Raw genomic sequence first — 144,179 nt, forward strand, 5'->3', positions numbered from 1 at the left:
AAGTTAGATTTCTATGTAGTTGACTCTAAATGAACTACAGAAAATGCAAAAACGTATACAGCGTAATCATGGCAATTGACAGCGATCATTCTAAGGATGCCACATCTGGAACAGGCTTTGCGCCTGGAAAGCTTCGACTAGTCGGTCCGCGGGGCGCTCCAAGAGGGCTGGGCCGCCGCTCCCAGCGCTGGCTTTTCCGCGGAGCCCGGCGCTCCCCAAACACCGCGCCTGGCCCGGGGCTACGGGTCCAGCGCCCCGCGTCTCCCGAGCTTCGCGCGCCCTTGGCCCGCGTCCCGCCTCCGCGCGTCCCGCCTCCGCCCCTCCCGCCGCCGCCCACGCCCCAGCCGCGGGGGGCAGGAGGAGGCGGACGTCGGCCCTCCCCGCGCCCTTTTTAAAGCGTCACGGGCTAGGGCCAACCGGCTGATCCTGGCGGCGCAGGGAGCGGCGCGCCGAGCGCCCAGGGCTGCGCTTACCCGGACGGCGGGGCGGCGCCGTGGGCCGGGCGCTCCGGGCTCCCCGACGCCACCGGCGCCCCAGCTCCGCCCCGGGCCTCCTCGCCATGCGCCCCGGCTAGTGCGCCTCGGGCGCAGCGCCCACCCGGCAGGTCCCGCCGCTCGCCCCGCCGCCGGCATGCTGCGCCCGCTGCTGCTCGCCGCGCTCTGCCTGGCCGGCCGGCTGGGGACCTCCCGCAGCTGCCAGCTGCCCTCGGAGTGGAGACCCCTGAGCGAGGGCTGCCGCGCCGAGCTGGCCGAGATCATCGTGTACGCCAAGGTGCTGGCGCTGCACCAAGAGGTGCACGGCCTGTACAACTACCTGCCCTGGCAGTATGAGGCCGGCGAGGCGGGGCTCTTCTACTCGGCTGAGATCGAGATGCTGTGCGACCAGGCGTGGGGCAGCATGCTCGAGGTGCCCGCGGGCTCCAGGCTCAACCTCACCGGCCTGGGCTACTTCTCCTGTCACTCCCACACCGTGGTCCAGGATTACTCCTATTTCTTCTTCCTCAGGTGAGCCCGCCACCTCCCGCCCACACTACCCCCTCGGCCATTTGCGTGTGACCAACCGAGGTCACCTTTATTCGGAGCCGGATCAGGACCTCCCACGGGATCCTGGCCGTGCGTGCGATGTTAGGTGATGCCTTGGGCTCCTTCCCGTACTCGACTCTTTCCTGCTCCTCCCGACGTGTCTACAACATCCTGGGTACCTCTGGCTAAGACTTGGCAAAAGAGGGATGATTCCTGCGCTTAAAGGACAGAAGAGTGTTTCAGGCAAAAGCTCTAGGTGGTTTCCAGCAACAAGTAGCCAGCCTATTCCAGAGAGCAAAGGTTTATGCGGGGGGCTCCGGGGGGTGGGCGGGGAGACCCTGGTCACAGTGCTTTGAGGAATATAAAGGTAAATCACGCAGGAGCCCTCTCTGAGTTCCATGAAAGTTGGTTTGTGGTCCAGATGAAATGCTTGTGGATAAGAATTCAGGTGATGGCTTCGGCTCAAGTTTGAAATAAGGAACAGGTGGAACCCTAATTTAGGTGGAACTCTAATATAGGTGGGACCCTATATTTTAAACTGGATTCGGTGGGAGTAGTTTGGGCTGGGCGGTGGTCAAAACAAAACCCCTTTGAAATCAGACTGTTGCTGGAATTCTGGCTCTGCTCTCCCTATGATTTTGAGCAAGTTACTGACCTTGTCGAGAACCTCAATAGCCTCACCTTCATAATGTGAGAAACAAGGCTGGTTGAGACTAAAACAGTAACTCATGCAAAACACCTGGTTCAGGTTAGATGGGGAACGAACAGTTACTCTATTCTGCGCACCTGCTTAAATGCCAAGATGGGAATGGTGTGGAATGCAACCCAGCTGTTGTCCTCATGTTTCACTCGTGTTAGCTCATATCAGCTGCCAGCAGACCTCAATGCCAGGCTCTTCGAAATAGCAAAGGTTTATGGAGGAGGGACCTGGGGGGCGGTAAGGGCTTGGGGTGGGGGGGTGAGGTGTCACAGGGCTTTGAAGAATACAGAGGTGAATTAGATAGGACGCCCTGTCTGATTGGAGACTCCTGGAATCTCGTGCAGTTCCATGAAAGTTGGTCTTGTGGTCACGATGAAATGCGTGTGGATAAGAATTCAGGCGATGGGTTCAACTGAAGTTTGAAATAAAAAACAGCAGGTGGAACCCTAAATGCATTGGTTGTCTCCAGTTGAAGGAGAAGACTGATACAGAACCTCAAAATGGAATCTAACGTATCTATCAAGATAGCGAGTGAATCCACGGCTGTGATGGGCAATAGATCCAGTCTTCCCAGCCCCTGGAGTAGCAGTAAGGATATACGGAATGACCATGACCTTGGCCTGCAGACTCACTTTTAGCTCTCAAGATTTCATGTCACTGAGAAAGAAAACAGTAAGTTCCACAGAGGGCCGTCGGTAAGCTCATGTCAACACATGTTTTCCATATTGAAGCCAGAATATCTAAGTTTAGAATACATGGCGTGCTTTGTGTTGGCTTGGGTGGTTTAGCTAGATTAAGCTGAATTTTTTTTAATTGCTTGAGAAGTACAGTTTCTAAATGAAGTCAGGAAGGAGTGAGACGGTATCTTCTTGATACGGAGAAACTTCACATAGATTTTTTTCATGCCTTTATTTAGGGAAAACACTGGGAACCCAGCTATAAAACTATTCAACAATAAAACTTTATTTTCCCAAGAAAAAAGAGCTGGAGTACTTGAGAAGACATTATTTTCTTTTCCGATTTTATAATGAAATACGGTTTTGTCTGCTGGCTCTGCGGTGGTCAGCCAACTCTTTCATCTTTTGCTCTGACATGTTTATAAAACGTTAGGGCAGAAATACAGAGTCAAATGGTAGTCTGACAGATTTCTATTTCTCAGGGCTGTGTTGCCCTGATGTGTGTTAACAACCGCATACAAATCATTCCTCTTCTGTTATTCTGGGACCCACTGAGAAGAGAACAGATTCTGGTCAGTGTCACAGGAGAAAGTGGCAGTGGAGACTCCCTGGTGACCCCTAAATGCCCCCTTTGGGCTGGAGGGTAACTCCCATCTCTCCTTTTCCTTTTCTTGACTTTATCTTGCCAACAGGTACTTTACGTGAGGGTCTGTAAAAATGTTAACTAACTTTCATACTGTCCTCACTCTGTGCCAGATGCTTTACTTACTTTTTAAAATGCAATCCTTACACCACCATTAAATAATAAGGTGCTGTTGTCACCCTCTTTTTATAGATTGTAAATTGAAGCTTAGAGAATTTAAGAAATTCACTTTGTGTCAGACAGGAGATAAGTAGCAATGGTAGGACTTGAATCCCGGCTTATTACAACTGGCTTTCCTTTCACCAAGAAACACTGAGAAGGAAGACCACTTGGGAGACACAAATAAACAGACACATGCGCACACTCCCCCATTCCCCAACTCACATTTTTTGAAAACCTTAAGAACAGACTCATGCGATGTGAGGCAGAGAAACAAAGTCACTCCTCTAATGAGAGCCATGTAAGACATTGTCGTATAATTGGCAGCTGCATCTAAATCAGTGAAGTTAGAATGCACACGCACACCATGCACAAAAATAAACTCAAAATGGCTTAGAGACTTTGCACCTTTATGAGACTTTCTCTCATAAACATAAGACATGACACCATAGAACTAGAAGAGAGCATAGGCAAAACATTCTCTGACATAAACCGTGCCAATGTTTTCTTAGGTCAGTTTCCCAAGGCAATAGAAATAAAAACAAATATAAACAAACGGGACCTAATCAAAATCAAGCTTTTGCACAGCAAAGGAAACCATTAAAAAAAAGAGAAGACAACCTACGGAATGGGAGAATATATTTGCAAATGATGTGACAGACAAGCGCTTAATCTCCAAAATATAAAAACAGCTCATACAACTCAACAAAAAACAACCCAATCAAAAAAATGGGCAGAAGACCTTAACAGACATTTCTCGAAAGAAGACATGCAGATGGCCAGTAGGCACATGAAAAGATGTTGAACGTCACTAATTATTAGAGAAAAGCAAATCAAAACTGCAATGAGGAACCACCTCATGCCGGTCAGAATGGCCATCATTAAAATGTCTACAAATAACAAATGCTGGAGAAGGTATGGAGAAAAGGGAACCCTCCTACACTGTTGGTGGGAATGTAAGTTGGTGCAGCCACTATGAAAAACAGTATGAAGGTTCCTCAGAAAACTAAAAATAGAACTACCATATGATCCAGCAATCCCACTCCTGGGCATATACATGGACAAGACTATAATTCAAAAAGATACATGCACCCCTATGTTCATAGCAGCGCTATTCACAATAGCCAAGACATAGAAACAACCTAAATGTCCATCGACAGATGAATGAGTAAATAAGATGTGGTATATATACAATGGAATACTACTCAGCCATAAAAAAGAACGAAATAATGCTATTTGCAGCAACATGGGTGTAACTAGAGATTATCATACTAATTGAAGTAAGTCAGAAAGAGAAAGACAAATACCATATGATATCACTTACATGTGGAATCTAAAATATGGCACAAGTGAATCTGTCCACAAACCAGAAACAGACTCACAGATATAGAGAACAGACTTCTTGTTGCCCAGGAGGATGGGGGGAAGGGAGAGGGATGGAGTGAGTGTTTGGGGTTAGTAGATGCAAACTATTACACTTAGAATGGATAAACAGCATGGTCCTACTGTATAGCACAGGGAACTATATCCAATCTCCTGGGATAAACCATAATGGAAAATAATATTTTAAAAAGTACATATACATGTATAGCTGAGTCACTTTGCTATACAGCAGAAATTAGCACAACATTGTAAATCAATAATTTAAAAAAAGGCATTGTCATAAAATTGGCAACACTGTCACAGTCTTCTATTGACTCTTGATTCAGGATGGTACACCCCATAGGTATCCAGTCTACAGCTCTGCTTTTTTCCTTTTTTCCATTAGGATGGATGAAAATTATAACCTCTTGCCTCATGGAGTCAATTTCCAAGATGCCATCTTTCCAGACACTCAAGAGAACAGAAGGATGTTTTCCAGCCTTTTCCAGTTTTCAAACTGTTCCCAAGGGCAGCAACTGGCAACTTTCTCCAGTGACTGGGAAGTCCAAGAAGACACTAGGGTAAGAATTGGCTGTACCCTGATCTACAGCAAAATAATAGAATAGCTACATCTTGTGTGCATTTTGTGACCAAGGGAGTCAAGAGTCCTCTTCCAAAAACCCAGACCAAAGAGTATTTTCCTCCCTTCCCTGCCAGCAGTTAACAAACACTGCTCATAAACTTTGGATTTCTGAGGCTTTACTGTTTGGCGTGGGGTTCCTCACAAAGTGAGGGAACAAGATGGGATGAAGGTTGGCACACTGTGCCTCAGTTTCCTCTTCTGTAAAATGGAAACAATAGTAGCAGCTACCCCGTAGGGCTGATGGGACATGATTTAACTAGGCAGGAAATGGAAATGTGTAAAGCCCTTAGCGTAGTACTTAGCACAGTAAGTGCTCAATACATGTGAGCTATTATGACTACTACCACTATTATTATCATTATTATTGATAGCATAGGGCTCTAAGGAATTTTCTAAGAGGAAAGAAAAAGCCCTTAAGGAAATGGAATTAAATAATTATCATAGCTAACACTTTCATGATTCTTATCTATAGTTGCTAAGACGTAGAGGTACAGTGTGACCAAGGTAATTGTGGAATGTAAGGGTCGGGTAGTTTTGGTCATGAAAATATAAAAGGGATCTTTCAATCTGAGGCAGTTGCCAGAGTTTTGGGGACATTTTGAGGATTGTCACTTTCCCAGAGCAGTGGCATTGCCACAATAGACCTGGGGTGATTGTGGGACCAGGTCAGGGGAAGTGGTGGCCCATGGCTCCCAGTCTCCCATCTGAGATGTTTTTAGGACCATGTGACAGACCACTGGAGAGAGTTCTGATGTGGGGATGTGTGTGTCCCCTGAAACAAGGACTTTTTTAATGGGTCAATTTGCACATGTTAGGTGGCTTCCTTCTTTTCTCCTATCTGGGGTGGCATTGGGGGATGTGACTTTCTCTTGTCTGGTGGATTGGCCCAGGGGAGCGGCCTTGTTTGCCCAAACCTCCTTACCTTTTGCCCAGGGCTCCCTGGCACCTGGAGGCTTTCTTCATGTGCTTTGCACAGAAACTGTTCTCATTGATGGGCAGGTGCGTCCAACTAAGGAAAAATGTTGATTCTTACTTCCTTAACATGACCAAGGATTCCTTCCTTAGGCCTACTCTACTGACAGAGATCTAGACTCCTCTGACCCTTCCTCCATGGTTTGCCAGAATTTTCTGAGTGCTTGTCTTATATTTTGCTCCCAACATGGTTCCAAGCACCTGTTTGTTAGTTTGTTTTTCTGCTGTTCATCTGTGCTGGCACCTACCCCGCACTGAACTGGACCTACCAAGTATCAGCCTGAGTATCCCCAGCCTGGGTCAGTCCTTAGCATGTTCTGAATGAAATCCTTTTAGTCTTGGTCCTTTGGGTCTCCATCCTGTGGGAGTTTTGCTTAAACTACTAAATCCTTGGTAACAATAGATTTATATCAAGAGATCAGATGTTGTTCCACAAATACCTTATAGCTTAGCCCCCAAACTCTTTAGCTGTATAACTGATTAGCCCTGTGGTCACATAACGAAGCTCTTAACATTTCCCTGGAATTAGATTTTTCCATCATTAGAAAAAAGTAGAACAATAGGACCATGGAGAATTGTTTCAGTGTGAAGGCAGTCCTATTTCTGGTGGTCAGATGTTGATCTTGGGAAGAATTCCTTTTCCCTTTCATCACCCTGGTCTCTTAGACAACAAAGGGTGGGCGTGTGCATTTGCTCTAAGAGTCAGAAGCTTCTGGGGAGGAAAATTAATTGTTCCAGATTGCTGAGCTGCTGTGTAGCTGAAGGCATTGATGGACCTTGTACTTTTTAACACCTTGGCTCTTTCCATTTTTCTCCCTGGTCCATTTTGAAATGTACCACATTAGAGCTAAATTAAATTAGCTAGTTCCTTTGAGAATTTAGGTTTAAACTAAAACTAAGTTGGCTTTCTGGTAAATGTTAGCATTTACCACACTCCTTGAGAAATTTTTATGGCCTCTGGAGTGATTAAAGTAGCTGTGAATTGAAGATCTCAGAGTTAGATGAAGAGTTATTGACAATGACTTGCTCCTTTCTTCCAAAAAAGGCTAAAAATTCTCTGCCTTTTCTGTCTGAAGGTGAGCATGCTATTTTCCCTCCTACACAGGATAAACACATCATATTACAGCAGAAGCTATGTTTTTCCTAAGGTGGTGGGTTCTCCGTCTTAGGAGGGATCAGAGGAGCTGTGCAGGTCCCCTTTTTACTGCAGTTAGACTCTTGCTAATCGGAACACACGAATCCTTCATTTGTTCTGAGACCTTTATGAATGGCCTTGGATGTGGCACGTTAACATGGCTTTCTTGAATTACGTGCCGTATCTTAGATGATGATAAATCCTGGAGGAACACTGAGTTCTTGTTCTTTCCACTGTTGCTGCTCCTCGTCTCTAAGCCCCCAGTCAGCTTGAACTAGGCTTGATCTAGGCTCTGGTTGTGAAGAGCACATCTCATTCTTTTCTCTCATAGTTCTCACTCTCTCGGAGCATCACATGAATCTGGGACTCTAGGGTCCATCCGGAGGTTAAGAAATGGAACCAGAGGAAAATCTTATGTAGGGAAACTTTTTGTGATGCACACCCAGGGTGACCGGCAACTCGTCCTCAGCAGCCAAATCCTCCCATTCTCTAGTTCCATCCTCAAACGTCCCACCCACGCCTCAGACAGTAGAAACACAATCTTGCTTTCAAAAGTTGCCAGGAAATCAGCAGCGTTCCTATGTGTTTAGTGTCTCTCTGGTGCAGTATCATGGTGTTAATTGCACCGGGGGATGTCTTTGGCAAGTTAGAGCATCCATCCCATTTTCTGGCAGGGTTCTCTCCACGCCAGCCAAGAAGATTTTCCTTCTTTTCTTCCCTGCTGGGTGAGTGTAACAATCAAAACAGAAGTTGTCTGTTTTCCCCTCTCAGCAAGTCCTGTCCCCTAGGACCGATACCCAGACTGATCCACACTTACATCAGTCTGTTCTAGAACGTCACGGGATTGAAGTAAAATCTGTGAAAGACCTGCTGCCATCTTTCTTTTTTCCCATTTTGGAGTCAGGAAGGATGGTGGGGGAGTTGTCATCCTCCAAGCTGCATCAGAAGGAACGTCGACTTTTCATCAGGAGATTGAGATTGGCTCAGCCATTTCCAGAGGCGTGACCTCACGCAGGACCCTTAATTTCTCACAGCCTCAGCTTTCTCATCTATAAAATGGGGCTAAAAACATATAAACTGTCTCAGGTTGTTATAAGGACCTAATTAGAGCACATGTTTGAAAGCACTTTGTCAAGTATAAAGAGTGATGACTGTAAATTGGTAATTAGAAAGTAGGGCTTTAAAATTTAAAGGATATGTAGCTTTTAAAAAGCTTCCTGCTTCTTCCCAGGTCAGTGGCAGAGTGGTGGCAGCAGTGGTGACAGAGATATGTGTTGGGGATGGGAACAGTGATGGGGAAGCTGTCATGTGTGCCGTAATTCATTCAATAGAGTTTATTGGGTTCCAGCCAGGGAGCACTTAAAAAAATTCGTTTACTGAATTATAAACCATGTTCATGTGGATTCCCAAATCTAAAAGTACAAAATGGTAGTCAGTAGAGTTTTTTCCTCCCACCTCTGACACCCATCCACCCAGTTCCCACCTACCCTCCAAACAAGTAACCACTGTTAACAGTTTCCTGTAAACGTTCGATGAGTATTCTCATCCAACAAACAATTCAAACATGATTTATTGTCGTCTTTGACACCAGTGGCACTGCACTATGCACACTTTACTGTGCCCTGCTTTATTCATAAGTAGATCTTAAAAATCTTTCCATATCAATGCACGTAAGTTGCTTTAAATTGCTGCATAGTATTCCATTGTATGAATGCCTCACTGTATATATTTAATCAAGTCCCCTGTCGATAGGTAGTTACGCTGTTTCCAATTCATTGATATTACATAGAGCGTGGACATGTATAACATTATACATACCTCATTTTGTGGGATTGTTGAGTCCAATCTTTTTTTTTTAAGATCTATTATTTACTTATTTATTTATTTATTTATAAAATTTATTTATTTATTTATGGTATTTATTTTATTTTATATTTTTTTGGCTGCATCAGGTCTTAGTTGCGGCATGTGGGATCTTCATTGAGGCATGCGGGATCTTTTGTTGTGGCGTGCGGGCTCTTCGTTGTGGTGCGCAGGCTCCAGGGCGTGTGGGTGCTGTAGTTGTGGCGCGAAGGTTCCAGGGTGCGTGGGCTCTCTAGTTTGCAGCACGTGGGCTCTAGTTGAGGTGCACGAGCTCAGTAGTTATGGCATTCGGGCTTAGTTGCCCTGTGGCATGTGGGATCTTAGTTCCCTGACCAGGGATCGAACCCACGTCCCCTCCATTGTAAGGCAGACTCTTTACCACTGGACCACCAGGGAAGTCCCAAGTCCAATCTTTAGCAAATATTTATTGAGTGCCTACCGTGAGGCAGCTGCTGTGTTAGATACTAGAGTTTCAGTGTTGAGCAAAATACAAAGTCCCTGATCTCATGAAATTTATAGTCTTAGTGTTGGTGGTGGCCACAATCAAAAGACCACGTTAATGACTTTATAATTTAAAATGGAAATAGATGCTCCAAGGAAAAGAAAGGAAATAATCAGGGTGTCTGATCTAGACTTAGGGGTAAAGAAAGCCTTTTCTGCTGAATTGATACTGGGACTAAAATCTGATGGATGAGGAGGTATGTTAGTTAATGTTGAGGTAACTGGGAAATGAGAGCAATCCAGAGAGGGAGAAGAATCTGTGCAAAGGCTCTGTGGTAGCAGGGTCCATGGTGCCTTTGAGGAAACCAAAGAAAGTTCCTGTGGCTGGAGGAAAGGGAGTGAGTGAGAAGAATGAGGCCAGAGCGGTAGGTGGGGTCACACCATGCAGGGATTGATAGATCCTCATGAGGATTGGGCTTTGTTCTACAGTAATGGGAAACCCTTGATGTTTTGAAAGCAAGGGGTGATGGGAGCAAATTCACACACACACACACACGCACACACACACACACACACAAACCACCCAAAGTGGCAGGAGTAGGGAACTGGATTGGAGGGGATCCAGATGATATGGTAAGAACAGGTAGTGGTTGTTAGAAAGCTACCAGATAGATGTTGGACCAGGGTGGAGGCAATGGGGGTGGAGCGATGTAGGCAAACTTGAGAGAGATTTAGGAAATAAAATCAGTAGATGTTCCTGACGGTTTGGATTTGGGTAGTACAAGAGGTGGGAGGGTCAAAGATAACTCCTGTGTTCCTGGCTGACTGCATGCCAAGACTAACACTTGATAAATGGGGATAGGACAGGTTTGGTAGGGAATTCATGAGTCTAGGGTTGGACATGTTGAGTTGAGGTGCCCTTGAGCCATCCATGTGAGATCTTGAATGGGTGGTTGGGTCTGTAACTTTGGAGCTTTGAGAAGAGCTCTGAGTAGAAGATATACCTTTGTGTCTGATTGATAACTAGATGTCAGCTGAAACTGGACACGGATGAGACTTCCAAGGGAGAGGGCTTAGAGTAAGAGTAGAAGCCCTAGGGTAGGACCGAGTGGTGTAGAACGCTAACACTGGTGGAAAAGGAGCAGTCAGACCAGTACGAGGAAAACTAGGAGAGTCAACAGCCCAGAATGTCTCCGGAAGGATAAGTGATTGACAGAACCAAAAGCTGTTGAGAAGTCAAGTAAGATGAAGTCAAGTAACCACTCGACTTTGGTGGCAGAGATGAGGACAGTTCCATAGAGTGAGGGAGGAGAATCTAGGTTGTGGGGTGTGAGGAGAGAGTGGGACAAGAGGATATGGAGATTGGGAGTGGGCAACTCCTTCAGGACGTTTGGCTGTGGAGGGTTGAATACAGATGAGGGTGCAGGTGAAGGGGGCAGAACAGCTGGGTGGGGGTGGGGGGCGGCTGTTGTATTTAAGGATGGCAGCCATCCAAAATAAATAAATAGAGATGGCAGCCATCCTGTTCAAAGCCTCTTGGTCCCTGTTTTCCTAGTCATCAGATGCTGTCTTCCCAAGTAGACTAAACTACTCGAGGGCAGGGATATCTATTTTATTCACTATTGCATATTTGGTATGTTTTTATGGTGTCTTACACATTTGTTGAATGTATTATCTCTCATTCAGAGAGCTCTGAGGCCTTAGTAAGCAGAGGCCTCCTCTTTCTCCCTCTCTATTTCTATTTTCTAAATTAATATTTAAAATCCACATGTAGCAGAAGTCACTCTTTTTCATGTACCATTATGTTTTGACAGATACACATGGTTGTATAATCACAACTACCACCGCAATATAGAAAAGTTCCATCATTGCCAAAACCCTCCCCTGAGCTGCTGCCATATAATCAGACCCTTCCCCAACCTCAACTCCTGGGAACCTCTGGTTGTTTCTCCAACTAGTTTTGCATTTTCCGGAATATCATGTGAATAGAATCATGTATGTTGCTTTTTTTTTTTTCTAGTTTGGCTTCTTTTATTTAGCACTTGAGATTTGTCTGTGTTTTATGTATCTGTAGTTCACTCCTTTTTTATTGCTTAGGAATATTCTGCTACAGGGCTGTACCACAGTTTTATTTATGCATTTAGCAGTTAGAGATACTTAGGTTGTTTCCAGTTTTAGGCTACTGGAGCTGCTCTAAATAGAGATGTATGGTTTTTGTGTGAAAATAAATTTTCTTTTCTCTTGGGTAAATACCTTGGATGGGTTTGCTGGATCATAAGGTAAGTGTATGTTTAAACATATCAGAAAATGTGAAACTGTTTTCCAGGGTGAGTGTACCATTTTGCATTTGCATTAGCCCTGTATGAGATTTCCAGTTGTTCTGCATTCTCATCAGTACTAGGTATTGTCAGTTTAAAAAAAAAGGATATTCTAATAGGTGTGTGGTGCTATCTCATTTTGGGTTTAAAAAAAAATTCTACATATAAGTGAGACCAAACAGTATTTGCCTTTTTCTGACTTATCTCACTAAACGTGATGCTCTCAAGGTCCATCTGTATTGTCACAAATGGCAGGATTTCCTTCTTTCTCATGGCTGAATAATATTCCATTGTATGTGTATATACCACATTTATCTTCATGTACTTGTTGGTGGACACAGGTTGTTTCCATGTCTTGGCTATTGTGATTAATGATTCAGTGAACATGGTACTGATTTCTGAAAGGTACTGATTTCATTTTCTTTGTGTATATACTCAGAAGAGAGTTTGCTGGATGGTAGTTCTATTTTTCATTTTTTGAGGACCCTCCATTTGGACTGTTGCCCATAATGACTGTATCAATTTACATTCCCACCAACAGTGTACAGGTGTTCCCTTTTCTCCATATCCTTGCTCACACATGTTATCTTTCATTTTTTGGATACTAGCCATCGTGACAGGCATGAGGTGATATCCCATTATGGCTTTGGTTTGCGTTTCCCTGATGATTAGCTGGCCATATGTATGTCTGTTCAATTCCTTCATCCATTTTTAAATCAGGTTGTTTGTTTTGCTATTTACTTGTATGAGTTCCTTGTATATTTTGGACCAGATAGATGGTTTGCAAATTATTTTCTCCCAATCCATAGGTTGCCCTTTCATTTTATTGATTCCTTTGTTGTACAGAAGCTTTTTATTTTATTTTATTTTTTTTTAAAGATTTATTTATTGATTGATTGATTACTATGTTGGGTCTTCGTTTCTGTGCGAGGGCTTCCTGTAGTTGCGGCAAGCGGGGGCCACTCTTCATCGCGGTGCGCGGGCCTCTCACTATCGCAGCCTCTCTTGTTGCGGAGCACAGGCTCCAGACGCGCAGGCTCAGTAGTTGTGGCCCACGGGCCCAGCTGCTCTGCGGCATGTGGGATCTTCCCAGACCAGGGCGCGAACCCGTGTCCCCTGCATTGACAGGCAGACTCTCAACCACTGCGCCACCAGGGAAGCCCAGAAGCTTTTTATTTTGATGCAGTCCAATTTATCAATTTTTGCTTTTGTTGCTTGTGCTTTTGGGGTCCTATCTAGAAAATTATGGCCCACACCAATGTCAAGAAGTATTTTTTTTCTAGTCTTTATTTTGAGTTAATTTTTGTATATGGTGTGAGATAAGGGTCCAATTTCATTCATCTGCATGTGAATCCAGTTTTCCCAACACAATGTATTTTTTTTTTTAATAAACTTATTTATTTATTTATTTATTTTGGGCTACACTGGGTCTTCGTTGTGGCACATGGGCCCTCTCTAGTTGAGGCGAGCGGGGGCTACTCTTCGTTGTGGTGTGCGGGCTTTTCATTATTCTTGTTGCAGAGCACAGGCTCTAGGCACGTGGGCTTCAGTAGTTGTGGCTCGCAGGCTCTAGAGCGCAGGCTCAGTAGTTACGGTGCACGGGCTTAGTTGCTCCGCAGCACATGGGATCTTCCTGAACCAGGGCTTGAACCCGTGTCTCCTGCATTGGCAGGCAGATTCTTAACCACTGCGCCACCAGGGAAGCCCCACAATGTATTAAAGAAACTATTCTTCCCCCTTGTGTGTCCTTGGCATCTTTACTGAAGACTAGTTGACTGTACATGTGTGGATTTATTTCTGGGCTCTCTATTCTATTCCACTGGTCTGTTTTCATGCCTGTATCATACTGTTTTAATTACTATAGCTTTGTAATGTGATTTGAAATCAGCAACCATGATGCCTCCAGCTTTGTTCTTTTTTCAATATGGCTTTAGCTATTCAAGATCTTTTGTAGTTCTACACAAAGTTTAGAACTGTTTTTTCCATTTCTGTGAAAAATACCATTGAAATTTTGATAATGATGGCTTTGAATCTCTACATCACTTTGGGTAATATGGGCATTTTAGCAATATTAATTCTTCCAATCCATGAATATGGGATATCTCTCTATTGATTTTTTGTCTTTCTCTCAGCAATCTTATAAAGTTTTCAGTGCATAGATCTTTCACTTCCTTGGTTAAATTTATTCCTAGGTATTTTGTTCTTTTTGGTGCTATCATATATAGGATTGTTTTCCTTGTTTCCTTTTCAGATAGATTGTTGTTGGTGTAAAGAAATACAACTGCTTTTTTTGGGCATATGTTGATTTTGTATCCTGCAACTTTACTGGATTCATATATTCTAATTTTTTTGTGTGTGGAGTCTTCAGGGTTTTCTACATGTAGAATCATGACATCTGCAAACAGATAATTTTACTTCCTTTGTTCCAATTTAGATGCCTTTTATGTCTTTTTTCTTGCTAGTACTTCCAGCATTATGTTTAATAGAATTGGCAAGAGTAGGAAAAGCTTTCCGTTTTCCCCATTGATTATGATGTTAGCCATGGGCTTTTCATAAACGGCCTTTATTGCGTTGAGGAAATTTCTTTTATACTTATTTTATTGAGAGTTTTTGTCATGAATGGGTGTTGAACTTTGTCAAGTGCTTTTTCTGCATACTGAAATGATCATGTGTTTCAAACCATTCATTTTGTTAATGTGCTGTATTACCTTGATTTGCATATGTTAAACCAACCTTCCATCCCAGGGATAAATATCATTTGGTCGTGGTGTATAATCTTTTTGATACATTGTTGAATTCAGTGTGCTAGTATTTTATTGAAGATTTTTGCATCTACGTGCATCAGAGATATTGGTCAGTAGTTTTCTATTCTTGCAGTGTCATATCAGGTGAGGCTGCTGTCATAAAATGAGTTTGGAAGTATTCCCTCTCCTATTTTTTGGACGAGTTTAAGAAGGATTTGTGTTAATTCTTCTTTGAATGTTGGTAGAATTCAGCTTTGAATCCATTTGGTCCTAGACTTTGATCTGGGGAGTCGTTTGATTACTATTTGAATCTCCTTATTTGTTACTGGTGTGTTTAGTTTTTCTGTTTCTTCTTGTTTCAGTATTGACAGGTTGTATGTTTCTCAGAATTTATCTGTTTCTTCTAGGTTTTCCAATTTGTTCACATAATTTTTCATAAATAGTCCCTAATGATCATTCTTACTTCTGAGGTATCTATTGTAATGTTGCTTTCATTTCTGTATTTATTTCAGTCTCCTCTCTTTCCTTCTTAGTTTAGGTAAGGGTTTATTGATTTTGTTTATTTCTTTCAAAAAATCAACTTTTAGTTCTTTTCTGTTATTTTCTAGTCTCTATTTGATTTATTTCTTCTCTGATCTTTATTATTCCCTTCCTCTGATAACTTTGGGTTTAGTTCTTCTGTAGTTCCTTGAGGTGTAAAGTTAGGTTCTTTATTAGAGATCTTCTTTTATAATATAGGCATTTATCACTATAAACTTTTCTCTTAGTACTGCTTTTACTGCATCCCATAAGTTTTGGTATGTTGTGTTTTCATTTTCATTTGTTTCAAGATTTTAAAAAATTCCCTTTTGATCCATTGGTTATTCAAGTGTGTGTTGTTTAATTTCGGTGTATTTGTGAATTTCCCTCTTTTGCTTCTATTATTGATTATTCCATTGTGTTCAGAAAAGATTCTTGGTATACTTTTAATCTTTTTAAATTTGTTAAGACTTGTTTGTTACTTAACATGTGGTATATAACATGTGATATATCCTGGAGAATATCTGTGTGCACTTGAAAAGAATGTGTACTCTCCTGCTGTTGGGTGAAAAGTTTTCTATATGTCTGTTAGGTCCATTTGGTTATACTGTTGTTCAAGTCCACTCTTAATTGATTCTGCATCTAAGTGCTACCTCCATTATGAAAGTGGGATACTGAAGTCTCCTACTACTATCATATTCTATCACTTTCTCCTTTGGATTTGTCAATATTTTATATACTTAGGTGTTCCACATTAAGTGCATATATATTTACAATTATTATATCTTCCTATTGAACTGATGACTTTATGATTGTGTACTGACCTTTATCTCTACAGACAGTTTTTAAAACCTACTTTGTCTGATATTAGGATAGTCACTCCTACTTTTTTTGGTTATCTTTCACATGGAATACCCTTTTCCATTCCTTCACCTTCAGTCTCTGTGCCTTTGAATCTAAAGTGAGTTTCTTCTAGATACAATACAATTGTATCTTTTTTTAAAATAAATTTATTTTATTTATTTATTTTTGGCTGTGTTGGGTCTTCGTTGCTGCACGCAGGCTTTCTCTAGTTGTGGCTAGCGGGGCTTCTTCGTTGAGGTGCGCGTGCTTCTCATTGCGGTGGCTTCTCTTGTTGCGGAGCATGGGATCTAGGTGCATGGGCTTCAGTAGTTGTGGTGTAAGGGCTCTGTAGTTGTGGTTTGCGGGCGATAGAGCACAGGCTCAGTAGTTGTGGCACACGGGCTTAGTTCTCTGCGGCATGTGGGATCTTCCTGGAACAGGGCTTGAACCTGTGTCCCCTGCGTTGGCAGGCAGATTCTCAGCCACTGCGCCACCAGGGAAGTCCCAATACAATTGTATCTTAATTTTTGTATGTATTCGGCTATCCCATATCTTCTTATTGGGGAGTTTAGTCCATTTACATTTAAAGTGATTATTGATAAGGATTTACTATTGGCATTTTGTTAACTGTTTTTTGTTTGTCTTATAGTTCCTTTTCCCATGTTTTCCTCTCTTGCTATCTTCAATATTTTGTGCTATGTTTTATTTTGTATGGATAGGTTTTGATTCCTTTTTCTTTTTTTAAACATCTTTATTGGAGTATAATTGCTTTACAATGGTGTGTTAGTTTCTGCTGTATAACAAAGTGAATCAGCTATACATATACATACATCCCCATATCTCCTCCCCCTTGTGTCTCCCTCCTACCCTCCCTATCCCACCCCTCTAGGTGGACACAAAGCACGGAGCTGATCTCCCTGTGCTATGCGGCTGCTTCCCACTAGCTATCTGTTTGTTTGTTTTTTAACATCTTTATTGGAGTATAATTGCTTTACAATGGTGTGTTAGTTTCTGCTTTATAACAAAGTGAATCAGTTATACATATACATATGTTCCCATATCTCTTCCCTCTTGCATCTCCCTCCCTCCCACCCTCCCTATCCCACCCCTCTAGATGGTCACAAACCACCGAGCTGATCTCCCTGTGCTATGCGGCTGCTTCCCACTAGCTATCTATTTTACGTTTGGTAGTGTATATATGTCCATGCCACTCTCTCACTTCATCCCAGCTTACCCTTCCCCCTCCCTGTATCCTCAAGTCCATTCTCTATGTCTGTGTCTTTATTCCTGTCCTGCCCCTAGGCTGTTCAGAACCTTTTTTTTTTTTTTTTTAGATTCCATATATATGTGTTAGCATACGGTATTTGTTTTTCTTTTTCTGACTTGCTTCACTGTGTATGACAGTCTCTAGATCCATCCACCTCACTACAAATAACTCAACTTCATTTCTTTTTATGGCTGAGTAACATTCCATTGTATATATGTGCCACATCTTCTTTATCCATTCATCTGTCGATGGACACTGAAGTTGCTTACATGTCTTGGGTACTGTAAATAGAGCTGCAGTGAACATTGTAGTACGTGACTCTTTTTTTTTTTTTTTTTTTTTTTTTAAATTAAGGCAATCTTTTTTTTTTTTTTTTTTTTTTAATTTTTTTTTATTTATTCATTTATTTATTCATTCATTTATGGCTGTGTTGGGTCCTCGTTTCTGTGCGAGGGCTTTCTCTAGTTGTGGCAAGTGGGGGCCACTCTTCATCACGGTGCGCGGGCCTCTCACTGTAGCGGCCTCTCTTGTTGCGGAGCACAGGCTCCAGACGCGCAGGCTCAGTAATTGTGGCTCACGGGCGTAGTTGCTCCGCGGCATGTGGGATCTTCCCAGACCAGGGCTCGAACCCGTGTCCCCTGCATTGGCAGGCAGATTCTCAACCACTGCGCCACCAGGGAAGCCCTACGTGACTCTTTTTGAATTATGGTTTTCTCAGCATATATGCCCAGTAGTGGGATTGCCGGGTTTTATGGTAGTTCTATTTTTAGTTTTTTGAGGAACCTCCATACTGTTCTCCATAGTGGCTGTGTCAATCTACATTCCCAGCAGCAGTGCAAGAAGGTTCCCTTTTCTCCACACTCTCTCCAGCATTTATTGTTTGTAGATTTTTTGATGATGGCCATTCTGACCAGTGTGAGGTGATACCTCATTGTAGTTTTGATTTGCATTTCTCTAATGGTTAGTGATGTTGAGCATTCTTTCATGTGTTTGTTGGCAATCTGTATATCTTCTTTGGAGAAATGTCTGTTTAGGTCTTCTGCCCATATTTGGATTGGGTTGTTTGTTTTTTTGATATTGAGCTGCATGAGCTGCTTGTATATTTTGGAGAGTAATCCTTTGTCAGTTGTTTCGTTTGCAAATATTTTCTCCCATTCTGAGGGTTGTCTTTTTGTCTTGCTTATGGTTTCCTTTGCTGTGCAAAAGCTTTGAAGTTTCATTAGGTCCCATTTGTTTATTTTTGTTTTTATTTCCATTTCTCTAAGAGGTGAGTCAAAAAGGATCTTGCTGTGATTTATGTCATAGAGTGTTCTGCCTACGTTTTCCTCTAAGAGTTTTAGAGTGTCTGGCCTTACATTCAGGTCTTTAATCCATTTTGAGTTTATTTTTGTGTATGGTGTTAGGGAGTGTTCTAATTTCATTCTTTTACATGTAGCTGTCCAGTTTTCCCAGCACCACTTATTGAAGAGGCTGTCTTTTCTCCACTGTATATTCTTGCCTACTTTATCAAAGATAAGGTGACCATATGTGTGTGGGTTTATCTCTGGGCTTTCTATCCTGTACCATTGATCTATATTTCTGTTTTTGTGCCAGTACCATACTGTCTTGATTACTGTAGCTTTGTAGTATAGTCTGAAGTCAGGGAGCCTGATTCCTCCAGCTCTGTTTTTCTTTCTCAAGATTGCTTTGGCTATTTGGGGTCTTTTGTGTTTCCATACAAATTGTGCAGTCTTTTTGTTCTAGTTCTGTGAAAAATGCCAGTGGTAGTTTGATAGAGATTGCATTGAATCTGTAGATTGCTTTGGGTAGTATAGTCATTTTCACAATATTGATTCTTCCAATCCAAGAACATGGTATATCTCTCCATCTGTTTGTATCATCTTTAATTTCTCTCATCAGTGTCTTATAGTTTTCTGCATACAAGTCTTTTGTCTCCTTAGGTAGGTTTATTCCTAGGTATTTTATTCCTTTTGTTGCAGTGGTAAATAGGAGTCTTTCCTTAATTTCTCTTTCAGATTTTTCATCATTAGTGTATAGGAATGGAAGGGATTTCTGTGCATTAATTTTGTATCCTGCTACTTTACCAGATTCATTGATTAGCTTTAGTAGTTTTCTGGTAGCATCTTCAGGATTCTCTATGTATAGTATCATGTCATCTGCAAACAGTGACAGTTTTACTTCTTCTTTTCTGATTTGGAGTCCTTTTATTTCTTTTTCTTCTCTGATTGCTGTGGCTAAAACTTCCAAAACTATGTTGAATAATAGTGGTGAGAGTGGGCAACCTTGTCTTGTTCCTGATCTTAGTGGAAATGTCTTTCTTTTTTCTTTTGTATAACTTCTATACATATTTTCTTTGTGGTTACTAAGGGCTTAAATAATATATCATATATCGTATAGTTATAACATTCTCTTTTAAGCTGACAACTACTTTACTTCACTTGCATACAAGAAATCTTGTCTTTTCCCTCTCCTCCCCACCACATTATATATTCTTGATGTCACTGTTTACTTTACCTTTATATATTTGTTAATGTTTATTTTAGTTTTAGTTGTTTCTAATACTTTTGTCTTTTATAGTATATAGTAATATAATATTGTTTTTGTCTCTATATTTACCTTTATCAACTAGTTTCACACTTTCTCATGCTCTCATATTTCTAATTAGTGTCTTTCATTTCAACTTGAACTGCCTTTAGCATGTCTTATAAAGGAGGTGGTAAAGTTTCTTAGCCTTTGTCTGAGGAAGTCTTTATCTCTCCTTTGTTTTTTTTGTTTTTTTATTGTAGTATAATTGCTTTACAATGTTGTGTTAGTTTCTGCTGTACAAGGAAGTGAATCAGCTATAAGTATACCTATATCCCCTCCCTCTTGGACCTCCCTCCCACCCCCCCATCCCACCCAGTTAGCTTGTCACAGGGTGCCGAGCTGAGCTTCCTGTGCTTTGTAGCTTGTTCCCACTAGCTATCTGTTTTATGCATGGTAGTATATATATGTCAATCCTAATCTCTCAATTTGTCCCACCCTCCCCTTCTCCCACTGTGTCCACATGTCCGTTCTGTATGTCTGTGTTTCTGTTCTTGCCCTGCAAATAGGTTCATCTCTACCACTTTTCTAGATTCCACATATATGTGTTAATATACGATATTTGTTTTTCTCTTTGTGGCTTACTTCACTCTGTATGACAGTCTCTGAGTCCATCCACATCTCTACAAATGACCCAATTTCATTCCTTTTTATGGCTGAGTAATATTCCATTGTATATATGTACCACATCTTCTTTATCCATTCATCTGTCGTTGGACATTTAGGTTGTTTCTATGTCCTGGCTATTGTAAATAGTGTTGCAATGAACATAGGGGTACATGTGTCCTTTTGAATTACGGTTTTCTCAGGATATATGCCCAGTAGTGGGACTGCTGGGTCGTATGGTAGTTCTTTTTTTAGTTTTTTAGGGAACCTCCATACTGTTCGCCACAGTGGCTATATCAATTACATTCCATTTGTTCCCCCCCCCCCCCTTTTTTTCCCCTTTGTTTTTGAAGGACAATTTTGCAAGAATAGTGTTCTTGGTTGGCAATTCTTTTTCTTTCAATATTTTAAATAGGTATATAATTCCACTCCTTTTGCCTGGCAAGATTTATGATGAAAAATCCTCTGATAGTCTTATTGCAGTGGGTATGGGGTTCCCTTCTATGTAACTAGTTGCTTTTCTCTTGCTGATTTCAAAACTCTCTTTGTCTTTAACTTTTGAACCACCCTTATATTCTCAGAATAAATCCCATTTTTTATATATTGATGGATTTAATCTGCTAATATTTTGTTGAGGATTTTTTACATGTATGTTCATGTGGAATATTGGCCTGTAGTTTTCCTATAATATAAAAGGGGGCATCAGGATAATATTGGCCTCACAAAATGAGTTGGGAAGTATTCTTCCCTCTTCTATTTTTTGGATGAGATTGTGTAGAATTGGTATTTTTTTCCGTTAAATATTTGTGTATTAGCCTTCTATGGAAAACAATATACCACATAATGGGTGGCTTAAACAACAGAAATTTATTCTCTCTCAGTTCTGGAGGCCAGCATTCCAAGATCAGTGTGCTGGCAGGGTTGGGTTCCTCTGAGGTGTCTGTGGCTTGCACATGGCCTCCCTCTTGCTGCCTATTCACAGGGTCCCCGCTCTGTGTGTGAACATCCTTAGTGGCTCTCCATTTGTCCTAATCTCCCCTTCTTATAAGGACACCAGTCAGGTTGGATTAGGGCCCACCCTAACAGGCTCATTTTAACTTAATGACTGCTTTAAACGCCCTATCTCCAAATACAGTCATATTCTGAGGCACTGGGGTTAGGGCTTCAACATATGAATTTTGGAGGGACACAATTCAGTCCATAACAGTTTTGTAGAGTTTATCAGTAAATAATCTGTGCCTGGAGTCTTCTTTTGTTGGAAGGTTTTAAACTACTCATTCAATTTCTTTAATAGATAGGACTATTTAGGGTGTCTATTTTTCTTGTGCCACCGTGGCAATGCAGATCTGAGACTGGGGTTGGCTGTAGTGCAAGGCTGGGTGAGCAAAGAAAAGAAAAAGAGAAGAAAACCAGGGACTTCCCCCTTACTGTGTAGTACACTGAGGCTCCTTTACTTGATCTTCTAGATAGAAATAGGAGATTTCTCCTAGAGTTTTTGCTGCATAGTTCAATGATTCTGCCCCCTTTGATTCAGGTCCCATAGCCTCTAGTTGTTTAGTTTTCAGTCTTCAGGTAGTTGCTTTGTGTATTATGTGCAGAGATTTTAACATCAGTAGGAATCATAGGCTACATTCAGTTTCCTTCATCTTGACTGCCACTGGAAGTTGATGTTCCTATTTGACTGGGCCCATCAAGAACATCTGGTCAATCTTGCATAGGACATACTGCAGGGAGGGAAAGAACAGCATTTATTTCTTGATGATCCAAAGCAAATAGGAATGGGAAAGAGGATCTGTAGTTTTTTTTTTTTTTTAATTTTTATTATGAAGTTTATGAAGCAATGAAGGTAATGTTTTCCCCCTACATTTAATTAATTAATTAATTTATTTATTTATTTATGGCTGTGTTGGGTCTTCGTTTCCGTGCGAGGGCTTTCTCTAGTTGTGGCAAGCGGGGGCCACTCTTCACCGCGGTGCGCGGGCCTCTCACTATCGTGGCCTCTCTTGTTGCGGAGCACAGGCTCCAGACGCGCAGGCTCAGTAATTGTGGCTCACGGGCCCAGCTGCTCTGCGGCATGTGGGATCCTCCCAGACCAGGGCCCGAACTCGTGTGCCCTGCATTAGCAGGCAGACTCTCAACCACTGCGCCACCAGGGAAGCCCGGATCTGTAGTTTTTAAAGTGAAATTCGAGCCCAAATGGGTCAAGAAAATCATAATTCAGTTCATCCATATCTTCCATAAAGCCCTAGAAGTATTTGATTTAAAATGTCCCTGGAACTTTGCTTAGGCAGTCTAGTTTACCACATTATTTGTTCAAGAACAAAGATATTCCTTAGAGATGGAGTATAACGTCAGTTTAACAAGTATTTGTGACTTGTTAAGTGTAAGTTAAGTACTTTTTCTGTATTTAGTCTTCTTTGATACATCATCAAAACTCAAAAAGTGATAGTTTCTTAAAAGTTAGTTACAGTGCAGAATCAGAAACCTTATCAATGAACTTTTTGTATTCCTACATGAAAATCCAATAGTCTTTCTTGCACTTTGAATGGATATTTTTAATCCATGCATTATTTTTGTAACATGATGAATTGACCATGTGAAAAATACTCGTTCGGAGTTATACAGATGTTGAAAACATTGAGACCTTTAATTATACAATATTAAAAAACCCTTTTCATCAGTATCACCATTGATCTCATCAGGAAAGTCTTGAAGCAATGGAAAAATGTCAAGCATGCAGTGGCAAATTTTCTGAAATTCTAATTTTTGCTTGAAAGCTCAAATTTTATCAGTGGCAACAAATACTGCTAGTTTTCCTTGAAGTGAGAGGCTTACTTTATTCATTTTCAAGAAAATGTCTATCAAATACTCAAAATTATAGCTTGTCTGTCATTCATCCTTTCAAGTAAAAATAGTCTTTCACAAAGAAAGCCACTAGTTCAACTCCTAACTCAATCGCCCAAATGCTTTTCCTTGAGACAACCACTGTACTTTGATAAGCAGCCAAGTGCTTTGTGTGCTTCTGATTTCTTCAGAATATTAAAAACGTGTGTACTCAAGGGTCAGGATTTAATTAATGGTTTTTACTGCTTCATCAAGGACGTTCTTTTTTTTTTTTTTTTTTAAGATTTTCTGATGTGGACCATTTTTAAAGTCTTTATTGAATTTGTTACAATATTGCTTCTGTTTTATGTTTTGGTTTTTTGGCCCTGAGGCATGTGGGATCTTGGCTCTGCAACCAGGGATCAAATCTTCCCCTGCATTGAAAGGTGAAGTCTTAACCACTGGACCTCCAGGGAAGTCCCATCATCAAGGACATTCTTAAAATGCCTTTTTCTTTTCTGCCCACACAAGGCACTGAAAAATATAATGCCTATTAGTGTCATTTGGTCTGCTGCCTTGATTTGCACTAGGTGCCGGCAGTTTTACTCACTTTTGCTTTTGCACCAACAGTGCAAATGTCAGCACAGTGAACAAGACATCTTAGTATTGTTCTGAAAATAGTTTTGATCTCATGGGCTCCCCTGAAAGGATCTCTGGATCCCCCAGGAATCTGCAGACTTGGAGAACTACTGCTCTAGACCGGCTCGGTGAATGGCAAACTAGGAGGTGTTACCTGAGCTGAGTGTGGATGGGGGACATTTCACATTCTGAGCTGGGAAAGGGGGATATGTGACCTCACAAAGGGGCCCAGAATTTCAGAAGGCCTGGAGTCAACATGGAGCTTGGAATGGTTTCAGCATTTCAGCTTGGAATGGGCTTCTAGCAGTGAGAGTAGTGGGAGTTGCATAGACCAGATTGTGGAGGGTGATGGATACCTATGAGAAGAATTCAGGGCCTGGGATTCAGCAGATGTGGATTCTAATATGGTCTGTGCCCACTAACTAATGTTAATCTTGGGCAAATCCATTTACTTTGATGGATCTTTATGCTTAACACGTAATTAATATATGCTCAGTAGGTATCTTGTTCATTGAAATTAAATAATTTCATCTCTGGAAAATGAAGGGGTTATATTTTATTTCTCTGAGAGTTCTGTAAACACTGAACATGATTCTGTTCTTATCACAGTTGAGTCAATTGAAACTCAGACAAACTGAGGAATGTGGGTGGACAGTGAAGGAGCCGGAAGTGAGATCAGGGTCTCCCAACTTCAAGTTCATGCTATTTATGTTCTCCATCCTGCCTGCTCCCTGGTCTCCTGCCTCCCAAAGCTGAGAGATTTTCTTCTCATAGACTGTTACTTCCCTGACCCACTTCCTACTTGCTATCCTTCCTTTATGCAGCTGGTCTGGTTTTGTCCTTTGATTATGCTGTTAGTGCACACTTTTTTGTGTGTGTGTGACACTTATCACAAATACAGTGGTTTATGAAAATACTGGTTTACTATTCATGTCCCCCAACCGGGATATAAACTCCTTTTTACTGGTTGTTGTATTCCCAGGACCTAGCATGGTTCCCTCACATGGTAGGCATGGGTACCAAAATACAGAAGGGGGTTGTAAAGTATCACATGAGTGGTGTAGGCAGTAAAAGATTTAGGAAGTCAGAGAAAGGGGGGATCAATGGGGCCTTGAGTACCCCAGGAAGATTTCAGAGAAGAGAGGGGGCTTGATCTGGACCTTGTAAGATGATCTGTAATACAGTTGACCCTTGAACGACACAGGTTTGAACTGCACGGGTCCATTTATATGCAGATATTCTTCAGTAGTAAATACAGTACTACACGGTCCATGGTTGGTTGAGTCTGAGGATGCAGAGGGCCAACTATGTTATACGTGGATTAACCCCCGTGTTGTTCAAGGGTCAGCGGTTTACTGTTTTCAAAGTACTTTTTGTGATATCAAGGGTCATGCTATTTACTTATCCTCTAGTTGAATGTTAGTAACTTTTAGATTGCCGTTAATAGGTCATTCATTGGCCAGATAGAACCAGAACTCTGAAGGAGGTAGGGTGGTGGTCTTTTTCATTCATTCATTTATTCAGACCTTCACTGTACACATATTTATTGAATACCTGCTATATGTCAGGCACTGGGAATACAAAAGAAAAAAAAGAGAAAAGAGTTCCCTGCCCTCCTAGAGCTTACACTGTAGTGGGATGAGGGAGAGATAATCAATGCATCAATCAATACATCAGTCAATAAGAAACATGTCAGTTAATGATGTTTGGCAAAGAATTAAAAGAGGGTGGTAAATGACAAAGAGGAATTAGTAACTACTTTAGGCTGAGGGGGTGACACCTACACTGAAGTCTGAATGACAGGGCAAGCTGTACAAAGGTCAGGTGGCAAAGCATTCCAGGCAGGAGAAGAAGCCAGTGCCGCTGTGCAAGACAGACCCTGCTAGGCATGCTTGAGGGATGGAAAGGTGTGAAGGGAGCATTGTTGGTGGGGACGAATGGAATGAGATGAGTTTAGAGAGGTGAGCAGGAGCCGGACCATTTAGAGCTTTCTAAGCAAGGTCAAGAAGTTTAGATCTTTATGCTTCGGGGAGCTGTTGAGTGGAGTGATGTGCTCTGAGTGATGGAGGCAGGGTCTAGGGGACAGCAGTGGTGCTGGAGAGGAATGGCTGGATTCAGGATATGTTTGGACGTGGGGCTTTTCCTGTGTTCCTCCAATTGTTCCCTGATCACAGTCTGCTCTTCTATCCCCACTTTTTAAGGCTTTTCCTTTTTCCTCTTCATATAGGGCCTCAGCCACCCCAAGGTGTTGGCTAAGTACCATATTTTGGGTTGCAAAAGTTACACTTCATTTTGGGAATATTTGCATCTTAAGTTACTAATAATTTGCCCCTTTTTTCATTTTTAACAGTTTTTAATGAAAGTTGTATTCAAGATTACTTTATTCCTGCATCTTCTCAATTGTTTCTTCCTTATATTTGCCCTTTTCCTTTCCTACTTGGTGAGATTTGGCTTTACGTTCGAGGATCTTTTTGCGGTCTTTGTCCAGTTTTAGTCTGGTGATAACCACCTTGCTGGAGTGAATGCCCACATGGACAGTTGTGCCCTTAGCCTTCTCCCACTGCACTCATTAACGTAGATGACAGATTTCTTCCTGTAAACCTGGACTACTTTGCCAATTTGCTGCCCTCTGTAGTGCCCTTGTCCAACCTGAACTTCATCGTCCTTCCGGATGGGCATGGATCGGACATTGTACTTCTGTCTCAGCTCTTTAGAAACAGGGGAAGACATAATCTTCCTGCGAATGTGGGAAGGCGCATGGAAATGCCTTTTCCAGTTCTCGCTTGGGTCAGAAGTCACAAAGGGATTGCACTTCATTTTGGCCGCTGGTGCTTCAGCGATGGCCGCAAAAGAGAAGAGAGCAATAATTTGCTCTTTTAAAAACAAAGTTTAAAGTGGCAATTTGCGTCTCGATAAGGTTTTAGGATGAGTCTTGGTTTCTAACCCTGACTCAGTACCAATTGTGATTTTGTATATCACTTAGCCACTCTGAACTAAGTTTCCTTATCCGTAAAATGGATCAGATTATACGTCCTATGCATCATTCATAGCCCTGTAATAAAAAGCAACTGAGATGATGATTTTAAAAGTAGACAGTTGCGATTACGTGTGCAACGTTGTCTTGGCTTTCATGCCCTGTGTGTACCCATTCTCAGTCACCTAGCTCGCAAGAGTGAGAATAAAAGATCTTGAGGCAGGCAGCCCTTTATTCCATCAACAGAGATTTTTGATACTCCCTACATTCTCAGCATTGTATGGTGTATTATGGAGGATGTGGTAGAGGAAGATGACCTGGTGTCTGAACTCAAGCATCTAGTTAGAGATACAATTAACCCACATGGAAAGATGGATACTGCTGCAGGGCCTTATGACCCAGTGGGAAGGATTTGGATAAGTGGAGAGAAGATGAAGTCAGACAGGGAAGAGCATGAATGGAAGCCCAGAGATGAGGATGAGGGTAGGTTAGGATAGCAGAGCTGCATGCGGGGGATTAGAGGACAAGTGAGGACACACAAGTTAGTGGGTCTACACTGGAAGTTCTTGACTTGTTATCAGGTATATGCAGTTCACACTAGAAGGAGGATTCCTCTGACATATTGTAGAGGTGATGGTTTGTGGCTGTACTGTGCAGCCTGTCATTTCTTCTTGACTTCTGCCTTCAATTCTGAGCTTTATTGAAACACAGTCATTACTTTTAAGCATTGACTAATACTCCATGTAGTTACTTTAAAAAACCCCACAGACTTCTTATTTTGGAATAAATATAGATTCACTGGCTGTTGCAAAGAAATGGACAGAAGTCTTTGGTACCCCTCACCCATTCTTCCCAATTGAACATGTATAACTAGTGCAATAGCAAAACCGGGTAATGACATTGGTAAAATGCACAGAGCTTAGTCGCATGCTACCAGTTATACATAATGCACTTGTTTGTGTGTGTGTAGCTTCCTGTTGCTATCAACACAGTCAAGATACAGAACCGTCCCATCACCTCGGGCTCCCTCGTGGTACTCCTTATAGCTACAACTTCTCCATTGTCCATTCCCAAACCCTGGTGGCCACTCATCTGTTCTCTAACTCCAGAATTTTGTTATTTCTAGTGTTATATCAGTAGAACCATACAGTTTAAGGAACTTTCTGAGATTATCTTCTTTGTCTCAGCATAACTTCCCTGAGGTTCATCCAAGTTGTATTTCTTTTTATTGCTTAGTAATACTCCATGGTATGGTGGACCATCATTTGGTTAACTATTCACTCACTGAAGGACATTGGTTGGTTTTGAGTTATCAGCTATAATGAAAAAAACTGCTCTGAACATTCATGCATAGGTTTTTGAGCGGACAGAAGTTGTCATTTCTCGGACTTCCCTGGTGGCGCAGTGGTTAAGAATCCGCCTGCCAGTGCAGGGGACACAGGTTCGAGCCCCGGTCCAGGAAGATCCCACATGCCTCAGAGCAACTAAGGCCATGTGCCACAACTACTGAAGCCTGCATGCCTAGAGCCCATGCTCCACAACAAGAGAAGCCACTGCAGTGAAAAGCCCGCGCACCGCAACGAAGAGTAGACCCCGCTTGCCACAACTAGAGAAAGCCTGTGCGCAGCAACGAAGACTCAGTGCAGCCAAAAATAAATTAAAAAAAAAAAATAGGTGACTTCTCTGGTGACACAGTGGTTAAGAATCCGCCTGCCAATGCAGGGGACACGGGTTCGAGCCCTGGTCTGGGAAGATCCCACGTGCCGCGGAGCAACTAGGCCCGTGCCCCACAACTACTGAGCTTGTGCTCTAGAGCCCGCGAGCCACAACTACTGAGCCCACGTGCCACAACTACTGAAGCCCGCGCACCTAGAGCCCGTGCTCCGCAACAAAAGAAGCCACCGCAATGAGAAGCCTGAGCACCGCAAGGAAGAGTAACCCCCGCTTGCCTCAACTAGAGAAACCCTGTGTGCAGCAACGAAGACCCAGTGCAGCCAAAAATAAATAAATAAATTAATTTAAAAAAAAGAAGGTTGGGTATGCCACTTAAAAAAAAAAAAGTTTTCATTTCTCTACAGTAAATGGCCAAGAGTGTCATATGCCGGGTCATCTGATGAGTCGATTTGTCATTTTAAAGGAAACTTGCAAACTGTTTTCCAAAGTGGCTGAATCATTTACATTCTCACCAACAATGTATGAGTGATCCAGTTTTTTGCATCATTGCTGTTTGCTATTATCACTATTTTGTATTTTATCCATTCTGATAGGTGTGTTCTCATTGTGTTAAAATTTTTTTTTAGACATAATTCACACACCATAAAACTCACCCTTTTAAAGTATATAATTCAATGGTTTTTAGTATATTCTCAGGTAGGTGCAACTATCATCATTATCTGTATTTCCAAAACATTTTCATCCCTCCAAAAAGAGTGACTGAGTACCCATTACCGGTCACTCCCAATTCAGCCCTCTTCCCAGCCCCCAGCCACCACTATCCTCTGTCTCTATGGATTTGCCCATAGAAATGAAATCTTATAATATATGGCTCTTTGTGACTGGCTTCTTTCACTAAGCATAATGTTTCGCGGGTTCATCCATGTTGTAATATGAATTAACACTTCTTTCCTTTGTATGGCTGAATAATATTCTATCATATGATTACCACATTTTGTTTATCCATCAGTTGATAGACATTTGGGTTGTTTCCACTTTTGCCTGTTATGAATAATATTTCTAACAACGTTTTCGTACAAGTTTTTGTACGTATGTATGTGTGTTTTCTTTTGGGTATTTTCCTAAGAGTTGAATTGCTGGGTCATATGGTAATTCTATGTTTAGCCTTTTGAGGAAGTGCCAAACTGATTTCCAAAGGAGCTGCGCCATTTTACCTTCTCACCAGCAGTGCACGAGGGTTCCAGTTTCTCTACATCTTTGTCAGCACTTGTTATTATCTGTCTTATTGATTCTAGCCATCCTGCTGGAAGTGAAGTGGTCTTTCATTGTGGTTTTGATTTTTCTTTTTTTTTTAAATTTATTTATTTTATTTATTATTTATTTTTGGCTGCGTTGGGTCTTCACTGCTGTGCGCGGGCTTTCTCTAGTTGCGGCAAGCGGGGGCCACTCTTCGTTGCGGTGCGTGGGCTTCGGTAGTTGTGGCTCGCAGGCTCCAGAGCGCAGGCTCAGTAGTTGTGGCACACGGGCTTGGTTGCTCCGCGGCATGTGGGATCTTCCCAGACCAGTGCTCGAACCCGTGTCCCCTGCATTGGCAGGCGGATTCTTAACCACTGCGCCACCAGGGAAGTCCCTGGTTTTGATTTTTCATTTCCCTCACGAGTTATGATTTGAGCATCTTCTCATGTGTTTATTGGCCATTTGCGTAGCTTCTTTGGAGAAATGTCTATTCAAGCTTTTGCCCAGTTTTCAATTGGGTTGTCTTTTTTTTTTTTTTTTTTTTTTTTTAAAGGATTTTCTTATTTATTTTATTTATTTATTTATTTATTTATTTATTTATTTTTGGCTGTGTTGGGTCTTCGGTTCTTGCGAGGGCTTTCTCCAGTTGCGGCAAGCGGGGGCCACTCTTCATCGCGGTGCAGGGACCGCTCTTCATCGCGGTGCGCGGGCCTTTCTCTATCGCGGCCCCTCCCGTCGCGGGGCACAGGCTCCAGACGCGCAGGCTCAGCAATTGTGGCTCACGGGCCCAGCTGCTCCGTGGCATGTGGGATCTTCCCAGACCAGGGCTCGAACCCGTGTCCCCTGCATTAGCAGGCAGATTCTCAACCACTGCGCCACCAGGGAAGCCCATGGGTTGTCTTTTTATTGTTGAGTTGAAACAGTTCCTTACATATTTTAGATACTAGACCCTTACTAGATACATGATTTGCAAATATTTTCTCCCATTCTGTGGTCTGTCTTGTCACTGTGGTTTAAATTTCTATTTCCCTAATGACTGCCAATGTTGGTCATCTTTTCATCTGCAGGTTTACCATCTGTATGGCCTCTTTGGTGAAATGTCTATTCATATCTTTTGCCCATGTTTGTCATTTCCTCTTACTAGAGCTATGGCTGTAGACATTTTCCTTTATAGTATATATGTCTTCAAACTCTTCTTTGCAACAGCACTAAGATGGATGAGACACAGCTGTTAAGCTGCTCATAGCTACAGATTTTTTAAATTGTGATTAAAAAACACATAACATGGAATCTACCCTCAACCATTAGGTGTACAGTGCAACTATTAACTATACACATGTTGTAAGCAGATTTCTAAGACTTTTTCATTTTGCACAAACTGAAACTCTAGACCCGTTGAATAGTAACTCCCCATTCCCTACATATCCCTGCCCCTGGCAACTACTATTCTGCTTTTTGCTTCTGTGAGATTGACTACTTTAGATACCTTAAATGAGTGGAATCATGCATTATTTGTCGTTCTATGACTGCCTTGTTTCACTTAGCATAGTGTCCTCAAGGTTCATCCGTGTTGTAGTATGTGACCATAGCTGTAGATTTTTTAAAAATTTTATTGAAGTATAGCTGATTTACAGTGTTAATTTCTCCTGTACAGTAAAGTGATTCAGTTATGCATATATATACATTCTTTTTCATATTCTTTTCTACTATGGTTGATCCCAGGATATTGAATATAGTTCCCTGTGCTGTACAGTAGGACCTTGTTGTTTATCCATTCTATGCATGATAGTTGGCATCTGCTAACCCCAAACTCCCAATCCATCTCTCCACCCCACCCCTTGGCAACCACAAGTCTGTTCTCTATGTCTGTGAGTCTGTTTCTGTTTCATAGATAAGTTCATTTGTGTCATGTTTTATTTTTTATTTTATTTTTTTATTATTATTATTTTTTGGCCATGCTGCGTGGCCTGTGGGACCTTAGTTCCCCGGCCAGGGATTGAACCTGGGTCCTCGGCGGTGAGCATGTGGAGTCCTAACCACTGGATTGCCAGGGAATCCCCCATTTGTGTCATATTTTAGATTCCACATATAAGTGATATCATATGGTATTTGTCTTTCTCTTTCTGACTTACTTCACTTAGTATGATAATCTCTTGGTCCATCCATGTTGTTGTAAATGGCAATATTTCATTCTTTTTTTTATGGCTGAGTAATATTCCGTTGTGTATATATACACCACATCTTCTTTATCCATTCATCTGTTGATGGACATTTAGGTTGTTTCCACATCTTGACTGTTGTGAATAGAGCTGCCAAGCTGTAGATTTGGTTCCATGCTAGACCAGTGCTCATTTTTAATCTCATTAATAACCATGTGATCTCACCATGACTCAGTTTCTCCATCAGCAAGATGGATAAGAGTAGGTCATAGTGGTATGGAACTTGGTAACTAAACTCAGAGCTTTGTGAATAATCCATACTCTCGTCCTGTGGACTGCCTCACAGATGGCAGTTATGCGTCTTCACCAAAAAGTCAGAAGTCAGCAGGAGAAGGTTCTCATCCTGGTTTGTTGAAGAGGCTTCACTGAGTGGCCTAATTTCTTCATTAATTTTTAATTTCTTTTCTTGCATAATGTTCACCCTTTAATCCCCTAATCATTCCGGAGTACCTCAGCACATATATCCTGAAATTGAAAGGGGAGGATCCAGCAAGGGATCTGGTTCTTGTTAAGGGTCTTCTATGCCCCCAAAGAAGAGGATCTTTAAGCCAACCTCCACCTGGCCCCATGAGGCACCCAGTTCTCTGGGAGTCGCTATGGAAATGTGCTCTGGTACTAGGAGGAAAGGAAATAAAGCATTCCGAGAGTCTTGCAGGCTAGGAAATGGACGTTCTGACGTCTATTCCCAAAGTCTACTGCAGTTGCTTTCTTCATTAAATTCTTTCTCAGTGTTTCATTGTTCCCATGTGGACACGGAGGCTGAATGTGTTGACTGTCCTTGTCCTTTACAAAGCAGCGTGAGAGATTTGGAAGAGAGATCTCTGGCCATCAAGCTATGGTCTTAAATAAGACAGGATGATCATTTATCCCCTTCTTGTCTTGGAAGCAAAAAATCTGCCACCATCTGAGCTCTCCCTGTGGACATATTAGCTCATGCAAACTTCTCTTGGGAAGGGAAAACGTATCTTTGCCTTTATCCTTTTTTCTTCCCCACACCCCCTTCTCCCAGTAGGCCCTTTCCTTCTGCATCATCCTGTCCCAGGAGTTGACCAGCAGCTTCAACGCTCACCTTCCTCAGCTTGCACTGTGGTTTTGCACACAGCTGGGGGCATTTCTGGGGATGGATCTCAGTGGTTAGAGCAAACATTGCCTGGGCGTCTTGGGCCAGAGGAGATTCCTCCAGTCTCTTCCATACTGCTCTGGTTCTCACTCGCCAGACCCTCAGGGAATGCTGTCAAGCTTCAGTTCCCATGGCTGGTTTTCATCTTTCTTTTAGTTAAATCAGCTGTGACACCTGGCAGAGCCGTGCTTCCCCTGGGGGCCTAGGCAAACCCAGATGCTGCCAGCCTGTTCTGGGGATCGGTGTCCCCGGAGTGCACTCAAGGCCAGTCCATTTACTCTGCACAGACACAAGGAGAAGAATGTCAGTGCTAGAAGGGAGCTGAAGAGTCATCTAGTCAACCCCTTAATGCAACATCGTGGAAGAATTTTATAGGAAAACAAAGACCCAGCCCACAGCTACAGCTCTTATCATGTGGCCGAGTGATGCTGTTTTGATTTTAAATACGGTAACTGTAATTTCAATGCTAAAACTATTAAAATATTAGTAGAAGCTAGCATAGAGTTCCAAAAGTGTGTAGCCTCTGTCGCAGCTTTGTGGTAAAGCAAAATGGTCATAAATACAGGTCAAAGGAATATAATAAACCAATGCATGTGTGCATAAATACATACATACATAAAAAGTAAAGGAAGGACATTTTTGCACAGTGTCAGGTGGCAACCCTGTAGGTGCTTTCTAAATCATTTCTATTTGTTTGCTTTGAGAAAAGGGTCCTTTTTTTCATTTCCTTATTCTGTGGCCAGAGAGAAGGGCCGGTTTCTCAGTTTTCTGGGAAATGGTTGTAGTTGCGTCTGGAGACCAGGGTTAGTCTCTATGTGCTCTTTGTCTTTTTGTTTTCATCTCTGGGTTCTCCCTGCAGACCCTGGTTGGCCGCCTGCCTGGTGCCCATGGCTCCCACCTTATCTCTTTCTCAGAGTCCCATTCTCCAGACCCCAGAGATTTCTTCTGCTCCACCTGTCCTTTGCCTGCCTGTGTTGTGTAACCCCAAGGCTCTGCTAGACAGTTGAAGCTGACCTCATAGACTAATTCAGGGTAAAGTGGTAAGGGAGATTAGTGGCATTATTTATTGCCTTCCATAAACATTTACATTTTTAAAGCTTTAGATCCTTTAACTCTTAAAAAAAAAATGAGTCAAGGGGAGTGGGGAGGGAGATGATAGTGGAAGGGGATTAAGAGGTATAAACTACTAGGTATAAAATAAGATACAAGGATATTTAAAAAACTAAAAACAGAACTACCATATGACCCAGCAATGCCACTACTGGGCATATACCCTGAGAAAACCATAATTCAAAAAGAGTCATGTACCACAATGTTCATTGCAGCTCTATTTACAATAGCCAGGACATGGAAGCAACCTAAATGCCCATCGACAGATGAATGGGATAAAGAAGATGTGGTACATACATACAATGGAATATTACTCAGCCATAAAAAGAAACAAAATTGAGTTATTTGTGGTGAGGTGGGTGGACTTACAGTATGTCATACAGAGTGAAATAAGTCAGAAAGGGAAAAACAAATACTGTAGGCTAACGCATATATATGGAATCTAAAAAAAATAATACTGATGAACCTAGTGGCAGGACAGGAATAAAGACACAGACATAGAGAATGGAACTGAGGACACGGGGTGGGGGAAAGGGGAAGCTGGGACAAAGTGAGAGTAGCACTGACATACATACACTACCAAATGTAAAATACATAGCTAGTGGGAAGCAGCAGCATAGCACAGGGAGATCAGCTTGGTGCTTTGCGACGACCTAGAGGGGTGGGATAGGGAGGGTGGGAGGGAGACGCAAGAAGAAGGGGATATGGGGATATATGTGTGCATATGGCTGATTCACTTTGTTGTACAACAGAAACTAACAGAGTATTGTGAAGCAATTATACTCCAATAAAGATGTATAAAATAAAAAGATACAAGGATGTAATGTTCAGCACAGGGAATATAGCCAATATTTTATAATAACTTTAAATGGAGTATACTCTATAAAAATATTGAAAAAAAATATTGAATCACTATGTTGTAAACCTGCAACTAATATAATGTTATAAATCAACTATACTTCAGTTGAAAAAAAAAGAGTGGAACAGGGCACTCAAGCAAGAGTGGGAAAATAGCTTTTCTTTTCTAGACGATACATTGGGTCACTCAAACCACACAGTTGATACCATCCAGACACCAGCCATGAACAAGCCCGGACCTGAGTTCATTCCTCTGTCCAGTTGTTCCTAAGGAAGATTAAACCTGCTTTATTCCAGACGTGTCTTTTATTATTATTATTATTATTAATTAATTAATTAAATTTATTTTTTGGCTGCGTTGGGTCTTCGTTGCTGCGTGTGGGCTTTCTCTAGTTGCAGGGAGCAGGAGCTACTCTTTGTTGTGGTGTGCAGGCTTCTCATTGCGGTGGCTTCTCTTGTTGTGGAGCACAGGCTCTAGGCGTGCGGGCTTCAGTTGTTGTGGCACGAGGGCTCAGTATTTGTGGCTCGTGGGCTCTAGAGCGCAAGCTCAGTAGTTGTGGCGTACGGGCTTAGTTGCTCCATGGCATGTGGGATCTTCCCGGACCAGGGCTCGAACCCATGTCCCCTGCATTGGCAGGCAGATTCTTAACCAATGCGCCACCAGGGAAGTCCCCAGACGTGTCTTTTGTAAGTTTTTATCTGTCTGTAATAAGGTCATAAGCTACTAATGAAAAGGAATCCTCTCTTTTAAATCCAATTCTTTTCACTAACAATAGGAACTTAATATGTATCTGTTAAATGATGAAATATTAATAAGCCTGAAGGAGTCATCAGTAAGTCTTTCCTAGGGTTAGAAAACCGCTTACAAGGCCATATTGGAAAGGCCCTATGAGGGTTTAGATTTTGTTATGAGAAACACTAATTAATTGAAACCCTCAAGTGGAGGGCATTTCTTCTCCCTTTAGTCAGTTCATGTTGCAAACATGTTGCTCTCATGGCTGGAACTGAATGCTTTCTGGAGAGACCTATCCAAGGAAATTAGCTTGAGATGCTGTCATTGTCAGCATTGCAATCAGCTTACTAACTCTGCAGGGGTGGCAGGTTTGCTCTTTTCCCTTGAAAAGCTTCACCAACGCTGGTATCTACAGGCATTTAGGGACACCAAGGAAATATGTCAAAGGCACTGCTTACTCTCCTCTGGACACTAAAAAGTGGTGGATACCATTTTGACTGTTGGCCTGGGGAGACCTGGGGGCTGAATCCTGGTACTGCTCCTAACTCATTCTGTGACTGTGGGTAAGACGTTCAACCTCTCCGAGTCTCTGCTGCTTTATCTGTAAAACTGGGATAATGATCTCTTTGCACAGGGCTGTTTTAAAATTTAAATGAGCTGTGTATGCAAAGACTCTGGCACAGACTAAGAAGTGGCTAGCTGCTGAATGGAGCTCTGTAATTTGGCAAATCCCCAAATGGTTTGCATTTTGGCCCACTGAACTTCTATCTCAGGATGGTGTGTGAAGGCAGAGCTTGCAGACTGAGAAATTTGGGCTTGCAAGTGGACGTCTCTTTAAATCTGGGACCCTAGAGGGTGGCCATGGAGGCTCAAATGCCTGACATACTGCATAATATCTCATTTTGGTTGCTGCCACGGAGCAGGCTCTGAGCAGAGAGAGGGCTCAGCGTGGGTAGGCTGGCTGGCTGCCCAGGGCTCTTGTTGCCATAGACTGAATGTTTATGTGCCCTTCCCCCCATTCATATGTTGAAACCCTAACCCCCAATGCGGTGGGATTGGGAGGTGATTAGGTCATGAGGGTGGAGCGTTATGAATGGGACTAGTGCCCTTATAGAAGAGACCTCAGTGAGCTCCCTGTCCCTCCATGTGAGGGCATAGCGAGAAGATGCCTGCTTATGGACCAGGAGGCTGCACTCACCTGACACTGAATCTGCCAATGTCTTGATGGACTCCTTAGCCTCTAGAATTGTGAGAAGTAAATTTCTGTTATGTGCAAGTCACCCGGTCTATAGTACTTTGTTTTAGCAGCTGTACTGGACTAAATACCCGTCTATATTATGATCCGGTGGTGGTCTTATCGAATTTTTTTTTTAAATACTTTATTTTTTAGAGTAGTCTCAGGTTCACAGCAAAATTGAGGGGACGATAGAAAGATTTCCCATACACCCGCTGCGTCAACACATACATGGCCTTCCCCATTATCAACATCCTTCTCCAGATGGTACATTTGTTGCAGTTGACGAACCTACATTGACACATCATAATCACCCAGAGTCCATGGTTTACCTTCGGGTTCACTCTTGGTGTTGTACATACTATGTGTTTGTACAGATGCATAATGATATGTATGCACCATTAGAGAGTCATACAGGGTAGTTTCACTGCCCTGAGATTCCCTCGTGCTCTGCCAATTCATCCCTCCCTCCCCCTAGTCTTACTGGATTTTCAGTGAGAATTACATTATTTTGCATATGGGACAGGGCATGTGTAGGGGCGCATGCATCTGTTTTTATCTACTTACATCATAAGACCATAAGTTAGAAGCAGGTTAGGATCAGATGTAGGAAAATAAATTCTATAACATACATTTCTTTGTGGTTGTGGATTCTTGTCTTGACAATTCAACCTTATGTGGTGGAATTCACTTAGAATTCTTGGCTACTCCTGCTCCCCATCCCTGCCACTCCTCATCCTACGCTTCTCCATTATACCTGCTCCTCTGAGGGTAGGGACCATGTCTTCATCATCCTTGTAGCTTAACACACAGAAATTGCTCAGCAAATGGGAGAATGAATGCTCAAGCACCAGCTCCAGAAACACCACTTCCTTTCATTTACGCTGGTCCGTGCACTGCTGCTGACCACCTGTCCCTCACTTACGCTGCTGCTCCGGCTCATCTTTCTACTCATCCATCTGAGGGAAATTGGGCAGAGACCTTGCTCTCCAGAGACATGCTTCTCACCAAGCCCGGGCTTGTGGCTGGTTGAGGTGGCCTTGCTCCAATGTCTGGATCCCATCTGGGGAGACCTGGGGGCTTAGATGCAAATAGCAGCCATCTTACCCCTGCAGGGATTCTCACCTCCTGTCTTTAAGTCAGTAGGATGCAACGTGGAAGGGTGTGTCTTGGGGCCCAGGGTCCCATGACTGTGCAGTGTCCTGAATTTCTAGCCTGACTCAATTCATTGAAACCTGGGGAAATGAAGGTTAGCACCTGCAAACTGGGGTTGGGATAACTCTACCACCCTTGGTAACAAGGTTAAAGGATGATAAGAGTGAAATGCTTTGAGGCTGTCTGTAAGAGTTGCTGGTTAAATGCACAGTGTGTCCATTTCTTCTCACCTGCCAGAGGCACCCCTTGTGTGACTGAGGGTGCTGGCAACAGAAGGAATGTTAGCAGGACTTGTCCCCCAATACTCAGCAGGTGGGCAGCTGCTTGTTGAGAGCCCTTGGCTGCAGGCCTGGCCTTGTGCACAAAGAGAGACTTGAGTGCTGTAGACCATGGGAGAGGTTGTTGTTGAGTATTGATTTGCCCATCTTTCTTCTAGTTGGAGAAACAACTAGGGGTGAATTGGCTCAGTGGATTTTTTTACTTGCAGCCTTTCTCGTGAAAGGCTGCTGAAACTCAGGTTACAAGGCTGACCTGTGTGCAGTAGGTGGGGTTGGAATTGAGTAGAACATGGGAAGGTTCCTGTCTGTTCAGAACTTGGGCTGGGGGCTAGGCCCAAAAGGAGCCTTGGTTTGTTCCCATTGGAGGGCGTGGGAGGCCGGGAGAGAGAGAGAGAGGGGGAGGGGGAGAGAGAGAGAGAGAGAGAGAGAGAGAGTGAGAGTGAGAGTGTGTGTGTGTGTGTGTGTGTGTGTGTGTGTGTGTGTGTGTGTGTGTCAGGTGGAGGACGTTTACAAGGGAGAGATGCCTCTGCTCCCTGCTGGGTCAGGGGCTTGGGAAGAGGGTGTGGATGGCAGGGTCGAAGTCCATGGTGTTAAAACAATTTAAACCTAATAATGAAGGCCAGAGAAGCCCACATGATGACCTGAGGTCAGTCAGTCAGGCATGGACTTGACTCCTGGCCTCACCGGACATTTGACCTTTGGGAATCCCTTCATCGTGGAGGTGGTGGCAGGAGGGTGGTCTCAGATTCTTCATTTGTCATGGCACAATATACAGGGTAGGCATTACTTACCTTGAAGAGGTTAGGATTTCAGGAGATAATGTGTATAAAAGCCTAGCTACTACACGTCTCTGACACACAGTAGGTGTTCAAAAAATGGTAACTGTTAAACTGGGAGGACACATTATTGGGCCTCTCCTGAGGGAATCCAGATCTGGCCATCCACCTTCATCCCTGGATGCGATTGAAATAAGACCCATTGAAGAATTCAAGACGTTGAAAGGACGAAGCTTCACAGAACCCCGCCCCCCCCGCAGTTAGGCAGTGACCCAGGGGGGATGGAAGCCCCCCGTGGAGCCGGCAGCAAGGACCCAGCTGCTCACAAAGGCGGGTGCCTCTGCTGGTGGGTCAGCGTCAAGGACTCTGAGAGCTGCATCTGTTTCTCTTCCCTACACTCTCACAAAAGCTCTCGACAACAGGACGCCACACTCCTGTTTCGCCACATGGAACGGCATTTCCCAGCCATGCTGCCCTTTTCCGCTTGGCTACTCGGAGTGACAGTTAACTCGTGTCTTAAAGGCCTTGGGGACATTTTTCAAACACCTGGCATGAAAGTGAACAGTATCAGCTGTGGGATCAGTTTCCTCATGAAAAAAAATAGGATAATAATAGACTTTACTTCATAGGGTTGTTAGGAGTTAAATGTATTAACTCATGTTAATATACTTAATACACTTAAGAGTAAAGCCCCAATAAATGTTGGTTCTGTTGTTCTTACTGTGATTATTCTGTATTCCATCTTCTCCTCCTACACCTCCATCCTCTCTTTCCGTCTCCTGCCTTTGATTTGGGTTCCAAGAAGTTTCCAGGAAGGGCAGGGGATTGTCGGGACTGTCTTGAGAAGCTGGGTTCATCCTGCCCGCCTCCTCCCACCCACTTCCATTCGGATGGGTTGAGTCAGCCCAGTTTTCTTCCCTTGCGCCTGGCAGAAATCAGGTCTTGCTCTGCATAAGGTTGGTTCCTACCATTGCAGGAGCTGGTGAGAGAGTGTCCTCATCTGACCTTGAAGAATGGGCCTCCGGACAGAGAGGAAGTGAGTAGACCATGGGGCTTCTCTGGGCTGCAGGGAGAACTCTCATAAAACACCCTCCTGATTCCTTTTTTGGGATTAAGGATGCAGATCATATCACTGGGAAAAACCGGGCCTCTTCTTGATCCACTCACCCACCTCTCCTCTCTCCTAGAAAGATGGGGTTGTCCTGTTGGCCTGGGGGTCCAGCCCACCTTGGGTCTCCTGACTGAGCTCGGCTCCCAGCTCCACTGTGACTCACCGTCAGAGCTCACTCAGCCTTCAGCCCCGTGCCCTCTGCCTCCCAGTACCTCGTGTTCTGGCTGGGCCGTAATTCCCTTTCCATCCCACCCCTCCCTCCCCTTCTGCAGGGTATTCTGAGGCCAGGTTTAGGTGGATAAAATAGCCACATGCAGGATTTCCAAATTCTATATAATTGCCATCACTTCAATATATCAATCTACCATCAGTCAGTTCCATCCCCTCTGCTGATAAAGATAACAGCTATAAAAACACACTTTGAGAGGAAAACAGGAGGAGAGGCATGTGGCCAGTCCCTGCCAGCAGGATCATCATTTCGGTGGCAGCGGAGACCGCTGGCCTGCACCGAACTGCCCTGTTCCTGTGCTCTGTTGATGATGGATGGAACACACTGGCTGGCTTGCCCGGGTTCCGAAAGCAGCCGGTCTCATAAGTGGAAAGTCCAGACAGGAAGTTTGAAAACCTGGCCATGGTTTCTGCATGGGATGAGGCTTTTCTCACTGTACCCAGCAGGTATTTCCTATCCAACGTGTTTCATTATGGAGGCCTAGGTATCTCAGATTTGGGATGCTCTGTCCCTCGCCCCTTAAATCTCCTGCCATTAAAGGGGCTACTGTCTATGTCTCTGACCTTTCCAAAGATCATCTTGGATCTTTCTGTAGTGCTGCCTAGTTTGGGGATGCTTTTTTTTTTTTTTTTTATGAGAAATGAGGTGCGTTTTAATTTTTAATTTTTATTTATTTATTTATGGCTGTGTTGGGTCTTCGTTTCCGTGTGAGGGCTTTCTCTAGTTGTGGCAAGTGGGGGCCACTCTTCATCGCGGTGCGCGGGCCTCTCACTGTCGCAGCCTCTCTTGTTGTGGAGCACAGGCTCCAGACGCGCAGGCTCAGTAGTTGTGGCTCACGGGCCTAGTTGCTCCGCGGCATGTGGGATCCTCCCAGACCAGGGCTCGAACCCGTGTCCCCTGCATTGGCAGGCAGATTCCCAACCACTGCGCCACCAGGGAAGCCCTGGGGATGCTTTTATTTCTCATTTCATTTTCACAACCACAGATGTCATTACAGATGAGAACGTGGGGGTAAGTGACCAACCCAAAGGCACAGAGGTTGTTAGCAGGTAGGAAAATAATTCAGATCCCCAAATGTCTGGTGTAGTGACTTTTTTTAAAAACTACATCGTGCTCCTGGGAGAAAAGCTGGGGTTATATGCAAGAGGCCTTGGGGGTGTGGAAGTGGGGTTGGGTTTACCTGGAAGCCCTAAGTGCAGTGGAAATTGGGTAACGTGCATGAGCGAGAGGGGAACTTACCCCTTCTCACTGACTCGGAGACAGCAATGGCCTTCTGGTGGCGCTGGGAACCCAGCAAATAGTCTCGGCCTCTGAGCTCTTGGAGGAGACTTCCATATTGGAAGAGCATGGTTGTCTCCCCCAACCTTTCCCAGAGGTGGACAGTGCTGGTCCAGACAGGCGAGAACCGGCGGCATCCCCCAAGGACTCAGGGGTGAGGCCAGGTTGCCTCCCTGCCTTCTTCCATCGCTCAGGCCTCCCGCCTTGGTTGGATTCTCTCCAGGGCCTCCTCCTTCTTCCCTTTATGCTGGAGACTTACCCCGTAGGGTGGGCAGCTGTAGTGGCCCTGTATCAGGACTCATAGCTGGTGGAGGGACTTGCACTGTGCTAGGATGTTGTTTCTTTCTTTTTTATTTTATTTTATTTTATTTTATTTTTTATATAGCAGGTTCTTATCAGTTATCCATTTTATACATATTAGTGTATATATGTCAATCCCAATCTCCCAGTTCATCACACCACCACCACTCCCCCTCCCCCGCCGCTTTCCCCCTTGGTGTCCATACGTTTGTTCTCTACATCTGTGTCTCAATTTCTGCCCTGCAAACCACTTCATCTGTACCATTTTTCTAGGTTCCACATATATGCGTTAATATGAGATATTTGTCTTTCACTTTCTGACTTACTTCACTCTGTATGACAGTCGCTAGATGCATCCATGTCTCTATAAATGACCAAATTTCGTTCCTTACTATGGCTGAGTAATATTCCATTGTATATATGTACCACATCTTCTTTATTCATTTGTCTGTCGATGGGCATTTAGGTTGCTTCCACGACCTGGCTATTGTAAATAGTGCTGCAAAGAATATTGGGGTGCATGTGTCTTTTTGAATTATGGTTTTCTCAGGGTATATGCCCAGTAGTGGGATTGCTGGATCATATGGTAATTCTATTTTTAGTTTTTTAAGGAACCTCCATACTGTTCTCCATACTGGCTGTATCAATTTACATTCCCACCAACAGTGCAAGAGGGTTGCCTTTTCTCCACACCCTCTCCAGCATTTGTTGTTTGTAGATTTTCTGATGATGCCCATTCTAACTGGTGTGAGGTGATACCTCATTTTGTTTTGATTTGCATTTCTCTGATAATTAGTGATGTTGAGCATCTTTTCATGGGCTTCTTGGCCATCTGTATGTCTTCTTTGGAGAAATGTCTATTTAGATCTTCTGCCCATTTTTGGATTGGGTTGTTTGTTTTTTTAATATTGAGCTGCATGAGCTGTTTATATATTTTGGAGATTAATCCTTTGTCCGTTGATTTGTTTGCAAATATTTTTTCCCATTCTGAGGGTTGTCTTTTCATCTTGTTTGCAGTTTCCTTTGCTTTACAAAAGCTTTTAAGTTTCATTAGGTCCCATTTGTTTATTTTTGTTTTTATTTCCATTACTCTAGGAGTTTGATCAAAAAAGATCTTGCTGTGATTTATGTCAAAGAATGTTCTTCCTACGTTTTCCTCTAAGAAATTTATAGTGTCCAGTCTTACATTTAGGTCTCTAATTCATTTTGAGTTTATTTTTGTGTATGGTGTTAGGGAGTGTTCTAATTTCATTCTTTTACATGTAACTGTCCAGCTTTCCCAGCACCACTTATTGAAGAGACTGTCTTTTCTCCATTATATATCCTTGCCTCCTTTGTCATAGATTAGTTGACCATAGGTGCGTGGGTTTATCTCTGGGCTTTCTATCCTGTTCCATTGATCTATATTTCTGTTTTTGGGTCAGTATCATATTGTCTTGATTACTGTAGCTTTGTAGTATAGCCTGAAGTCAGGGAGTCTGATTCCTCCAGCTCCGTTTTTTTCCCTAAAGACTGCTTCGGCTATTTGGGGTCTTTTGTGTCTCCATACAAATTTTAAGATTTTTTGTTCTAGTTCTGTAAAAAATGCCATTGGTAATTTGATAGGGATTGCATTGAATCTGTAGATTGCTTTGGGTAGTATAGTCATTTTCACAATATTGATTCTTCCAATCCAAGAACATGGTATATCTCTCCATCTATTTGTATCACCTTTAATTTCTTTCATCAGTGTCTTATAGTTTTCTGCGTACAGATCTTTTGTCTCCCTAGGTAGGTTTTTTCCTAGGTATTTTATTCTTTTTGTTGCAATGGTAAATGGGAGGGTTTCCTTAATTTCTCTTTCAGATTTTTCATCATTAGTGTATAGGAATGCAAGAGATTTCTGTGCATTAATTTTGTATCCTGCAACTTTACCAAATTCATTGATTAGCTCTAGTAGTTTTCTGGTGGCATCTTTAGGATTCTCTATGTATAGTATCATGTCATCTGCAAACGGTGACAACTTCTTCTTTTCCAATTTGTATTCCTTTTATTTCTTTTTCTTCTCTGATTGCCGTGGCTAGGACTTCCAAAGCTATGTTGAATAATAGTGGTGAGAGTGGACATCCTTGTCTCTTTCCTGATCTTAGAGGAAATGCTTTCAGTTTTTCACCATTGAGAATGATGTTTGCTGTGGGTTTGTCATATATGGCCTTTATTATGTTGAGGTAGGTTCCCTCTATGCCCACTTTCTGGAGAGTTTTTATCATAAATGATGTTGAATTTTGTCAAAAGCTTTTTCTGCATCTTTTGAGATGATCATATGGTTTTTATTCTTCAATTTGTTAATATAGTATATCACATTGATTTGCATATATTGAAGAATCCTTGCATCCCTGGGATAAATCCCACTTGATCATGGTGTATGATCCTTTTAATGTGTTGTTGGATTCTGTTTGCTAGTATTTTGTTGAGGATTTTTGCATCTATATTCATCAGTGATATTGGTCTGTAATTTTCTTTTTTTGTAGTATCTTTGTCTTGTTTTGGTATCAGGGTGATGGTGGCCTCATAGAATGAGTTTGGGAGTGTTCCTTCTTTTGCCATTTTTTGGAAGAGTTTGAGAAGTATGGGTGTTAGCTGTTCTCTAAATGTTTGATAGAATTCACCTGTGAAGCCATCTGGTCCTGGACTTTTGTTTGTTGGAAGATTTTTTTATCACAGCTTCAATTTAATTACTTGTGATTGGTCTGTTCATATTTTCTATTTCTTCCTGGTTCAGTTTTGGAAGGTATACTTTCTAAGAATTTGTCCATTTCTTCCAGTTTGTCCATTTTATTGGCATAGACTTGCTTGTAGTAGTCTCTTAGGATGGTTTGTATTTCTGCAGTGTCTGTTGTAACTTCTTTGTCATTTCTAATTTTATTGATTTGAGTCCTCTCCCTCTTTTTCTTGATGAGTCTGGCTAATGGTTTATCAATTTTGTTTATCTTCTTAAAGAACCAGCTTTTAGTTTTATTGATTTTTGCTATTGTTTTCTTTGTTTCTGTTTCATTTATTTCTGCTCTGATCTTTATGGTTTCTTTCCTTTTGCTAACTTTGGGTTTTATTTGTTCTTCTTTCTCTAGCTCCTTTAGGTGTAAGGTTAGATTGTTTATTTGAGATTTTTCTTGTTTCTTGAGGTAGGCTTGTATTGCTATAAACTTCCCTCTTAGAACTGCTTTTGCTGCATCCCATAGGTTTTGGATCGTCGTGTTTTCGTTGTAATTTTTGTCTAGGTATGTTTTGATTTTCTCTTTGATTTCTTCAGCGATCTCTTGGTTATTTAGTAATGTATTGTTTAGGCTCCATGTGTTTGTGTTTTTTATATTTTTTTCCCTGTAATTCATTTCTAATCTCATAGCGTTGTGGTCAGAAAAGATGCTTGATATGATTTCAATTTTCTTAAATTCACTGAGGCTTGATTTTTGATCCAAGATGTGATCTATCCTGGAGAATGTTCCATGTGTACTTGAGAAGAAAGTGTAATCTGCTCTTTTTGGATGGAATGTTCTATAAATATCAATTAAATCTCTCTGGTCTCTTGTGTTTCCTTATTAATTTTCTGCCTGGACGATCTGTTCATTGGTGTAAGTGAGGTGTTAAAGTCCCCTACTATTATTGTGTTACTGTCAATTTCCTCTTTTATAGCTGTTAGCAGTTGCCTTATGTATTGAGGTGCTCCTGTGTTGGATGCATATGTATTTATAATTGTTATATCTTCTTCTTGGATTGATTCCTTGATCATTATGTAGTGTCCTTCCTTGTCTCTTGTAACATTCTTTATTTTAAAGTCTATTTTATCTTATATGAGTATTGCTACTCCAGCTTTCTTTTGATTTCCATTTGCATGGAATCTCTTTTTCCATCCCCTAACTTTCAGTCTGTATGTGTCCCTAGGTCTGAAATGGGTCTCTTGTAGACAGCATATATTTGGGTCTTGTTTTCATATCCATTCAGTGAGTCTGTGTCTTTTGTTTTGTTCCACAGCCTGCAGGATTGTAGTTCTTCTTGCTTCTGCTGTCTGCCCTCTTGTGGATGAGGCTATCTGAGAGGCTTGTGCAAGTTTCCTGATGGGAGGGACTGGTGGTGGGTAGAGCTGGCTGTTGCCCTGGTGGGCAGAGCTCAGTAAAACTGTAATCCGCTTGTCTGCTGATCAGTGGGGCTGGGTTCCCTCCCTGTTGGTTGTTTGGCCTGAGGCGACCCAACACTGGAGCCTACCTGGGCTCTTTGGTGGGGCTAATGGCGGACTCTGGGAGGGCTCACGCCAAGGAGTACTTCCCAAACTTCTGCTGCCAGTGTCCTTATCCCCATGGTGAGCCACAGCCAACCCCGCCTCTGCAGGAGACCCTCCAACACTAGCAGGTAGGTCTGGTTCAGTCTACTATGGGGTCACTGCTCCTTCCTCTGGGTCCTGATGCGCACACTACCTTGTGTGTGCCCTCCAAGAGTGGAGTCTCTTTCCCCCAGTCCTGTCGAAGTCCTGCAGTCAAATCCCGCTAGCCTTCAAAGTCTGATTCTCTAGAAATTCCTCCTCCAGTTGCCGGACCCCCAGGTTGGGAAGCCTGATGTGGGGCTCAGAACCTTCACTCCAGTGGGTGGACTTCTGTGGTATAAGTGTTCTCCAGTTTGTGAGTCACCCACCCAGCAGTTATGGGATTAGATTTTGCTGTGATTGTGCCCCTCCTACCATCTCATTGTGGCTTCTCCTTTGTCTTCGGATGTGGGGTATCTTTTCTGGTGAGTTCCAGTGTCTTCCTGTCGATGACTGTTCAGCAGTTACTTGTGATTCTGGTGCTCTCGCAAGATGGAGTGCGAATGTTCTGTTTCTTGCAGCCCTAAGGGCTGGTCTCATCTGGTCTCCTTCCCCTGAAGACTCCGTAAATGGTAGCTTCTGTCATTGTTCTTCTGAACTTCTTTATTCCTCATGACAATTCCAAAAACCAAGTGGTGGTGTCCCCACCTCACAGTGAAGGGACCAGGCTTAGAGGAGAAGGCTGTCTAGTCACAGTTGGTGAGTTGGTGTGATTCAAACCCAGGCCTGTCCGCACCCAAAGTTGGGATTTTTTCTACTACACCACCCTACTTCCCTCTGCTGTGCTGTTTACCCCAAACCAAGCTGTCTTCTGGAATTCCTCATTTTTATTTTGTAAAAAATTTAAAATTTTTAATTTTATTGAAGTATAGTTAATTTACAATGTTGTGTTTCAGGTGTAGAGCAAAGTGATTCAGTTATACATATACATATATTCATTCATTTTTAGATTCTTTTCCCATATAGGTTATTACAGAATATTGAGTAGAGTTGCCTATGCTGTATAGTAGGTCCTTGTTGGTTACCTGTCTTATGTATAGTAGCATGTGTTTGTTCATCCCAAGCTCCTGATTTATCTCTCCCCTCCACGTTTCCCCTTTGGTAGCCATAAGTTTGTTTTCGATTTCTGTAAATCTGTTTCTGTTTTGTAAATAAGTTCATTTGTTTAATTTTTTAAAAAGTTAGATTCCACATGAGTGATATCATATGATATTTGTCTTTCTCTGTCTGACCTTACTTCACTTAGTATGATAATCTCTAGGTCCATCCATGTTGCTACAAGTGGCATTATTTCATTCTTTTTAATGACTGAGTAATATTCCATTGTATATATGTACCACATCTTCTTTATCCATTCCTCCATTGATGGACTCTTAGGTTGCTTCCACGTCTTGGCTATTGTGAATAGTGCTGCAGCGAACATTGGGGTGCATGTATCCTTTTGGATTATGGTTTTCTCCAGATATATGCCCAGGAGTGGGATTGCTGGATCATATGGTAGTTCTATTTTTGGTTTTTTAAGGAACCTCCACACTGGAATTCCTCATTTTTAGAGGCATCTGGAATGTGATCTAGAGTCTCCAGGTGGCTATGGAGCACGCTTGTCCCCCAGCCCTGGTGGATGGGGACTTGGCAGGAACTAGGAACATATCAGGACTCCAGCGTAGAATAGGATGTGGCTTAGGGTAGGCGGTCTGGTCCAGCAGGAAACCCAGGATGCCAGACTGGGAACATGGCAGAAACCAACTGTATGACCTGGACCTGTGGCTGAGATAAGGGGATGCTTGCCTCTGGCCGGCTTTAGAAATTGGGGGTGAGATGCCAATGAGGTCCAAGGATGCTGTGCATTCTTGGAGGTGAAGCCTGCTTGACTGTGAGTATCATGACAAAAATACAACAGCAAAAGCAAAACCACAAGCAGAGTTGGGGGGAGAGGTTGCATTGGAGGCCTTGCTTGGGTAGGGGGTGGTCTGGGTTGTGGATGGCACGAGGTCATGGTTTGACAGTGAGGGTTACTATCCTGCAGGCAGTGGGATGAGGCAGAGAGAAGTTGATGCGCCTGGCCTGGGAGGTGATGGTTGCAGCCACGAGGCAGAATGAGGCCACCTCGGAGGAGACAGGAGAGAACTGAGGCTGAGAACCAAGGCTTGGGGCTTGGCTGCAGTTGAGGGAGGACAGAGGGACAAGACTCAGCCCAGCGGACAGACAACCAGCCATGGGGAATGTGGGTGGGAGAGCAGGAGACTGCAGTTGGCGGGACCCTCTCGCAGAGACAACCAGGAGGGCAGTGGTGCCAAGAGCTGAAGTTCAGGGGGCGGAAAGATGCTGGACTTGGCAAGAAAGAGGTCCTTTAGGACTGCAGCGTGCACACTCGTCCACATTGCCGCCTACCATGGTCGCCGTTGGGAAGCTGTGCTCTGAGTGGGAGACCTGAGGTCCTCAGAGAGTCACTTGTGTTCGCTGTGCAGGGCCAGTTAAGGCAAGAAAACGTCCTCGGTCATGGGAGGAAGGGTAGCAGCCACTTGTGTTTTCCGCTCAGGCCTTGGTTCGGCTGACCACCGAGGCTCCTCTCCTGCCGGCTTCAGTGAGGCAGAGTTTTGCTGCACCGCGTAAATGTAGTCTACGAGTCCCCTGGGACAGGGAGGGAGGGAGGCTTCCGAGGGCAGTTGACGGCTCGGGGTCTGATTCCACATCATGACAGTCAAGGACTTTTCTTCCCTTTAGAATACTACAACTTTGCAGATGCATGTGTTAGAGTGATTACCTGCCTTGGCACTGCACCTATAAGTAGACAGGCTGCCACTTTAGGGTGTAGACCCTGAGAAGTAGACGGTTTGATGACACGCCTGCCTTTGCAAAGTGCTTTCTGTTTGCTTAGTTTATTAGTTTGTGGAGTGGCTTTTAAAGAACTTTTTAAGAGTCTCTAATTTGGGGAGGGACACGCTGTTTGTCAGAATGAAAAATAGGTCACTGAAATAACAGAAGAATTCATCTAATTATCTTCTGTGCCTGGTCGAAGCCTCTGAAGGGAGGAATAATTTAAAGTTGGGCTTCCTGTAAATTAAGCTCTCTATTAAACAGAACCAAAATCAATAAACGGTGTTGTACTGAAGCAGCCTTTAAAAGGCAGGACTGCCATGTCGGGGGAGGTGGAGAGAGGCCTGGCCTACGTCCTGCCCCATCACGGCTCAGTCATGCAGCTCATGGATACTTAGAGCCTTGGAGGGAGCTGGGAGGGAAAGGTATTCCGCAAAGAACAGAAGCCTGGAGCTAGCGATCTGGGACATTGCGCAGAGCTGTGGACTTTGGACAGATCACTTAAAATTTCCGAGTCCCAGTTTCCACACTGGAACCCACTTGGGATGATAAACCTGTCTTCCTCCCAGGTTTGTTGAAAAGGCCCAAAGAGAGAGGATATGGGAGAGTGCTTCTAATGCCATGAGGCACTATACACAGTCAAGGGTGGTGAAGCCTCTCTGCTTTTGGAAAATGTTGGGGTCGGAGTGTGCTCCATAAAGAGCCGCCAGCCTCGTCACCCATGTTCTAGATTGAGTTGAAGATTGCTTTTCCTTTAACGGATCAAGATGGTGTAGGAAAATGTGATCCTACCTGCAGGTGAGAGGGCTGTTTCCCCAGGTGAGGATTCGATGGACTCGCCCACCCAGTCAGGCACAGATGGCTCTGGAAAACCACAGCCTGTGTCTGTGGGCTGTGATGCTCTAATGTTTTCAGCTTTGATAAGAAGACTGGACAGGGAGCTCCCTGTGGTCAACTAGTTCCCGAAAGGGTAAGGGGAGAGGGTGGGACCAGGAGAGGCAGGCGCAGTTTCTGTTCTCAAATAAACCAATCAGAATTCACTCCCCGCCCCCCGGGGGGGCGTGAGTGAGGAGCCCTGGGTAGACCAGGAACGCACCTCCACTGAAGGACCCTCTACAGAGAAACTAGACAGCAGGGAAGGAGACTCCTCCCGACAGATATTACCATTTAGAAGTAACTCGGCCCAGAACTAATGCTGTGGGCTTTGAATTCATTAGCGCTTTTTTACCTCACTCCCAGATGCTTCTTGTTCACAGACCATGACAGATTTATTGAGACATCGCCTTAGGAGCCTCTGGGGAAAGGCTTACAAAGGACCTGGAAGTCTGGTGCCTGGGTGGAGGGTTCGCTTTCTGTGCTGGAGACTCTTATTGATGGGCAGTCACTAAGAATGAACTCTTAATTTGCTTCATAGAACTCAATGGTTTATCATCCAGAGTGAATTCCATGCCGAGTCCCGCTTGTGTGGAGTCTGCCTTTTCCATGTGTCATTCTACAGCATCTGTAGTAATGAAGTTTCTCCTTGGGGAGAGCCAGCGTTGGGCTCTCTTTTGCATGATGCCTCCTTCTAGCCGAAATCCCCACACAGCTAGCATCCAGGAGTCAGTGACTCAGGATCGCGGGCGAAAAGAAGCATTAACAATGAACAACAGATCGCTGCCTGGTTTATATTCTTAGACTATGGTGGCTGATCGCTTGATTTTACTAAGATAAACTGTTAAGAGTCAAAACCATTGGAGTTTAATAAAAAGAGAACATATTTGCCTTCTCATGTGCCTGTGACACTTTCAGTGACTTACAACTATAATCTCTTTCTCTCTCACACAACATCAAAATCTAATAATCTTTGGGGATAGGAGTCAGAAATATATATTGAGCTCTAGTTAATGAACTTGCTAACCATAATTTCAAGATTAGTTGTGATGTGCTTGTGTGTGCGAGAGAGAGAGACTGTGTGTGTGTGTCATTATGAAAGTATATGTACATATAATTTATAAAACATTGGTATTTGGAAGTCTTTCTTTTAGCCCTTTTTCTTAGGTTTTGTGTATAAACCGTAGTCCCTTAGTGCCTGCGTGTTCTTAGGACATTTACTAGCAGTGTGATTTTAGGTAAGTCACTTGCCCTCTTACTCTTTATTTCTTTCTTTATCTCTTAATTTACAATTAAGGATGCCTTTGGCTACAAGTAAGAGAGAACTCTGGACTCAGCTAATTTAAAACAATGAGGAAGGGACTTCCCTGGTGGCACAGTGCTTAAGAATCCGCCTGCCAATGCAGGGGACACGGGTTCGATCCCTGGTCCGGGAAGATCCCACATGCCACGGAACAACTAAGCCCATGTGCCACAACTACTGAGCCTGCGCTCTAGAGCCCACAAGCCACAACTACTGAGCCCACGTGCCACAACTACTGAAGCCCACATGCCTAGAGCCTGTGCTCCACAACAAGAGAAGCCACCACAATGAGAAGCCTGCACACTGCAACGAAGAGTAGCCCCCGCTCGCCGCAACTAGAGAACGCCCGCATGCAGCAACAAAGACCCAATGCAGCCAAAAATAAATAAATTTTAAAATAATAATAATAAAAAAATTAATACTAGATTAAATAGTTTATAAAAGAATAAAACAGTGAGGAAATGTCTTATCACACGAGGTAAGAAATCAAAAGCTATGGCAGCTGCAGAAGCAGTACAATCGGGGCTCTCGGACCCCTCTGGGTGACTCTCTTGGCTTGGCATTCTCTCTGTGGTGCCTTTGTCCTCAGGCTAGCTTCCCTCATGGTTGCAAGAAGGCTGCAGCAGTTCAAGGCATCAACTCCAGGCCCAACAAGATCCAAAAGAGGGAGACATTCTCTCTTCCTGTGTAGCTTTTATTAAGAACAAAAAAATTATTCTCATGAACTTCCCCCTCCCCACAACCCGGCAGACTTTCTCTCATGTGTCTTTGGCCAGAAGTGTGTCACATACCTGTACCCAGTGGGCCACTTAACTTAGACCAGTAAGGACCCACCCCCTAGGACAGCCCCTCCTGAAGTAATGGCCATGTGAAAAAGGTGGAACTTTACCAAAGTTGGGATTTAACGGGAAGGGAGGAAGGATTCGGGCAGCCAACACCATGAAGCCTGTAGGATTATTGTGAGGAATGTTGACGTAACGTGGTTTAATGAATGAACACATACAAAACTCTTCGAACAGTGCTTAGGACGTGGGCACCACTATGTGTGTGTTTGCTTATTGTGCTGAATATATGTATTTGATGAGTCTGAGTGCCATACCAATAAAAAGTAGCATTATGAATGGTATTGTTTTGTTAGAGGTAAAAGAAGAGAGAAAGCCAAAGGTAAACAAGAAAGGAAATCTAGTTGGTGCTCAGAGCCAAAGAGGAGACAGAGTGAGCACTTGGCCTATATTTGGTCATCGTCTTTATCTTGGGAGGAGTTAGAGCAGCTTTCTAAATAAAGGAAAAATACTATTGTCCAATGTGTTAATGAATTCCAGTCTCAGAAGTCTCCTCTTTCCCACAGCTATTTTCTTTCACTAGTTGAAAGTGGTGTTTAACTGCAGAAGTATTCTTAACACAGCCAGAGGTCTCTTAACCAAATAAAAAGCTTAGATTCCATTACTCTTGATGGGAGAATGGAGTTGGAAAATAGTGTGTTGTGTATCTGTGTGTAAATTTATGAAAAGCATACAACATACACTTGTAAGAAACATATAAAAGCTATGGCAATTCTAGCCAAGAAAAAGGAAAAGAAAAAACTTGGCTTCTTGAAGCTTTTAACTAGAACTAAAAATAATCTTCCTAGTCCATGTTTGATACATTACTCAAGAAAAAATTTATTCTGTGTATCCCAAATGATTTTGGAGTTCATTTTCACGCTATGTGACTTAAGAAGCTAAGCTCCCTGTTGTATCTGATGGTGTTTTATGTCATTTGGGACTTAGGCCTTTGTACTGGCCACTTGATATGGCATTTTAAATGTAACAGGTGACAACTGCAAACTACAGGTCTTTAGAAGAAGAAAGGAAGAACCAGTTCTAAATGGGAAAGCTCATTCACGTTAATGCATCGTTTCATCCTTACAGCTGGCAGAGATTTGGGGGGTTTGCTGATTGTTTGGTATTTTTCTTAGATCCAAAGCAAATCTCTTTAAAGGGTAGGTGTCCATCTGACAGTAGAACTTGTCATATCAAATCCTTCCGCTTCAGGGAAGCCAAAGAAGGCAGGGAGAAATTTTGGAGCTCTTACTCTGGTGTGAAAACAGCAGTTTCTGTTTTCTTTCTTTTTGGCCTTTTATCAAATTTGACTTTGAATCTCAGAAAGCTGCATTCCATTATTTATCATCAACCTCCTAAAGTCTGATGTTTGCCAATCTATCTGGTCTGACACTTAGCATCCACGAATCCAAATAGTCATTTCTTTCTCAGAAGCTGTTTCCTCACGCTCATGCCCTCAAAGTGGGGTCAGAGGGTCTTCCTCTACACGGCTGGAGTATTTTCTTTGAAGTTGAGACCGCAAGTAACTATTTGGAAGCCTCCTAAGGAGGTCTTTAGTGCAAACCTGGATCACCAAGGTTGAAATGGAAACTGTACTGATTTCAGCTGATTTCTTGGGAGTGGCAGATCCTTTGTGCATCCCCAGCACTCTGAGCCTAGGTGCTTCCATTAACTTCCTAATGCAAAGCCCTCCTTTGTCCTGAGTTGCTCCAGGCTTTAGAGCAAACACGGAGCAGGGAGCTAGGCTACAGGTATACGGTAGTCCCAGAGCCTTGAGGAGGAAGCAACAGAAAAAACACCCCAATTATGTATGCTAACACCTTTCCCAACCCTCACAAGGACCATTTCTATGAATAGATTTGCTACATAGACTGTAGCTCGGATAATTTAAGACTGATGGAAGCGTCTTCCCTCTCTGCACGTTTCATGCTCTTTGGCTTTATGGTTCTTCTTTGCTTTGAAGGAAATACTGGTCTTCAGCAAGGAGTCGATCCACCTGCCATTTCCTGACTCATTTTTGGGAACGGTGGATAAAGTGGGTGACAGTCACTCGGCAGGCTCTGGCGACACTAGGTTTTCACAACAGCCCTGCGATGTGTATACTCTTAGGACCCTCCTGTCATAGACGTGGACACTGAGACAGGGTGGGCTGAAGCCACTTGTTGAAACCACCGAGCTGGTGAGGGCAGAGTCTGGGCCAGGGCCTGGGTGTAGGGGATCCCGAGCCCGTGCTTACCGCAGAGCTGTTTCAGGATGGTGGCGCTCTCTGCCAGCACCTTAGGGGGCATCCATATTGCCAAGGAGGTGGTGGTGGTATTTGTGGGCGCTTCCCTGCTGTTAGGCACTTCTGTTCCCCCTCCTGCCTACTTTTCCTCCACTGAGATGTCACATTCTAAGCAGACCAAGTCTGAAGACCACCAAAATCTCCCTTGTGTTTCTGCACAGAGCTTTATACCCCATAGAAAACTTTCCATTTTCCATCCTGCTTGGTGTGGACAGTAGGGCTGCTTCTGGGTGTCAGAGCAGAAATCCCAAGCTTGGGATGTGGCGGGCGGGGTTGGGGCAGCACAGTTACTCTGGAAAGGTGTGGCCTTCTCCAAGCCCTTGGGCCTAGGGAGGGTTGTGCAGGCCCCTTCAGGGGCCTCAGCGTCATCTCCCACAATCCTCGCCTCTCCCCACTGCCGAGCTCCCCCCGCCCACCCTGTGTTTCCATTCTGCATAGTTTGCCATTGTGGTGGAAAAGATCTTGAGCTCGGTACAAAAGCACCAGACGTACAGTGAGTATTGTGGGCTTTGGCCTGTTTATTCCACAGAGATCAGGGCTGGAATGTCACATTATAAATCTCCCGTGCCTGGCAGCTGCCTTCTCTGGGCCAATAAGCAGATAAGCCTTGAACCTAGGGTTAGGGAATTTCCATCCTCTGCTGCACCAGGACCCAGACACATCTTTCTCGCTCCCAGTGATCTTTCTTGCCCCAGTCTTTCTTTATTCTGGCTCTTTTCCCCCAGCTCTTTCCAAACACACGCAAATGAAACACTAAAAAACAATACAGTAATCCCAAAGGTCTGTGGAACTGGAGGATAAAAACACAACAGAGATTCAGAAATCTTATGTCTGTTATTTTCATTGCTTGTCCCTCTCAAGGACAGTACAGTTATGCTGAGAAAACCCTTAAGAAAGGAGGGAACATTTTAATTTTCCTTAAGACTCACCTGTGTAAGTGTTTTGGGTACTACATGGTGCAGTGGTAAACACCAGGCTGGGAAGAGGCCCTAGCCCTGACCTTGACCCTGACCAGCCTTGAGATCTAGGCCACACCACCAACCCTGTCTGAGGCTCAGGTGTTTTGACTGTAATCCGAGGGGTTTGGACTAGATGATTTATAAGGTGTCTTTCAGCTCTGACATCCTATTTTTTGAGTGGAGGAGATAACTAAGTCCATAAAGATGGTTTCCTATGGGCTGGTCCTTGGCTCTCCCTGACCCCTGTATATGCAAATGATAGAACACTTGGGTAACGAGTATTTGAGTGTCTTATTACAAGCCAGGCACTGTGCTAAGGAATAATAAGGCATAGTCCTACTCTTTGTAGCTTGTAGACTACCACTCCTACTACTAATGTGGGTGAGATGGCAGTGGTAGCCCTCCCCAGGTTACAGTGAATTAGGGCAGTTGTAGGGTAGTTCTCAGAGTCTAAGATTTAAGAGTCTTATGCTCTACCGACTAAGCTAGCCGGGCAGGTCAGAGTCTAACGTTTAATTTTCATTCCTGTCATTTTTGGATATCTGCTGCTTCGGCCTGCCTCTTGCTTTTGGCAGTGGCATCCTGACTTTCCTGTGGCCACCCTTTCTCATTGAACTGATTGCATCCCTGTGATCTAGGCCTGGCCCAGTAGATCTCATATCCCCCGGCCATGGTCAGTGTTTAAGAAATGGGCAGACACCTAAGCCAGGCCAATGAGACCTTTGCTGGAACTATAAGGACAAAGGCTCCCTGTTCCCTTTGGGGTTACCATTCGGAAGAATGTACACCTGATGCTGTTGGCGTCTTCACCACGACATGGGACGAAGCGCCTGAGGATGAGGTTGATGCCGGGGAAAGCAGAGCAGAGGAGACAAGAAAGCCTTCTGATGGCATCGTCAGCATACCTGAGTCCAGCTCTACCAGAACCTAAACTGAGTCTTGGACCTGTCAGTTTCATAGACCAAAGACTCCTTTTTCCCTACTGGAGTTTTGGGTTGCATTTGTGTTACCTGCAATTGTCATGATCACCGTTGCTCTTTGGGCACTGCTGTGTTTCTGCCGCACCCTCTGGGCAGCTCTTCACCCTGTGGATTGAATCAGTTAGGATGTGTTTGACTTTAGGGTTGTACCCAAAGCAGCCTAAACGCTAGGGTGTTTATCAGTCTCCTATAACAAGAAGCCCAGGGCCGTGCAGGTCCAGGGTTGGTATCTAGTGTCATCGGAGGCTCAGGCTGTCAGGGTCTTGGCACCTGCGGCTCTCAGCCTGGCCTTTGAATTTGTCCCCTTGTGGTGCAAGGTTGTAGCCTTAGGAATCACCTCCTCACACAGCTGCTTTATCCCAAATGGAAATTTCTCTCCAAATTCCTTCATAGTCTTGGATGGTTGGGGGTTTTTTTTGGTTTGTTTTTGTTTCGTTTGGTTTGGTTTCATTTTGGTTTTGATCAGAAAGAAAAAGTTCTAGCAGCCCTTTAGCAGGCTTTCCTTATGCTTCTGGTAAAGAAAGACAAAGCCTGACACTAGGTAAAGGCGGTAAAGACAGATTTCACGCAGTACTGTGGCAGTAGGAGAAAGAGACTTGAGTATGTGGAGAGCTGGGCTTAACTCTGATCCGGGTAGAGGTGGCTGTGAGTTTTAAGAGGAGAATGAGCAGAAGCTCAAGCGCAGACAGAGAGGTAGAAAAATCACAAAAGGCATGCTGGTTAGTCAGTGTGATGAGGCCATGTGGGTTTACTAACTGCTGCTAATTGAAGTGAGGCTCCTTGCCTCCCATAGAGCCTGGGAGACCGGGGACGGTGGGTGTGTGTGTGGGGGGGGTGTGTGCTATCTTTCTAGATGATTACATTTGAAAGGAATGGCTCTCAGGTCCTTGAGAAAGACACTCCTTGGTTATAGGAGATACATATACATCTCAAAGGGACAGAAGAAGGATTTACAATTGTAAGCCTTTTTGTTTTGTTTTGTTTTTTTTATTTTTTATTTATTTATTTATTTATTTATTTATTTTTTTATTTATTTTTTTTTTTAGTATTGGGAAGAGTCTAGGTTTTTTTTTTTTTCCACACACACACACTGTATTTTATTTTTACAAGAGATAAATAGACTGACACCAAGCATTGTACATGGATGACCACAACAAAAGCAACAATGATTGCAATTACCAAACATGAAACACAGTTATACTATGTCATAATATTGACATTCAGTCCAGTAATCCTCCACTGTAACAGCTCCTTTACTTTGCAGTGAAAATTGATTTGTATATTCTTTTCCTCTGAGTCCTTGTGGGATTTTTTTTTTTTTTAATTCAGACAGAAAGTCACAAAAATTATACTCATCCTCATCAGTTCACTCAGTCCCATGTAATTAATTTCTTTTTTTTTTTCATCTTGATCTTTTGTTAGCACTTTTATGAGTTCATCAGTTTTTCATTAGAGTTCTGAAAATGCTTATTCATTCAGTTCAGCAGTACAGTCAGTTACCAGAAACCTGTACTTGTCAGAGTCTTTTCCATGAATTTCTTGAAGATGAAACCCTTTTATAGGAACATATTTGCAAAATCATCAGAGTACACCCAGAACTGTCTGTAAATGACAAAAGACTTAAAAATGACCATGGTTAAAGATTTGATGAAAGTTCATAATAATGCAGTTGACAAGAAAATTAGTTATTTCTGAGATATACATTTTAAAGTAATAACTAGGATTATTACTTATAACATTATACCAGAACATATAAGATTTTTAGACGTTTCCTGTAATGTCTGAAACATTTATATTAACATATTTCCATACATATTTCCATACAAATACAAATATAAGATTTTTAGAAATTTCATGTAATGTCTGAAACATTTATATTAACATATTTCCATACATATTTCCATACAAATACAAATATAAGATTTTTAGAAATTTCATGTAATGTCTGAAACATTTATATTAACATATTTCCATACATATTTCCATACAAATACAAATATAAGATTTTTAGAAATTTCATGTAATGTCTGAAACATTTATATTAACATATTTCCATACATATTTCCATACAAATACAAATATAAGATTTTTAGAAATTTCATGTAATGTCTGAAACATTTATATTAACATATTTCCATACATATTTCCATACAAATACAAATATAAGATTTTTAGAAATTTCATGTAATGTCTGAAACATTTATATTAACATATTTCCATACATATTTCCATACAAATACAAATATAAGATTTTTAGAAATTTCATGTAATGTCTGAAACATTTATATTAACATATTTCCATACATATTTCCATACAAATACAAATATAAGATTTTTAGAAATTTCATGTAATGTCTGAAACATTTATATTAACATATTTCCATACAAATAACCCAATGAAAGTTTAGTATTAGTTGTTTTGTTTGTTTTTTTATACTGCAGGTTCTTATTAGGCATCAGTTTTATACACATCAGTGTATACATGTCAATCCCAATCGCCCAATTCAGCACACCACCATCCCCACCTCATCGCAGTTTTCCCCCCTTGGTGTCCATATGTCCATTCTCTACATCTGTGTCTCAACTTCTGCCCTGCAATCTGGCTCATCTGTACCATTTTTCTAGGTTCCACATACATGCATTAATATACGATATTTGTTTTTCTCTTTCTGACTTACTTCACTCTGTATGACAGTCTCTAGATCCATCCACTTCTCAACAAATGGCTCAATTTCGTTCCTTTTTATGGCTGAATAATATTCCATTGTATATATGTACCACAACTTCTTTATCCATTCGTCTGTTGATGGGCATTTAGGTTGCTTCCATGACCTGGCTATTGTAAATAGTGCTGCAATGAACATTCGGGTGCACGTGTCTTTTTGAATTACGGTTTTCTCTGGGTATATGCCCAGTAGTGGGATTGCTGGGTCATATGGTAATTCTATTTTTAGTTTTTTAAGGAACCTCCATATTGTTCTCCATAGTGGCTGTATCAATTTACATTCCCACCAACAGTGCAAGAGGGTTCCCTTTTCTCCACACCCTCTCCAGCATTTGTTGTTTGTAGATTTTCTGATGATGCCCATTCTAACAGGAGTGAGGTGATACCTCATTGTAGTTTTGATTTGCATTTCTCTAATAATTAGTGATGTTGAGCATCTTTTCATGTGCTTCGTGGCCGTCTGTATGTCTTCTTTGGAGAAATGTCTATTTAGGTCTTCTGCCCATTTTTGGATTGGGGTGTTTGTTTCTTTGATATTGAGCTGAATGAGCTGTTTATATATTTTGGAGATTAATCCTTTGTCCGTTGATTCATTTGCAAATATTTTCTCCCATTCTGAGGGTTGTCTTTTCGTCTTGTTTATGGTTTCCTTTGCTGTGCAAAAGCTTTGAAGTTTCATTAGGTCCCACTTGTTTATTTCTGTTTTTATTTCCATTACTCTAGGAGGTGGATCGAAAAAGATCTTGCTGTGATTTATGTCAAAGAGTGTTCTTCCTATGTTTTCCTCTAAGAGTTTTATAGTGTCCAGCCTTACATTTAGGTCTCTGATCCATTTTGAGTTTATTTTTGTGTATGGTGTTAGGGAGTATTCTAATTTCATTCTTGTACATGTAGCTGTCCAGTTTTCCCAGCACCACTTATTGAAGAGACTGTCTTTTCTCCATTGTATATCTTTGCCTCCTTTGTCATAGATTAGTTGACCATAGGTGCGTGGGTTAATCTCTGGGCTTTCTATCTTGTTCCATTGATCTATGTTTCTGTTTTTGTGCCAGTACCATATTGTCTTGATTACTGTAGCTTTGTAGTATAGTCTGAAGTCAGGGAGTCTGATTCCTCCAGCTCCATTTTTTTGCCTCAAGACTGCTTTGGCTATTCGGGGTCTTTTGTGTCTCCATACAAATTTTAAGATGATTTGTTCTAGCTCCGTAAAAAATGCCATTGGTAATTTGATAGGGATTGCATTGAATCTGTAGATTGCTTTGGGTAGTATACTCATTTTCACAATGTTGATTCTTCCAATCCAAGAACATGGTATATCTCTCCATCTGTTGGTATCATCTTTAATTTCTTTCATCAGTGTCTTATAGTTTTCTGCATACAGGTCTTTTGTCTCCCTAGGTAGGTTTATTCCTAGATATTTTATTCTTTTTGTTGCAATGGTAAATGGGAGTGTTTCCATAATTTCTCTTTCAGATTTTTCATCATTAGTGTATAGGAATGCAAGAGATTTCTGTGCATTAATTTTGTAACCTGCAACTTTACCATATTCATTAATTAGCTCTAGCAGTTTTCTGGTGGCAGTTTTAGGATTCTCTATGTATAGTATCATGTCATCCGCAAACAGTGACAGTTTTACTTCTTCTTTTCCAATTTGTATTCCTTTTATTTCTTTTTCTTCTCTGATTGCCGTGGCTAGGACTTCCAGAACTATGTTGAATAATAGTGGTGAGAGTGGACATCCTTGTCTTGTTCCTGATCTTAGAGGAAATGCTTTCAGTTTTTCACCATTGAGAATGATGTTTGCTGTGGGTTTGTCATATATGGCCTTTATTATGTTGAGGTAGGTTCCCTCTATGCCCACTTTCTGGAGAGTTTTTATCAGAAATGGGTGTTGAATTTTGTCAAAAGCTTTTTCTGCATCTATTGAGATGATCATATGGTTTTTCTTCTTCAATTTGTTAATATGGTGTATCACATTGATTGATTTGCGTATATTGAAGAATCCTTGCATCCCTGGGATAAATCCCACTTGATCGTGGTGTATGATCCTTTTAATGTGTTGTTGGATTCTGTTTGCTAGTATTTTGTTGAGGATTTTTGCATCTATATTCATCAGTGATATTGGTCTGTAATTTTCTTTTTTTGTAGTGTCTTTGTCTGGTTTTGGTATCAGGGTGATGGTGGCCTCATAGAATGAGTTTGGGAGAGTTCCTTCCTCTGCAATTTTTTGGAAGAGTTTGAGAAGGATGGGTGTTAGCTCTTCTCTAAATGTTTGATAGAATTCACCTGTGAAGCCATCTGGTCCTGGACTTTTGTTTGTTGGAAGATTTTTAATCACAGTTTCAATTTCATTACTTGTGATTGGTCTGTTGATATTTTCTGTTTCTTCCTGATTCAGTCTTGGAAGGTTATACCTTTCTAAGAATTTGTCCATTTCTTCCAGGTTGTCCATTTTATTGGCATAAAGTTGCTTGTAGTAGTCTCTTAGGATGTTTTGTATTTCTGCGGTGTCTGTTGTAACTTCTCCTTTTTCATTTCTGATTTTATTGATTTGAGTCCTCTCCCTCTTTTTCTTGATGAGTCTGGCTAATGGCTTATCAATTTTGTTTATCTTCTCAAAGAACCAACTTTTAGTTTTATTGATCTTTGCTATTGTTTTCTTTGTTTCTATTTCATTTATTTCTGCTCTGATCTTTATGATTTCTTTCCTTCTGCTAACTTTGGGTTTTGTTTGTTCTTCTTTCTCTAGTTTCTTTAGGTGTAAGGTTAGATTGTTTACTTGAGATTTTTCTTGTTTCTTTAGGTAGGCTTGTATAGCTATAAACTTCCCTCTTAGAACCGCTTTTGCTGCATCCCATAGGTTTTGGGTCGTCGTGTTTTCATTGTCATTTGTCTCTAGGTATTTTTTTATTTCCTGTTTGATTTCTTCAGTGATCTCTTGGTTATTTAGTAACGTATTGTTTAGCCTCCATGTGTTTGTCTTTTTTACGTTTTTTTCCCTGTAATTCATTTCTAATCTCATAGCGTTGTGGTCAGAAAAGATGCTTGATATGATTTCAATTTTCTTAAATTTACTGAGGCTTGATTTGTGACCCAAGATGTGATCTATCCTGGAGAATGTTCCGTGTGCACTTGAGAAGAACGTGTAATCTGCCGTTTTTGGATGGAATGTCCTATATATATCAATTAAATCTATCTGGTCTATTGTGTCATTTAAAGCTTCTGTTTCCTTATTTATTTTCATTTTGGATGATCTGTCCATTGGCATAAGTGAGGTGTTAAAGTCCCCCACTATTATTGTGTTACTGTCGATTTCCTCTTTTATAGCTGTTAGCAGTTGCCTTATGTATTGAGGTGCTCCTATGTTGGGTGCATATATATTTATAATTGTTATATCTTCTTCTTGGATTGATCCCTGGATCATTATGTAGTGTCCTTCCTTGTCTCTTGTAACAATCTTTATTTTAAAGTCTATTTTATCTGATATGAGTATAGCTACTCCAGCTTTCTTTTGATTTCCATTTGCATGGAATATCTTTTTCCATCCCCTCACTTTCAGTCTGTATGTGTCCCTAGGTCTGAAGTGGGTCTCTTGTAGACAGCATATATATGGGTCTTGTTTTTGTATCCATTCAGCCAGTCTATGTCTTTTGGTTGGGGCATTTAATCCATTCACGTTTAAGGTAATTATCGATATGTATGTTCCTATGACCATTTTCTTAATTGTTTTGGGTTTGTTTTTGTAGGTCCTTTTCTTCTCTTGTGTTTCCCACTTAGAGAAGTTCCTTTAGCATTTGTTGTAGAGCTGGTTTGGTGGTGCTGAATTCTCTTAGCTTTTGCTTGTCTGTAAAGCTTTTGATTTCTCCATCAAATCTAAATGAGATCCTTGCTGGGTAGAGTAATCTTGGTTGTAGGTTCTTCCCTTTCATCACTTTAAGTATATCATGCCACTCCCTTCTGGCTTGCAGAGTTTCTGCTGAGAAATCAGCTGTTAACCTTATGGGGGTTCCCTTGTATGTTATTTGTCGTTTTTCCCTTGCTGCTTTCAGTAATTTTTCTTTGTCTTTAATTTTTGCCACTTTGATTACTATGTGTCTCGGCGTGTTTCTCCTTGGGTTTATTCTGTATGGGACTCTCTGCGCTTCCTGGACTTGGGTGGCTATTTCCTTTCCCATGTTAGGGAAGTTTTCGACTATAATCTCTTCAAATATTTTCTCTGGTCCTTTCTCTCTCTCTTCTCCTTCTGGGACCCCTATAATGCGAATGTTGTTGCGTTTAATGTTGTCCCAGAGGTCTCTTAGGCTGTCTTCATTTCTTTTCATTCTTTTTTCTTTAGTCTGTTCCGCAGCAGTGAATTCCACCATTCTGTCTTCCAGGTCACTTATCCGTTCTTCTGCCTCAGTTATTCTGCTATTGATTCCTTCTAGTGTAGTTTTCATTTCAGTTATTGTATTGGTCCTCTCTGTTTGTTTGTTCTTTAATTCTTCTAGGTCTTTGTTAATCATTTCTTGCATCTTCTCAATCTTTGCCTCCATTCTTATTCCGAGGTCCTGGATCATCTTCACTATCATTATTCTGAATTCTTTTTCTGGAAGGTTGCCTATCTCCACTTCATTTAGTTGTTTTTCTGGGGTTTTTTCTTGTTCCTTCATCTGGTACATAGCCCTCTGCCTTTTCATCTTCTCTGTCTTTCTGTAACTGTGGTTTTTGGTCCACAGGCTGCAGGATTGTAGTTTTTCTTGCTTCTGTTGTCTGCCCTCTGGTGGTTGAGGCTAAGAGGGTTGATGGGAGGCTCTGGTGGTGGGTAGAGCTGAGTGTTGCTGTGGCAGTCAGAGCTCAGTAAAACCTTAATCCACTTGACTGTTGATGGGTGGGGCTGGGTTCCCTCCCTGTTGGTTGTTTTGCCTGAGGCAACCCAACACTGGAGCCTACCCGTGCTCTTTGGTGGGATTAATGGCAGACTCTGGGAGGGCTCACGCCAAGGAGAACTTCCCAGGACCTCTGCTGCCAGTGTCCTTATCCCCACGGTGAAACAGAGCCACCACTTGTCTCTGCAGGAGACCCCCCAACACCAGCAGGTACGTCTGATTCAGTCTCCCCCAGGGTCACTGCTCCTTCCCCTGGGTCCCGATGCACACATTACTTTGTGTGTGCCCTCCAAGAGTGGGGTCTCTGTTTCCCCCAGTCCTGTCACAGTCCTGCAATCAATTCCCACTAGACTTCAAAGTCTGATTCTCTAGGAATTCCTCCTCCCGTTGCCGGACCCCCAGGTTGGGAAGCCTGACGTGGGGCTCAGAACCTTCACTCCAGTGGGTGGACTTCTGTGGTATAAGTGTTCGCCAGTCTGTGAGTCACCCACCCAGCAGTTATGGGATTTGATTTTACTCTGATTGCGCCCCTCCTACCGTCTCACTGTGGCTTCTCCTCTGTCCTTGGACGTGGGGTATCCTCCTTGGTGAAGTCCAGGGTCTTCCTGTCAATGATTGTCCAGCAGCCAGTTGTGATTCTGGTGCTCTCGCAAGAGGGAGTGAGAGCACGTCCTTCTACTCCGCCATCTTGGTTAATCTCCTCGAGTCTAGGTTTTTTTTGTTAGTCTGTTTTGTTTTTTTAAATAAATGCTTTAAGAAAAGGGAGTCAGGGGCCTATCAGGCTGTTGGCTGGAAGAAATTGTAAATTGATTTGGCAGCTTTGAGGTTTCTCTGGTGGGAACTCACCGGGCACTGGTTCAACCCAGGGACGTGACCACAGGCTGCTAGAAGCCGCGTTAGTTTGTTTGAGTCCCTTAGTGGGGTGCGGTGGGTAAGATCGTTTGTGCCGAAAGTCCTAGTCCTTTCAGCACAAGGCTGAGGCCTAGTGGAGAAGAAGACTCAGAGGAGCCTGACTAAAGCTTTGTCAAGAAGAGGTCTTTGTCATTTCCTTGGCCAGAATTGTGTTCTTGGCCCATGAGGATCAATCCACCGGAAGCTCCAGGCTTATACTGTGGCAAAAGAAGTGTAATTTCCCCTATTAGTGTAGAGTCTAACCTTAGACTCATCAAGATACATCTCCTGGAGGTGGGAAAGCCCTTTTCTCTGAGCCTGGAACCAGGAGGAAGGTGAATAAAATCAGGGTTCCATGGGCAGGAAGAAGAGGGTGAGGTGTGGCTTTCGGGTGTACCACTGGGTCTGGGTGCTGACTCCCCAGCTGTGTTGGGTGGAGGGCCCATTAATGTCCATCTTAACCATACTCCTGCTCCATAGACAGGCTTGATGGAGGAAAATTGGCCTGAAGAGTATAATACTGAGTTTTAGGAATAGCTCAGTATATCTTGAGAAGCATAGAATGATGGATGAGGAAGTTTTCTTTCTGATTGTGGTGGTCTGGCAGAACAGCAACATGTAGTGGTCACAAGTCACAGAAGCAAGGATGAAGTTATTGAATCTGCATCTTGGTTACAAACCAGGTGATCCACAGGGGCTCCCTTGAAACTTTTCTCCCTCTCTTCACTCCCAACATCCTGCCCTGTAATAACCGTGGACAGACTTAGAAATAACTGGGCTTTGCCTCAGAACGGTGGTGTTTTCAGACAGGAATCAAGTGATGGATGGAGTAGGATTGGGGGTGGGGTGTGTGGAATCCCAATCAGAGGGCAGGTAGTAAGATTTTCTTAAGTGAAATTCTACAGGTTGCCTAACAGAGGTGTCCTTGAAAAGTGAATTAAGTTATTTTTTATTTGAATTAGGAGAGCTCAGTATTTAACGGAATCTTACAGTGACTCTTTAGGGAAATGGAAGTAAACAATTTTGGGAACACGTAACTCCATTTGGTATACCAACTGAGGGGTCTAAATACCAGATGTGTCTGAACAAAAATACACTTATTCTAAATGTTTTAAAAGTAAATGATGAGTCATCGAAAACAATTGAAGCACAGGTTGCTGCTGTGGGCAGTGTGTGGTGACTGCGTGAAGTGCTGGGCTGTGAGTGACAGCTGGTGATGTCTAGCTGGGCTGGTCCACATGCTAAAAACGGGAAGGCAGATGGCGATGGACGTCTGCAGGGCTCTCCTGGGAGTCTCCCAGGTGACACATGCATTGTGATTGTGTGGGTCCCTTATTTACTTTCATGGATGATATTCATTTTTTTGGAGTGTTGGATTCTAATGGGGCAAATATATATTAAGTACCCCATTCAATAATCTGTGTCATAGAAGGAAGCATAAGCTCATTCAAAATCAAAAACATTTGAGTTGGATGAAGTCTTTTATGAGCATCATGTTTGTTTGGACTTAAAATATCCAAATTCTGGAAATATTGATAATTTGGCATAGGTCAGATCATGGGCATTCTGGGTAAACTACAACAGTATTTGTTTTCTTTTTCTTTTTTTAATTTAGTTTTTATTTTATATTAGAATATAGTTGATTTACAATGTTGTGTTAGTTTCAGGTGTACAGCAAAGTGATTCAGTTATACATATACATAGCAGTATTTGTTTTCTGAGTGAAGATTTTCAGACGTTATTACCTAGCATGATTTCTCCACACTAGGCCAGAGGTCGGCAAACTTCAGCCCTCAGGCCACATCTGGTCAGCTCATCACCTCCGGCCCACTGCCTATTTTTGTATGGCTCCTGAGCTAAGTATGGTTTTTACATTTTTAAATGTAAAAAAAAAAAAACAAGAATATTTTGGGACATGAGAATTGTACGAAATTCAAATTTCAGTGTGTAGAAGTAAAGTTTTAGTGGCTCACAGCCTTGGTTGGTGTTAGGGATTGTGTGTGGTTGCTTCTGGGCTACAATGGCCTGGATGAGTAATGTCCCAGGCCGTGTGGCTCACAAAGCCAAAAATATCTATTCACTGGCCTTTTATCAAAAAAGATTGCCGTCCCCTGCCCCGGACCCTTTCATGACTTCCCTTATTTTCTTCTTCCCGCATGAGAGGTCCTTTCTCTCGGGGTCAGCGTTCCCTGGGCTGAGTGCCCACGAGCCCCCCGGGCTCTTCCTAAGTCACAATTCCACAGGGTTAAACCTGAGCGAGCCACCCTCTCAGCTCGTCCCTCGGCGAGTGAGCAGCGAGACTCGGGAGAGAATGTTCCCTGCCCACGTTCAAACAGGTGGAGCCAGAGTCACAGACCAATGACTTCTCCGTGGTCTACCTGTGAAAACACCATTAGCCGCTGACTTCCTATTTTTCTTTTGCTTCAGGCCATATCAGTATTTTATTTGCATGTACATATTTTAACCTTTTTAATTTTCTCGTAATTTATGGGGATAGGATGAGATGGGCTGAAGGTGGGCAAGAGGGGTCCAGGAGGACTGACTCGTTTACTCATTCATTCATGTATTCATTTATACCTCCAATAAACACTTACTGAATAAGAGCCGCTGTAGACCTCAGGGAGCTCAAAATCCAGTCGGGGAGTAAAACACGTAACCAGGTAAATTGCAACAGGATATTAGCCAAACAACAATTGTACTGGATTTGTCTGCAGTACAGAGGTAGCGTGGATGAGAGCTTGGTGTACTCTGCAGAGGCTGGGGTTAAGGGCACGTGATCAGGGCAGGCTTTGAGGAGATCATACCTGACCTGGGACTTAAAGGAGGATGGGACGATTTGGCTGGGCTCTCAAAGAAGACTAGCATTTCAGGCAAAGGACACTGAACATGCAACGGCACCAAATCATAAAACAGTCCTATGCGACAGAGAATTTCAATTAGTTCATTATTGCTAAAGAAGAAGTTTCAAGATGCGCTGAGAGGGAAGAAGAATCTGTAGCTAGAAAGCTAGGAGGGAGCTCGGGTATGAATTGATGCCCCAGGCCAGGTTAGTGTTCAGTCCAAATGATGCCATCGGAGCATTTCAAGCTGGAGTTAAAAATAATCTTGGTTCTAACTCAGTTCTCTAAGTCTAGCTGAGTATCTTTATTGCACCTCAGTGAAATATGCATGATTTCTTTGTAGGGTTAGGTAAATGTCCATGTCACTACATCATGATTTTTGAGCTTTGGGGATTGTCCTAATTCATTCCATTATGGCCGTGTCCTCTGAGTGGCCACTAGAAGTCATTTTCTGTTTTGTACCTGCATCCATTGAATTATTCATTCAACTAATATTTATTGAGGACCAATTTTGTGCCAGGGACTGTTTCCAGGACTGAGGACGGAGCAGTGAGCTGCTCTAGCTGGCTCCCACTAGCTATTTGCAGCCGTTCATTGTTTGGCTACATAGGAGGTTTGGGGAGGACCACACAAGCCTGCCTTTTGGTCTTACCTGATTTGGCCACAGCCATTTTGGCCGTGTCCTCTGAGTGGCCACTAGAAGTCATTTCCTGTTTTGTACCTGCATCCGTTATCTGATTAAAGGGTATAATTGTGGCCATCTTCGAACACACTGGAAGAACGATATTGGGGGTTGTGCAGATGGGGTCGAATTCCACGGAAGGCGAGTGCACGAGACATAAAAGAGGAGTTCCCACAAGAACATGAACTAGTCATTTATTCAGGCAGTGGCTCCCACACATTTTTGGCTGGAGCTCCCACAAAGAAGAACATTTTAGAACCAAAACAGAAGTTTCACAAAGTTATGAAAGTGTTACCCTGATACTTTCTATTCTGTCCTGATTTATTTACAAATGTAGGTAGAGACCCGCTAAATTGATTTCACAACCCACCATGACTGGAATCACTGTGTCAAGGTGAACATTCCTTGCTGGCTGACACAGGGTTTTCAGTTGTCTTTATTTCTCCCAGTTCTCACTAAGTACTTGTTGATGGATTGTTTCAGCTCCTCCTTGGCCGTTTTTTTTTTTTTTTTTTTTTTTTTTTTTAATTTTTTTTCTCCTTGGCCTTTGATATCCAAGCAACTGTGCACAAACTGAGCCGTAGATCACTCGGTCTTTGTGTTACCGAGGAAGCCCAGCCATACATGCCCCCTGCGTGTCTTGCCCCTCCTGAGGTGGCCCAGGCTGCCTGGTCATAATTACTCCAGTTGGGCATTAGATGGAGTCAGACCCTTCCTTATAGAGGATCTCGCTGTCAGCTGTGAAAAAACGATCATGACCGACACCTTCCCTGGGCAGGACTGCGGGTCTGAACTTGTGCAGTCGGCTCTGCTTGGGGTGTGTGGGTTCTTCTAAGGGTTTCAGATGTGGGCGACGAGGTGGGAAATTGAGAAATGTTTATCTTCTCTATTTTAATGGCGTACAGGAGATTTAGCCAGAAAATCTAGGATAAGGGGAGAAAATGACAATCAAATGCATGTTTCTCTGGGGTTCACCAACCCCAGCGTGTTAAAGCATTTCATGTTGTTTATTTTATTTTATTATTACTTTTAAATTATTTATTTATTTATTTATTTATTTATTTATTTTTGGCTGTGTTGGGTCTTCATTGCTGCGCTCGGGCTTTCTCTAGTTGCGGCGAGCGGGGGCTACTCTTCGTTGCGGCATGCGGGCTTCTCATTGCGGTGGCTTCTCTTGTTGCAGAGCACGGGCTCTAGGTGCGTGGGATTCAGTAGTTGTGGTTCGCGGGCTGTATAGCACAGGCTCAGTAGTTGTGGCGCGCGGGCTTAGTTGCTCTGCGGCATGTGGGATCTTCCCGGACCAGGGCTCGAACCTGTGTCTCCTGCATTGGCAGGCAGATTCTTATCCACTGTGCCACCAGGGCAGCCCCCCATGTTGTTTATTTTAATAGAGAACAATTTACCTCATTCTGTTTGCTCCGGAGCTGATCTCGGGCGCCATAGCTAGCATCTGAAAGGGTGAGGGATGAATTCCTTCCTTTAGAGTCTTGCTTAGCATTCCAGCAGGCAGTGTCCCCTCTTTTCTTCAAGTGAAACAATCCTGTGGACAGAGCAGCCTAGTGATGACTCAGGCTGATTCTCTTTCTTTTAAATATGCACTGCTTTCTGGCTTCTGGGGAGTGCTTTGGAGAGAGTTTCCTGTTAGCTTGAACTCTCAGGCCTGAGGCCTTATTGAGCATATTCAGTTTATTTATTCATTCAATACATATGTTTTGAGCCCTGACCTCTCAGGGGGAGCCCTTGGGTTAGTCAGTGTGCAGGTAAGAGCTGGAGGAAGAAAGGACCAGCTTCCAGGAGGGGATGGGGCTGGAATCGTGTCGTAAGGAGAATGGTGGATGCGGGAAGGGGGCTGCCCTGGAGAGGAGACAGCCAGGAGAGCGCAGGATGTGATGGTGCATGAGGGGTGAGGGGTAGCAGTAGCCAGGAGAGAGCACAGGTGTGTGCCCCTAAAGCGTGCTCAGAAACAGGTACAGAGTGGTGCCCAGCCATTCCAGTGGATGTCCATTCCACTGGATGTCCCGCCATTCCGATGGGCCTACACGGTCACCACGTGTATACAACCTCAGCCTAACGTCAGCACCTGATTGCTTGACAGGCTGCACTTATAGTGATCTACAGCCAGAGAAGTCCATGGTTCCCCTGGTCAGAAAACCCAGATATATTGGTATTAAAGGAAGAGTCTTTGTCCAAGAATCTGATGTTACCTCCTCAAAGAGTCCTGCCAGGTTATTACTTCCACGGAGTTAGAAGCACGAGTCTGTTTTATATCTTCTTTCCCAGTGAGCATGGCAACTAGCCCAGTCCTGCCGTGTTATATAAATCAGTATGTATTCGTAGGGTTAGTTTCAGGCCAAGGATCAGAAAACCCAAGAGGCTTAGGTCGAGGTTTGTTTCTCACTCATGTGAAAGTCAGGTAGGCAGGCCAGACTGGAATGGAGCTCCCTGGGGTCTGGTCCTTCCATCTGGTTACTCCCCTGTGCATGGCCTTTGTGACTAACTTCAACTCATGGCCCAAAATGTCCATTCCAGCTCCAGCCATCACATCTGCATTCCAGCCAGCGGGAAGGAAAAAAGGGTAAGAGAAGGACATGCTTTTACTTTTATGAAGCACTTCCTAGAAGTTGTACATTATATTACTCTACCTACCACTTCTACTCATATCCTGTGGTCAGAACTTGTTCACATGGCTGCAGTTGGCTCAAGGCAGGTTGGGAAACTTGGGTTCTCACCTGGGCAATCCAGTGCCCAGTTACACAGTTCTCGTAGGATTCTGTTACTGAGGAAAAGAGAGAACCCATATCGAGGGACCGTTGGCAGTGGTGTTTGGCTCTTCTGCTATTTAAATAACCAAAAGAGTCTTCCAGGGGCCCTAAAAATCAAATGTGATGTTGCAGTCTGCTCACAGCCCCACAGCTTCCCAGGTATCCTCATAATGTCACAAGATATATATGAACGGGCCTAAGGACAAGGACTTGAGTTCTGACCAGACCTGTTGGTCTTCAGTTGGTCACCAGATAGTCACCAGATATTTATTTAGTGCTCCCAGTGATTTAAGGCATTGGACCTAGGGTCTAATAAGAAGGGCAAACCCTGTCCAACAGTGACCTTCAAATTAGAGTTGAAGAGAGAGATCCGCTATTCTAGTAAAAGTCCTGCAAGTAGAGAGAGAGAGAAGGAAGGGATGTGGGCTGAAGGTGGCCCTTTCCTCCATCCTGTATGTATATTACCTTCCTTCCTTCAGCCACATCCAATTCTCATCCCTTTGAATGGGGAACCACCCTGACCCAAAGGTGACTTCTGCACACATCTAAGCTCGTTCATAACGTGGATCTTATTAGTGTAACTCTCAAAGGGTTATACGATTTTGAAGTCCTTGAAGACCATTTCATTGCAGCCTTCTGTGCACCAGTAATATATTTGAAATGTAGCAGTTATCCCCACATCATGTTTCCCAACTGTAAAATCTCATTCCCAGGAGAAACAGTGTACTGGGACTTGGCTTAAGGGGAAAACATTCTTTCAATTACTCTTTTTCCAGATGCCTTATTTTTTCTTTTTGTGTCATTGCTTCTTTAACTGAAATAGTCTGATGTATTTTAAGCTATTTTCTTTTCTCTGTAAAACATCTGCCAGCAGGGTTCTCTGCTTTGTCGGAAAAAAACAGCCTGTTTTCAGATATTTAGGTCTGATAATGTTAACACAGAAGTAAAATTGGAGACAGGGAAGGCCCTGGAATGGGCATTTGATCCATCTGAGCCAGGTCTATCCTATCTTTAAAGGCCTGCAGTCTCACTTTGACGAACTATGCTGGTACCTAACAGTCTTTGTTTTCAGGAAGTTCTTTGGGTTTGCCAATTAGTTAAGATTTTTATTAAGTCATTGGCTGTAAAAAGTTACTGATTTTGGTCACTCTTAATGGGATTGCTCAGGCTTTGATTTCATAGTTCTTTTAGGTAATTCTCATGATTTGGTTGGTATCTCCAGTATGTCTCTGTATGACCCCGTGTGAGAAAGCTGACCTTCCCAGAGTGTCTAATTTATTCTTAGAGGCCAGCTGATATCTGGACAGGATTGATCCATTTCTACCATTTATTACATAGTAGTAATCTTCATTATAAAATATAAAGCTTCCTTCTCAGGCAGCTTAAAAGCTACAGTTGGATGGGTTGGATGGAAGTTGAGCACTGGAGTAGGAATTTAGCTTACTCCAAAGAAGGGCAGCTTTTCTCCTGGAACGGGGAGATTAGAAGATGCAGATATGTTTAAGGAATGGGGAAGAAAGTTGAGGAGCCTTTATTCTGCCCCACTTCATTTCTTCCTTTCTGTCTCGTACACACGTGAGCGTGCACGCACACACACACGCACGCATGGAAGTCTTTATTTCTCTATAAAGCAGGAAGCAAAGTCATCTGCCAGGAGTGAAGAAAGAGGTGGTAGGAGAAGAGGGCTTTGAGGGAGCACTGAAGGCTGGCATCACTGTTGTGAGCGATAGCAAAGAGAGTTGACTTGAGACACATAAAGGAAGAACTGGGCAGAGTTGAAGTTGGAGATGCTAAATCTGTAGTGGAAGCAGTCAACATCTGGGGGGTAGAAGGGGAGAAGTTAGATCTTTGGTTAGATCTGGGGCTGCTGTATTGTTGGGGTGTTTATTAAAAGGACAAGAAGGCAGCGGGGCTGAGGGTATGGACGAGAACATAGTTGAAGTTATGGATTGTTGATTCATTCATCCATTAAGCAAATATTTATGAAGCAACCATGGGCTGGATAGGGAAGGAGGTGAAGACAGGAGTAAATGGATAGGGAAGGAGGTGAAGACAGGAGTAAATGGATACTTTGGGAGAAAATGGAGAGGTCAGGAGATGAGAAACCTCAGGAAGTCAAGGACCAACAAAGGAAGTGATGGCATGAGCAATCTGGAAGGATGATAGTGGAAGCCGGTGTATAAATAGCTCTGTATGTGTGCCAGGCATCATTCTAGATTCTTGGTGCAAAGTAACTCATTTAACTCTCACAGCAACCGTATGAGAAAGGACTCTTATTTTTCACATTTTACAAGCATGGAGAGATTAAGTAACTTGTCCAAAGTCTCCCCACTAGTACAGAACTGGAATTTGAACCCAGATAGTCTAGCATCAAAGCCTAAGCTTTCCACATTGTACTTATACTGCCTCTAGGAAGTTGTGGTGCATAATGGGTGCAGAATGTTAAGGGTGGGGTGGTTCCAGGTGATGACTCACTACTGGAGACATCCATAGGAGAAAGTGGCTAAAGCCTGGTGTGGATGAAGGTCACTGGAGGCAAGATCAAGGGTACATTATCCATGTGATTCCTGGTGGGAGAGAAGTCTGGGCTACCAGCATTCATGAGTGTAGGCTGGTGGTTAGAAGACCAGTGGATGACAAATGAAGAGGTGGAGATTGTGATACAATGAGATGGCCTGAGTCCGAAAGCTCCAGGGTTATTATATGTGAGTGGAGGAGGAATAGTTTGGAAATGCCATTGTTGGGGGAGGAAAAAGCGAATCCCTCCTCCCAGCCCTGCAGCCTGAGGGACTGGGGAGCTGTGTTCTTGGGTAAGAGTGAGGCTTCAAGCAGGCAGGCAGATGGAAGGAGGATTCTCCCCGTGAGGTGAAGATGTTTGAGGATTTATTTTCTATACTGTAGAGTTCCAGCGATCTGGGAGGGAGGAGGGGGTGGGCAGCCTGGATCAAAGCATAACAACACAGAGAAAGTTGGAGTGAGAGCAGGGCCGAGGATGGGAGATGGGAGGGGCCAACATTTTGGGTGATGCCAGACCTGGGTGGGCTGTTTGCCTTCAAGGGTCCAAGTGAGCCCTGGTGTGAAGTTGCATGGGCCTCCAGCAGGCCAAGGCCCCAGGTTGTGACCACTATCCAAAGGGCCCAGGTTGGCCTTCCATCAGAGACAGGCCAATGAACATGCTTTCCACAGACCATCAGCTTTCCTTTAGCCGTGGCAACAATTTGTGAATGGGCTTATTCTGAGTCATATTCTGTCCCTATCCAAGAGGGAGTCTTCTTTTTTTTTTAATTTCATTGAAGTATAGTTGATTTACAATGTTGTATTAATTTCTTCCATACAGCAAAGTGACTCAGTTATATAGATAGATAGATAGATAGATATTCTTTTTCATATTCTTTTCCATTATGGTTTGTCGCAGGTTATTGAATATAGTTCCCTCTGCTATACAGTAGGACCTTATTGTTTATCCATCCTATATATAGTAGTTTGCCTCTGCTAATCCCAAACTCCCATTCCTTTCCTCCCTACCCCTCCTCTCACTTGGCAACCACAAGTCTGTTCACTGTATCACCAAGAGGGATTCTTAAACTTTTCTGTGCCATAGAGCTCTATGACAGTCTGGTGAAGCTTATGGACCCCTTTTCAGAGTAATATTTTTAAATGCAGAAAATAAGATGCCCAGGGTTACAAAGGCAACCAGTTTTATGTACGTAAGTTATCAGAATATAAAAAAACAAATTTGTGATATAGAAATACATATGCTCTATTGTTGACACATTACAGAATAAGAACTAGCTGCAAGTCTCATAACATTTATAATTTCAAAGTAATGATGAGCATCAGTAATTTATTGAGATATAAGGTGAGATGAAGGTGTCTGATTTCCACCAGTGACAGAACGTCCGGTGTTGCTAATACTGCTGGGGCTTGTTGACTGAATTCAGAATAGAGCAAAATGCTATGTTTCAGTTAGAAATTAGTGAAAATAAATATGTACTATTTTCCCACCCAAATCCACAGAGCCTCTGAATTCTACTCACAGACCTTTGGCGGGCGGGAACCCCTGAGTAAGAACCCCCATAGAAGAAACATACACATAGGACCCAATTCTTGAAATGCAGACAGTTTAGGACTTCTGGCTTTTCCCATTCCACCATGTCTGCCTTAAAAAAGTTGATAATTGTTGTACTCATGGGTGGACCTCATTCATAAAGGTTTGTGAACACAGTACACTTGTCAGAGCTTTAAATGGATTTGTGCCCCTCACTGTGTAGAGTCAGGTCTGGACCAGAGCCTGGGACAGACACATGTCATTGGAGTTCCCACTGAAGCCCCATCTTTACAAGCCCCTCCTTTGCTCTGTGCTCCAGGTCTCCTTGTAGAACGGGCGTTCTCAACCTTAGCACTGTTGACATTTCGGGATGGTTACTTCTCTGCTGGGGGGGCCTGTCCTGGGCATTGTGAGATGTTTGGCAGCATCCCTGCCCTCCATCCACTGATGGCTGTAGTATTATCTCCTAAGTCACGACAAGCAAAATGTCTACAAACACTGTCAAATGTCCCCTGGGAGGTAAAATCCCCCCCACCCCATTTGAGAACAATTACTCTAGAATGTGGTTTCAGCTGTTAACCCAATAGTAGCAGCCACTGTATGCTGTGGCCGTTGTCAGTTGCACAGGAGGACAATCCTACCTCACATATCAAAATGGCATCCCGTCCCCTCAGTGTCAGATTGACTTCTTACTAATAATACAGAGAAACATTCACACATTGAGGGGAACTCTCATCCCAGTCATGGGAAGAGAACATTTTCCATTGTTCACAATATTTGCCACTAGAAACTGGGTAATACTTCCCCTCAAAATAATATCTAAGTATACTCACCACTCTACTAAATGTCTACAGATTGCTTTTGTGACACATATGCTTTCTGAGGGCACATTGCAAATTGGTGACCCATTATCACTGATTAGAAAAGAAAGTGAAAACTGTTAAACCATTCACAGAGAAACTTCACAATCTCTTCTCCTGGAAAGCTTTTTCAAAAGGATTAGAGACCTATTTGATGAAAGTGATTTGGCTGAGGTTCTGCCTGGAGCATGAGCTTGATGACATCTGGAATTCTGTTCCAACTGTGCAATTATGAAAGGAAAAAATGAACGAAGAAAATCACTGGGGCTTCACTGGGGGTGCAGTGGTTAAGAATCCGCCTGCCAATGCAGGGGACACGGGTTCGAGCCCTGGTCCAGGAAGATCCCATATCCCGCCGAGCAACTAAGCCCGTGTGCCACAACTCCTGAGCCTGCGCCCTAGGGCCCGCGTGACGCAACTACTGAAGCCCACGTGCTCTAGGGCCCACATGCCACAACTACTGAGCCCGCGTGCTGCAACTACTGAAGCCTGCATGCCTAGAGCCCATGCTCCGCAACAAGAGAAGCCACCGCAGTGAGAAGCCCATGCACCACAACGAGGAGTAGCCCCCGCTCACCGCAACTAGAGCAAGCCCCGCGGGCAGCAACGAAGACCCAACGCAGCCAAAAATAAATGTTAATTTTTAAAAAATCATCATCATAACTTGCTCCCAAGTTAGCATCTCCCATTATAACATTATAGATGCATAAACAGTACTTTTATTTTAAAACAATACATAGCTGTTAATCGTCAAGTCGTTCCCATTTTGTTTGCGGACTACCTTATAATACCCTTCACCTTTCATCTACTTACTACACAAAGAAATTTCAGTGGCTAAAGCAAGCCCAGAAAATTCTTTCTCATTCTAGGTTTTCTGTTATTGTGCCCTGCAGGATAGGACTGTACCCCCTCCCACTTTGACTTCTTAGCTCGCTTTTGTATAGCATTTATAGCACAGGGAGATCAGCTCGGTGCTTTGTGACCACCTACAGGGGTGGGATAGGGAGGGTGGGAGGGAGACGCAAGAGGGAGAAGATATGGGGATATATGTATACGTAGAGCTAATTCACTTTGTTATAAAGCAGAAACTAACACACCATTGTAAAGCAATTATACGCCAATAGATGTTTAAAAAAAAATAATGAAACAGCCTCAAGAGTTAAAGTTTACCAGCTCAGGATCAAATGGTGTTGGATTGTCTCAGTGGGGTCAGTCTTGAGGCATGTTGGACCAATGGAGAAGGGTAAACACCAGTTTTGGGGCACCTTGATGGGTGAGGGCATCATTGTGCTGTTTGGTGGCATGTGGTTGACAGTGGTGGCAAAGATCCGTGGCAGAGAGGGCTGCATTCCCCATGGCTCCAACCGGCATGTGGGTGTGTGCGTGTCACCCCTCAGTGCAAGGACTGGGCTTCCCAGCGAAAATGATGGAGCCCTTGAAGAGGGAGCACTGTCTCACCTCATGCTCACAAGCTCTGTTCCTGTGACAGTCCTGCATCAGAGTCCCTGGCAGCCTTTGCACCTTGATTTTAGTGACCTTAAGAAGAGGCGGAGGCAGGTTGAGTATTTTTTCTAACGTGACAGGACGCAAAAATAAAACTCAGAGTTGGGCAGGGGTCCTGTTTAGGCAACATTCTCCTGTTGCACTTCTGAGTCATCTTTTAGTCTGATGGCCCCAGATGACCTGGATCTTCACTGTATCAGTCAGAGAAACAGAACCAAGAGGATAAATGTAGGAAAACAGAAAGACTTCTTATGAGGGATTGGCTCATACCATCTGCCGTCTGCAAGCTGGAGGTCCAGGAGAGACAGCGGTATGGTTCCAGTCCCAACCCAAAGGCCAGCGAACCAGGGGTCCAGTGGTGTAAGTCTTGCCCTGAGTCTGAAGGCCTAAGAACCAGGAGTGCTGATATCTGGGGGCAGGAGAAGACAGATGTTCCAGCTCAAGCAGAGTGAGAATTCACCCTTCCTCCACCTTACTGTTCTATTCAGGCCCTCAAGGGATTGGATGATGCCCACCACATTGGGGAGGGGGATCTTCTTTACTCAGTCTACGAACTAAATGCTAATCTCTTCCAGAAACACCCGCAAAGTCACACCCGGAAATGTTTTACCAGCTCTCTGGGCATCCCTTAGCCTGGTCAAGTTGACACATAAAATTAATCATCACATTCATCTCCATTTGAGGTCAACCAGGTGTCTGCAAAGCTGGTCTTGCCAACGGTCCTGTGATAGAGACCTTTCAAGGACTGACTTCCCAGTTGGTGCTCCAGGGATGGAATGGTGGTCAGAGGACAGAATTCCTACTCTACTCTGAAAATCTTTAAATACTTGTTTATTTACAAGATGGAAGTTGTTTGGGGGCAGTTGACTATATCTTATTTATCTTTCTAATGCTCACAGCATTAAAGAAATATTCCCTGAGTTTACTTCCTACATTTTTTGTTCTTAGGGGTAAAATATATATAATCATAATGTTTTCATGATGAGTTGACCCTTGATGAAGTGTCCTCTGTTATCTCGAGTAATAGACTCCACGTGCTGAAGTCTACTTCGCCTGATATCAGAGTAGCCACACCAGCTTTCGTGTGCTGCATGTTTCCATGATGTATCTGTGTCTGTGTATTTAAAGTCCATTTCTTATACATAGCATGTAGTGGGTCTTGCTTTTCTATCCAGTTAGATCATCTCTGTCCTTTTAATTAGTGTTTAGTCCATCCATATTTAATGGTTGGGTTTAAGTGTACCGTCTTGCTATTTATCATTTTCTACATCTTACCTGTTATTCGATCTTTGTTTCCACCTTAATAGAAAAACAGAATGTAGAGCAAAGAAAGTAGGCCCTCTCTGTATGATCATTCACATCACAATCTTGAAAAGAGTGCTGCTGGATCACAATTCCAATGCATCGTGAATGAGGCATCCTGGAGCCAGGGCATCATGTCTGTCCTGCTGTCCTTTCATTGGACCTCATAGCTAAGGCTACTGTTGCCTGCCATCCTTTTCCATTTAGCCACAGTTCTTCGTGTATATGAGAAATACATTAATGGCTTTAAGTACATGGCTTTGGTACCCCATCCAGTGGATCTTAGGGTTATGTCAGTTTCTTAGGCTCAGAATTTGATGATCACTACCTGTTACACACAGCCCGGTGTATGGAGTAGAGACCAGCCTATTACCACTAATTTCGAGCTGTCTTCACACTCCACCTGTGTTCCCCAGTCCATAGCAAGGATTGATATTGATTGTTGTTTTGGTTTCTACTACTGACTGTCCACCTGTTTCCACCCTACCCGGTGTCATAGACCCCACCCAGGACTGCACTCTGCACCCCACACTGTCCAGCACTCCAGATGTATCCCTGGGTGCCCAGCTGTCCTTCTCTACTCCTGCCCAACCTCTCTCTTGGGCACAGCACCTCAAATACCCCACTGCATCTGCAGATTCTCCTTCTACAGCCCGGTAAGGCCTCCTCAGGCCTATCCCACCTTAGTGAGCTGGCTGTATGGGAGTTCCAACTCTACCCCTCCCTGCTCCTTCTTGCCTCATACGTAAGGTTTGGGCTTTAACAGCCCTGATCAGACCATCCCTGAAGCACAGTGCTCAGCTCTGGACACCACATTAGGTAGAATGAATGGATGGATGGATGGATCGATTGATCGATTGGAGGCTTTCTTGAGATGTAAAGTTGAGACCATGAGGGAGTCTTGAAAAATGTAATGTGAGAAATGGTCCAGGGAGCTGGCGATATTTACCCTGGGTTGGAGAGGACTTAAAGAAGGCATGATTCTGTGTAGTACAAACCTTTGGCATGCTACCTTGGAGAAGAGGAAATGGTTTTATTCTGCGTGACTCTAGAAGCAAGAATTGAAACCATTTATATTTTGCTATAAGGTACATAAGTATGTTTACCTTTGAGATAGGTAGTTGTGCTAGAAAAAAAAAGTGAGCTGGATGCCAGGTGTGGTCAGAGTGTCTTTCCCCAGTGGCCACTGGTCAGAAGCGTTTGCCTTCACTGGGTGAGAGGTTGCCTGCAGGACCTCGAAACATGTGATTCCGCGGGTCTGAATTTTGAAATTATTCTTCATTAATAGTGGGCCACCAGGGATTTTAAGGAGGGGAAAGGTGATCTGGGTGACTTTCTGACTGGGATCATTAACCTACTGAATATGAGCCAGGGAGGCAAAGAGGACACCCTAGTTTGGTGACCTCAACAGCACTCCCACTGGCGGATTTCTCAGCACCTCGAGGCATCCCTTCAGGCCTTGCTGCTTATCCCCCTCTCTGGAATCCCCTTCCCACCTACCTGCTTCCTGATGGAGACCCACTGGTCTGACCGAGGTCTGTTGCTCCCCAGTTGGGCTCTCCTGGGACCCTGTGTTTCATTCGGACCATCTCTGCCTCCCAAATCTGCCTTCCCCCTGAAAAGTTATGGGTGGTGCCCTCTCCTTCAGCACACAGAAGCTTCTAGAACTTCAGGCTTACTGCATCCCCTCCACCTGTGCTCAGTGATCCCCGGGGGCTGCTCGCCACGTCACATCCGGTTCCCACCTTGGGGGACTGCCAGTCTCCCTTGAAAATCTCTAGCTCCTCTTTGTCTGTTCTCTCCCACTGTTCTCCATGGTGCCTCACACTCCGGAGACCCACACTGACCGTGTATTCTGGGGAGTCTCACATTCACACATGTGTACATACAGAACGTGATGGAGAAGCAGGAGCTATAGCCTGGATCCCCACAATGACACTCAGAGGAAGTCAGGGCATTTAGAGATCCACAGAGAGGCACAGTGGGTTAAGAGCAGGAAAACGGGTCTTACCCCAGGTCCCTGTGGAGATCGCACCTGGCCGTTCCACTTAGCCTGTTCTCAGAACCATCAGGGTTTAGATATTCTTAGGCTGAGTGAAACGTGACAGGTTGGCTGCCATGGCAACACAGTTATAAGTTCCCTTTTGGCAATGAATTTTCAGTTCAGAAGGCATGCTAGGATTTCTACTTCAACCCACAAGTGTAGGATTTCCTGAAACAGGTCAGAAGGACCTAACGAGCTCATTCGTGCTCGAAAGTCTGCAGCCTAATGCAATGATTTTTGTGTCTTAAGCCACTCTGTGTGGGAAGGTGGTTTCAAGACAGAATCGGAAATAGGGAATGTTAAGCTCTTTGCTTCACGGCTTTCCGGGAGACTGGGAAGGGCTCTAAAAACTCAGAGCTTCACCTGGAAATTTGCATAGCCTAAGCTAATCATACCAGATGCTTCAAGCAGAAATTGAGGGGATGATAATTCTGTAGCATCTGAAACCAGTCTCCTTCAAGGTACAGAACTGAGCTCATAGATGAATCTCAGACCAGACCTAGTGTGTCATCAATCTGTCAAAGGGAGGGAATTCCACTTTCCCTTGGTCTCACTGCAAAGTGCAGCTGTTCCATGGGGATGTGTGCACTGCTGAGTTCAGGCTCCTTATAAACATTTGCAAAGATCCACATGGCAGCGGAGGTTGTGTCTGCAGGCTGTATGCTTAGAGAAGTGTTATCAACTTGTAAAGCTGAATAGACGAATGTTTACTGAGTACCCAGAAAGTTCCAGGCATAGAGCCGGGGGTGCTGAGTGATGGAGACCAGGAGGCAGACACAGGTGTTGCCTCCAAAGGTTCATCATCAAGCACAGAGGTGGAGACAAGTATGTACATGACCATGATGTATCCCTGGGGTGAACCTATCTATGTACCTTATGATAAGATATCACATAATGGGTTTTAATTCTTGCCTCCACAAGATAAATGCCAAAAGGGGGGTTCCAAGCACCATGGGAGGGCCAAAGGGCGTGGATTACGTGCAGTCGAGGGACCCAGGAAAGGCTTTGTGAAGGTGGCATCAGAGGCTGGCCTTGGAAAGGGTGCCTTTTAAGTGGGTGGGGGTAGCGAGACATGCCAGGTGGAGAACGCATCGGTAATAAAGACTCTACAAGTGATGGTTGGGGTATGTTTGGGAAACAGCAAGACTAGTTCAGGGTGCCTGTAATTTAGTGCTTGTGAAAAGAGTAATGATGTCAAATCGGGAAGCCAAGTAAGGACCACCTCCTGGTGGGCTCTGGTTGCCTTTGCAGGTTTCTGAGCGGAGAAGTGATGTAATGCAAGTGCCCTGGCATGTATTTCCCAAGCAGGGGATTGCAGGGGAACAATCAGATTACTTTCTCTTTTAGGAGATTAAAGTTACAGACAGGCCCAGGGGATGTCTGTAGAAGCCCATTCCAATCTGGTTTTGTCTACTTGGTTTCTTTCCTGTGTTTAAGGCTTTCAAACCCTCCAGATGGTCTCTTTCCCCCCAGTGACTTTTAGAAATAAGTAATTCATTCTTCAAATCTATCAAGGGATTGTCTTTCTTATCTCGCTCACGGAGGGGGAAGGGAAGGAAAGGATGTCCTATGTTTGTATATCGAACATTTGGCAAGCATCAGAGCAAGGGTATGTTTTCCGAGCCCAGAAGGCTCTGGGCTCCCTTTCCAGGCTGTAAATTGGCATTTGGGGAATTGTCTCTTTCTGTACATTCCCTCCTATGAGATGTGACATCTAAGTGGGCATTTTTTCTGCCAGACTCAGCCAAGGGAAGAGGTTAGAAACAGAAGCTCCTTGGGATTCAGACAGCAGGGAGCCTACCACGTGCTGGGATAACATCAACTTTCCGGGTTCCCACCAAAGGCAGAGAGTGCGGAGTGGGTGGACAGGGGTGTTGTGGGAAGAGGGAAGTGAGAATTGAGAAGGAGAGTGATGGAGAGAGCGAGGGAGCTGGAGTAGGAGTCAGTAGGAGGGAGTCAGTATCATCTTATAGAAGGAGCATGTCAGTTAGCAGCTAACAGAGCTTTCCAGATCCTGGGCCCTTGACAAGACTCTTTTTTAGTCCTCACATCCGTTGTAGCAGTTAGATACAGGGGCTCCATTTTGTAAAGGGGTGTTTTGTCTCCTTGAGGTTCGGCCACCTGCCCAGGATCATCTAGCTGCCCAAGGAGGTGCCAGGTTGTAACCCGGGTTCCAAAGCATCTCCTGACACGGAGAAGCCTGGAGGGAGGAGCGGGTGGATGCAGGGCTGTCCAAGGGGGAGGCCCGGGAGTCGGCTCAGGGGGCAGATCCTGAGCCTTCTGGGCAGGGAGGTCCAGCCCGGCTCTGGAAGGAGGCCCCGGAGGCCATCAGAGCGGGGCTGCTCGGGAGCCTGTGCCGTGTGGACTGGTCGCGGTGCGGGCTTTATTCCCCAGAATGGTACCGCTGCAGAAAGCAAAGGACCATGTGGAGAAGTGGAGGCCAGTTTGTAAGGGCAGAAGCAGAGCAGATGACAGGGGAAGGTAGGGGGAGTGGAAACGCTTAGGGAGCTCAGAGGTGAGGCCTGGAGATGGATGGCAGGGGGGACTGCACAGCCGTGGGAATGCACTTGATGCCACGGAGCCGTGCATGTAAACATGGATGCATTAATGGTGTTCTGTGTATGTTACCGCAATAAAAAAAAATTATTTGAAAAAAAGAGGGACTTCCCTGGTGGCGCAGTGGTTAAGAATCCGCCTGCCAATGCAGGGGAGATGGGTTCCAGCCCTGGTCCGGGAAGATCCCACATGCCACGGAGCAACTAAGCCAGCACACCACAACTACTGAGCCCACGTGCCACAACTGCTGAAGCCCGCATGCCTGGAGCCCGTGCTCCGCAGCAAGAGATGCCACCTCAATGAGAAGCCTGCACACCGCAACGAAGAGTAGCCCCCGCTCGCCGCAACTAGAGAAAGCCTGCGCACAGCAACGAAGACCCAACACAGCCAAAAATAAAATATAGATAGATAGATAGATAGGTAAATAAATAAATAAAAAGAGAAAAAAGAATAAGGCCTGGCTTTTCCACTGGTCAGTCAAGTCTGTCAGTGGGCGGGGCTTCCTGGCTTGCAGCTCAGGGAGGGGTGAGTGGGGAGCTAGCTGCCCACTCTGGGCCGACCTCACAGCAGACGCACACGCCCAGCCTTGGGGACAGGATTCCAGCACTGAGGCGGCTCTGGCCACAGGATGTATAAAGTTTATGAGTCAGAAGGTCACCTTCTCAGGGACTAGAGTGGAATTTGATGTTCATTAACTGTGAGTTTTTAAAAGCTGAGCTGATGTCCTTCTTCACTAAAGTTGCCTCCTTAATTCATTTTAGATTGAGTATCCAGACTGCTCGCAAGTGGGGTTACGGATGCGGATGAGGAGGCGGGCAGCTGGAACGCTTGTTCTCAGTTTTCTTTTTTGTTAACTGAAACTACTGTGTCACAGGCAAATATTGTCATGTTTAGTTTGCCCCTGGTTTTTTGGGGGGCGGGGAGGGCAGGCGGAGGAGTGGGGAGTAGTTGGAAGGTGGTGGTTCGGGGAGGGGAATGGCCTTGTGCGCACTGCCGAGGGCCAGGGAGGAAAGCCAGGCCCCTGGAAACCTCCACTTGAGCTGTTGGTTTGCAGATGAAGTCTCCTTATTTGAAGACCTCTGTCAGAGAGCTTAAGAGCAAAGGGCACACAGCCTTTGAAGAGAGATGGTCTGATTCCAAGTTCAAGTCCCATCACGTACCATGGGGCTGTAGGCAAGGTGCTTCCGCTGTCTGAGCTTCGTGTTTCTAACCTCTAAAATGGGACAAATAGTGCAACCTACCTTGTGGGTCAAATGTCAGAATTTAATATGAGAGTGTGTCCAAAACAGGTAGTACGGTGCCTGGCACACGGACGCCTTGATAAATGGTAGTTATTATTCTCTCTCCAGCGGCAGAATCTAGGGATGATAAAGTCCCAAGTGTGGGGATCCTGGTGCATCAAGTAAATAACAGCCCCCTTCCACAGCCGTGACCCGGTTCCGATGGGTCGCGTGTGATGGCCCCAGCCGGTTACATGCTTAGCACCTGCTCCTTTATGACTGTGGTTGGGAAGTGTCACCCGTGACTCGGCTGCTAGTCTAATCCTCATCAAGCTCCCCCCACCCTTGCCCGAGAGTGGCTTTTTCTTACCTAAAATGGCAACTGCAGAGTCTTTTGTGATTCCTGCGGGGTGAGGATCCCCGGGGGCCGACGCCCTGGGTGCTCCGTGGGGCTAAGTCGTGCCGAGCGCCTACGGAAGGAACCTCGTGGCACCAAGGCATGTGCAAGAGAAATGCACCTAAGAGCTGATCATCCCTTCCAAGAGTATGACTTTAAAAACACGTACTCGTTTCTAATTGCACAAGTGAAACACGCACGCATATGGTATTTGTATAAAAATGTATGCGCTACAGATAAAAGCACAGCTTCCTTTACAACTCTGAGTCCCAGGCCCCTCCCCGGAGGCAACCTTGTTAACAGTCAAGATCCTTCCAGACCTCAGACCAGGGTTTTACATGCACACATGTGGACCCTAAAAAATAGTTTGGTGGGCTTTTTTTGTTTTCATAAGTGGTATAATACTATATGAATGGGTCTACAACTGGGGGGAGGTTCCCACTTGATAATATGTGTTGGAGACTTTTTCCCTTTTCATCCCTTTAATTTCGCATAGTATTTCATTGGGTGGACAGGCTGTAGTTTATTTAGCCCTTCCCTTACTGACGGGCATGAAAGTTGTTGCTACTTTTTCAATTTTAATAATTCTGCTGTGACCGTCCTTCTTTATCCCCATTAGGAACATCTGTGCGTATTTTTCTAGATGGGTAATGAGAAGAGGGGAACATACAACTTTTATAGGTTAAATCCAGAACAAAACATAAACTTTCATGGCTTTATTCCCTGAGTAAGAATAAGACAGATGAATCAAGGGTGTATTTAAGAAAAAATAATGGGCAGGGAGACAGATCAGAAAAGCATATACTTTGAAGCAGTTTTTAAAGTTAGGTAATAAATACTAGTCTGTAGTTTTTGATACACTCAAAATATGTATAGAGCTGTATGGGTTCATACTGTATTTTAAGATCCTTATAGAATCCATCTGGATTTTAAAAGTTTAGCCAAGGACTTTTTGAAAAAGAAGAGGAATATCCTATCACATGATATACTATAGAAGCCCCATGAGACTGGTGTACCAACCCACAGCTAAACAGGTCGAAGTAGGTCCAATCGGACCTTAGTATAAGTTAGAATCCTGAGGAAGGAGGTAATATAATCTGTGGGAAAGGGAGCAGTATTTATTTATTTTGGATTTTGTTTTATTTTTTTATACAGTAGGTTCTTATCAGTTATCTATTTTATACATATGAGTGTATATATGTCAATCCCAGTCTCCCAATTCATCACACCCCCCACCCCCCAGCTTAAGGGAGGAGTATTTAATAAAATGTGGGAGAATAATTGATTTGCTTTTTGGAAAAAAATGTATTTATATACTCCCATCATACCATATACCCAAATAGATTCTAGGTAAATCAAAGAAAGAAATATGAAAAATTAAACCTTAAATCAGTATAATACTCTTAGAAAACAATTTGGCAACATAGAGCACAATTCTTAGAAATGTCCATTACTTCCAGTCTAATAACCTAAGAATTTCACTTTCAAGTGTCAGCCCTAAAGAAATAATCCTGATAAAGAAAAATGTGGCGTGTTATTTTCTTGAACATTATTTAAAATAGTACAATGTTTAGAAACAGCCTGTGTGCCCAATCAAAGGAATATATCTAAATAAATTAAAGAGTAATCTTATAATGAAATAGATTCAACCATCAGAATAACGAAATTCTCAGATTGTAAGGTCTTTATGAAATGAAAGCTTGAGAAAGCCAAATTCAAAATTGAAAATACAGTGTAGTTTATAACCAGGTTAAAAAAAAAAATGATGCCAGTAAAAGAAGTCGTTTTTGACTGGTGACTTTGTTTTTTCTGTTTTGAAGTAGTTTCCAGTTTTTTAAATAATTAGCATGTAATAGCTTTATAATTTGTTATTTCAGTCAAAACTCTTTTGAGCACTTACTGTATGCCAGGCACTGTATTAGGGTAATAACTGCACTAGGGTAATAGCAGTAAAAATGAGAGACAGAGTCCCTGTTTTATAATGTAATGGAAGAAAGAGGTAATCATTATTTAGTCAACTGATCATGCTATTGGGGGCACGAGCAGGTTGCTGAGGTAGTCATTAGGGGAGGTTACTTACAAGGTGGTAAGGAAAGACATCTGAGGCGGTGACACAGGAACCAGAAGGATGACAATGAGCCTGATGTGCAGAGTCATGGAACAGCATTTCAGGAAGGTGGAACAGCAAATTGTTAAAGAGGTGGCTAGGAATAACTCTGGTTGTTTGTATAATGGGACAATAATTAAGGCATATTTAAATTTTCTTCTCAGAGCTAATATTCCTTTTTCATTTGTCATAGAATCTGGCCATAACCATGCAGTGGGTAGGATTCTGTAATCTAATGCCTTTCACATGTAAAATTTGCCCTGACCATGTTATTGAAGCTTTCAAGTTTGCAGGGACTTGTGCCAGATACCAAGGCAGGAAGGACGGCCCTTGAAAGTTGGCAGAAACACATCACTGTGCTTGAGTATCTGTTTGTCATCTGTTTGTGGGTTTAAGGATTTTCCAATAATATTTTTACCTATTAAAATATTAGCTGAGAACTGATTCTGGGACATGAGGTTATGGACCGAGCCTGTATGTAATTATAATGGTCAACATTTAGTGGATGGACAGCTTCCCAAATACCGCCATGCACAGTCTCACCATTATCTGTATCTCCACTTTCTGAAAGAAGAAAAAATAGCTGCGTAGCCTGAGCTACGTTTGAAGCTAGCTCTCACTGAATCCCACCCCCAGCTCTTTCTCCTCTAAGGAGAGGTGGCTCCGAGGCTACCTGTCTTGATTCAGTAGCAGGAAGTCCTGTATCTGGGTTTGATAAACTCTCCCAAGCAAACAGACTTTGGACTGAGTCAGACCCTGGATGTGGCCGTGGACCAGTCATCAGTCTCTGGGAAGTAAATAGGAGCATGCTCACAGCTTATAAATCTTTGTTGCATTTCCCAGTTGGGCTGCGCTGGTGGCGGGAACCCTTTGGGTTTTTCAGCCAGTACTGATGATGCCAGGAAAATACACCACACATCAGGAGGAAAAGTAGAGCCTGGTCCTTAGCTGCCCTTTTCAGAAGGGCTGGAGACAATACTGAATGTTGAAACCTGTGAGTGTGAAAGGCCCCAGGGAAATGAGCCTCGGACCCAGATGGGTCAGGCCAGTGATGCCTTTGGAGAGAGAGCAGGGGCAGAGCAGGCTGGCTTGCCTCTGGGGCAGTTTCTGCTCTAGGCTTCCCCTCCCTGGTGGGCCCCCTGTGGTCCATGGTTCAGCCTTCCTACTCTCAGCAGCCTTACCCGGATGCCTTGAGATCAGAGGGGCTGCCTTTAGGTCACCTTGGACCGAGTTCAGAGGTCCACAGGGCGAGGGGGAAGCTTCACCTTGGCCTGCTGTTCCCTTGGGCATCAGCAGTGACCCGAGGCCTGGAGCTTAAGGAGCCAGTCGGTGGCTCCGTGAGCCCCGCTCGGCAGTGGTCCGCACACCCAGGGCTGGGGCGGGAATGAACTTGGCCCCCATCGCCAGTAGTCGCACATCTGTCAACCGCTGGGTTTGGAGGTGCCCACACCATCAGGCCCTTTCATTCTTCCTCCTCCATAGCCCGAGGTGCCATGAAAGCTGAGCACGCACACCAGAAGGCCAGTGGTCAGATCTCTAAATAAAATCCTGAGATCCCAGTGACCATGAATAGCACCCATGCCTCCCAAGGGAATTCCTGCATTGGCAAGTCTACTGTGGGTCTGTTTTCCTCCCGCTGTTTTCATGGGAGAGAATCCCAGCCCCGGCCAGAACTGGACAACTAGGGACTAAAATGCCCAAGGAGGCTTTGACCAAACATTCAGAGGCATCGGAAGATGTCTTTGAGGCTATAACTGAGGTTCAGGGAGGACCATAACTCGCCAAAGTCACCAACTCATCAATGGCAGGATTGGGACTAGATGGAGGTGCCCATCCTTCCACTGTGATGCCAATTGTCTGGAATGAATTTCTGGGAATCTAAAAATATCACACCCTCCTTTCCACTTTACCGGGGAGTCTTTTCTCCCTTGCACCATGGAAAGTGCTCGGAACTGAATAAGAGCTGCTAGCAGCCTTCTCACGCAAGGATCTGTGGTTTCAGTTTTACCTCCCTTGGTAGGTCTAGAAAAGCCTTGGGGGTTGGAATCAGTCTTCCATGACCTAGTGCTTCCCAGTCCTCCTTCCATCATGGACAGTGGAAAATGATGTTTGCAAAACTCCCTGGGGAGATACAGATTTCCCCCGCGAGAAGCTTAGAACCTAGATCGAAGTGTCACAGAATGGAACAAGTTCAGTTCCCATCAGCAAGGTCCACATGCATACAATTGAGTGATTTATATTCTTTCTCTCTTTATAGAGATATATGTCTCTATCTCTATATAGATATATATATAGAGAGAGAGTGTGTGTAGTGGGATGCAATGAGGACATTTATTCATTTATGTATGAGTGGTAATTAAAATATCATTAATTATCTTCAAAATTTATTTTAAAAATTACTCAACTCCTAGACCCATGACGCCTTTTCCAACCATAACAGTAAAGGATGTTTGTAATGGACATTGATAAAAAAGCCCTGAGGACAATGCAGCAGGCTGCTCATAGCTGAGCGGACTGGCTGCCTCCAGGCCTGAGAAGACGGGCATCCCCCCAACACGTGAAATCAGTTCTTGTTGCCTGTTGGAGGGCCCTGCCATAGTCAAATGAGAATGGGTGTAAAACATTTATGGAGGTTGATTTAATGCAGGACCAACATGTATGGTTGATAGGTTAATGTGTATCATAATAAAGAGGGAGACATAATATGCAGAATTTTTGAACTTTATTTGACCAAAAAAACCCCTTTTGTCCCCATGCGAGCATCATGAGATGAGCATTATGTAGACCTCACCTTGGCAGTGCTTTCTAGTGCATTTATCTGAAGATTTACCTTTATCTCTCTGTAACTGAACTTAATCGGTAAACTTCCCTTTCTGTGATGGCACAGAATGGACCCAAGGCGGCGCAGTCTCTCCTGATTTTAATCATGGTCGATTCAAGAGTTAAGCCCTGGCCTTTGAAGACCCTGTCCTCTTCTTCCGCCATCTCTGGAGTCTTTCTGAAACGTGATCTGTGTCCTAAATTTACCTGGGCTTCCTGTAACCCAGCATCTCCCCGTGAAAATTCAGTCTTTTCTCACCTCCATTATGTCCTGCAGCTCTTATGGATTTGGTATAGGATACACAAAATAACCTAGTCAGCTGGGCCTGGGAGAGAATCAGAAAAGAAAATGCATTAACTTCAGGGATCATTAAAGCCAGTTCCTGATCTTACCAGAACAGGGAGTCAGAACTGACTTGGGATAGGACTTCACAAGGATCACAATGAACCCAGCACCTACTTTCCAAAGGTGTCTCCTGCTTCTCCGTTTGTTGCTCATTTTTAAGTCACTGAACTTGTTTTTATTTCAACCTGCATCCCTTCCTTCATTAAGTGCTTTATTCCATGCCAGGTACTGGATACAAAGATGAAAAGATGGAACCCTTGCACTTGAGGGGCTTTGACTGTCCAGGAGAGAGTCAGACTCACAGTGTGATAAACTTGACAATAGAATTGGGGAAAGATTACATGGCTCTTTCTGGAGGAATCAGGGAAGGCTTCACAGAGGAGGTGACCCTTGAACCCAGGCCTGGAGAATCAGTAGAATTTCGTCAGTTGGATAAGGATGTGGCGGGTAGTTGGTGGAGATTTTCTAAGCAGAAGGAACTACACGTGCAAAGGCATAGATATTTGAGGGAGCCCATTGTGGTTATGAAGGAGTAGTTCAATCAGGAAAGCTCAAGTTCAGGTGAGGAACAGTCATAAAGATTCATTTACTGTATGTTTACTGTATGTCAGGCGCTATGTCAGATGCTTTTACATCTGTTATCTGATTTTAATCCTCAAAGCAAGTCGATGGTGGAGGCATTATTACCCCCGTTGTGTAAATGAAGAGAGTGAACTAAGGCAGCTTCATTGATGCAGGCGAGGGGGCCCTGCCATAGGATGAAGGAGCAGCCAGGAGGCAATCCCAGTTTTGCCTGGTTCTGAAGCCCAGGCTTCTACCCAGGATGCCAGACAGCCTTGGCTTGTCTGGGGAGAGTGGGGGGAAGGGAGCAGGAAGGGAGGGTTGGGGGAGCCCTTGAGCCAGTACTGCCCAGTGGGAAGGGTGCTCCTGCCCCAGCTCTGTCCCCTGACCCCCTGCCTGCCTGCTCCCACCTCCACTTGCCCATTCTCCGCGCCCCTCGCCTTCAGCCACAGCCTGTCTGGGGCATCTGCTTTCCCTTCTGCTGGGTTCCTGGCACAGGGAGACAACCCTTTTGACTTTGGGTGGAGCAGAGGAAGGACCAGATGCCAAGTCAAATACAGTCATAGGAACCTCAGGTTGTTTCTCCAGAGAGTCTGCAGAAGAACCACCCTGTTGTCGCTTCTGTGGCTTGGGAGTTTTCTCGGTAGTGCTGGGTGTCATCCAAACTGTTACTGTCGAATCATTTAGGAAACCATTCTGCTTTGACTTGACTCCGCTGCTCGCCTCCTCATCCCTCTGTCTCTAAGAGGTTTAAAACAATGGTGGAACGAAGAGACAGGGTGAGAGAGAACTGGCAAGAACTTGGGTTGAGGCCTGTGGGCTCACCATCAACCCTCCAGGAGTTCCTGCATCACACGGAGAATGAAGGAGTCTTGGCCTCTGGCCGTGACTGGGTCAGAAGGCACCATGCAGTGTAAGCTTCTCAGAACTGACAAATTGTGTGACCAGCGACCCACTTCAGAGTGCCTCTCACCCTGAGAGTGGCTGCTTCTGGGCAGTGCACATGGGTAGGTTCCAGAAAGCATATCTTTCCAGTGTCGCTGGGGAAGCACTTTAGAAACAGTGGGATAACCATTTTGGAAAGAGCTCTTTTGTGAACTTCCATCTGGAGGTTTGAAATTGGCAGCAGTCTGTTGAGAGTCAAAGGCTCCTTGACAAGAATCACTGAGAACTTGAGCTGCGACCTGGCAGCCCAAAGCAGTGATTGCACATCGGTGTTCAAAAATGGTGTGAAAAGGGTGAAGGGTGGGCAGTGAGGCTCTTGGCAAACTCTGGGACCCGATGCTTTTTCCATCCTTTGCCCTCCTCCATTCTTTATTGGCTGTTTTCCCTCCAAACTCATCCAGTTGTCAGCTGTTGCCTTTGCATCTCCGTTTGCCTTGAGCTTCTCTCAAGATGAGGGTTCCAGAATTTTCTCCTACAAGGGGCCAGGTACTAAACATTTTAGACTTTTTGGACCACACAGTCTATGTCGCAACTACTCTGCTATTGTAGTGGGAAAGGAGCCACAGACCATATGTAAACAAAGGAACGTGGCAGTGTTCCAATAAAACTTTATTAGCAAAAACAGGTGGTGGGCCAGATCGGGTCCACAAGCCATAGTTTGCTGGCCTCTGTTCTAGATTTTAATTCTCTCCTTTTTTTTTCCCTTTCTCTTTTTTGAATCTCAAGAACAGGAGCGAAGTGTTAAAAAGGCAAGCTGTTGGTCAGTGTTACCACTTTGGGACTTGCCTCATTTTTAACATTTCAGAAAGTACATTTTGCCTTGTCTGTATAGGGTTATTTAAATTGAAAGCAGCTGTGAAGGCAAGAATCCTCTCAGGGAGCTTTTGATATGTCTGCTGCCATGAAATAGTAATTTTTAATGCACTGTCTTTTTGTTAAGTAGATACAGAGCTTAGTGGTATATTGCGGAATAATTCAGGGAGAACCTTCTGCACTGTACGGTGCCAGGCATGGTATAATAAATGCTTCTTGCTGGAATGAACGAACATATGGAAGTGGAAACCATTTAGAAATGATTTCTTTAATCATTTAGAGGTGATTCTGTATTGTATATGGATTCTATATGGTAACATGGCCTTCAATTCCTTAACCCTTCAAGATCTTGATTGCGAAACTTTCCCACAGCACCTGAGATTCCTGAGGACAGCAGAGAACACATGGGAAGGTTTTAGGTAGAGCACAGGTGAGAAACTCTCATGGGTTTGTCCTGTCATTGGAGGCTGGTGACCACCCGAAAGGCCACCCTAAGATCATTCAGCCCCACAGATGCAAAAACGCACATCTTGGCATCCTTCCCTGTTGGCCTGTGGTTATAAGGATGGAGGAGGATTAACAACTAGTGATGAGTTTTGCAGTTCGTGGCAGCTGGGCAGAACCACCTGACTCCCCCTCCCCCAGCTTCCATCGAAATGCTCAATGGAAATGTACAAGTGTCCAGAAAATAATCATGATAAAATAGTGAAGGGAAAAAGTTACATCAGAAAGTCTAATAATGGCATGAGTCCAACTTTGTTTAAATATTTATGTATACCAATAGAAACAATCCTAGGAAGAGATGTATTAAAATGTCAGCAGTGGCTATCTCAGTGCAACAGAATTACAGATGATCTTAATTGTCTTTTTTTTGGTCTCAATTTGAAAAAGATTTCTACAATAAAATGTTGCTTTTATAGTTTAAAAAGATGTTACTTTAAAAAGAAGGCAAAGAATGGGTATCCCAGCCTACCTTTTATCTGAGAATAAAAGGGCAGGCTCCCCTATGACAGCCTTCCCATCCACCCTGAAGCAGTGGAGCTTTCTAGAGAAAAGCGACTCAGCCACAGGTAGATGCTGGGGGCTTAGACATCTGACAGGCAAGGGCTTTCTCCTCTGTAGCCAATCAGAGCTGGTGTGCTGTGGTCCTGAGGATGGGGCTGCCCATTAGGAATCATTTGCTTAGGGGTTGCCCCAAATGATCATTTGCTTCTCTTTGGTTCTTCTTCAAAGAACACGTGGCAATACGTGTTTCCTCTTGGTCTGGCCTTTCCCCCTCCTCTTCTCAGCCTCTTATAAAGCACACAAAATTAAATGAGCAAGTGTGTTGACCTTTTATATGTATATTTTAAAAGCAGTTTCTAAAGAGATTGATTTCATTTGGAAAGCATTTCAGAGAAAGGATAGTTTCTTAAAGAAACATATATTTGAAAGCACAGGTCTTGCGTAGAAATTCATGCTTTCTCAAGAGGTGAAGGCCGGGATTCAGGAGGCCTGCTTGAGACACTTGTGACAATGGCTTCTTCATTTTATGGGGTTAGCCTCTTATTCCTAGGGCCTAAGCCCTCCCTATTTGCAGGCAGAGCCCACTTTCCACAGAGATAAAGACCTTCTGCTTGGTAAGGGGTCCTGGGTCACAGCTTTGCTATTGGTGACATTGGACAAGAGTCCTTCTATGTCTTTCTGCTCCAGCTCAAACCCTACCCATGTCAAAGAGAGGCTAAGGGATTGAGAGTGACTTATTCACCAAGGAACTCCAGTCATCCCATTCATCCCATTTTAATAACTGCCCCCCCCCCGCCCCCCACACACAGACACACTTTCCAGCTGTCCCTTTGCTCCATCTTGGTTTCTTCAGGCCATTGTCAAGGTGGTCTTCCTCTTGCTCTAGCTCCCTAGAGTAGGGAACAGCTGGCCCCTGGGTCTGAGGGATGCCTGCGAAGAGTGTTGATGTCTTAGATGTGCACTAACGTTCCACCAAGAGCGCAGAGCTTGTTGCATCCCACCATGTTTGCTCTCATTTATTATTTTAAAATGCAGCGTGTAAAGAACGTCATAAAATGTAACTCAGCCTTCTCTTTGATGTTATGTTCCAACCCACTATTGGATTCTGTCCTTTCAAAATGAACAGCCAGCCATATTAAAACCCAGTCCTCCTTTTTAACTTTTCATTTTATATTGGAGTCTAGTTGATTAACAATGTTGGGTTAGTTTCAGGTGTACAGCAAAGTGATTCAGTTATACATATACATGTATCTTAGGTTGTTACGTAATATCGAGCAGAGCTCCCTGTGCAATACCTTGTTGGTTATCCATTTTATTTTTTATTTATTTATTTATTGGTTGGAAAGTATTACTTTTATTTTCATTTTAATATTTTAACATTTTCTTTTAATTGCAATTAGACAAAAATGAAATTTTCTTCATATTGTTTTAACAGCCAGATGTATTTTACTTTTAAAGTCTATGAACTAGTTAGTGGACAGTATTTTAATTATCTGGTATATTAAATTTCAAAGTTTAACATTTAGCAAAATTTTGCTTCACAAAGTCACTTTTTAGAATGACAGGAAATATATACAACTTAGAATCCATATTCAGACAAATGCCCCTTTCCCTCCTCAAAATAAAAGCTTTAAAAAGTGCAGTATAAAAGTTTAGATATGAAGGCACTGCATAACTCTGCATTATATGGCTAATGTCTTGCTTAGCAGCAAGAGTAATGAGAATATTCTACATTTAATTTACTGGAGCATAAGAAACTTTTTGAGGAAGGACCTAGCTCTCATCAAAGAAAAAGAACTTTTTGGCCCATTTAGTTAATGCATTCCTTTCCAAGACTGCTTTTAAAAAACTTACCTGGAAAAGCTATCTAACATATGTCCACCACAAATATGCCTAATCTTATTGTGCATGAGTGTCAGGGGATATGGAGAAGAGTACTACATGTGAAAATACATATAGTTCCAAAATAGTAACTTATCTATTATGATAAAGCTAAATATATCTTTCCAAATCCACTGTTTTTATATAAATGCTGCCAACAACAGATGACCTAGCAAAACAGTTTTAAAGAGTTAAGTTCATAGTATTATAAATCTAACAAACGGAACGGAGTCATTATACTCTCCTGTTCTTAAACTTAGGGAGTTTGTATCTGCTCTTGACCTGCTGAATTCACTGGGTAATAATGATGTATGATTCAAGGAGTGTTCTGATGTCCTGAACTGTTATAAAAACAAAAATCATAGCCAGAGGACCTTATAAACAATTAACCACATTTGTTGTCTTAGAAACCAAACTGAGTGCTGTGTAACATTATATGAACTGAACAGTAGCCATAAGAGGCTTCAAGGTGGCCTGGAAAATCAGATCCTAGAGTTCTTGGTAGCATACAGTTGACTTCAAATCCGTTCTTTAAGGGCATGCCATAAAAAGAATGAAAACTTGCCCCTTAAAGCAAACCAAGTTATGTGTTATCACAGGAAGACACATTTTAGTTGAAGTTAACTTTGTTCTTTCAAAGATTAGTAAAATAGTGGTCCAAAGATTATTGTCCAAGAGGCTAAGACATCTTTACAACCTGGTCTAATGATTCATTTTTCTTTATAAATGCTTTAATTACATATAGAGGAAAAGAAAATAATATATATGTTTTAATCAGATTAGTTTCAGAATAACACATTAGAGAAAAAAATTACTTAAAAATAGTTGTATTTATATTCCACAATTTGCTCAAATACTGGTTTTCTTATAAACTTTCTACAGGATGTTTTTTAAACAAATTCTTCACATTGTATCTTGACTATGTACTTACGGAATTTCAGGGAAATAGTTCTGTGTGTTTTTATAGCTTAATTTGTACTATAGGGATGGTAGGTGGTCACATGCAGTCCATGTGGGATTCTAACATGACATTTAGTGAGTTTTCTGATGTGGACCATCCCTTTGATGCTGAAGGTAATGCATCTGTTGAAAGAAGTGATTGTAGATTTGGATTACTGCTCTCTGCGTCTTCCAGTTTTTCTGTGTTATCTTCCCAATTAATGTGGAATCTTGTGACTCTGGGATTGGATGCCAAAATGTTCCTTTGAAGCTTAGAAAAGTCTGGTTTTACTGGCGGATTTTCCCTTAATTCTGTCTCAGTATATTCATTATTTACATAATAACCAACTCTAATAAATTCTTGACCTCGATAGGTGCATGTAATTAGCACAACTGTTACACCTACTGCATCTGCATCTGGAATGAGTCCCGGATTAGGTGCATCAGCCTGAAATACAAACATATGCCTTCCTGCAGGAACAGGGCCCACTAAAACAGAGTCTAAAACTTGATCGTATTCTTCACTTTCTGCGGAGCCCACGTAGATAATTTTCCATTCCAGGTCTTCTGACAGGTCCTCGATGCACTCGAAGGTGATCTCGAACTGGAATGGGTTGTAGAAAGGAGAAGGGTTATCCAGCACCACTACATTGTTCACCTGAACCTTTGCCATATTTTGAAAAAAAAAACAAACAATGGGAACGGGGGCTTGTTGTGGCACAATAAAGTCCAGCGCGCGGCCCCTCGGGAGAGCGCAGACCCCCGTCCCGGCGCCGGCCCGACGTCGTGCAGCGGTGACTTGAGAAACTTTTTTTTCCTCTTTTTATTTACACGGGAACACTCCACAGTGTTTTGCAGCTTTCCTATTTCCGGTTATCCATTTTAAATACAGCAGTGTGTACATGTCGATCCCCCCCCAAACCCAGTCCTCTTCTTTTAATAGACTTTGCTTGGATTCTTTTATCTTGTTCTTGGTTCAAGGATCTGTCATAACTTAGAGAACGATCACGACTTAGTGAGAGTGGCTATAAAGTGCTGAGCCTAGTACGTGGCCATATTAAACAGTCAGAAAGTTATATAGATGATATCTGGTCATATACTATATAAATAATGAGTTCTCCAGAGTCTCCTGTGGCACCTTCTCGTCGAGGGGCTCATTTTGGCCAGAAGAGGGCAGTGTGGCACATGTTCCCTCCCCCCAACCCCCTTAACAGTGGCAAAAGCTCTTTGTTAAATGACAGGTAGTTTTGGAACACTTAACTTGATTCAGATGTTTTAGTGTATGCCTAAAATGGCCAGGGCAACAAGGCTACAAAGACCACGGTGAAATAGGCCTTCGGTAGTTTGCGATGTGACGAGGGCAGTGCACGTACCCCCGGGGCTGTGTGGTGCTTGGTGTGTGCTGTATGAATAGCTCTGCGTGCTATGGAGATGGGGGAGTAGGAAACGTTATGTGTAATTGGAGAGACACCTATGGAAAGTGTCATGGGGGTGGACCTGCAGAATGGTTCTAGGACTGCCAGACAGAGCTGGGGTCGACCAGCCCTCCAGGAGGAAGGAAGAGCATGCAGAGGCCCAGAGATGGGAAAGAACAAGACATACTGGGGGACAAGTAGAGCCAGGTTGCTTTGGGCATAAAGTGTGTGAACAGAAGGATGATAAGTAAGGCTGGAGATGCAGGCTGGGTCCAGTCATAAAGGTCTTAAGGGTTTTAAGAGATTGAACCCTATACCATAATAATGACCAACATTTAGTGGACATTTACTATGTACCAGGGGGTCTTAGTCTGTTTGGGCTGCTGTAACAAAATTCCACCTACTGGGGGACTTATAAACAACAGAAATTTTTTTCTCAAGGTTCTAGAGGCTGGAAGTCCAAGGTCAGGGAGCCGGCATGGACAGGTGAGGGCCCTCTGCCAGGTCACAGACTTCTTGTATCTTCACATGGCAGAGGGGGCAAGGGAGCTCTCAGGCCTCCTTTATAAGGACATTAATCCCATTCATGAGAGCTCTGCCCTCGAGGCCTAATCCCCCACCAAAGTTTCTATCATAAATGGATGTTGAATTTTGTCAAATGCTTTTTCTGCATTTATTGATAGGATTTTTATCCTTCATTTTATTAATGTGGTGTAGCACATTAACTGATTTGCAGATGTTGAACCATCTTTGCACCCCGGGAATAAATGCCACTTGATTATGGTATATGGTTCTATTAATATATTGTTGGAAAGAGTTTGCTAATGTTTTGTTGAGGATCTTTGCATCTGTATTCATCAGGGGTACTGGCTTGTGATTTATGTGGTGTCCTTGTCTGGTTTTGGTATTAAGGTAATACTGGCCTTGTAAAATGAGTTTGGAAGTGTTCTCTCTTCTATATTTTGGAAGAGTTTGAGAAGGATTGGTATTAATTTTTCTTTAAACGTTTGGTAGAATTCACCACTGAAGCCATCTGGTCCTGGACTTCTGTTTCTTGGGAAGTTTTTGATTACTGATTCAATCTCTTTACTTACTGATTCAATCTCTTTACTAGTACTTGGTCTGTTCAGATTTTCTATTTATTTTCTGATCTAGTGTGGGTAGGTTGTATGTTTCTAGGAATTTATCCATTTCTTCAAATTGTCCAGTTTGGTGGTATATAATTGTTCATAGTCTCTTATGATCTGCTGTAATAGGTATAATACCTCCTTTCATTTCTGATTTTATTTATTATGTCTCTTTTCTTCTTGCTGAATCTAGCCGAGGATTACTGTTTTTTCAGAAAACCAGCTTTTAGTCCTTCTACTAAATTTGGGCTTTATTTTTTCTTTTTCTAGGTCCTTGAGGTGTAAAGTTAGGTTGTTTGAGATCTTTCTTGTTTCATCATGTAGGCATTTATCACTATGAACTTCCCTCTTACAACTGATGTTATTGCATCCCACAAGTTATGGTATGTTTTATTTCTTGATTTTCTCTTTTGACCCTTTTGTTGTTCAGGAGCATGTTTAATCTCCACGTATTTTTGAATCTTCCAGTTTTATTCTATAATTGATTTCTATTTTTATACCACTGTGGTCAGAAAAGCTGCTTGATAAGATTTCATCGTTCTAATTTATTAAGACTTGTTTTGGAACCGAACATATTATCTATCCTGGAGAATGTTTCCTGTGTGTATGAGAAGAATCTGTGTTCTGTTGCTTTTAGATTGAATGTTCTGTAAATGTTAAGTCTATCTGGTCTAACATGTAGTTTAAGTCCAATGTTTCCTTATTTTTCGGTCTGTATGATCTATTTATTATTGATGGGGGATACTGAAGACCCCTACTATTATTGTATTGCTGTCTATTTCTCCCTTTAGGTCTGGTAATATTTGCTTTATATACTTAGATGCTCCTATGTTGAGTGCATAAATATTTACAAACGTTATATCCTCTTGATGAATTGATCCCTTTATCATTATATTAATGACCTTTGTTTCTTATTATAGTTTGTCTTACAGTATAAGTACAGCTACCCCAGCTTGCTTTTGGTTTCCATTTGCATGGAATATCGTTTTCCATCCCTTTACTTTCAGTCTCTGTGTGTCCTTAAAGCTGAAGTGAGTCTCTTTTAGGCAGCATATAGATGGGTCATATTTTATATCCATTCAGCCACTCTGTCTTTATTTATTTACTACTTATTTTTGGCTGTGTTGGGTCTTTGTTGCTGCACGTGGGCTTTTTCTAGCTGCAGCGAGTGGGGGCTACTCTTTGTTGTGGTGCATGGGCTTCTCATTGCAGTGGCTTCTCTTGTTGTGGAGCATGGGCTCTAGGCGTGCGGGCTTCAGTAGTTGTGGCACGCAAGCTTCAGTAGTTGCGGCACATGGTCTTAGTTGCTCTGCGGCATGTGGGATCTTCCTGGACCAGGGCTCGAACCCATGTCCCCTGCATTGGCAGGCAGATTCTTAACCACTGTGCCACCAGGGAAGTCCTGCCACTCTGTCTTTTGATTGGAGATAGTCCATTTACATTTAATGTAATTACTTATAGGTATGTACTTATTACCATTTTGTTAATTTCTTTCTGGTTGTTTTGTAATTCCTCTGTTCCTTTCTCTTCTCTTGCTCTTTGTTGTTTGATGATTTTCTGTAGTGGTAGAGTCCTTTCTCTTTATATTTTGTTTATCTACTATAGGTTTTTGATTTGTAGTTACCATGAGGTTTATGTAAAACAACTTGTAACAGTCCATTTTAAGTTAATAACTTACTTTCCAATGCTTTTGATGTCACAAATACATCTTTTTATCTTGTGTATCCAGTAACAAATTATATAGTTATTTTTCTACTTTCATCTTTTAACCTTCATACTGGCTTTACAAGTGATTAATCCACTTTCTTTATGACATGAGATTATTCTGAATTTTACTATATATTTACCTTTACCAGTGAGATTCATACTTTTTAATGTTTTCTTGTTACTAATTAGCACCTTCTCTATTCAGCTTGAATAACTCCCTTTAACATTTCTTGTAAGGCTGGTCTAGTGGTGATGAAATTCTCCTGCTTTTGCTTGTCTAGAAAATTCTTTCTCTCTCCTTCAGTTCTGAAGGACCATTTTCCAGGATAGAGTATTCTTAGTTGGCAGTTGTTATTTTTTTTTTCTTTCAGCTCTTTATATATCATGCCACTCCCTCTGACCTGCAAAGTTTCTGCTGAAAAATCTGCTGATAGTCTTGTAGGTTCCCCTTGTACATAACAAGTTATTTTTCTCTTGTTGCTTTTAAGAGTTTCTCCTTGTCTTTAACTGTTGATACTTGAATTACAATGTATCTTGGTGTGGGTCTCTTTGGGTTCATCTTATTTAATACTCTCTGGGTTTCCTGGATCTGGATCTAGGTTAGGGAAGTTTTCAGCCATTATTTCTTCAATTAAGTTTTCTGCCCCTTTCTCTGTTCCTCTTTAGGGACCCCTTTTGCTTGATGTTGTCTCGTAAGTCCCTTAGGCTATCTTCACTCTTCTTCATTCTCTTTTCATTTTGCTGTTCTGATTGGATGAGTTCCACTGCTCTGTCTTTGAGTTCAGTGATCCTTTTTTTCTGCTTCATCCGGTCTGCTGTTGAACACCTCTATTGTATTTTTCAGTTCAGTTATTGTATTCTTCAGCTCTGTCACTTCTATTTTGGTACTTTCTTATATTTTTGATCTCTGTTGAAATTCTCATTTTATGCATGCATTTTTCTCCTGAGCTCAGTGAGCATCTTTATCACCATTCTTTTGAGCTCTTTATCAGGTAAATTACTCATCTCCATTTCATTAAGGTCTTTTTCTGAGGTTTTATCTTATTCTTTCCTTTGGAAATATTCCTCTGTTTCTTCATTTTTCCTTGACAATCTATGGCTTATATGCGTTAGATGAAACAACTACCTCTCCCAGTCTTGAAGCAGTGGCTTTGTGTAGGAGATGAACCTTATCGCTCAACTCTGCCCTAGCTCTTGGATATCTCTCAAACCTTTGTGATTGATTGTCCAAGAAGCCTACTTTATTCTTAGTGGCTCGCAGTAGTTGAGGGTTTGCCAAGACCTGTCAGGGGAGGATTTCAGTCAGCACCTAGATTCAGGCTGATTGGAAGCCAAGCCCTCATGTAGAAGCGTTTACAGTTTGCAAATATCTCTTTTAGGAGAAGACTGGGAGATGGGCATTTCTTTCTGCTCCCTCTGCCTTGAACCCTGTGGTAATAGCCAGTTAAGAACTATTTCTTTGTTTGCTACCATCCTGATGAACCCATGAACACAAGCCCCACTGGCCACCAGAGCCACGCCATCAAGGGATGTGTTCTCTGGGTGGCAGACACAAAAGCTAGGGTGTCAGATGTGTACATAAGCCCCTTTCTCGGAGACACCACAACCTAGGGTGGAGCAGAGGGGAAGCATGACAATGCCTCCCGAAAGCCATAGTCTTTGTCGAGTATTTCAGTTGGCCTTCAGTTGTGTGTTCAATGAGAAGCCTGCCGCTCAGGCCAAAGCTTTCAGATAAGCGAATCGGGTGCTTTTCAGTCGGCTGCCTCTGCACTGGGCCCTGGTGCTGGGTAGCCAGATGAGTCTGTGTGAGCCCTTTAAGAACTGTTCTCAGTTCACTCATAGCCTGTGGGTCTCAGGGAGGCAAGCCCTGGTGGCTTTCAAACCTGGAAGTTTCAGGGGCTCGTCTCTCAGGTGCAGGTCTTAAAAGTTGGGGTGCCAGATGTGGGGTTCAACCCCTTTGCTCCTCAGGGATAAGCTCAGTTGTCAGTTCCCTCTTGATTGCAGGTTGCTGCACCGGGTTTAAGATGAGATTGTCTCAGCCTCTCCTACCTGCTTCAATGTGCGTTTTTTTTTCTCGGTTGCCTGGTATGGAGGGGTCACTCGTAGTTTTGGGGTTTCTTTCAGGGGAAGATGTTCTGTATGTAGCTGTAGATTCGGTATGTCCATGGTGGGAGGTGAGCTCAGAATCCTCTTCTGTCACCATCTTGAACTGGAACCATATTTCTTGTCTTTTTGATGACAGGTGTGAGTGATACCTCACTGTGGGTTTTGTTTGTTTGGTTGGTTTTTTCAGGCAAGGCTTTATTGGGGCCCCTGCTGCAGCAGGGGGGAGCGAGAACAAACAACAGGTTCCCTTGCTTGCCCACCCCCTGAGAGGGGGCGAGCTTGTTCCTTATATGGGGTGAGGGTAGGGGTGTGTCCAGGGGTTGGGCCGAAGGGGTAGCTTAGGTGTTTTGCCCACCCCTTAGGTGGTGGTGTGTGCAGGGGGCATGCGCAAGTACCCTGCTTTTGCTCCAGGCTCCTCAAAATGGCAGTTGGGTTTTTTTGGTCTCTTTGTATCTTTTGTCCAGAATTTGCCCCAACTGAGCATGCACGCGGTAATTTTTAGTCCCATACAGTTTCTTTTAATTTTTTGCTTGAGGAGAGGTGTGTCCAGGTGCAAGCATTGCAGCACTGCAGTACAGGGTCCCAGGTCCCAGCCTGTCTCATTCCCCCCTGAGAGACTCTACACATTTATTAAGGGGTAAGAGGCTGAAGGTCTCTTCTGAAACTTCCTCCTGCTGGACAGGGGCCACAGACCCTAGCCTACCCTAGAGGAGAAGTCCCTTGCTGACTGTTCCAAGGACCTGTAGGGACTTGGGCCACTTTCCGCTGGAATGGGCTGAATTTCTTGAGCCATCATGAGCCTTACTTCAAACTGTTGGAGCCTAAAAGACACAAACTTAACCAAAAGGTTAAACAAACAAAGGCTAAAAAGGAGAACAACAATCGCCATTAAAGGGCCTAGAAAGGGAAGGAACCAGGCTAACTTTGGGCTTCCTTGACTGTTGACCAGACAAGGAAGGCGATATCACCCCTGCCAAAATTATGAAGCCACACTGCCTGAGCTTCTATTTCCTGAATATTAACTTTTACCTGTCCTGTTGCATTGATCCAAGTGCAGCGGGAAGTATTAGGGATCGCACAAACTCTGCCTTGCTCTGCCAGAAGGTACTCAAGGGCCAGACGATTGTCAAGAACCACATCAGCCAAAGAAACAAGAGAGGTCCCAAGTCCCATTAAGGCTTCAAATAGGAGCCAACTCACTACATCATTTTACTTACGTGTTGATGGTACCTGTCTTTGGAATAGGTATCTCAGAGCTTCTGCTGGCTCACAGGTGCATTGTTCTTCTGTTGTGACCCGTGGGGTTTCTGGAAGTAAAAGCTTTAGTCTGGACAGATGTACCCAACAGATACCCCTTGCAGTTTGACAGCAGTGGTGGTGGTTAAAATTACTTTATAGTTGTCCTTCCATTTTGGCAATAGTTGGTCTTTGGGGGAGCCCTCTTTCCAGGTGTTGCGAAGAACTTGGGTCCCCAGGGTTTATTTGCGAAGGAACTGCTCCTTCCTCTGTATTTTCAGTGGGAGCTGGCAGTGCCTTGTAAGCATAGTCCTGGATTACTTTCTGAACTTGTCCTAGAATAATATTTCTCAGGGTCTGGTTCACTTCCTCATCCAGTAGAATGTCAGTAGTAAGAAAAGGCCTCCCATAGGTCATTTCAAGTGGACTAAGTTTCAGACCACTCCTGGGGGCTACACGGACCCTGAGGAGTACAGTAAGAGGCAGATTGGTCCAGGGTGCATGAGTCTCTGCGCGGAGCTTTGCTAAGGTTTTCTTTAAAGGATGGTTCATTTTCTCTACCTTCCCTGAAGACTGGGGGTGCCAAGAGGTGTGTAGCTTGTAGTCTAGCCCTAGGGCTGTCGTGAGCCCCTGTGTGATTTTTGGCTATAAAAGAGGGCCTGTTATCGCTCTGAAGGGACTTTGTAAGTCCAAACTGAGGAATTATTTCTTTCAAAAGGGACTTACAGACTTCCATGGCATTTTCAGATCGGGTGGGGAAGGCTTTAACCCATCCTGTGAAAGTATCAACAAACACCAGAAGGTATTTATATCCTGATCGTGGGGCATTTGGGTGAAATCTAACTGCCAGTCTTCCCCCGGGTATGTCCCTTGGCGTTGAACTGGCCTGAGTAACGAAGGGGGCATTGGATGGGCCTGTGGGTTATTACAGGTGAGGCAAGCGTTACTTGTTTTATTGTTCTCTTAAGCCCCTTTCCTGAAAAAGCCTTTTGCATCAAGTCCCATAGTGCATCCCTCCCGTAGTGGGTGGCGTCATGTAAGCTCTTGGTGAGTTTCCATTGTTGGGCTTCAGGGATTAGAACCTTATCCTCCTTTTTATACCAGCCTGTGCTTCCCTTCTCATAGCCCCATTTCTCAGCATTTTCTTGTTCCTGTGGGGAAAAGCTAGGGAAGGCTAGGGAGTTCAGGGGGTGCCAATCACTAGAGCCTTAACTTGTTCAGGTTCCTGCAATTCAGCTGCCTGTTTTGCAATTCGATCAGCTTTGCTGTTCCCTTGACTCACAAAAGATCACAAAAGATCCATCCCTCTGATGGCCCCTGCAGTGGATTACTGCTACCTGGGTAGGAAGCTACACTGCCTCTAACAGACCAGAATCAAATCTTTATGTTTTACGGGGGAACTTCTAGTGGTTAACATTCCTCTTTCTTTCCATATGGCAACATGAGCATGTAGCACGTGGAACCCATATTTAGAGTCAGTGAAAATATTTAATTTCTTATCCTTCCCTAATTGCAAAGCTCTCATTAATGCTCGTAAGTCTTGCACAAACGGACACTCCCCATTAGGCTTCTGTACGGGGAGGATGGGGGTGCTGCAAGGGGATTGGCAGGGCCTAATGAGTCCGTGTTTCAGGAATCTGCTGAGCAGCAGTTGGATTCCTCTCGGGGCCTCAGGCTTTAAAGGATATGGTCTCTTCCAGGGGTATTTTTCCCCAGGCTTAACCTTATTTTTATTGGGGGAACACGTTTTGCCCTTCCTGGCACCGAGGTATCCCAAACTGCAGGATCTACCTGTTCTGTAATCTCTTGGGGGATGTCTTGGGGCATATTTTGATGCCCAACAGGTGGGGCATCTGGGACTACTAATAGATGCATTCTCCGTTCGGATTACCTTCTTGGACTTCACCCTGACCTAAGAATATACTAGCTCCTAACTTATTTAGCAGATCTCTCCCGAGGAAAGGGACAGGGCATTCTGTCATGTACAAAAAGGAGTGAGTGAGTAATAATAATGGACCCGATTCCACAGGCAAGAGGGGATGTAAATCGCCTTTCCTTTGGCTGTCCATCGACTCCCGTCACAGCACAGTCATGGCTGGAGAGGGGGCCAGCTGGCCAAGTCAGAGCAGAACAGGCGGCACCAGCGTCTACAAGAAATTCAGTTCACCTACCTGCCACATCGAGGGTGACCCGAGCAGGTGCTCGGGCCCCTTCAGCTGGTGCGCGGGAATCTCTCATCCGAGAGGTTTGCAAGGAACTGGGGCCGGTTGGGGCTGCCCCTCGGGCGCCCAGGACATTCCGCCTTCCAGTGCCCCCCTTTCCGACAAAAGGCACACTGGTTTGGGTCCAAGGGGCTTCTTGGTGGTCTGAGAAGGTGGTCCAGCCTTCTCAGCCCTCCAGGGTCCCCTCGAGGTGGTGGGTGAATCAGAGCAGCCAGAAGCTGCGTTTTCTTTATTAGCCTCTTATCCTTATCGGCCTCTTCTGTTACGTCTCGGTTGTTACAGACCTTGAAGGCCTCCTCAGGGTTGACAGTGGGGCTTGGGGCCCAGCCGCAAGCTTCTGTAACTGTCTCCAGATATCAGGAGTAGCCTTGGTGATAAAATGCATGGCCAAGAGTGTCCTCCCTTCTGCGGACTCAGGGTCTGTCACCCGGCTCAGGAAGCCTGCTGGGCTTTCACCTTTTTCCTGTGTAACCTCTCAGACCTTATCGTAATTTACTGGCTTCACCATACACCTTTTCATTCTTTCTGATAGACAAGTAATATAATGTCTCATCCTAGTCTGGCCTACACGATCTTTCATAGTCCCAGTGTGGGTCATGTTCTGGGATTGCGTCCCACCCACCTGATAAATTTGGCCGTGTGGATTGGTGGCCAGTTGGCCATCTGTGTGTTCCCTGGCCTTTCTCAGTATGCGCTCCTTTTCATCTGGGGTGCAGCAGTGGGCCAGAATAAACATGATGTCCTGCCAGGTGAGAGAGAATGTCAACCCCAGCCTGATAAATTCATCCCTAAATTTGTCAGGGTTCTCTGAGAACCTGCCAAACCTCTCCTTACGGGCTCCTAAGTCTCCCATTGAGAAGGGGCTGTGCGCTCTAATCATCCCTCCGTTGCCATTGCTACTTCCCGAAGGGGGGAAAGGTGGGGCTGACTTTGAACCTGATCCTGGGAAAACTTTCTCTCGTAAGAGAACAGAGAAACCAAGCCCAGTCTTGCATCAACCTACTCTTAAAATCCATTTACCTAATTAAATTTAATCCAACCTTAGAAAATCCTGACCACATACAAAGTTCCTAATGTTCCTCTTCCACAAACCTGCAACTTTCTGTAGCCATACTTTGTCCCTTATTCTTTCCCCATGCAGAAACAGCCAGCTCTAGGACAAACTCATCCTTTTTCCTTTCAACAAAATATATTTCCATTCCTCATACCTTCTTTTCTTACGCATCCTACTTTCCTTAAGCAGCCATGAACTGTCTTTCACATTAGCATTCCATAAATTGGTAGCGAACATCTCAAGGTGGCACCAAACAGCTTAATTTCTCTCTCACAAGAAGACAAAAGTAGGTAAATTTAGACCTGTTTAGCAATTAATGTTCCAATAGTTTATCTTATTTGAAATGGCCTGAATATACAATTAATTTCTATCTTAATTACTTCTTTAGCTTCAAATTTACCAAAAATTGGAGAGACTGTTTTAGATGGACGTTTTTATTCCTATGTAGTTTAGCAAAGAGTTCTTATCCCAGTTACATTTACTTAAAAATTTAATCATACCAGGTTATTATCCCTGTTGACAGATTTTTATAACAGGAACAATATGCACTTATTGACTTCCAGTAACCCTAGATACAATGAAAGTATTGTACTTAATGTTGATGACTCTAAAGATGGGTCTGTATTAATTAATTAAACCCACAGCTTAAGCTAGACAAGTTAATTTCTACAGAAGCAGAGATCTCAGTTTTCCCGCTTGAATTTAAAATGGCCTTTTTTTTCCCCCTCAGTCTGGAGGACTACAGATGAATCAGGTAGTTCCTGAGAGCCCAGGCAGAAGAGTTACATTGCAAAGGCAGAGGAGAGAGATGCAAGCCCCTTGAACTCAGGCAGAATAGTGACATTGCAAGTGCAGAGGAGAGAGAGATGCAAGCTCCTGTCTTTTCTTTTTGTTCTTTAAAATCCCACTAAGTAACCCAGGGCTGGAGTCTCAGGCAATGTGGGCTGTGTTTGTATGTACTCACAATGTCGGCAGAGACTTGCAAGAACAGCTGGACAGACAAAAACTACATCACAAAGATACCAATCGCAAAACTTAAAGACACAAACAAGAAGTTTTCAGGATTAAGGGGATGGGAGGGTAGGGGTAAGGACCAAGGGAGAGGTAAAGGGACAGAAAAGACTGAAAAAGAGAAAGAGACAGAGAGATTACCTTTTCAGCCCGCCCCCTGTGGTTGTCTGTTCAGGTACCAATCTGCACGCTTCCAGAAAGGGCCAGTGAAGGAGGGAGCACCCTGTCCACTGCCCACCGGGCTGATCAAGCCTGGAAACCAGCCAGTTGTACGTCGTCTGTGGGTCCCCGACCCACAGGTGGGACTCTCACCCATGCATGCACCAGTATATAGCAATCTGCCGCTTCAGCTCCTTCCCAACGGGACTTCTCTTGGCGGCAGGAAAATAAAGGTGAGAATATTGGGACGATCAGACTTACAGCCCACTACACGATATGAGGTTTGAACCTCTATCACTCTCATAAATCTCCAGTCAGGGAGAGCCCGCTGGACCAAGGTCTGCAAGGTGTGAAGGGAGCCTCTCCCACCTCTGCTTGTCACCCGTCAAGGTGAGCCATTGCCGGCCAGAGAGAGCTGTAGCTTGCCCGACATCCACGCTCTTGTAAGGACAGGACAGAAGGAGGAGAGGACAGAGAGAGAAGTAGAGAGATTTCAGGAGAGGGAAAGGGAAAATGGTGAGGGACAAAGGGGAGGGGAGAAGCGTTGCCTGAATGAGTGTACTGAGGCCCCTCGGGGGCCAGAAAGGCAGACTTACCAAACGAGGTGATGCTGAAACAAGAGGTTCAGGTAGCCGCTTGTCACCCACGGGGAAGCTGCGTTCGGTGGTCCCGGAGGTGCCCAGATCCTCTGCCCAGAAGGGACAAGCCCCACGTTGGGCACCACAAAATATGTTACCAACTAGGGTTCTTGGCCTCCTTAAAATCAATAGAAATTGATCAGAGGCCAAATTCAGTCAAGGCTTTACTGGGACCCCTGCTGCAGTGGAGCGGGGGTGGGGGCGTGTAGTGAGAACAAACAACAGGTTCCTTTGCTTGCCTGCTCCTCATTGTGGTTTTGATTTGTATTTTCCTGATGATGAGTGATGTCTAGCACCTTCTCATATACTGGTTGGCCATTTGTATATCTTTGGAGAAATATCTGTTGAGGTTCTTTGCCTGAGAGGGGCTGGAGGAAGCTCACGACCACTGAAGGGTCCACAGCCAGGACTGACGTTGCTTTTTTTTATGCTTTAAAATGAACAATCATTTAATGTATTAAGATTTTCACTTATAAACATACAATTTGCATATACAGGGAAATATAGGTTCTGTGGACACAATAGAATACTAGAGACAGGCAAGCAATCAGAAAGATAGGCATGCATAGATGCAGTGGGTGGGCAAGACGCCTCCTGGGTCCCTTGGTGGATCCCAGTTCTCTTAAAGTCACTTTTGTTCATGGATCGATGCCATTTTTGTTGGGGGTGGGAAGAGGGATGTCTCATATGGCCATGATGCCAATGTCATTCCTCAACCTTCTTATAACAGTGTTAGTTGTTTTATGTGTGTGTGTGTGTATATATATATATATAAATACATATTATAATTATACTATATATAATGTATAAATATATATTTGCACATATGGGAGTGTTTCTATCAGATGAAGTCCCAGAATGACTAGATCAAAGGGTATACGCAATTTTCATTTTGACACAGATTGCTCTTTATAGAAGTTTACACTCTACCCACAGTATATGAGAATGCCTATTTCCCCAAATGCTGACTCTGATTTTACCAAAGGGTAAAATCAAAATTTCATTTTGTTAAAAAAAAGCAATCCATTGTGGATCTACGTTGCATTTATCTTATTAAGAGTAGGGCTAAGTTTTTCATATGTTTAAGAGATATTTCATATCTCTTAAGAGATTATTCATATTCTCTGTGCATCTTTCTGTTTCGGGTTTTGTTCTTTTACTTCTTGGGTCACTAGAGCTCTGTCCTTTTTGCTAGAGTGACATATTTAGAATATCTTTTTTTTCTGTAAGAAACCAAGGTGGCTTAGGTTAGAAACAAAAACTCAATTTTTCAAAAGAGACACTCACTTCCAGCCCATCCCATGATGACTAGAAAGGTTTCCAGAATGAGGGTATTTGCGTCTCTGTGCAGGCAAAGCCCTTTCGTGGAAATACGCTGAAGGCCCTCTGTGGATCCCGTTTCGCTTCCAAGTGGGTGATCCTCAAGCTTTGGCTTTACTGTAAAATGTTCTAGAGCCAGATTAGAATTGAACAGGCAAAACTGCTGAATGAGAGCAAAAAGTGAAGAGTGACCTGCTCCAACAGGGACTCAATAGGATGCAAATCAACAGGCACGTAAGAAGACAAAACCATGGAGTATCTTTTTAAAACAAAATTATCTAGGGTACGCAAACACAGAAAGCAAAAGAGGGGGCCTCTGCATTTGGGGTCCACAGGGTGAAAGCACGAAGGGGGCATGAGGGCTGTCCTTATCCCGGGCTGGGGCCATGGGTGACATCGGGGTCGGTGTTGCTGGGCTGGCAGCACCAGGAAGCTTACCTGGGGAGGTTTTCTGAAACTCACCTGCGTCTCCTGGTGTTTCCTCCCCAGCTCATGTGTTCCTCGGTGCAGAAGGCCCTGTTTGAGGAGGAGGACCACGTCAAGAAGCTGCAGCAGAAGGTGGCCACCCTGGAGAAGCGGAACAAGCAGCTGCGGGACCGGGTGAAGAAGGTCAAGAGGTCCCTGCGGCAGGCGCGGAAGAACGGCCGGCACCTGGAGCTGCTGAACCAGAAGCTGAGTGAGAAGCTGGCGGCCGCGGCAGGCGCGCTCCCGCACATCAACGCGCTGGGCCGCGAGCCCGCGGGCGCCGCCTACCTGCGGGGGTAGCAGGGATGGAGCCTTGGCCTCACCTGGTACCCGCTGAGGCCTCTCGCAGGGAGTGGAAGAGGACACTGGGTTTATACGCGCACATAGCTCAAGAACTCTTGTAGACGATGATATTTTTACTGTGCATTTGGTAGCGTCTAGTTGGTTTACAGGGCAAGTCTCCTATCTCCTTGGCTGCCGGCCTCCTGCCCTTCCCTGGCCTTGTCCCACACCCAGTGCTCTGATGCCGGCAGTGCCATGTGCTTGCCTGGGGCCTGTCCCTGGCTTCCAGGAGCAGCTTGGAAAAAGTGCACTTCTTAGGGAAAGAACATTTTAGAATCTCTACAGGTACAAGAACTCAAGGGGTTCAGCCTCCATTTCTCAAGAAAGGCAGCGTGGTCCCAGCTCTAAGCAGCAGGACAACCGTGAGTTTGAAGGAATGATTGATAGGTCGTGGAATCTTCTGGTGTCATTAAGACTTAGGGAGCTCATCACAAGTCAGGGAGTGGAGCTAGAGGTGGCAGGTAATTAAGAAGAATTATACCTGATTTCCAACCTCAGCTATCCAGAGTTACAGAGGTTTCCCATGGGCCACTTTAATCTAAAGGGGAATTGCCTTTATGGGCCTGTCCTGTTTCATCAAAGCACATTTCTAAGTTGGAGGAGCTCAAACAGTATCTCAGCCCTTGCTAAATTCTAACTTACTGTTTGCTCAGTGATTACTTCCAGCTTCTCTGAATTCGAGGTGAGCTGACCCAATATGTTGTGAACTTCTGTTGTGCAAAGACACCTCCTTACCTACTGGGGTCAGGGGACCTTGCCTCGTTGCTATCCAGGCTCTGCTCCCAAAAGGGCTTGTTGAGGGCATTCCGATCTTGGCTTCTTTATGCAAATGCTTTCCGCCCACCTGGACTGTCCAGGCAGACCCTGGGAGCAGTGTCTGCACATCAGCCCGCTTCTCACTGCATTAGATCCTATGTACGATCGCTTCACCTTCTTTGGGAAGAAACCTCTAGAAAGAGTATTGCAAGTAAAAGATATTCACAATACCTAACACTTGAGCCCTTCCCTTAGCCACATGTGATCGTGTCCCAGCTGTGTGACTGAGAAGTGCCCATCCCTTGGTTATCTTCTGATGATGGTTCTCCAAACCAACCAGTGTCCCTTCCCTGCTATTTTAGGTAGAAGCTGCCCCTTTACCACCCCAGATACAGGAGGGCCCGACAATGCCGTCCTCTCCATTGGAAATGGCAGTTAGGGTCAGATTTCCATCCACTGCCTTTAGAAAAACCATGTCCTTCTTGCTCTGGTAGCGCGTCTGGGGCCTGAGCCTTGTGACACTTGGGTCTTGATGGTAGGCGATGGCCTCAGAGGAGAAGTCAATGCCCTGGACTGCACAGCATGGGGACTTTTGCTCAAGGGCTCTTTACTGCTAAGCTTCTGCCAGCACTTCATCAGCTGTAATCTTCATGGTCTGGTACAATAGAAGGCACATCTTGTGGTTTATTCTTCCCAGGGACGTTTCATTACAGCAGTTTTGCTGCCACCCAAGGGAATGACAAGCCTAACAGTGATTTACAGCCAGCGCTTGGAGAACTGTGGAAGCTGGATCTCTTCGGATGCATTATGTTCTGCCTTTTCAATAAACATGAGCAATAGTTCAGCCACAGCAGTAAAGCAATGCGTGTTTCTTTCGGAGCAGGGGGCCTGCAGGATTTCCAGCTTTGGCCTGTAAAGGCCATTTAGATCCTCTGGGGGAAGCATCTGTGGGTCCCACCTGAGGCATTTAGGAGATTGAGCTCAAGCCTCCTCTGCTTTCCCCGTTGGGATGAGGCCAACCCTGTCTCTCCCCAGGTTCCCATCTCTCAACACACCTGCAGACGAGCAGTGTTATCCTGGCCTCACCTCACGAGGGACACGCAGCTTCATTAATCAACGTCTTCAAAAGTACATTAGGATCTGTGCCAACAGGAACTCCCAGATCCCCATTATCTGCTACGTTGTCATCTTATGGCAGCCCTCGCCACCCGCTCGTACTAGTAGGAATTGTTCATGCAAGAAAAACCCAAGAATTGCTCAGAACTTGACACACATTGGCCGACCTGTCGTAGCACTATCTCTGAGCTGTGGGCCATGGTTTAGTTCCATTCGGCGGTTCAAGGAGGCTAAGTGACTTTACCAAAGTCATATAATAAGCAAGAGGCTGATAGAATCTAGCATCTTTAAACCAGGGTCCCCAGGAGTTACAAACTGGTGGCATGTGGGCCACACCGCATGTGGGGATGAGGTTTCTGTGTTTGAATGCCAGCCTTCCCTGGACTACGGTTCAGGCCGCTGTCTCTGCTACTATCGCACCCACCCCCCGTCTGGGTTTTTTTTTTTTTTTTTTTTTTTTTTTAACATACATCACGCATTTGTGGTACCTGCCTGGCAGCAGAAGTTAACAGGGATTCCCGCTTCTGTGGTGCAAATCCTCATCTTCCTTTGGGGAGAGAGAAGGCAAAATCCAATCACAACGACTATGGATCAGCTGTTGGCTCAGCAATGCCCACATTCTATGATGGTTTAAAAAAAAAGAAAACTAAGTACCCAGAATGCTTTAGGCTCTCGCACACACATCTCATTTAATATTCCTAATAATTTCATAAACAGTGATTCTGATCGCCATTTTCCAAGAGGAATCTGGGGCTTCAAGAGATTAACTTGCCCAGTGTACGCAACTAGGACAGGTGGCCAGTCAAGCCTCCAACCCTATCTTCTTTTCTCTTTGCACCTGCTCACCTGTAGAATGGGGATAATCATTCCTACTGTAAAGGCTGTGAGGAGGACTGAAATTACTCATACAGATGCTTAGCGTGATACCTGACACCCCACACGTACTCAGTAATATTACTCACAATAATCATCTATATTATATTGATAAGTACTCACCAGAAAGGCCCAATGCATGTCAGAAGTCAGAGTGTTTGGTGGGATTCCATGTAATTTTCTTGTCCAATTGCCATACAATATTCCAGCTCCTTTCCATTTTCCTTATTTCTGAACTACCTCCTTTTCTTTCACATTCCGTAGTTGGTTGTTCCTTCAAATTTACCAAGAAAATATAGTCCATCAGAAATGTGTTTGCTCATCTTCCTAGGGTCGATTTAAAAAATGCACAACCTAAAAGTTGAGAATTACATTTTACTCGGTGGACATACTGAGGACTTCAGCCCGGGAGGGGCCTCTCAGGTCGCTCTGAGGGGCTGCTCTGAAGAGGTGAGTGAGGAGCCAGGATACACAGGAGCTTTTACAGAAACAGAGCAAAACACAACCAGATAGGACACTGAAAGATGGCGGTTAATTAAAGAAAAAAACAGACATCTCAAGTTCACGAACTGAGGGCTTTTCTACGTATGGGAAGATGCGAGAGTCTGGGCTTACTGAAGTCATTCCTTTGATATGCATCTTAACTAGCTAGGGCCAGTATCCTGTTTTTCTCCATCCTGAATCCCCTCAGGGTGCACAGTCAGGGCCGCTGCAGTGGCCGATGGCTTGATGGCCGCAACATCCTTTGTTTACTGATATGGCGGGACATTCTTCATCCATACTAGCTTGTCACTCACACTGTCTAGTTTGCCCCCCTTCTCTCCTCCCTTCCAACTCAAAGGAAGGCTCATCCCTCTGAGCCACATCCAGGGTCAAACCCCTGCCCTGTTATCCTGAGTTCATATCGCTCCTCTCAAAACCTGGCTCCACCAATGTTCCCTCTTTTATCATAAATCTTTTCTTCGTTGGGGAATCCTGCCCTTATCCTCCAGCCATGCTCAGATTTATCCATCCCAGGAGAAAACAAAACAGTTTAGAAAGTATTGAGGCTGTCTTTAAAGATGGTGACACAGAAGGCTCCTGGACCCCCCCTCCTCCAACAGACACACCTAGTGAACAGCTACACACAGAGCAACTCCCTCTGAAAGAAACTCAAACTGGCTAAGGACCTCTTATACGATGAGGGACCAAGGAAACACCTATGTCTTTCCTATGTATGAGTAGGAAAGGCTGAGACATGCTGTTGCCATAAACCCCAGCCCCGGCACAGACTGTACAGTTGGAAGGAAATCCCCGAATGCCAGTTTCTCCTTGAGGGGTGAAGGGTTTGGACCCCACATCTACAACCCGCAGGTTTTAAGACTCCTACCCGAGCGGTGGGCCTCCAAACACCTAGCTCTGAAAGCCAATGGGGTTTGCGTCCATGAGATCCACAGACTATAGCAAAAGAAGAAGCAGTTGTTAAAGGGCACAAGCACTCACTTCAGCCATCACCTCGGGGTCAGTGCAGAGGGAGCAGGCAAAAAACGCTCACCTCCCAGTCTTTCCCTGAATGGGGTCTACTTGGATACTTTAAAAGCTGCTGCCTGAGGGTCAGGCTTCTAACTGAGCCCATATCTAGGGGCTGACTGCCATCCTCCCCAAAGACTAGGGAAGCCAGTGGACACCACCACCCCTGTCCTCTCTCTCTGACCTGCTCCAAGTTGCCAGAATCTCCCTGAAGGAAACTTGTACACAGGTCTGCACCCCAGCCTTTGTGGCTGCTGGTAGCTGATGGGTCCCCAGATCACCTGGCTCTGACAGTCACCAGTGCGTCCATTCACAAGTCCCGTAGGACTATAGAAAACAGAGGCAGTTTTAAACTGGCCATCCCCCCAGGGATGAGCATAGAAGGAGCAAACAGAAATGCCCAGCCTCCCAGTCTTTCCCTGAAAGGGGTCTCTTTGCATACTTCAAAAGCTTCTGCTTGAGGGTCAGCCTTCTAATGTACTATGCACCTAGGGCCTGATTGTGATCCTCTCTGAAGACCAGGGAAGCCCGCAGACACCTCTTCCTCCCTCTTTTTCTAGCCTGCTCCAGGTGGCTAGTTATCTCCCTGGAAGGAACTTGTACACATAGCTGTGCCCCAGCTTTTGTGGCTGCCACCTCAGGCGCAGGCACCCAAATTGCTTGGTCCTGATAGCAAACAGGACTTACATTCATGTAGCAAACAAAGAAGTTCTTAAAAGGCTCAAGAGCACACCCTGGCCACAAAGCTATACAACTGGGCCCAGTGCAGAGGGAGCAGGCAAAAACACCCAGCTCCCATTTCTCTCTGGAAGATGCCTATCTACATAGTTTCCCAGCTGCTGCCTGAGGGCCCAGCTACCAACCAGCCTTCACGTAGGTGCTGTGATCATTTCCTTTGGAACCCTGCCAAGTTGGCACACCTTCAACTACTGGGAGGTACTAGGAACAAAAAAGGTGGCTTGGACAATCACAAAGTTTACAGGAGCATGAGCCAGCCTGATAGATAAGGTTCATCTCCTACACAAGACCACTCTAGCAAGACTGGGAGAGGAGACTGCTTTATCTAATGTGCAAAAACAAACACAGAGTCAAGGAAAATGAAGAAACAGAGGAATATATTCCAAACTAGAGACCAAGATAAAACTCCAGACACAGATCTTAATAAAACAGAGGTTAGTAAGTTATCTAACAGACTTCAGTTAACAGACATAAAGATGCTCACTGTGGTCAGGAGCATCTTTGCTCCGTCATCATTTGCATGAGCAAAGTGAGAATTTCAACAAAGAGATAGAAAATATTAAAAAGTACCAATCAGATCACAAGGCTGAAGAGTATAATAAGTGAACTGAAAAATTCAATAGAGGGTTTCAACAGCAGACTAGATCAATCATAAAGATCCATAAACTTGAGATAAGGCAGTAGAATTCATCTAATCATAGGAGCAAAAGACAAAAGATTGAAGAGAACTTAAGGGATTTATGGGACACTATCAAACAGACCAATATACACATTTATAGGGGTGCCAGAAGAAGAGAAGGAGAAAGGGCAGAAAGCTAATTCAAAGAAATAATGGCTGAAACTTCCCTAACCTGGAGAAAGAAACAGGCATCCAGATCTAGGAAGCCCAGATTTTCAAAAAGGATGAATACAAAGAGACTCACACTGAGACACATTATAATTAAACTGTCAAAAGCTAAAGACAAGGAGAAAATCTTAAAAGCAGCAAGAGAAAAACAACTTGTTATATACAAGAGAACGCACACAAAATTATCAGATTATTTTAGCAGAAACTTTGCAGGCCAGAAGGGACTGGGATATGTATTTAAACTCCTGAAAGAAAAAAATCTACCAACCAAGAATAACCTACCCAGCAAAGTTGTCCTTCAGAATTGAAGGAGAACATATTATATATACAAAACCCTAAAGACTCCACCAGAAAAAACTCTTAGAACTAATAAACAAATTCAGTAAAGTTGCAGGATGCAAAATCTATATACAAAAATCAGAATTGAAGGAGAGAGAGTTTTCCAGACAGGCAAAAACTGAAGGAGTTCAGCACCAATAGACTAACCCTACAAGAAATGTTAAAAAGACTTCTTTAAGCTGGAATAAAAGGGCACTAATTAGTAACAGGAAACATATATAAAAGTATAAATCTTGCTGATAAAGGTAAATATGTAGTTGAATTCAGAATAATCTAATGCTGCAATGGTGGTGGGTTAATCACTTATATAACTAGTATAAAGGTTAAAAGGCAAAATAGTAAAAATAACTATAACTACAATAATTTGTTAATGGATACTAAAGATAAAAAGATGCAAATGTGACATCAAAAACATAAAATGTGGTGGGAGGGGAGAGTAAAAATGTAGAGTTTTAGAATCATTCAAACTTAAGTTGTTATCAGCTTAAAATAAACTGTTATAACTTTTAGATGTTTTATGTAAGCCTCATGGTAATCACAAAGCAAAACCCTACAGAAAACACACAAAAGATAAAGAAAAAGAAATCTAAGCATACCACTCAGAAAAACCATCAAATCACAAGGGAAGAGAACAAGAAAAGAAAGGAACAGAGGAATTACAAAACATCCAGAAAACAATTTTTAAAATGTCAATAAGTCTGTATCTATTAATAATTACATTAAATGTAAGTGAACTAAATTCTCCAACAAAAAGATATACAGTGGCTGAATGGATTAAAAACCAAAAAACAAACAAACATAGCTTTTCCAAGGATGCAGCCTTTGAGAGAATAAGGCAGGGTTGAGACCATCGGCACTGAATATGCAACTGAAACCGGCCTCTATATAAACTTTTAAGATTCTGTCAGGTAGGTGCAGAGAACTACTCACCTTAACAGCTGCAGGAGACAAGTCTCTTATGTTCACAGGCCAGGAAATTGCAAGAATCAAGAGCAAATGTATTTCCACCCGTGTGGCTGACAGGGTCTTGGTGCTCTGGCCTGGTGTCAAGCCTGAGCCACTGAGGTGGGAGAGGCAAGTTTAGGACATTGGACCACCAGAGACCTCCCGGCCCCATGTAATATAAATTGGCGAGAGCTCCCCCAGAGATCTCCGTCTCAATGCTAAGACCCAGCTCCACCCAACAGCCAGCAAGCTCCAGTGCTGGACATCCCATGCCAAACAACTAGTAAGACAGGAACACAACCCCACCCATTAGCAGAGAGACTGCCCAAAATCAAATTAAGTTCACAGACACCTCAAAACACACCACCGGACGTGACCCTGCCCACCAGAGACACAAGATCCAGCCCCACCGACCAGAACACAGCCACCAGTCCCCTCAACCACGAAGCCTACACAAGCCATTGAACCAACCTCACCCACTGGGGACAGATACCGAAAACAACAAGAACTACAAACCTGCAGCCTGCACAAAGGAGACCCCAAACACAGTAAGTTAAACAAAATGAGAAGACAGAGAAATATGCAGGAGATGAAGGAGCAAGGTAAAAACCCACTATACCAAACAAACGAAGAGGAAAAGGCAGTCTACCTGAAAAAGAATTCAGAGTAATGATGGTAAAGATGATCCAAAATCTTGGAAACAGAATGGAGAAAATACAAGAAACATTTAACAAGGACCTAGAAGAACTAAAGAGCAAACAAACAATGATGAACAACACAACAAATGAAATTAAAAATTCTCTAGAAGGAATCAACAGCAGAATAACTGAGGCAGAAGAACAGAGAAGCGAGCTGGAAGATAAAATAATTGAGAACAGTCTCAGAGACTTCTGAGACAACATTAAACGCACCAACATTCGAATTTTAGGGGTCCCAGAAGAAGAGAAAAAGAAAGCGTCTGAGAAAATATTTGAGGAAATTATAGTTGAAAACTTCCCTAACATGGGCAAGGAAATAGTCCAGTCCAGGAAGCACAGAAAGTCCCATACAGGATAAATCCAAGGAGAAACATGCCAAGACACACAGTAATCAAACTATCAAAAATTAAATACAGGGCTTCCCTGGTGGCGCAGCAGTTGAGAATCTGCCTGCCAAGGCAGGGGACACGGGTTCAAGCCCTGGTCTGGGAAGATCCCACATGCCGCAGAGCAACTGGGCCCGTGAGCCACAAGTACTGAGCCTGTGCGTCTGGAGCCTGTGCTCCGCAACAGGAGAGGCCGCGATAGTGAGAGGCCCGCGCACCGCGATGAAGAGTGGCCCCCGCCTGCCACAACTAGAGAAAGCCCTTGCACAGAAACGAAGACCCAACACAGCCATAAATAAATAAATAAATAAATTTAAAAAAACAAAAAAAACCCCACTGACTTAAAAAAAAATTTAAATACAAAGAAAAAATATTAAAAGCAGTAAGGGAAAAGCAACAAATAACATACAAGGGAATCCCCATAACGTTAACAGCTGATCTTTCAGCAGAAACTCTGCAAGCCAGAAGCGAGTGGCATGATATATTTAAAGTGATGAAAGGGAAAAACCTACAACCAAGATTACTCTACCCAGCAAGGATCTCATTCAGATTTGACGGAGAAATTAAAACGTTTACAGACAAGCAAAAGTTAAGAGAATACAGCACCACCAAACTAGCTTAACAACAAATGCTAAAGGAACTTCTCTAGGCAGGAAACACAAGAGAAGGAAAACACCTACAAAAACAAACCCAAAACAATTAAGAAAATGGTAATAGGAACATACATATCGATAATTACCTTACATGTAAATGTATTAAATGATTCAACCAAAAGACACAGATTGGCTGAATGGATACAAAAACAAGACCTGTACAAATGCTGTCTACAAGAGACCCAGTTCAGATCTAGGGACACATACAGACCAAAAGTGAGGGGATGGAAAAAGATATTCCATGCAAATGGAAATCAAAAGTTGGAGTAGCAATTCTCATATCAGACAAAATAGACCTTAAAATAAAGACTATTACAAGAGACAAAGAAGGACATTACATAATGATCAAGGGATCAATCCAAGAAGATATAACAGTTGTAAATATTTATGCACCCAACATAGGGGCACCTCAATACATAAGGCAAATGCTAACAGCCATAAAAGGGGAAATCGACAGTAACACAATAACAGTAGCGGACTTTAACACCCCACTTTCACCAATTGACAGATTATCCAAACAGAAAATAAATAAGGAAACACAAGCTTTAAATGACACATTAGACCAGATGGACTTAATTGATATTTATAGGACATTCCATCCAAAAACAACAGAATATACTTTCTTCTCAAGTGCTCATGGAACATTACCCAGGATAGATCATATTTTAGGTCACATATCAAGCCTTGGTAAATTTAAGAAAATTGAAATCGTATCAAGTATCTTTTCCAACCACAACGCTATATGACTAGATATCAATTACAGAAAAAAAACTGTAAAAAATACAAACACATGGAGGCTAAACAATATGCTACTAAATAACCAAGAGATCACTGAAGAAATCAAAGAGGAAATCAAAAAATACCTAGAAACAAATGACAATGAAAACACGATGACCCAAAACCTATGGGATGTAGCCAAAGCAGTTCTAAGAGGGAAGTTATAGCAATACAATCCTATCTCAAGAAACAAGAAATATCTCAATTAAACAACCTAACCTTACACCTAAAGCAATTAGAGAAAGAAGAACAAAAAACCCCCAAAGTTAGCAGAAGGAACGAAATCATAAAGATCAGATCAGAAATAAATGAAAAAGAAATGAAGGAAACAACTGCAAAGATCAATAAAACTAAAAGCTGGTTCTTTGAGAAGATAAACAAAATTGATAAACCATTAGTCAGACTCATCAAGAAAAAAAGGGATAAGACTCAAATCAACAGAACTAGAAATGAAAAAGGAGAAGTAACAACTGACACTGCAGAAATACAAAGGACCATGAGAGACTACTACAAGCAACTATATGCCAATAAAATGGACAACCTGGAAGAAATGGACAAATTCTTAGAAAAGTACAACCTTCCAAGACTGAACCACGAAGAAATAGAAAATATGAACAGACCAATCACAAGCACTGAAATGGACTGTGATTAAAAATCTTCCAACAAACAAAAGCCTGGAACCAGATGGCTTCACAGGCCAATTTCATCAAACATTTAGAGAAGACCTAACACCTATCCTTCTTAAAATCTTCTTAAATATAGCAGAGGGAGGAACACTCTCAAACTCATTCTATGAGACCACCATCACCCTAATACCAAAACCAGATGAAGATGTCACAAAAAAAGAAAACTACAGGCCAATATCACTGATGAACATAAATGCAAAAATCCTCAACAAAATACTAGCAAACAGAATCCAACAGCACATTAAAAGGATCATACACCATGATCAAGTGGGATTTATCCCAGGAATGCAAGGATTCTTCAATATACACAAATCAATCAATGTGATATACCATATTAACAAATTGAAGAATAAAAACCATATGATCATCTCAATAGATGCAGAAAACACTTTCGACAAAATTCAACACCCATTTATGATTAAAAACTCTCCAGAAAATAGGCATAGAGAGAACCTACCTCAACATAATAAAGGCCATATATGACAAACCCACAGCTAACATCATTCTCAATGGTGAAAAATGGAAACCATTTCCTCTAAGATCAGGAACAAGACAAGGATGTCCACTCTCACCACTATTATTCAACACAGTTTTGGAAGTTTTAGCCACAGCAATCAGAGAAGAAAAAGAAATAAAAGGAATACAAATTGGAAAAGAAGAAGTAAAACTGTCACTGTTTGCAGATGACATGATACTATACATAGAGAATCCTAAAGACGCTACCAGAAAACTACTAGAGCTAATCAATGAATCTGGTAAAGTAGCAGGATACAAAACTAATGCACAGAAATCTCTTGCATTCCTATACACTAATGATGAAAAGTCTGAAACAGAAATTAAGGAAACACTCCCATTTACCATTGCAAGAAAAAGAATAAAATACCTAGGGATAAACCTACCTAAGGTGACAAAAGACCTGTATGCAGAAAACTATAGGACACTGATGAAAGAAATTAAAGATGATACAAACAGATGGAGAGATATACCATGTTCTTGGATTGGAAGAATTAACATTGTGAAAATGACTATACCACCCAAAGCAATCTACAGATTCCATGCAATCCCTATCAAACCGCTAGTTGCATTTTTCACAGAACTAGAACAAAAAATTTCACAATTTGTATGGAAACACAAAAGACCCTGAATAACCAAAGCAATCCTGAGAAAGAAAAACCAAGCTGGAGGAATCAGGCTCCCTGACTTCAGACTATACTACAAAGCTACAGTAATCAAGACAATATGGTACTGGCACAAAAACAGAAATATAGATCAATGGAACAGGATAGAAAGCCCAGAGATAAACCCATGCTCATATGGTCACCTTATCTTTGATAAAGGAGGCAAGAATATACAATGGAGAAAAGACAGCCTCTTCAATAAGTGGTACTGGGAAAACTGGACAGCTACATGTGAAAGAATGAAATTAGAACACTCCCTAACACCATACACAAAAATAAACTCAAAATGGATTAAAGAACTAAATGTAAGGCCAGATACTATAAAATTCTTAGAGGAAAACATAGGCAGAACACTCTATGACATAAATCACAGCAAGATCCTTTTTGACCCACCTCTTAGAGAAACGGGACCTAATGAAACTTAAAAGCTTTTGCACAGCAAAGGAAACCAAAAACAAGACAAAAAGACAACCCTTAGAATGGGAGAAAATATTTGCAAATGAAGCAACTGACAAAGGATTAATCTCCAAAATATACAAGTAGCTCATGCAGCTCAATATCAAAAAAGCAAACAACCCAATCCAAAATTGGGCAGAAGACCTAAATAGACATTTCTCCAAAGAATATATACAGATTGCCAACAAACACATGAAAGGATGCTCAACATCACTAATCATTAGAGAAATGCAAATCAAAACTACAGTGAGGTATCACCTCACACCAGTCAGAATGGCCATCATCAAAAAATCTACAAACAATATATGCTGGAGAGGGTGTGGAGAAAAGGGAACCCTCTTGCACTGTTGGTGGGAATGTAAATTGATACAGCCACTATGGAGAACAGTATGGAGGTTCCTTAAAAAACTAAAAATAGAACTACCTTATGACCCAGCAATCCCACTACTGGGCATATACCCTGAGAAAACCATAATTCAAAGAGAGTCATGTACCACAATATTCATTGCAGCACTATTTACAATAGCCAGGACATGGAAGCAATCTAAGTGTCCATTGATAGATGAATGGATAAAGAAGATGTGGCACATATATACAATGGAATATTACTCAGCCATAAAAAGAAATGAAATTGAGTTATTTGTAGTGAGGTGGATGGACCTAGAGTCTGTCATACAGGGTGAAATAAGTCAGAAAGAGAAAAACAAATACCATATGCTAACACATATATATGGAATCTAAAAAAAAAGAAAAAGGTTCTGAAGAACCTAGGGGCAGGACAGGAATAAAGACACAGACATAGAGAATGGACTTGAGGACATGGGGAGGGGGAAAAGTAAGCTGGGATGAAGTGAGAGAGTAGCATTGAGATATATACTCTACCAAATGTAAAATAGATAGCTAGTGGGAAGCAGCTGCATTGCACAGGGAGATCGGCTCCATGCTGTGTAACCCCCTAGAGGGGTGGGATAGGGAGGGTGGGAGGGAGATGCAAGAGGGAGGGGATATGGGGATATATGTATACATATAGCTGATTCACTTGTTCTACAGCAGAAACTGACATACCATTGTAAAGCAATTATACTCCAATAAAGATGTTTAAAAAAAAACAACAAGACCCATCTATATGCTGCTTATAAGAGACTCACTTTGGCTTTAAGAACACACACAAAGTAAAAGTGAAGGAATGGAAAAAAGATCTTTCATATAAACAGAAACCCAAAAAAGCTGGGGTAGCTATATTTATATTAGATAAAATAGACCTTAAGACAAAGGTTGTAATAAGAGACAAAGATGGTTATTGTGTAACAATAAAGGGGCCAATCCAACAATAGGATATAACATTTGTAAATATTTATGCACCCAGCATAGAGGAACCTAAATATATAAAACAAATATTAACAGCCCTAAAGGAAAAAATAGACTGTTATACAATAATAGTAGGGACTATTTTTCTATTGACTCTACTTTCATCAATGGGTCGATCACCTAGAGAGAAAATCAATAAGAAAACACTGGACTTGGGACTTCCCTGGTGGTCCAGTGGTTGGGACTTCGCCTTCCAATGTAGGGGGTGCGGCTTTGATCCCTGGTTGGGGAGCTGGGATCCCACATGACTCACAGCCAAAGAGCCAAAACATGGGACAGAAGTGGTGTCGTGACAAATTCAATAAAGACTTTGGAGAATGGTCCACATCCAAAAAAAGGAAAAAAATCTTTAAAAAAGAAAAGAAAACACTGGACTTAACTGACATGTTAGACCAGATAAACTTGGCAGACATTTAAGAACATCCCATCCAATACCAGCAGACTACACATTCTTCTCAAGTGCACACGGAACATTATTCAGGATAGGCCATACGTTAGGTCACAAAACAAGTCTTAATAAATTTGAGAGGACTGAAATTATATCAGGCATCTTTTCCAACCATAATGGTATGAAACTAGAAATCAATTACAAGAAAAAAACTGGAAAAGTCACAGATATGTGGAGGTTAAAAAATACGCTACTGAACAATCAATGGGTCAAAGAAGAAATTTTAAGAGAAATAAAAAAATATCACAAGACAAATGAAAATGGAAACACAACATACTAAAACTTAAGGGGTGCAGCAAAAGCAGTTATGGGAGAGATGTTCAAGTGATAAATGCTTACATTAAGAAACAAGAAATATCGCAAATAAACAACTCTCTACTTCAAGGAATTAGAAGAAGAACAAACTAAGCCCAAAGTTAATAGAAGGAAGGAAATAACAAATATCAGAGCAGAAATAAATGAAATAGAGACTAAAATGACAAAAGAAAAGATCAATGAAACTAAGAGCTGTTTTTTCAAGAGATAAAAAAAATTAAACATATCTTTAACTATACCCACCGAGAGAAAAAGAGAGAGGACTCAAATAAATAAAATCAGAAATGAAAGATGAAATTTTACAAGAGAAATTTACAACAGATATCACAGAAATACAAAGGATCATAAGAGACTATTATGTACAATTATATGCCAACAAATTGGACAATTTTTAATAAATGCATATATTCCTAGAAATGTAAAACCTACCAAGACTGAATCATGAAGAAATAGAAAATGTGACAAAGCAATTACTAGCAAGGAGATTGCATCAGTAATCAAAAAGCTCCCAACAAGTGAAAGTCCAGTACCAGATGGCTTTGCTTGTGTACTCTTCCAAACATTTAAGAAGAACTAATACAAATTCTTCTCAAACTCTTCCAAAAAAAAAAAAAAAAAAGAAAAGCAGAGAATACTTGTAAACACATTTTACTAGGCCAGAATTACCCTGATACCAAAACCAGACAAGGACACTACAAGAAAAGAAAATTATAGGCCAATATCCCAGATGAAAATACATGCAATAATCCTCAAAAATCAACAATATTCAATATTCAACCAAATACAACAATACATTAATGGGATCATATAGCATGATCAAGTGGGATTTATTTCAGGGATACAAGCATGGTTCAACACCCACAAATCAATGTGATACACACCACATTAACAAAATCAAAGATAAATATGACCATCGCAATAATGCATAAAAGAGTACTGGACAAAATTCAACATCCATTCATGATAGAAACTCTCAATGAAGTGGATACAGAGTGACTGAAACTCAACATAATAAAAGCCATGTGTGACAAGCCCACAGCCAAGATCACACTCAGTGGTAAAAAGCTGAAAGCTTATCTTCCAAGATCAAGAACAAGACGAGGAAACCCACTCTGATCACTTTTATTCAACTGAGTACTGGAAATCCTAACCTGGCAATTACACAAGAAAAAGAAATAAAAGGCATCCAAATCAGCAATGAAGAAGTAAAACTGTCTCTATTTGCAGATGACATGCTATTATATATAGAAAACCCTAAAGACCACACCAAAAATGTTAGAATAGACAGTAAAGTTGTAGGATACAAAAATCAGTTGTACACACACACACACACACACACACACACACACACACTACCACAAGCAAATTAAATAAATCATTCACTCAACATTCAAAGTATAGAAGATAGAAATTTAAAACAACTTTTGGTGCTACAGAGAAAGTACCATAAGGGAATGAAAAGCAAAGTTTACCCTTTTACCTGTTGCACAGGATTTAACTAGTAAACATTTAACAAAGAGAACTTAAGTTAAATACCCAGAAACCAACAAGCTACTTATGAACAGTTTATTAGAACAAACTCATCTATGTAGCAAAATGGTGAGAAGATTTATAAGTAGAGATGACATGCCTAATGAGCCTGGTGAGAGCTGGTTGTCCAAGAAAAGAATCTTAGTTCAACTTTAAAAAATTACCCCAAATTATAAATTTTAATGTATTTTTACAAAGGAACAGCTTTTTGGAAATGGGCACAACCTTATCTAGAGAGTAAAAATAAACAACACAATGGTTGGCTTAAAATCAGCCACCAATTAAAAAGTGTTCAAACTCAACAATAACTTTATCTTAATATCAACAATAAGCAAATCAACCCCTAGTTTTACACTGGAATAATCTATTAACCAATAGAAGCAATAATGTTAACACAAATAACAAGAACCATTTCTCCTTGCATAAGGTTACATCAGTTACTGATAGCTAACAGCAAATAAACACAATTCAACACTGAATTATTTATTAAGTACACTGTTAACCCAACACAGGCATGCACTCAAGGAAAGATTTTAAAAAGTAAAAGGAACTCAGCAAACACAAACCTCGCCTGTTTACCAAGAACATCACCTCTAGCATAACTAGTATTAGAGGCACTGCCTGCTCAGTGACAACTATTAAACTACCGCAGTACCCTGACCATTCAAAGGTAGCATAATCATTTGTTCTCTAAATAAGGACTTGTATGAATGGTCACACAAGGGTTTCACTATCTCTTACTTTCAATCAGTGAAATTGACCTTCCCACGAAGAGGCAGGAATAACAAAATACGATTAGAAGACCCTATGGAGTTTTAATTAATTAACCCCCAAAAACTAACGAAACCCCCAAAGATAACAAAATTTTCACATGGGTTGACAATTTTTTTTTTAATAAATAGGTTCTTTTCTATTTTTTTTATACAGCAGGTTCTTATTAGTCATCAATTTTATACACATCAGTGTATACATATCAATCCCAATTGCCCAATTCATCACACCACCACCCCCACCACCCCGCAGCTTTCCCCCCTTGGTGTCCATACGTTTGTTCTCTACATCTGTGTCTCAATTTCTGCCCTGCAAACTGGTTCATCTATACCATTTTTCTAGGTTCCACATATATGCGTTAATATACGATATTTGTTTTTCTCTTTCTGACTTACTTCACTCTGTATGACAGTCTCTAGATCCATCCACGTCTCAACAAATGACCCAATTTCGTTCCTTTTTATGGCTGAGTAATATTCCATTGTATATATGTACATCTTCTTTATCCATTCGTCTGTCGATGGGCATTTAGGTTGCTTCCCTGACCTGGCTATTGTAAATACTGCTGAAATCAACATTGGGGTGCATGTGTCTTTTTGAATTGTGGTTTTCTCTGAGTATATGCCCAGTAGTGGGATTGCTGGATCATATGGTAATTCTATTTTTAATTTTTTAAGGAACCTCCATACTGTTCTCCATAGTGGCTGTATCAGTTTACATTCCCACCAACAGTGCAAGAGGGTTCCCTTTTCTCCACACCCTCTCCAGCATTTGTTGTTTGTAGATTTTCTGATGATGCCCATTCTAACTGGTGTGAGGTGATACCTCATTGTAGTTTTGATTTGCATTTCTCTAATAATTAGTGATGTTGAGCAGCTTTTCATGTGCTTCTTGGCCATCTGTATGTCTTCTTTGGAGAAATGTCTATTTAGGTCTTCTGCCCATTTTTGGATTGGGTTGTTTGTTTTTTTAATATTGAGCTGCATGAGCTGTTTATATATTTTGGAGATTAATCCTTTGTCCGTTGATTCATTTGCAAATATTTTCTCCCATTCTGAGGGTTGTCTTTTTGCCTTGTTTATGGTTTCCTTTGCTGTACAAAAGCTTTTAAGTTTCATTAGGTCCCATTTGTTTATTTTTGTTTTTATTTCCATTACTCTAGGAGGTGGATCAAAAAAGATCTTGCTGTGATTTATGTCAAAGAGTGTTCTTTGTGTTCCTCTAAGAGTTTTATAGTGTCTGGTCTTACATTTAGATCTCTAATCCATTTTGAGTTTATTTTTGTGTATTAGGCAGTGTTCTAATTTCATTCTTTCACATGTAGCTGTCCAGTTTTCCCAGCACCACTTATTGAAGAGACTGTCTTTTCTCCATTGTATATCCTTGCCTCCTTTGTCATAGATTAGTTGACCATAGGTGCGTGGGTTTATCTCTGGGTTTTCTATCTTGTTTTATTGATCTATGTTTCTGTTTTTGTGCCAGTACCATATTGTCTTGATTACTGTAGCTTTGCAGTATAGCCTGAAGTCAGAGAGTCTGATTCCTCCAGCTCCGTTTTTTTCCCTCAAGACTGCTTTGGCTATTCAGGGTCTTTTGTGTCTGCATACAAATTTTAAGATGATTTGTTCTAGTTCCATAAAAAATGCAATTGGTAATTTGATAGGGATTGCATTGAATCTGTAGATTGCTTTGGGTTGTATAATCATTTTCACAATATTGATTCTTCCAATCCAAGAACATGGTATATCTCTCCATCTGTTGGTATCTTCTTTAATTTATTTCATCAATGTCTTATAGTTTTCTGCATACAGGTCTTTTGTCTCCCTAGGTAGGTTTATTCCTAGGTATTTTATTGTTTGTTGCAATGGTAAATGGGAGTGTTTCCATAATTTCTCTTTCAGATTTTACATCATTAGTGTACAGGAATGCAAGAGATTTTTGTGCATTAATTTTGTATCCTACAACCTTACCAAATTCATTGATTAGCTCTAGTAGTTTTCTGGTGGCATTTTTAGGATTCTCTATGTTTAGTATCATGTCATCTGCAAACAGTGACAGTTTTACTTCTTCTTTTCCAATTTGTATTCCTTTTCTTTCTTTTTCTTCTCTGATTGCCATGGCTAGGACTTCCAAAACTGTGTTGAATAATAGTGGTGAGAGTGGACATCCTTGTCTCGTTCCTGATCTTAGAGCAAATGCTTTCAGTTTTTCACCATTGAGAATGATGTTTGCTGTCGGTTTGTCGTATATGGCCTTTATTATGTTGAGGTAGGTTCCCTCTATGCCCACTTTCTGGAGAGTTTTTATCATAAATGGGTGTTGAATTTTGTCAAAAGCTTTTTCTGCATCTATTCAGATGATCATATGGTTTTTATTCTTCAGTTTGTTAATATGGTGTATCACATAGATTGATTTGCGTATATTGAAGAATCCTTGCATCCCTGGGATAAATCCCACTTGATCATGGTGTATGATCCTTTTAATGTGTTGTTGGATTCTGTTTGCTAGTATTTTGTTGAGGATTTTTGCATCTACATTCATCAGTGATATTGGTCTGTAATTTTCTTTTTTTGTAGTATCTTTGTCTGGATTTCGTATCAGGGTGATGGTGGCCTCATAGAATGAATTTGGGAGTGGTCCTTCCTCTGCAGTATTTTGGAAGAGTTTGAGAAGGATGGGTATTAGCTCTTCTCTAAATGTTTGATAGAATTCACCTGTGAAGTCATCTGGTCCTGGACCTTTGATTGTTGGAAGATTTTTAATCATAGTTTCAATTTCATTACTTGTGATTGGTCTGTTCATATTTTCTGTTTCTTCGTGGTTCAGTCTTGGAAGGTTATATCTTTCTAAGAATTTGTCCATTTCTTCCAGGTTGTCCATTTTATTGGCATAGAGTTGCTGGTAGTAGTCTCTTAGGATGCTTTGTATTTCTGCGGTGTCTGTTGTAACTTCTCCTTTTTCAGTTCTAATTTTATTGATTTGAGTCCTCTCCCTCTTTTTCTTGATGAGTCTGGCTAATGGTTTATCAATTTTGTTTATCTTCTCAAAGAACCAGCTTTTAGTTTTATTGATCTTTGCTGTTGTTTTCTTTGTTTCTATTTCATTTATTTCTGCTCTGATCTTTATGATTTCTTTCCTTCTGCTAACTTTGGGTTTTGTTTGTTCTTCTTTCTCTAGTTCCTTTAGGTGTAAGGTTAGATTATTTATTTGAGATTTTTCTTGTTTCTTGAGGTAGGCTTGTATAGCTATAAACTTCCCTCTTAGAACTGCTTTTGCTGCATCCCATAGGATTTGGACTGTCGTGTTATCGTTGTCATTTGTCTCTAGGTATTTTTAAATTTCCTCTTTGATATCTTCAGTGATCTCTTGGTTATTTAGTAATGTATTGTTTAGCCTCCATGTGTTTGTGTGTTTTACGTTTTTTTCCCCTGTAATTCATTTCTAATCTCATAGCATTGTGGTCAGAAAAGATGCTTGATATGATTTCAATTTTCTTAAATTTACTGAGGCTTGATTTGTGACCCAAGATATGATCTATCCTGGAGAATATTAGGTGGACACTTGAGAAGAAAGTGTAATCTGATGTTTTTGGATGGAATGTCCTATAAATATCAATTAAATCTATCTGGTCTGTTGTGTCATTTAAAGCTTCTGTTTCCTTATTTATTTTCATTTTGGATGATCTGTTCATTGGTGTAAATGAGGTGTTAAAGTCCCCCACTAGTATTGTGTTATGGTTGATTTCCTCTTTTACAGCTGTTAGCAGTTGCCTTATATATTGAGGTGCTCCTATGTTGGATGCATATATATTTATAATTGTTATATCTTCTTCTTGGATTGATCCTTTGATCATTATGTAGTGTCCTTCCTTGTCTCTTGTAACATTCTTTATTTTAAAGTCTATTTTATCTGATACGAGTATTGCTACTCCAGCTTTCTTTTGATTTCCAGTTACATGGAATATCTTTTTCCATCCCCTCGCTTTCAGTCTGTATGTGTCCCTAGGTCTGAAGTGGGTCTCTTGTAGACAGTATATATATGAGTCTTGTTTTTGTATCCATTCAGCAAGCCTGTGTCTTTTGGTTGGAGCATTTAATCCATTCACGTTTAAGGTAATTATCGATATGTATGTTCCTATGACCATTTTCTTAATTGTTTTGTGTTTGTTTTTGTAGGTCCTTTTCTTCTCTTGTGTTTCCCACTTAGAGAAGTTCCTTTAGCATTTGTTGTAGAGCTGGTTTGGTGGTGCTGAATTCTCTTAGCTTTTGCTTGTCTGCAAAGCTTTTGATTTCTCCATCAAATCTGAATGAGATCCTTGCTGGGTACAGTAATCTTGGTTGTAGGTTCTTCCCTTTCATCAGTTTAAATATATCATGCCACTCCCTTCTGGCTTGAGAGTTTCTGCTGAGAAATCAGCAGTTAACCTTATGGGAGTTCCCTTGTATTTTATTTGTCATTTTTCCCTTGCTGCTTTCAACACTTTTTCTTTTTCTTTAATTTTTGCCAATTTGATTACTATGTGTCTTGGCATGTTTCTCCTTCGGTTTATCCTGTATGGGACTCGCTGCGCTTCCTGGACTTGGGTGGCTATTTCCTTTCCCATGTTGGGGACATTTTCGACTATAATCTCTGCAAATATTTTCTCTGGTCCTTTCTCTCTCTCTTCTCCTTCTGTGACCCCTATAATGCGAATGTTGTTGCATGTAATGTTGTCCCTGAGGTCTCTTAGGCTGTCTTCATTTCTTTTCATTCTTTTTTCTTTATTCTGTTCTGCAGCAGTGAATTCCACCATTTTGTGTTCCAGGTCACTTATCCATTCTTCTGCCTCAGTTATTCTGCTATTGATTCCATCTAGTGTAGTTTTCATTTCAGTTATTGTATTGTTCATCTCTGTTTGTTTGTTCTTTAATTCTTCTACGTCTTTGTTAAACATTTCTTGCATCTTCTCGATCTTTGCCTCCATTGTTTTTCCAAGGTCCTGGATCATCTTCACTATCATTATTCTGAATTCTTTTTCTGGAAGGTTGCCTATCTCCACTTCATTTAGTTGTTTTTCTGGGGTTTTATCTTGTTCCTTCATCTGGTACATAGCCCTCTGCCTTTTCATCTTGTCTATCTTTCTGTGAATGTGGTTTTTGTTCCACAGGCTGCAGGATTGTAGTTCTTCTTGTTTCTCCTGTCTGCCCTCTGGTGGGTGAGGCTACCTAACTGGGTTGACAATTTTGGTTGGGGTGACCTTGGAGAACAAAAAAGTCTCTGAGTGATTAAAGTCTAGACTTACTAGTCAAAATATATGATCACTTTTTGTTCAAAAATTGATCAACAGACCAAGTTACCCTAGGGATAACAGTGCAAACCTATTCTAGAGTTCATATCGATGATGTATTTGTTGTAAAAGGTTTACCATCTCGATGTTGGATGAAGATACCCCAATGGTGTAACCACTATTAAAGGTTCATTTGTTCAATGATTAAAGTCCTACGTGATCTGAGCTCAGACTGGAGTAATACAGGTTAGTTTCTATCTATTATATATTTCTCCCAGGATGAAAGGATAAGAGAAATGAGGCTCATTTTATAAAAGCATCTTAAAACCAATTAATGATATAATCTTGACTTAATAAATATATACAAATCTTACCCAATAACAGGGTTTGTTAGAGTGGTAGAGCCCGGTAATTGCATAAAACTTAAACCTTTATAACCAGAGGTTCAAATCCTCTCCCTAACAAAATGTTTATAATTAACACCTTAATATTCATTATTCTTATTCTTCTAGCTGTGGCATTCCTCACATTAATTGAATGAAAAGTTCCAGGCTACATGCAACTTTGAAAAGGACCAAATATCACTGGACCATATGACCTATTACAACCTATTGCCATGCAGTCAAATTATTCATTAAAGAACCATTACAACCAGCTACATCTTCCATTTCCGTATTTATCACAGCAGCCATTCTAGCCCTAATTTTAGACCTAACCATACGAATCCCTCTACCTTACCCCCTCATTAATATAAACTTAAAGAGTATTATTTATACTAGCTTCGTCAAGCCTAGCTGTCTATACTATCCTATGATCCAGATGAGCTTCCAATTCAAAATATGCACTAATCAGAGCTCTATGAGCGGTAGCACAATTTCATATGAACTAACACTAGCGATTACTCTTCTATCATTCCTTTTATTGATAATAAATGGATCCTTTACTCTCTCAACCCTCATTTATGAAGAATCGTCCCATCAGGACCCCTAGCCATAATATGATTTATCTCTACTCTAGCAGAAACTAGTCGAGCCCCCTTCGACCTAACAGAAGGAGAATCTGAACTCGGGCTTCAAAGTAAAATATGCAGGCCCATTCGCTATATTTTTCTTAGGAGAATATGCCAACATCATCATAATATTTTCACAACAATCCTTTTTCTAGGAGCATTCCACAACGCCCCCACACCAGAAGTATATACAACCAACTTTATCATCAAAACACTATTATAACAATTTCCTATGAATCCAAACATCCTAGCCTTGATTCCAATACAATCAACTTATACTGTACATCTGCTTTGAAAAAATTTCCTATGGCTAACACTAGCCCTATGCATATGACACGTCTCACCACATATCATAACATCAAGCATAACCCCACAACATAAGAAATATGTCTGATAAAACAGTTACTTTGATAGAATAAATAATAGAGGTTTCAACTCTCCTATTTCTAGAATCATGGGAACTGAACCTACCCTTAAGAATTCAAAATTCTTCGTGCTACCGCATTACACTACATTCTATAGTAAGGTCAGCTAAATAAGCTACCTGGCCCATACCCCGAAAATGTTGGTTCATAGCCTTTCCAGTACTAATAAATCCTATCACCTTTATCATTATCTTAACAACCATTATCTCAGGAACCATAATTGTAATAACCAGTTCCCACTGATTGCTTATCTGAATTGGATTTGAAATATACTTGCCATTATTCCATCATAATAAAAAAGTTTAATCCATAAGCCATAGAAGCATCCACTAAATACTTTCTGACACAAGCCACCACATCAATATTACTTATAATAGCTATTATCATTAATCTATTATACTCCAGGCAATGAACTATTACAGAAATCTTTAGCCCAACAGCATCAATAATCAAAATAGTAGCCCTAATCATAAAACTAGGACTATCTCCATTCCACTTCTGAGTACCTGAAGTCACACAGCATCTCATTAATAGCAGGCTTAATTTTATTAACTTGACAAAAACTTACACCCCTATCAGTATTATATCAAATTTCACCTAAATTTAATACTATCTACATCCATACTATAATATTAACCTAAATTTAATACTATCTACATCCATACTATCATTTATAATTGGGGTATAAGGCAGCCTAAACCAAACCCAATTACGGAAAATCATAGCTTACACATCAATTGCCCACATAGGATGAATAACAGTCATTATATGGTATAATCCAAGTATAACAATCCTAAACCTACTAATTTATATCATGATAACACTTACCATGTTTATATTATTCATTTATAGCTCAGCCACCACCACACTATCACTATCACATACATGAAATAAAATACCCATTATTACGACCCTTATTCTCATCACGCTGCTGTGTGTGTATGTGTGTGTGTGTACATGTACATATATATATCAAACAGAGGTCTGCCTCGAGTCTCTACTTATGGGTTAGTAATGGTCCTTCAACTGATTCCAAGACCTGAGACAGTTCACAGAGCCCCTTGATTAAAGGAGAGGGAGGGTGGTCAGAAACCCTGAAGAAAACTCTGTGGTAACATTACAGGATGCTATATATCTTCCTAGTTGTCTACAGGTGCTCACCAGTGTAAATGTGCACCAGAGAAAGGAAAATCCTAAAACCTTTATAGGACTGGATAGTGGCACTGAGCTGTCCCTGAGCTAACAGTCAAAGGGGATGCTTATGGTGGGGGGAGGTCCCATAGCAAATGGTGTTCTGGCCCAAATCCATGTCACAGTAAGTTTCATGGGTCTGTGAACCCATTCTGCAATTATTCTCCCCAGCTCCTGAGTATGTAGTTGGAATAGACATTCTTGGTGTCTGACAGATGCCCACATTGGATCCCTGAACCATGCAGTTAAGGCTAGTATGGCAAGGAAGGTCAAGAGGAAACCTTGAAGTTTCTCCTCTTAAGTAATACGAAAGGATATAAATAGTAAACAAAATAGAATCCATGAGAACAATATCTTACCAAATAGGGAATATCAAAAAAATTAATTATAAATAAATTATAAAAAGGAACCAAAGGGAAATGCTGGAATTGAAAAGCACAATAACTGAAATGAAAAATTCACTAGAGGGGCTCAACAGCAGATTTGGACAGAATAAATAATAAGTGAACTTAAAATGGTTCAATTGAGATTATGCAGTCTGAGAAACAGAAATAAAAAGGAATGAAGAAAAATGAACAGAGCCTAAGAGGCCTGCAAGGCACCACCAAGCCTACACATAATGAGAATTCCAGAAGGAGAGGATTAAAAGGGCAGAAATTAAATCAGTGGTTGCCAGGGGCTGGGGTGAATGGGCAATGAGTTTCTTTTGGGGTTGTAAAAATGTTTTGGAATTAGATCGTGGTGTTGTTGGCACATTATGAATATACTAAAGAAACATTTAATTATACACCTTACAATGGTTAAAATAGTGAATTTTTCATTATATAAACTTTACTTCAATAAAAAGAAATCATCATCTCAGTTCCTCCTGTCTGCCCACACTCATTATATGCCCTCATCCTAAGCCACACTGGATCCAATTCACTCAGTGCCCAATGTCTTTGCTTATACTATTCCCATGCCTTCTGCCTTGGTCTCTCTTTGTCCCCTCTATCTCAAAAAATCTTATTCAAGTTTCGAAATCTGCTCAAAGTCTGTCATGATTCTCATTCCCATAGCAACTATTGCAATTCTTCAAAATTTTATAGCGTGAAAGTGGGTAGCTATTGAGAAGCCTTGGGTTAACCAGTCTAATCTCAACTGGAAAGTTTTGGGAAGCATCATTTTTAAAAGGTTGGTAAAAAACACATGTAACATTTACCATCTCAGCCATTTTTAAGCGTACATTTCAGTAGTGTTAGTTATATGCACACTGCATAATAGCTAAGCAGCACTAAACCCTGATTTGTGAAGCCTTCCCCAACGCCCCATTTGGAATCAATCACTCCTCCCTCTGTGATCCTATAGCATTTGGGACAAATGCTAGTCCTAGGCTTTGACCACATTTGTTTCTGGTTAGCTCTTGTTTCTGTCCCCCTCATTAATTTGTGAGCTCCCTGAGGGCAGGGCTTATGGCAACTTCATCTCTGAGTGACACTAACTGAATGCTTGTCGAGGGAAAAATGAAGAGTTGAAGAAGACAGAATCCTGTACCCAGAATGGTAAGGACTGGAGACATGAAGGGAGAGAAGCAAAGGATGACTGTCTTCATCACCCAGGCTTCCTCCTCTTCCTCTACATCCTGGCCTAACATCTTGCTCAGCCTTGGCCAACAACAGGGACCACAGGAATCACTCCATGTGTTCCAGGGTCCTGTCAGCTGCTGGCCTCAAGGAAACTTTTTACCTCCAGAACAGTTTCTTCCATGTTAATGTCCCACAGCAGCTGAACTGCCATTATCCAAAGCTACCTGTTCTGTGTATGAAGATTCAGTCTCTTTCTAGCATCCAACTATCCTGGACTCTAGGACCATAGAAAACCTCCTTGAGTATGTTTCTCACCATCTTCACCTGCTCGTCACCTTATACAACTAACACACAAGAAAATAACCATGTAGCAAAATCATTTTGGGGTTATCCAGACACTATTTCTCCAGAAAGGGGATTAAAAGCCCCTTGCTTCTCTCCTGCCCCTTCAACCCTGCTGCCCCTGCCTTGATGTCTACAGAACTTGTTGTCTTTGGAAGTAGAGGTTTAACATAGGAGTAAAGTCCTGTGAGTTTTTCTACTGCTTTCTTCAGCTTTTGCTAAAGGCTCAGAGAGGAGGCTGAACAAAGAAACCGAAATGAAACTTTTTGATTATCTGTGTTTTTCCAATTAATCTTGCTCCCCACTAAGGGATCATGAGTTGGCTGCCTCACTCTGTCCCTAAGTGATGAATCTCCATTTGCCAGATGGCCGGCATGAACCACATGGCCTGGCATTTCATTTCTTCCTGTCCAGTAACAAGAGAAAATTCAAACCAGACACTGAAATGCCCTTTTTCTTTTATTAAAAACATTGCTTAATTGTGTAGCTGGGCACTCTGAGAGTGAACGTCAATATTTCTAAACCTCTGAAAGTTGGAAACAGGGATAAAACTACCATTCTAGAAGTGCCAGACAATTATATAATCTGAGTCTGAACTAGTGATTCTCAACCCTGGCAGCCCATTAGGAACAACTGGGGAGCTATAAATAAAAGGATGCCTGCCAGTCTGCCCCCTTCTTACCTGAATGGGGCAGCAACATAGGCATTAAAAACAAAGCAAAACATCAAATCAAGCCAAAGCAAAACAAAACACCTTCCCTATGATGATAATATGCAGGAAGAATTGAGAAGTCACTGCTCTGAGGGTAACATAGGTTGTTTACCTTCAGAATAAACACTTTATCTTGGGGAGCCCCTGGCGTAAGAAGATATACTTTGAGGTACTTGGAGCACCTCTGAATATTGGTAAACTGATCCAAATGCAAATAGTTTAGACTATGTTGGCTATCTATTGCTGTGTAACAAAGTACCACATACTTAGTAATAACTGTGAGATAATACACGTTTCATTGCCTCAAAGCAAGACATGTTTATTATCTCGCAGCTTCCATGGGTCAGGTGTCTGGGCATGGCTTAGCTGGATTCTGTGCTTCAGGGACTCTCACGAGGATGCAAGTGAGCAGCTGGCCGGGGCTGGGGTCTTATCTAAAGGCTCAACCTTATTTCCAAGCTCACTGGTAAGATTGGTTCCTTGCTGGCTGTTGACCTGAGGCCCTTAGTTCCTAGCTGGCAGTTGACTGTTGGCTGCCCTCAATTCCTTGCCACATGGGCTGCTCCAGAATAACTGTTTACTTCATCAAAGCATACAGGCCAAGAGGGCAATAGAGAAAGTCCCCAAGTAAGATGTAAGTTACAGTCTTGCATAACCTAATCAAGAAAGTGATATCTGCAACTATACTCCAATTCAAAAAAAAATCGATTAAAAAAAAATAAAATGAAATGAGAGGGCCTAAACCAAAATGGCAGAGTAGAATGACATGCTCTCACTCCCTCTTGTGAGAACACCAGAATCACAAGTAGCTGCTGGACAATCATTGAGAGGAAGACACTGGAACTCACCAAAAAAGATACCCCACATCCGAAGACAAAGGAGAAGCCACAATGAGATGGTAGGAGGAGCACAATCACAGCAAAATCTAATCCCATAACTGCTGGATGGGTGACTCACAGACTGGAGAACACTTATACCACAGAAGTCCACCCACTGGAGTGAAGGTTCTGAGCCCCACCTCAGGCTTCCCAACCTGGGGGTCTGGCAACGGGAGGAGGAATTCCTAGAGAATCAGACTTTGAAGCCTAGTGGGATTTGATCGCAGGACTTCGACAGGACTGGGAGAAACAGAGACTCCACTCTTGGAGGGCACACACAAAGTAGTGTGCGCAGTGGGACCCAGGGGAAGGAGCAGTGACCCCAGGGGAGACTGAACCAGACCTACCTGCTAGTGTTGGAGGGTCTCCTGCAGAGGCAAGGGGTGGCTGTGGCTCACCGTGGAGACAAGGACACTGGCAGCAGAAGTTCTGGGAAGTACTCCTTGGCGGGAGCCCTCCCAGAGTCTGCCATTAGTCCCACCAAAGACCCCATGTAGGCTCCAGTGTTGGGTTGCCTCAGACCAAACAACCAACAGGGAGGGAACCCAGCCCCATCCATCAGCAGTCAAGCGGATTAAAGTTTTACTGAGCTCTGCCCATCAGAGCAACAGTCAGCTCTACCCACCACCAGTCCCTCCCAACAGGAAACCTGCACAAGCCTCTTAGATAGCCTCATCCACCAGAGGGCAGACAGCAGAAGCAAGAAGAACTACAATCCTGCAGCCTGTGGAACAAAAACCACATTCACAGAAAGACAGACAAGATGAAAAGGCAGAGAGCTATGTACCAGATGAAGGAACAAGATAAAACTCCAGAAAAACAACTAAATGAAGTGGAGATAGGCAACCTTCCAGAAAAAGAATTCAGAATAATGATAGTGAAGATGATCCAGGACCTTGGAAAAACAATGGAGGCAAAGATCGAGAAGATGCAAGAAATGATTAACAAAGACCTAGAAGAATTAAAGAACAAACAAACAGAGAGGAACAATACAATAACTGAAATGAAAGCTACACTAGAAGGAATCAATAGCAGAATAACTGAGGCAGAAGAATGGATAAGTGACCTGGAACACAAAATGGTGGAATTCACTGCTGCAGAACAGTATAAAGAAAAAAGAATGAAAAGAAATGAAGACAGCCTAAGAGACCTCAGGGACAATATTAAATGCAACAACATTCGCATTATAGGGGTCCCAGAAGAAGAGAGAGAGAAAGGACCAGAGAAAATATTTGCAGAGATTACAGTGAAAAACGTCCCCAACATGGGAAAGGAAATAGCCACCCAAGTCCAGGAAGCGCAGCGAGTCCCATACAGGATAAACCCACGGAGAAACACACTGAGACACATAGTAATCAAATTGGTAAAAATTAAGGACAAAGAAAAATTATTGAAAGCAGCAAGGGACAAACGACAAATAACATACAAGGGAACTCCCATAAGGTTAACTGCTGATTTCTCAGCAGAAACTCTCAAGCCAGAAGGGAGTGGCATGATATACTTAAAGTGATGAAAGGGAAGAACCTACAACCAAGATTACTCTACCCGGCAAGGATCTCATTCAGATTCGATGGAGAAATCAAAAGCTTTACAGACAAGTAAAAGCTAAGAGAATTCAGCACCACCAAACCAGCTCTACAACAAATGCTAAAGGAACTTCTCTAAGTGGGAAACACAAGAGAAGAAAAGGACCTACAAAAACAAATGCAAAACAATTAAGAAAATGGTCATAGGAACATACATATCGATAATTACCTTAAACGTGAATGGATTAAATGCTCCAACCAACAGACACAGGCTTGCTGAATGGATACAAAAACAAGACCCATATATATACTGTCTACAAGAGACCCACTTCAGACCTAGGGACACATACAGACTGAAAGCGAGGGGATGGAAAAAGATATTCCATGTAACTGGAAATCAAAAGAAAGCTGGAGTAGCAATACTCATATCAGATAAAATAGACTTTAAAATAAAGAATGTTACAAGAGACAAGGAAGGACACTACATAATGATCAAGGGATCAATCCAAGAAGAAGATATAACAATTATAAATATATATGCATCCAACATAGGAGCACCTCAATATATAAGGCAACTGCTAACAGCTGTGAAAGCGGAAATTGACCGTAGCACAATAATAGTGGGGGACTTTAACACCTCATTTACACCAATGGACAGATCATCCAAAATGAAAATAAATAAGGAAACAGAAGCTTTAAATGACACAATAGACCAGATAGATTTAATTGATATTTATAGGACATTCCATCCAAAAACAGCAGATTACACTTTCTTCTCAGGTGCTCATGGAACATTCTCCAGGATAGATCACATCTTGGGTCACAAATCAAGCCTCAGTAAATTTAAGAAAATTGAAATCATATCAAGCATCTTTTCTGACCACAATGCTATGAGATTAGAAATGAATTACAGGGGAAAAAACGTAAAAAACACAAACACATGGAGGCTAAACAATACGTTACTAAATAACCAAGAGATCACTGAAGATATCAAAGAGGAAATAAAAAAATACCTAGAGACAAATGACAATGAAAGCACAACAATCCAAAACCTATGGGATGCAGCCAAAGCAGTTCTAAGAGGGAAGTTTATAGCTATACAAGCCTACCTCAAGAAACAAGAAAAATCTCAAATAAATAATCTAACCTTACACCTAAAGGAACTAGAGAAAGAAGAACAAACAAAACCCAAAGTTAGCAGAAGGAAAGAAATCATAAAGATCAGAGCAGAAATAAATGAAATAGAAACAAAGAAAACAATAGCAAAGATCAATTAAACTAAAAGCTGGTTCTTTGAGAAGATAAACTAAATTGATAAACCATTAGCCAGACTCATCAAGAAAAAGAGGGAGAGGACTCAAATCAATAAAATTAGAAATGAAAAAGGAGAAGTTACAACAGACACCGCAGAAATACAAACCATCCTAAGAGACTACTACAAGCAAGTCTATGCCAATAAAATGGACAACCTGGAAGAAATGGACAAATTCTTAGAAAGGTATAACCTTCCAAGACTGAACCACGAAGAAACAGAAAATATGAACAGACCAATCCCAAGTAATGAAATTGAAGCTGCGATTAAAAATCTTCCAACAAACAAATGTCCAGGACCAGATGGCTTCACAGGTGAATTCTATCAAACATTTAGAGAAGAGCTAACACCCATCCTTCTCAAACTCTTCCAAAAAATTGCAGAGGAAGGAACACTCCCAAACTCATTCTATGAGGCCACCATCACCCTGATACCAAAACCAGACAAAGACACTACAAAAAAAGAAAATTACAGACCAATATCACTGATGAATATAGATGCAAAAATCCTCAACAAAATACTAGCAAACAGAATCCAACAACACATTAAAAGGATCATACACCATGATCAAGTGGGATTTATCCCAGGGATGCAAGGATTCTTCAATATACGCAAATCAATCAATGTGATACACCATATTAACAAATTTAAGAATAAAAACCATATGATCATCTCAATAGGTGCACAAAAAGCTTTTGACAAAACTCAACACCCATTTATGATAAAAACTCTCCAGAAAGTGGGCATAGAGGGAACCTACCTCAACATAATAAAGGCCATGTATGACAAACCCACAGCAAACATCATTCTCAGTGGTGAAAAACTGAAAGCATTTCCTCTAAGATCAGGAACAAGACAAGGATGTCCACTCTCACCACTATTATTCAACATAGTTTTGCAAGTCCTAGCCTCGGCAATCAGAGAAGAAAAAAAAATAAAAGGAATACAAATTGGAAAAGAAGAAGTAAAACTGTCACTGTTTGCAGATGACATGATACTATACGTAGAGAATCCTAAAGATGCCACCAGAAAACTACTAGAGCTAATCAACAATGAATTTGGTAAAGTTGCAGGATACAAAATTAATGCACAGAAATCTCTTGCATTCCTATACACTAATGATGAAAAATCTGAATGAGTAAGTAAGGAAACACTCCCATTTACCACTGCAACAAAAAGAATAAAATACCTAGGAATAAATCTACCTAGGGAGACAAAAGACCTGTATGCAGAAAACTATAAGACACTGATGAAAGAAATTAAAGATGATACAAATAGATGGAGAGATATACCATGTTCTTGGATTGGAAGAATCAACATTGTGAAAATGAGTATACTACCCAAAGCAGTCTACAGATTCAATGCAATCCCTATCAAATTACCAATGGCATTTTTTACGGAGCTAGAACAAATCATCTTAAAATTTGTATGGAGACACAAAAGACCCCGAATAGCCAAAGCAGTCTTGAGGGAAAAAAACGGAGCTGGAGGAATCAGACTCCCTGACTTCAGACTATACTACAAAACTACAGTAATCAAGACAATATGGTGCTGGCACAAAAAACAGAAACATAGATCAATGGAACAAGATAGAAAACCCAGAGATAAACCCACGCACCTATGGTCAACTAATCTATGACAAAGGAGGCAAAGATATACAATGGAGAAAAGACAGTCTCTTCAATAAGTGGTGCTGGGAAAACTAGACAGCTACATGTAAAAGAATGAAATTAGAACACTCCCTAACACCATACACAAAAATAAACTCAAAATGGATTAGAGACCTAAATGTAAGACCGGACACTATAAAACTCTTAGAGGAAAACATAGGAAGAACACTCTTTGACATAAATCACAGCAAGATCTTTTTTGATCCACCTCCTAGAGTAATGGAAATAAAAACAAAAATAAACAAATGGGACCTAATGAAACTTCAAAGCTTTTGCACAGCAAAGGAAACCATAAACAAGACGAAAAGACAACCCTCAGGATTGGAGAAAATATTTGCAAATGAATCAACAGACAAAGGATTA

The 144,179-nt window shown here is 42.5% G+C and overlaps 2 protein-coding genes and 1 pseudogene across 3 annotated transcripts; 1 reads left to right on the top strand and 2 right to left on the bottom strand.

The window, feature by feature from the left end:
* The first annotated feature begins 382 nt into the window (after window positions 1–382).
* Window positions 383–113,145, top strand: LOC103012343 (coiled-coil domain-containing protein 3). Of its 2 annotated transcripts, XM_057544349.1 has the most exons (4): window positions 383–1,004; window positions 4,970–5,144; window positions 40,303–40,362; window positions 111,214–113,145. In XM_057544349.1, the coding sequence occupies exons 1-4, from the start codon at window positions 631–633 to the stop codon at window positions 111,487–111,489; spliced, it is 885 nt and encodes a 294-aa protein (XP_057400332.1). In that variant the 5' UTR covers window positions 383–630; the 3' UTR covers window positions 111,490–113,145. The 2 variants fall into 2 exon arrangements, with proteins under 2 accessions (XP_057400332.1, XP_007167462.2); XM_007167400.2 differs by lacking the exon at window positions 40,303–40,362 and having other exon boundaries at window positions 389–1,004.
* Window positions 26,340–26,776, bottom strand: LOC103012064 (60S ribosomal protein L26-like; annotated as a pseudogene).
* LOC103020462 (histone chaperone ASF1) lies at window positions 96,645–97,638 on the bottom strand. Its single transcript, XM_007191082.2, has one exon. It carries the CDS (start codon window positions 97,400–97,402, stop codon window positions 96,788–96,790), a length of 615 nt encoding a protein of 204 aa, XP_007191144.2. The 5' UTR covers window positions 97,403–97,638; the 3' UTR covers window positions 96,645–96,787.
* Window positions 113,146–144,179: the final 31,034 nt, after the last annotated feature.

This window comes from Balaenoptera acutorostrata, chromosome 3, assembly GCF_949987535.1.
Source record: "Balaenoptera acutorostrata chromosome 3, mBalAcu1.1, whole genome shotgun sequence".
NCBI lineage: Eukaryota > Metazoa > Chordata > Mammalia > Artiodactyla > Balaenopteridae > Balaenoptera > Balaenoptera acutorostrata.

What these genes read in the sequence shown, in the direction of transcription:
- LOC103020462 (XM_007191082.2), bottom strand. Translation starts at nt 97,402, where the DNA reads ATGGCAAAGGTTCAGGTGAACAATGTAGTGGTGCTGGATAACCCTTCT.
- LOC103012343 (XM_057544349.1), top strand. Translation starts at nt 631, where the DNA reads ATGCTGCGCCCGCTGCTGCTCGCCGCGCTCTGCCTGGCCGGCCGGCTG. An exon ending in TCCTATTTCTTCTTCCTCAG is followed by an intron (nt 1,005 to 4,969) that starts GTGAGCCCGCCA and finishes TTTTTCCATTAG; the next exon opens with GATGGATGAAAATTATAACC. An exon ending in GGCCTCCGGACAGAGAGGAA is followed by an intron (nt 40,363 to 111,213) that starts GTGAGTAGACCA and finishes TTTCCTCCCCAG; the next exon opens with CTCATGTGTTCCTCGGTGCA.